At 39.7% G+C, this 127,598-nt stretch overlaps 3 protein-coding genes and 1 long non-coding RNA gene across 5 annotated transcripts in view; 1 reads left to right on the forward strand and 3 right to left on the reverse strand.

The window, feature by feature from the left end:
- Nucleotides 1–12,726: 12,726 nt before the first annotated feature.
- LOC111869549 (LIRP-like) lies at nt 12,727–18,515 on the reverse strand. Its single transcript, XM_023861171.2, has 3 exons — nt 18,447–18,515; nt 15,936–16,164; nt 12,727–13,027 (listed from the first exon to the last, which is right to left on the reverse strand). Exons 2-3 carry the CDS (start codon nt 16,162–16,164, stop codon nt 12,837–12,839), a joined length of 420 nt encoding a protein of 139 aa, XP_023716939.1. The 5' UTR covers nt 18,447–18,515; the 3' UTR covers nt 12,727–12,836.
- Nucleotides 18,516–21,449: 2,934 nt separating this feature from the next.
- LOC111869545 (LIRP-like) lies at nt 21,450–38,079 on the reverse strand. Its single transcript, XM_023861163.2, has 3 exons — nt 37,988–38,079; nt 27,716–27,941; nt 21,450–21,936 (listed from the first exon to the last, which is right to left on the reverse strand). The coding sequence occupies exons 2-3, from the start codon at nt 27,939–27,941 to the stop codon at nt 21,743–21,745; spliced, it is 420 nt and encodes a 139-aa protein (XP_023716931.1). The 5' UTR covers nt 37,988–38,079; the 3' UTR covers nt 21,450–21,742.
- An 85-nt stretch (nt 38,080–38,164) lies between these two features.
- On the forward strand, nt 38,165–50,556 carry LOC117282719. Its single transcript, XR_004513569.1, has 3 exons — nt 38,165–38,487; nt 40,018–40,069; nt 50,541–50,556. It is a non-coding gene; the product is annotated as an uncharacterized LOC117282719 (long non-coding RNA).
- A 35,213-nt stretch (nt 50,557–85,769) lies between these two features.
- Nucleotides 85,770–127,598, reverse strand: part of LOC111869544 (protein O-mannosyl-transferase Tmtc3) — a 54,529-nt gene continuing 12,700 nt past the window's right edge. Inside the window, exons 2-15 of one of the 2 annotated variants that reach the window (XM_023861162.2) lie at nt 124,433–124,623; nt 121,042–121,178; nt 117,644–117,725; nt 115,708–115,807; nt 114,958–115,073; nt 114,271–114,446; nt 110,126–110,381; nt 106,196–106,344; nt 103,916–104,134; nt 102,127–102,220; nt 98,660–98,950; nt 93,793–93,975; nt 92,392–92,676; nt 85,770–90,618 (exon numbers count right to left, since the gene is read on the reverse strand). In XM_023861162.2, the coding sequence (XP_023716930.1) occupies nt 89,803–90,618; nt 92,392–92,676; nt 93,793–93,975; nt 98,660–98,950; nt 102,127–102,220; nt 103,916–104,134; nt 106,196–106,344; nt 110,126–110,381; nt 114,271–114,446; nt 114,958–115,073; nt 115,708–115,807; nt 117,644–117,725; nt 121,042–121,178; nt 124,433–124,618 (3,090 nt within the window). In that variant the 5' untranslated portion in view covers nt 124,619–124,623 and the 3' untranslated portion in view covers nt 85,770–89,802. Of the gene's footprint in view, nt 90,619–92,391; nt 92,677–93,792; nt 93,976–98,659; nt 98,951–102,126; nt 102,221–103,915; nt 104,135–106,195; nt 106,345–110,125; nt 110,382–114,270; nt 114,447–114,957; nt 115,074–115,707; nt 115,808–117,643; nt 117,726–121,041; nt 121,179–124,432; nt 124,627–127,598 lie in introns of both variants that reach the window. The other variant, XM_023861161.2, reaches the window with a different exon arrangement.

The following is a 127,598-nucleotide window of genomic DNA, read 5'->3' on the forward strand; positions in this document are numbered from 1 at the left end:
TCTCCCTGCCTTTTCATGTAACGTCCGGCGTGCCGCAAGGCTCTGCTCTAGGGCGTTTTCTTTTCAATGTATTGATAAATGACCTATGCAACTCTGTTAACTACTGTAAACTTCTAATTTTTTCCGATGATCTAAAAATTTTCCGCATCATTAACTCACCACATGATTGCCTCTTACTCCAATCTGACATTAATTCCATCAGTAACTGGTGCGCTGCTAACCCTGTGAAACTTTCTTTATATTGCTAAAACGTGTGTTGTGTCATACACCAGAAAAACAAATTTTCTAAATTACAAGTATCAGCTTTGTCATGCTATCGTTACACGCACCAGCAGTATTAAGGACCTGGGTGTTTTCTTTGATTCAAAGTTACATTTTCACATACATGTTAATTACATATTTTCTGAATGCATAAAGCTTTTAGAAACCGAAGTACTCGGAGAAAACCCGCCCCAGCCCCACTTTGTCCACCACAAATCCCACTTGACCAGACCCGGGATGGAACCCGGGCCGCCGCGGTGGGAAGCCAGCGACTAACCGTTTGAGCTATGGCGCGGCCTTGAATAGGGCTTTGTTCAGCCCAATGATTTCCATCCCCCTCTTGTCACTGATTGTGCAACGTCAGTTTGACATTTAAGAAAAATTAAATACTTTTTTGCAGGAGCTATTCAGCTGGGGGCTATGCAGTGCTTTATAATGCCCTGTCTACTTATGACCGGTCTGCACTGTATAACGAGACATCTTTGATGTTGCCATTGACAGATGAAATGTAGCTGTAACCCGTGCCACAAATCTAGCTGTTCGTTCTAGACACATTAAAAAACATAAATATCCTGCCTGGATTTCTGCAAAACTAAAAGCTCTCATTAAAAATAATAATATTGTTGCGTGAAGAGCCGTTGCTATGCAACGACCGCGAGATGGGCAGATATACCAGGGCCGTTTCTGGGCAACGGCTCGGTGAAAACTGTTCCGCAGCAGCAAATACTAAGTCAATAATAGAACTGTGTTTTCTATGTGGTCCGTGCCGAAATATTATGAGCAAGGGCAAGGCTAGAACCTAGTCATTACTGTACGGGAGTCTGCGAAGAGAGGACCTGAGCCGGAGGCAGAGGAATAACCATTATTAAAGCTGTTACCAGGAAACGTCTAGTAACAGACTGAGAACACTAAATTGTGTTCTCTAGTGAACTGTAAAGTATAGAAATAGCGATAGTGTTATAGTTAAATGTAATTACTACCTGTAAGCTGTCAGTAAATCTATTCACCAATCCAAACCCCGTGTATAAACTCCGTCGCCTGTAGTCCTCAAGCGAACTATACCGGCCGAGCGACCTCCGCTTGTCGGCGAAGTTGGTGCCAAAGTTACCGGATAGAGGGCGTCGCGTGGTCAGCGCAACAGATCCCCACTGCCTTTAATCACGGTTTTCTAGACCGGAGCCGCTATTTCCTTGAAGTAGCTCCTCAATTATCCTCACGAGACTGAGTGGACCCCGTTCCATACCCACTACCTGGTAGCGCCGGGAATCGAACCCGGGGCCTCTGGATATGTAGCCAGGAAATCTGACAACTAGACCACAGAGGCGATGAAACCCCGTCTATAATCATATATATACTACATGACAGTATTTCTATAGACGTTACAGGAAGTATAAGGCTGACTGTATTATGACAGATTTTCTCTTTGCCACAAAGTAGTTAAAACAACAACCAAGAATGGCAGATTTTTTTGCTCAATGCCGTCGATGAAAATCTAAATTCTCACCCCAAAAATTTTGGGAATATGTATCACAATTTAGGAAAACAAATGCAAATGCCGATTTAATACACCTTGAAATCAATGATATTCTAATATATAAACCTCGTGATATTGCCGAGATGTTTTCAATCGGTTTATGGTATCTCTTGCCCTGGAACCCTCCCTTTTATTTATCAATTGACGAAAATGTTTTCCTTAGCTGCTATTTTAAATTCGGATGTTCATAATGATATAAAACGGCTGCGGCTAAGGAAATCAGTCGGCTTGTATTTTATACTTCCTTTTGTTACAAAGGACCGCCTCCGTAGTCTAGTGGTCAGAGTTCCTGGCTACAGATCCAGAGGTCTGGGTTCGATTCCCGGCGCTACCAGATTTTCTGAGATGTAGTGGGTCTGGAACGGGGGGCCACTCAGCCTCTTGAGGATAACTGAGGAATTATTTCAAGGAAATAGCGGCTCCTGTCTAGGAAACCGAAATTAACGGCAATGGAGATCCGTTGCGCCCCCCACGTGACACCGTCTATCCGCTAAAGTTGATACTAACTTCGCCGACAAGCGGCGGTCGCTCGGTCGGTATAGTTCGCTTTCGAATTAAAACCACGATTTTTTTTGTCTTGTTTGCTGTCAAGCTTATTTTTAATTGTAGCCTATTTCAGAACACTTTTCCTAACTTGTGGAAGCAAGCGGCTAATGCCCCTCTTTTTTTTTTTATAAAGAAAGACCTTACTGTGTTGGAAACTGTAGGGCCATAGCTATTTTCAGCAATTTTTCTTACATTACAACGTTTCTCGCTACTGAAATCTATATTGAACCCTTCCCAGTGCGGTTTTGTCAAATTTAAACCTACTGTTACAATATTTCCTTTATAAGGTTTGAGGTTTTCACGGCTGTGACTATGAAGAATGCCGTCTTCTGGGATGTGGCGCCATGTAGATATTGCATAAACCGATATTTTGGAGGAAAGTATCACCTCCATCTTCAGGGTATAAAAATTCCTCCAGCGAGGAAGCAGCGTGTGCAGGTGCATTAAATTGCTGATAGTGTAATACATAAACGCATCTCGACAAATGTTCTGCAGCCAGGAACGTTCATTTATTGAGTCAGTCATTTAGATCACGAATAGATATCAATTAATCCTTCCAGTTTGAGATTCAGTCACATCCTAATGTTCATTATCGCTTCCATAGTTGTCACAGTAAATTATAGTAGACCGGCAGCCCATCTTAATAGTATCTTATCGTGTACAATTTGTCCAGGATTTTGCTATAGTCTCTTCCTTTCAGGATTTCCGACAAAGTTTATACATATTTCTCGTCTCTCTTATGCATGCTACATACCGCACCCATCTTACTCCCATTAAGTCTATTAGCCTAATATTTAATTAGTTAAACCGAGATTAACGGCCGTGGGAATACTTTCGGCTGACCACGTGACACCCTCTATCCGCAAACAGTTGGCACTAACTTCTCCGACAAGCGGAGGTCGCTCGGTCGGTATAGTTCGCTTGCGAACTACAGGCCACGGAGTTTTTTTGTTTGTATATAAATCATAAAGCTTCTGATTGTCCAGTTTTCTCCACCCTTCCATCATTCTCTTCCTCTTAGGTAAAAGAAAAATGAAAGTATTTGCTGATTAATGCGGGATTTTCTAAGACGAACGAAAGCGTAGGAACTGGTTTCATTCAGTTACTAGTTTAAGCCATAGCTTTGCATAGAAATGTGTGCTATTTGTTAAAACTGAATGTACTACACCCAATGAATTTAAATATTTTTTTTTGCGCCTAAAACGTCGAAATGATGGAGTTACTGGCTGGTGGACTGTACGCATTGAATGAGATGCCTCAATCTGAAACCCATTATAGAGAGCAGAATTTACAGACGCGCTTCGTAATATAAATTAATTTTTAATCCATTTTGCATTATTAACTAAAATATTTTAAGTGTATATAATTAATTTCTAACGCGATTTTTAATTAATTTGCTATTTAAAATAATCACTGACAATTTGTTCATCCGCTTATTTACAATAAGGTAAAAATGTAAGATTATTCCAGTGCTTAATTAATTAAGCACCACATCTCGAAGACGTGTTGGGAAGTGGAGCTATAGCTCCACCATTCTTGACCTCGGCACTAGATGGAGGTGAGTGGTCAGCTTCACGCCGCTGCAGCTTTACCCCCGGAACCTATTGCATAGGAGGTTGGGTGGGCTTCGAGTTCGGTCTGGACACTGTGGAATAGAGATAAACTCTTGCATCTGCCAGGAATCGAACACCGGCCGTCCAGCCTGTAGCTCATTGCTATACCGGCTGAGATATCCCGGCTCCATGATTTAATTGTGGATATGATTTGAAAATGTATTATACTGTTTATGTTCTTCCAGTCCATTCAGGGCCCAGGCTTGTTATTCAGTTCCGTAGTCATTTTTCACAGACGGTAGGACTCCCTGGACAGGGGATCAGCCCGACGCAAGGCTGTTACTTAAACACAGGACAACACAAACACAGAATAAACGCATACACACACCAACCATCAATGCCTTCAGTTGGATTCGAACCCACGATCTCAGAGTACAAGCGAGCGAAGACAGTTCATGCCACAGACCACGCGGCTACTGTGACCGGCATATAGATACTGTTTTACCTTCAGATAATTAAAATAAATATTTAGGAATTATAAAATATTTTGGACTAAATTGTAGCCGTTAATGGTAATGTTGATGGAGATGTTTCCTAATTAGTTACCTCAAATAATGAAAGAAATTTTGTTGATTTACATACACGAACCGCTCCTGCTTCTCAGTCGAAACCCAGTTTGGCCCTCTTCAGAGAAGAGAACGAGTGACTGCCCTATCTTTTACCGGTTTCTTTATAATATGCTATTGTTCACATTCTATTTCAGTCGCTAATATTACGGTATGTCTCATAGCAGAGTGTGTTCTTTATGCCACGGAAACAAACACAAACAATGCAGTACACCCACCTTTATGACGACACAGCTGACACCGAGTTTTGCTTATGTTTTTGCAATTCGAGTGTGAGCTCCCCCTACACTCTCTGCCTCTTGGTGACTCGTTGACTCGTCTGGAGTTGCCTTGCTCTACTGACGGACTGACTGAAAAGAATCGTCGGTTTCCTCAACAGCTTGCTTACACGCAAGGCGACCGGCCCAGCCATTTCACCTTCTCTTTCCTCTTCACTCTTTTTACCCTCCCGTGGTGTTTTGTCGCCAGCCACACTTATCCGTTGGCTGCCTGACTGCTTGTATCTCACCCCGTGGTATATACGCTCCCCCCCCCCTCTGGAGAAACCATAGAAAAATGCTTAAGTGGTTTATGTCGATATTTGTTTCATGCCATCCTACATTAAGTTTGAGCTGGAAGCTCTCTTGTTACCAAACCATTTCGATTCGAGAAACAAACCGTCATCCTGTTCCATAATACAGGATTTTTGTTATGGAGCCAGTTTTAATTCAGCCGGTAAGGAACTCCTGCTTTTGCAGGATCCAATGTCTGTCAAGCTGATCGAGAAGTACCTGCTTCTACGGAACCCGCAGGTTCCATAAACAGTCAATGTTTATTCAGTTTGTGAAGAAGACACTGCTTCTACAGAACAGTCAGTATACAATCAGCTGACGAAGAATTTCCAGGCTCTATGAAATCTGCATATTCCTGAAGCAGCCAATGTTTTTCGGTTGGTGAAGAAGTTCCTGCTTCAACGGAACCCGCAGGCTCCGTAAGCACACAATGTATATTCACCTGGAGAAGTCACTGTTTTTACGGAACCCTCGGGTTGTGTAAGCAGACAATGTATATTCAGCTGCCGCTTCTACGGAAATCACAGGCTCCCCAGGCAGTCAGTGTTTATTCAAGTAACGAAGAATTCCTAGTGATTCGGAACTCACACCTTCATCAAAGTGCTCATAAAAGCTGGCCTTTAGGGTCTGTTCTAAATCATTCTAATTTAGTTAATATTTTCACTCGTTTTTCCTGAGTTTCCTCGGTGCTTAATTAAGTACTTTGACATTGGGGAAGGGGAACGCGGTAGTTTAGTGGGTTGAGGCACTATGCTACAAGCCGGAAAGTCGCCGGTTCGATTCATGATGAGGTGGATTTTTCAATTGACCTAATCCTTCCAGCCACGCATTATAGCCCTGGGGTCGAATCAGCCTCTAACAGAAATGAGTACTAGGAATATTCCTTGGTGTAAAGGGCGACCGGTGCGTAAGGCTGACAACCTTACTGTCATCTGTGAGCCAATTGTCTAGAGAAAATGTGGGAGCTTCAGCGTCTCACAATCCTATGGACCTTCACGGCCTGTTTTAGAGATACTTTTACTTTTTAGCTTTTTTACCAGTAGGGAATCTATAAGACAAGTTATCGAGAAGAGATGACTAGATAGCTATTTAGGGTTGTAGTCTGGTTGCATAATATAGATGCATCAAGTAGCTATCATCACTGTACCGTAATACTGTCACGTGTTTATGGCTCCGTGATCAGTGGTTTTGGATCGGATAATTGGATTTATTGACGCCTTCTTTTAAAATATCTCTTAATCACAATCAATTACATGACCTCGGAATCACTCTTCAGCCGAACCCTTCTTCCTTGACTGCCGAGGAGTCGCTCAATCCGCGTTCTCGATCTCCGTTGTACTCCACTGTACTCAAGTCATGGAAAACACCGTCTTATATTATAAAGAATGCGTGTTTATTGGTTCGTTACCTAGCAATAGATGTCCTATTGTTCCTCGCGTTTGCTTCTACGGAAATGTGTTTAGCTACTCGTTGCCTAGCATTGGGCGTGGCGCGGAGTACACAGAAAACACCTCTTGCAATACCTTTTCTATTGTTGCGTGCGCGTATTTCGGATGTTGTCTAGAAATGGGTCTACATGTCACATTATACAATACATGAATTATACTTATACTGTTTACTGAATTATCTGTTGTTTATTTAGTTATGGTTTCAGTTTCTCAGGCTGTAGGCTTAGTGTGTCAGTTGGTTGATAGTGAATAATGAATTGTAAAGTATGTGAAAGGAAGTGGTGGTGGCCTAATACTGTCCCGTATTTGCCTTGAAGAACTAAGGAACACCATAGAAAATCTCATTCAGGGCAGTCAGTGCCCCAGCTAAGATTCGAACCGAACGTCTTCCGAATATAAGGCACAATGTTACAGCTTGAGCTAATTTGCTCAGTCACATGTGCAATTTTTTGTTTCTCAAATAAATGACATTGCATTACAGGCTAGACGACCGGGAATCGGGGTTTGATTCCCAGTAAGGGGAAGAAAATTTTCCCTTCTCCACAGCGTCCAGATCGACCCTGGGGCTCACTCAGCCTCCTATACAATAGGGTTCAAGGGATGGTTCCCTGGGGTAAAGCGGCAGGGGAGTGAAGCTGACAACTCACCTCCCTCTAGTGCCGTGGTTACAGAATGGTACGTCTTCACGGCGTGGTGCTTAATTAATTAAGCCCAAGGATAATCTTACCTTTTTTTTTTCCTTGGCACTACAGCCCCAGTGGGCCTAGGCCTACCTCCATGAACTTCTCCGTTCACTTCGGTTTTTCTAGATCTTACACATTCGGTAGGACTCCCTGGGCGGGTGATCAGCTCGTCGCAAGGCCTCTACCTGTACACAAACACAGAAAAACGCACACAAACATCCATGCCCTGAGTGGGATTCGAACCCACGATCCCGGTTTCCAAGCCAGCGAAGACAGTATATGCCTTAGATCGCTCGGCTACCGTGACCAATCTTACCCTTACTGGCAGTGAATTCGAAATAGTAATTCCATCTTGACGGGACGTGCTTGTGTAAGCTACACCGCAACTGAAGACCCATGAGTTTCCAATGTAAATCTCTGCGCGAATATGTTCAAGATAAGACGGACGTCTGCACATAAACAACTGTACGCTGTAATTTCAAGGTTTAAAGATAATGAGTCATTAGAGAAAAATAAAAGATATGCAGTTTATTTTTTTTACGCATCATATGACATGAGCAGCAGCTGGCAAACGACTCCTTGAGCGTTTTATATTTCTTTCAGATAAATTTTGGCTTCATAACAGTGTCCGCGCGAGCTAAGGCGGTTATTATCTCTGTTCGCTCGAAGACAGGAACTGTGGTTTCGAATCCCACTGGGATATGAATATATTTATGCGTTTGTGTTGTTCTGTGTAAATAGAGGAGTCGCGTTAACCTGATTCACCATCGTAGGATTCCTGCCAACTGCCTATGTCATTCATAACTTTTAAGTTAACTCTGATTTGGTACAGGTCAGAAGGTTTAATCACTTAAGGAAATGGTTCCCGAACTTTTTCGGGCTACCGCCCCCTTGGTTCCATAAACTCATTCACAGTGCCTCCTGCCGAAACTTACAAAGAGCGTTCTGCGGAATATCGGTGTACAGAACCTAATAGGGAATATAATATTGAAATTATATACCGTATTTAGTAACTGCTTCACTGTTAGTACATTCTCAGCGCGATGGTTGGGCTCGATGAAGTGACGCCAGTTTCCCCGTGTCTCATCTGAAGTCACTTCCATCCTGGCCCGCTGCTGTGCAAAAGCTTCAAACAACTCGTTGCTTGGATATTGCTACCTGCTGAGTAGCAATGCATGTGTTCTGAGTCCTTAGGCGTTGTCGCGGGAACGTTGGTCGTTGCCTAGGAAATGAACCCTGATCTCGTAACCCATTCTAGCTTTCTCGAGGCACGCCACAATATATATATTTCACAGTGTACGGATGCAAATATTTGCATTACAATTATCAATTATCTATAAAGCATAAGGGTACGAATACAAATTGGATCCATAAAGTTAAAAAAAAATTCTTAAATTCAATATATTGGAATATTAAATATTAATAGTGGCATAAGTCGAGCGGTCTAAGGCATGCACTGTCTTCGCTCGCTGGGAAGCCGGGATCGTGGGTTCGAATCCCACTCAGGGCATAGATGTTTGTGTGCTTTTTTTTCTGTGTTTGTCTACAGGTAGAGACCTTGCGACGAGCTGATCACCCGCCCAAGGAGTCCTACCGTATGTGTAAGATCTAGAAAAACCTTAGTGAACGGAAGTTCATGGAGGTACGTCTAGGCCCACTGGGGCTGTAGTGCCAAGGGGGGGGGGGATGCCATAAGTAATTTTTTTCGACAAGATTCGTCACCGCTTTGCAAATAGGACGATAGAGTTTATACAAATTCTGGGCAATGTGTCACACAAAGACCAAATGGAAGGCTGCATGTGGCCCGCGTGCCGAGAGTTGTATAAAGTGTCATAGCCTGTGAGAGTGAGAGAGAGAAGGGGTGATGCAAATGGAATCTGAGCTACATAAGTAGACTAATAGAGGAAAGGGAAACTGAACATTTGTTACATAACCACGAGATTTCATCACTGAAATACGAAGGGCCGGCTTCAGAATTGCATCCTGTGTCAATTCAGCGGAGATCACATCAGAAAAAAAAAAACAGTTCTATACGGTCCATTTTCAGTATGTCTAATTCTCAGTTTCCCAAACAGTTTTTAGCCGGTTCGAATATTCGCCGGACTGCCGTCTAGCCTGACTGCGATTTATCGTTGGTTTCTTCAGTCGCTCCAAGTACATGCTGGAGTAGCTGCTTCAAATAGGCCACGACGGCTTCCTTGAAGTTTCTTTCCTCTTCAAAATGCATTACCTTTCCTATCTTTAGACGTTACAGTATGACTTTGAGGTTAAAGTATATTGTCACGTGATAAGTGCGACTATAGATGGGGTTTGGATTGGTAACCGGATTTGTTGGACACTTTAACACACAATTCGTGGTTACATTTTACAAATCATATCGCACAGAGATTAGTGTTCTCAGTCATGCGGTCTAAGGCATGTACTGTCTTCGCTCGCTCTGAAGCCGGGCTCGTGGGTTCGGATCTGTTTCCTGTGAGGTACGAACTGAATTCTTATATATTATTCTTATACACTGCCGGTCACGATAGCCGAGCGGTCTAAGGCATGTACTGTCTTCGCTCGCTCGGACGCTGGGATCGTGAGTTCGAATTCCACTTAAGACATAGATGTCTGGTGTGTGTATGTGTTTATTCTGTGTTTGTGTTGTCGTGTATTTAGGTACAGGCCTTACGACGAGCTGATCACTCGTTCAAGGAGTCCTACCGTCTGTAAAATGATCATGAAACTGAAAATCAGAAGCCAGGGCCCAAGGGGGCTGCAGAGCCAGTGGGGAAAAAAATGCATGTCTTCTCCTCCCACTATGGTTGGCATGATTGAATCAAATGAATGGTTGTTATGTAAATAATACACGTTGTCGTTTTTGTTTTTTTGTGTCTGTTTTGCTCGTGCTTACTTTGTAATTGCCTCTTGGTTGTTGAATATGTACATAAATAAATAAGGAACTGAATTAAAAAAAAGTTGAATTATTAGTATTACCTACCTACCTACAGGTACCTACCACTCGGCGTTACAGCCCTGGGTAAGCCTTGACCTCCTCTACAACCAGTCTCCACAACCAATGCGTATTGCCATAGGAATGGATCCACGCATGATGACCTGAGGCTGGTTGTTAGGTTTCTGAACAAAATTCTTTTTACAGGATGAGGTTGTTAGCCTCATACCCAACTCCCGACCTGGAAGACCAGGGTATCTATCTTAGTCTGGACTGTACCCTTTGACCTTTTTGGCATAGGTGACCCTACCGGTAGCTAAACTACCGCCGGAATAGCTCTCCAGGTCACAGAGTCACGCAAGCCCCACCACCACGAGAAGGTGGAGACATCTTTGGGGAGAATTATTAGTATTGATATTACTATTTTTTGGGAGGCGCAAACATGATACAGTGTGACATCTTATCCTCTGCCTGGGTGGAATGGGGACATTAAAAATCAGAATGTTAACGTGTTCCGCACAGCGACATGACATCCAGGTGCTCGGCGATCTGAACAAGTTTTGGAACGACTGGGCTAGACTGAACTACCGTTCTTTGCGATGCAACGATTGAGGGACGAAATTTATACCACTAAATCATTATTCAGTTTGGAACATATGCCTACTAGTATCCGGCCAATCCTTACAATTTGGTGGTTTTACTCAGCCTGTTCTGGTACTATATTTTATTTATGTTTTATTTAACGACGCTGCCAGTACCTTACAATATAGAGTCGAACGGCAGGATGATTGGTGACTGATGTGAGGATTGGGAAGGAAGCCATGATGATCTGTTGGAGGTACAGTCCCGGAATTTGCTGGTAGAACTGAGAAAATCCACGAAATATATCAGGATAGTTGGGGTTTCGGCCAAGATTCAAATCAGACACCTCCATAATATAAGTCAGAACAGGTATGGCTTGCACCAAATTGCCAAGTGTCCTGGTGTCGAATTCCCATATGGTTCATGACCACATCTTAGCATTATCTATCAATATACGCTTGTTCGATGCTATATCCCTGTTTCTCTTGAACTGGGGCACGTTACCCTTCCCTTCCCTTCCTTTCGGCAATGATTAGGTTACTTGAATAAGAAAGGTCAGGTTTCACAATGTTCCAGCTTCAGATTTTACGATTAGTACATAAGCCTCCTGCCTGTTCAATGTATTTTTTTTTGATACTGTAGTATAGAGGGCGAACTAGAGCAGGCATGTCAAACTCAACTTGTATAGAGGGCCACCTCAGCCCTCTAAATAATAGTCCAGGGCCGCACTTGAAAATAGAAATATACATTAGAGTTTGATACAAGGAAATTTAATTCTATTTATTATTTAGGACGAATTTCAATATAATTACCTAAAGTCACATATCTTACAGTTTTAAAAAGCAATAGAATGCCATTTTTGACAAGTATCAAACAGCTTTTCAATATGTAACAAGAGAGATTACACAAGAAATTATGTTAGAAATAGCAAAACATTGAATTTCCTGCAGCCTGCTAATTTATGTCACCGTGAGACTTCTTGTCTTCTGGTCTGTTGGAAAATTGTCTTTACAAAAGATATTTCTACTAAAATTTTAATATCCATTAGCTGTAAAGTCGAGGGGCCGCACTTTGTGACTATGGGGACCGCATGCTTAACACGGCTGAACTAGAGAGTCGCTCCCCTGTAATCACTACTGATATATAATCTTTCTCTTTTAGTTCATTTTTCATAATAATTTATGGAAGAGAAATGGGGTTGATGATTGCTGGTAGGGGGAGAAACGATGAATTATTCCAGGTTCTCCAGAAGACTGTAGTGCAATCTCCCGGCTAAGAACGCACGCCTACTGCAACTTCCGCTGTTTATCGTCCGGGTTTCCTTCTGCAGGTTTTAAAATGCTGTTCTCTACAGTTACGGCAAGAATTCTGGCTTCTCTGAAGCCATCCTATCTATCTATCCATCCATCCATCTTGGTCTTCCCAGTGGTCTCTCTCCTTCTGGCTTTCCCATCAGTATCCTATACACATTAATCTTCTCCCCCATTCATGCTACATGCCCTGTCCACCTCATTCTCCTTCCGACAGTGGACTGGAAAACCGAATTTAAATTCCCGGCCGAAATGGTAACGGAAGAAAATTAGTTAGCTGAGTATCCCATTCGACTGTACACGAGTATAACCTGGGTTGATGAAAACATATTTGAATAAATGAAGTTGTTACAGCAAACTCATTTAACGCGGGATTTTTCCCAAGCGGATTCGATTTGTTTTTTGCCGTAAGTGGAAAAGTCAATTATAAGTGGTCTGTTGGACATGCCGTAATAGTATTACGAAAGGTACCAAATAAAATACAGTTAATCTTTTCTATGTATATGTATATGTATATATATTTGTATTACCAAGGTGGTTTGTTTTATTCAGCATACGTAAGAGCGTAAATATTTAGCTGAACTCTCAGTACCACGAAGTTCTTCCAACGCGTCTTCACTGAAAGTGCACACCTTTCAAGTGACATATTCTCGTCGTTGGATGAGGTTTGCTATACTCAATTGGTTATAAAGGATAGATGTTTTAGTGTAATAAATTTTTATTCTTAAATATCCATGCCCAAAAGCCCGTGACACAACTGTATATTTGCAAGCAGACACATGAATTAGAATTATTCTTTATTTTTCATAGTTAACGTCCACAGTAGCTCTTCAGTTCGTCTACGGTGCAACCTTTGTTGATACAACACTCATAGGCGACACCTACAGAATGTCGTTTGAACATTCTGTGCGAGAAAATTGAAGCACTGGATCGTGGACGGAAAGGAAACTTTATTTCTTCTTCCGCAGGTTGAAGTTGAAGCCAGAGGTCATCATCCGCTTCTGAAAATACAATCATTATTTGTATAGAAAGAGGAAATATTAGCGATCAACTTCCTTCTCTGTCACTTGAATAAATCTATGTATGGAATTGAACGCCCCGTTGAGTATTCCTTGATTTATGGGTTTTCCGTATTTAACATCGACTTTGAATGTGGTTAAGTCAGTTAAATTTCCCACTTAAAATTTCTTCTCACTTCAGTGTTCAGGAGTTTAAATGGGACTTTCGCCATATCCGTTTCCTGCTTCCCCTCTGACAGATTAGGCCCATTGGCCTGTTCCTATTTTGAATTAATTCTGAAAAAGTGAAACCTTGAAACAACCTACGAAACCCTTTGTATGGGATATCATTCCAGTCTAAGTACTTTATCTACATACGGGAACAGAACGCAGGAAAACATGCAAATAGGCCACTAGCTGCTAGAACTAATAAGTTTCCTCTTGAGAGTCACTTGCTACATGTAGGCAATAATTTGTTTATTCGGATATGCGAAGTAATAAAAAAAAGTAAACCTATCCCTGTAACAGGCCGTGAAGGCCCATAGGGTTGTGAGACGTTGAGGGTCCCACATTGTCTAAACAATCGGCTCAAGGATGGCGGTAAGGTTGTCAGCCTTACGCGCCGGCCGCGCTTTACTCCCCAGGACAATTATTTAATTAATTCCTGGTACTCATTTCTGTTAGAGGCTGAGTCGACCCCAGGGCCATAGTGCGGCTGGAAGGATTAGGTCAACTGAAAAAAATCCAATGACCTCATCGGGACTTGAACCCGCGACCTTCCGGCTTGTAGCATAGTGCCTCAACCAACAAAATTAGGCAAGTCGAAAGTAGCGGATTTTCGAGGATGAATGTAATTACTGTCTTGGTAAGGGCAGTGTTTGTTACCATGTTTTCTTAAGATACAAAATAGCAAACTCCGTGGTTTGAGTCCGCAAGCGAACTACACCGACCGAGCGACCGCCGCTTGTCGGCGAAGTTGGTGCCAACTTTAGCGAATAGAGGGTGTCGCTTGGTCAGCGCAACGAATCCCCACTGCCGTTAATTTCGTTTTTCTAGTTCTTTACGATCATAACATAAAAATCATAGAACACTCAAGGCAGAAATTTCTTGGAATAATCAATGAGATGTACTTTCCTTTAACTAAGCTTCATCTCAAAGAGTAAGCCGCTGTCTCTAATGGCAGCGCCATAGCTCAAGCGGTTGGTCACTGGCTTTCCACCGCGGCGATCCTGGTTCGAGCCCGGGTCGGGTCATGTGGGATTTGTGGTGGACGAAGTGGCTCTGGGGCAGGTTTTCTCCGAGTACTTCGGTTTCCCCTGCCAATCTTCATTCCACAAATCGCTCCACAATCACTCTCACCTATCATCTGGGGCTGGTACAATAGGCCAGAAGTGGTCGCAATACCGAGTAAACTTAGTCCCACCCCACTAAAGAAAAAAAAACCTCAGTCTCATAAGGCGTCGTGAAGCTTTTCTCTGGGGGTCGCCGAAAAATTGACTATATCAGAAACGTTGGATTATTTTTAATACTTAATTAGCAATAAACCGATACAAGTTCAATTTAATTGAAGAAATATTTTATAAATATTTTTAACATAAATAGTAATAGATTTTTAAAAAATCAAACTGATATTTTATGTTATTTTCTTCTATGTTGGTGACCCCAGAGTTCTTATTCACGTTTAGAGAGTCTCAAATAATCTGGAAACAATTGGTGTCCGGAGATAGGGTCTACTTACATCGATTGGGCCCAACTGAATAGACTTTTTGCCTGAAGAGAGGAGCAAAATCCAGACTTCGAATGTTTGTTTTAAATACAAGACAGAACGATGGATAATGTCCAAGAAATCAATATTAATATACCATCATCACGAACTCCTATATCTTACTATAAACAATTGAATTAAATAATTTCACATATCTAGACAGATCGGAGGATTCTACAGATTAGTGGTAACGGAACTTTGTCCTCTTGGTCGGTTTCCGCTGTTGTACTTGTTAACGACATTTTAGAAACAAATCAGCTAATACACCGATCCCGCTTCTTAATGGATTTGTAGCTTGGTGCTGAACCTGCATGCACTAACCAGAACTTGGATTTCAACTCCGCTAGCCACAAAAAGCAGTTCAAGTTCTGCTGAACCATCACCACGTCTATTAGTGATCCAAGAGGATGACGCATGCGCGAACACTGATACCAGTATAAAGGAATCTTGGAACTTTAAGGTACTGAACGAATGGCGAGTTAATTCCCTCTATATATTACATATCTTTCTCCAAAACGATTATTTTACAACTTTCTGAGACACTCTGTGTTATGGATTGTATCTAAACGTAACGGTCTATTCTTTCTGAGACACTCTGCATTATGGATTGTATCTAAACGTAAAAGTCTATTTCTGAGACACTCTGCATTATGGATTGTATCTAAACGTAACAGTCTATTCTTTCTGAGACACTATGTATTATGGATTGTATCTAAACGTAACGGTCTATTCTTTCTGAGACACTCTGCATTATGGATTGTATCTAAACGTAAAGGTCTATTCTTTCTGAGACGCTCTGTATTATGGATTGTATCTAAACGTAACAGTCTATTCTTTCTGAGACACTCTGTATTATGGATTGTATCTAAACGTAACGGTCTATTCTTTCTGAGACACTCTGCATTATGGATTGTATCTAAACGTAAAGGTCTATTCTTTCTGAGACGCTCTGTATTATGGATTGTATCTAAACGTAACAGTCTATTCTTTCTGAGACACTCTGTATTATGGATTGTATCTAAACGTAACGGTCTATTCTTTCAGAACTCTCAAGCTAACATCGAATTCTTCCAAATTTTCTTCACTTAATTCCATACAGAAATAAACGAACCATGCATAAAAAGTGTAATATGACACTTAAATTACCTGGTATTGACTTCTTCCTACCAACTCGGGTGCCATAGTTGTTTGGGCTTATGTTCGCATTGTAATATCCATCACACAGAAACTGCAGTATTTTCACAAGGTTACTGCCACAGTACCTCTTGCTGTCTGGTCTTTTGCTCGGGAACTGGTACAAGTCAGATTGGCTGTCGGCCAGTGAACAGAGGCACATGGCCACAACAACCATCACTGTGAAGCAAGCCCTCCACATCTGCGACAGTAATTGAAGAAAAAATATATGTCATTAGGCCCTCGTAGCAAGAATGGACCGTCAGTCCAACAAAAAATTGTCTAAATGTGTCCTATTCTTAGTTCAGGAGAACACAGTACGGCCGCAGATAATGCGAATTTGAAATAGTGCAATATATAGAAAATTAATAAAAATATCACTTTATGCGCAAATTTTTAAATAATGCGAATCACAAAGAAATAAGCAAGAATTATATACGTGTTTCGAAACTTGTCTTGAATTATGCGAGGCCTTCTGAAAGGCACCCCGCCCATAAAATGCGACCGCGCTGTATTTGAATCTAAGAGGTAGGAGGTAACATGAGCGTGGAGAAAACTGCGTAATGAGGAACTTCGCAATGTATACTTCTTGCATTATATTATTATAATAATAAAATGAAAAAGGGTGAGATTGGCACGGATGTACCCCGAATGAGAGAAAAGATAAATGCGTGCAAATACCTTTTAGGAAATCCAAAAGGGACTAGATCGGTTGTAAGATCTAAGCATATGTGTGAGGATGATATTCAAATTGATCTTAAATAAATGACATCGAGGGTGTGGATTAGAATTTAGCTGGCTCAGGACAGGGACCTCTTATGAATACTGCAATGAAACTTTGGGTTCTATAATGCTGGAAAATTAAGGTCTAAAAGTTTGTGACGATGGTACATTTGTACAAATATTATGTTTCCGACATTATCCGTCGTTATGTCTCTAGTAAAAACGCTCTCCTGTTTATTTTTCAAAACACAACTTTTCGGAGACTGGATTCTGTCTCCATCTTCAGGTAAAACTTATTCAGTTGGACCTAATCGATAGAACAGAGACAGAAGCCAGTCCCCGAAACGTTGTGTTTTGAAAAATAAACAGGGCAGTGTTTTTAGATAAAGACAATACAATTGATAATGACCAAAAACATAATATTTGTACCATGCTGGCAATTTCTTGACAAGGTCAGCAGGTGTTAGTTTCTGAAGAACGACTCTGCTCCCTTTAGTTAGTGGATTGCTTAGATATACGGTGCTGTCGTGTACATTTCATACCCATTTTTGGCAGAAATAATGTTAGCATTTTGTCGCGGTGGCTGTCACACTGCACAGCCTCGGAATACTATTCTTTGTAAAAGGTAAAATTTCCACTGTGCTTAATTACGCACCAAGCCATGAAGCCGTGTGGGGAGCCAGTTATTCTTCCATGCATTCTTATCCTGTGTACTAGGTACAGGTGACTAATCCGCTTTACACCCCCTGCACCCCACTTCGGAGATAACCTACTGAGTACTGTTTGGGAGAACCAAAAACTGTCTGGTGGAAAAATTCCGTGCTTGTGCCGGGAATCGAATCCCAATTCCGTTGTCATCCAGCCCGTAGCCTAATCACTATACTGACTGAGCTATCCTGGTTCCGCAGTCTTTTCCGTATCGTTTAAACAAGCCCTTGGCCCACCCGGCTTTCTACCTGATGGGTGCCAGTGGCTCTTTCCCAGACAGTAAAGCAACCGGGACGTGAAGCTGACCACTCACATTTATCTAGTGTCGAAGTTAAGAATCTATTGAGCTATACGGCTACGCCCCCCCCCCTCAATACCGTCTCATGGTGTGCTGCTTAGTTAAATAGGGCGACACATTTTACCTTCAGCTTTGCCATATTTTTTTACTCTAATCCGATTTCAGTAGTCTGGTAAGTTGAATTTGGGCCGTGGAGAACATGGAGGCCCATAGGGTTGTGAGACGTCGAAGCTCCCACATTTTCTCTAGACAATCGGCTCACAGATGGCGGTAAGTTTGTTAGCCTTACGCGCCGGCCGCTCTTTACCCCCAAGAAAAATCCTGATAATCACTTCTGGTAGAATCTGAGTCAACCCCAGGGCCATAGTGCGGCTGGAAGGATTAGATCATCGGAAAAAATCCTTCACACTTATAGCATAGTGACCCACCGCCCTCTCCAGTCTAACAACATTCCTAAATACTGCGATCATCCAAACGAGTATTTAGATTTTTCTTCCCAACAAAGTTCTGCACGTATTCATTTTTCTCTTATCAGTGCTATATGTCCAGTCGTCATAGCTTCCGTGATTTTATTAGGTAAAAGTGCATGAAACATTTTTCTCTTTACGTAATTTCCTAACTTTATCATTTCGTTGCCCTGAATTTTAAATATTTACTCGAAGATTTGTTAAATTTGTAATAAAATAAGGCAGATATTTTAATACATTATGCATATATAAATAATACTCTCTCTGGCTCTTCTTGCTAGCTCTTACCTTTCCTCCAAACAAGCTCTTTGAAACTACACCCTGCAAGCACTGTTGAGGGCCTCCGGGATGCCTTTTCCTTATATAGAGTTCGGCCTGTTTATTCCGGGGGGAAAGAAACCTGAGGGTTTCACACCTGGATGCTTATCATGAAACTATGATAATCATTCAAGAATAAACGTTTAAACGTCTCGACGTGTGGCGTCTCTGGTGCTCCCTCTTCTCCCACGCGTCCGTCCCCAGCTATATTCCCACAACGTAATGGGGAAAACATGGGGGAACAGTCCCTCCCTAAATTCTTCCATGGTTGTCAGCGAAGGAAGGGAACAAGAGATGGCCGTGGGAAGAGACCGCAAGTATATGTTTACGAAAATATGTCAAAATTTCAAAATCTTTCCTGGGTAGAAAATTTCAGGTCTTCTATAAATTTCGAATTATATGTGACCGTAATACATTTTCCTGTCAAGGTCACGTATCCCTTCTGCACATTTTTCATCATACGCTGAAAAATTTTGTATACAAACAGAGACCATTCAACAATAATTAACTAGCGCTGTACAGCAAAATCCTCTTTTCTTCAACAGCTAAGGGTCGCCAAGTTGTCAAGGAATTACTCGCCTTTTGTGGACTCCTAAGGCTCATTGCCGCGTTCACAAAAGCGCGACGCGGGAACTTATCCTGAGCCACCCGCATCCGGCTCACACGTACACTCCCACATCACAGCCGTACATGTACAAAACTTCCTTGTGATTCTTTCAAATACCATTTTCGCATTTGTACTCAAATCTTCCAAGTGAGATCTTACATTCAGTCCTTTGAAATAAATTGCGTATCCGTTCCTCTTCTTTCCATGCATGCTACATTGTCCGCCCATCTCATCCTCCGTTATTTGATTGTCTATTTGTTGAAGAATCCCCACCGATGGTGTCTCCACCTTATCGTGGTGGTGGGGTTAGGGTGCTTCCGAGATCCTGAAAGCTATGCCGGCGGTAGCGTAGCGACTGGTAGGGTCACCCACGCCGGACAAGTTAAGGGGTTGAAGCCAGACGAAGAGGGATACCCTGGTCCTCCAGGTTGGGGGTTGGACGTGAGGCTAACAACCTCACACCGTAAAAACCAAATTGTTCCGAAACCAGACAATCAGCCTCGGATGAATGGATGAAAAACAGAGAAGAAGGGAGACAGATTGTTCAGGAGGACAAAGCTCACCCTGAGCTGTAGTGCTGAGAGAAGGAAAAGAAGGAAGGATTTGTTAAAGAATAGCAATTATGAATATCCTCGTTAAACAATTTTCTCCAGCCTCTTATTTCTATTCTCCCTTACACTGTGCCCGAATCATCTTTCAGAATCATTATGTCATTGTATCACCTGCAGTCTAGTGGTCAGAGTTCCTGGCTACAGATCCAGAAGTTCCGGGTTCGATTCCCGGCGCTACCAGATTTTCCAAGAAGTAAGGGGGTCTGGAACGGGGTTCACTCAGCATCATGAGGATAATTGAGGAGCTATTTCAAGGCAATAGCGGATCCGGTCTAGAAAACCGAAATTAACGGCCGTGGGAATCCGTTGCACTGACTACGCGATACCATCTAATCACTAATGCTGGCACTAACTTCGCAGACAAGCGTCGGTCACTCGGTCGCTATAGTTCGCTTGAGGACTAAAGCTACGTTTTTTTTTGTGACAATATTAGATTGTTACGATATTCTAGCTTCAACATGGGATGGGAGGCTCAGTCGCTATACCAGATATCTCGTTTAAAACAGGGATTTTCTTTTCTACGGTTGCTCATAGAAGATGTGACGTAATTTCAGTGATGTTTCAGACAGACAGTGGATCGAAATAACGCTCTCAGCAAGCTGCTCTTAAAACTTTTCAATTTATAATCTTCCTTTAGGATGAGAGACGGAGTAACGTCCGAAAGCTTTGACTAAGCAACACGTCTTGAGGTATAGCTCCAATTATTTAAACTCTGCATTAGAGAGGGGTGAGTAGTCTGCTTCACGTTACGGACGCCTTGAGGCAGGAAACTACATAAAATAGGCGCGTGGTTAGCCTCAGAGCTAGTCTGCACGCTGCGAAGGAGAGAAAAACGTATTACTCCAGATGAGAACCGGAAACTTATTCTTCGGTCATCCAGTTCTTGGTCTAGTCACTATACCAACTCGTACTTTGGCATATTTCGTAACGTAGTGGTAGCAAACATTCTCCGAATTTTTTATGCTCATAAACTCATCGTGAATTCAATTTTAAACAATTACTGTCATGGGGACAGGCGGAAGCGTAGTTGGTTGAGACACTATGCTACAAGTCTGAAGGTCGCGGATTCGATTCCCGATGCCACTGATTTTTTTTTCCAATTTATGTAATAATTCCAGCCGCCCTATGGCCATGGGGGTCGACTCAGCCGCCAACAGAAATTAATTATCATGAGCTTTCCTGGGGGGTAAATGGTGGCCGGTGTAAGGCCGACAACCTCACCGCTGTGTGCCGATTGTCTAGAAAATGCGAGTCTCGACGCTCCAGAACACTGTGGGCCTTCACGACCCGTTACAGGGATAGCTTTACCTTTTACATATCAGTTAGATATTTAATATAAATTACATTTTCTAAATACAGATTGGCCGGTCACGGTAGCCGAGCGGTCTAAGGCATGCAGTGTCTTCGCTCGCTCGGAAGCCGGGATCGTGGGTTCGAATCCCACTCAGGGCATGGATGTTTGTGTGCGTTTTTCTGTGTTTGTCTACAGGTAGGGGCCTTGCGACGAGCTGATCACTCGCCCAAGGAGTCCTACCGAATGTGTAAGATCTAGAAAAACCGAAGTGAACGGAGAAGTTCATGGAGGTAGGCCTAGGCCCACTGGGGCTGTAGTGCCATGGGGAAAAAAATACAGACTGACTTCTAGATTTTAACTTTTTGTTAACTTTGAATTAAACCAATCACAAATTAACTTGGAAAGGTTTCATAATAAAAGGCAATATTGAAGTGTTTTAATACATTTATTGTAATTAAATGATATTTACAACCACACCTTGAATGCTCTTCAAGCAGAATATATGAAATAAGTAACATTATTTTATTATTGTTATCTTAAAAGGAATGTCCGAAGGACCATAAAATGCTCTGTCCATCTTCCATTAAAGAATCTGTCCAATGTCATAATTTTAACACTTGCTTAATACTCGATTCCAAATAGCTTAACTTAAAAACTCTCAATATTAATCGTAAGTGATTCATACAGATGCGGAATTGGACAACCATACTTTTATTAATGTAATGTTATTGACAGTTATTGTTGCCCAAGTTAACTACCGCCGTGATGAACAATAGTCTGTCAGTTCATTGACAGTACAGCCTTTATATATACAGCATTCGTCAACAATACCGCCATCGTTTCGTTTCTGTCTTCGGAACGTATTGGCTGCCGCGCGAGACCGGAAGGGGAACCGTATTTCCGGTTCTTCCACGGGTTTCGGCCGAGACCACTGAACGTATTCAAGATCTGAAAACAACATAAATATACTTCATTTCAAGCTCTGTAAATGATAACATTATATTTGTAACAAAACTCAAATATCTATCTTCCTATTACATAAATTTCTGGTCTTACAGATATGTTATATTATTTTATGAAAGACTTATTAACCCCAGAATGTGTCAGCGTTAAACTTATTTTAAGGTTTCACATAGGTCTGGCATGTTTTGAAATTACTAACTTACAAACAATAATTTATAAACTTTGAGGATATTTTGACTGGTGTGCCGGTACAGTATTCTCGCCATGCGTTCTCGGCTGTGGGTTGCCGATTTTCCTACAGCGCCAGGTGTAGGGACTACTGGAGCCACAAGGTTACTGGTCCGCCTGCACTACTTCACTAACATATCATTAGAATTAGTTCTATCTACTTAGATCACAATGCAGACCACAGTGGCCGCGCGGTCTAAGGCATGAACTGTCTTCGTTCGCTCGAACGCTAGGACCGTGGTTTCGAATCCAACTCAAGGCATCGATATCTGTATGTGCTTTTATTCTGCGTTTGTGTTGTCGTGTGTTTCGGTAGCGGCCTTGCGACGGACTGATCCCCCGTCAAAGGATTCATACCGGGTGTGTAAGAAGGATTATGGAACTGACGAAGAGACCAGGGCCCAAAAAAGGGTTGTAGAGCCATTGATGAATAAATTAATGAATGAACTTAGATCGCACTATCCTAATTGCACTCAGAACACATGGAGCTACGTGAACAATATGTGGATTTTGTAAGTTCCAGCATCTGTTGCGCGCATTTTCATGTCGATTTACATAAATACAGCTAAGATTTTCCTAAAAGAGTCAACTTTACGACGGCGAATTTTTTGATATCAGTCTCAGAAATTACCGAGTTACACGGCTGAAAATGTAAGGTTACATTTTCAGTTATTTTGTGGCAGTTCTCTCGATGGAAACTCTCCATTTATTGTGCAAAGCGTTTCAAGGGGCGTTTAAGGCAAAATTTCAAGCCTAATTCAGTTTTTACCCATCTTTCTTTCTGTTAATACTAGACAATGACGTCTTGTTTCTTGTCTATTAACTCGCAAGTTGTTCCCCCTTTATTTACAAGATCCTGATTAGTGTTTCTGTGTGGTATTCAAACTCCCGAGAAACTTCATACTGAATTTCTTCTGATCCTTCCGAACGGTGATATATTTTATTATTGTTTCGCGTCTGTTTTTCACTTGGTGTTTATTTACAGTCTTACTAATATACTCGTAACTGCTGTTTACTTACAACATAAGAAATACGTGACGGTGGCCTTGTAAAGCCTAAACACATTTATTTACAATATAAGATTATAACTGACGATGGCCTTGGGGCACGCATTGGAGTAGTTTGTTGAGGCACTATGCTACAATCCGGAAGGTCGCGGTTCCGCTTCCCGATGAGGTCACTGCATTTTTAAAGTGACCTAATCCTTCAAGCCGCATTATGGCCTTGAGGTCGACTCAGCCTCCAACAGAAATGAGTACCGGGGATCTTCCTGGGGGTAAAGGGCGGCCGGCGCGTAAAGCTGACAACCTGACCGCCATCTGAGAGCTGAATGTCTAGAAAATGTGGGAGCCTTGACGTCTCACAACCCTATGGGCCTTCACGGCCTGTTACATGGATAGCTTTACTTTTTTTTAAACCGATGATGGCCTTATAATAAGACCGGAACATGTATAGATAGTGAGACCAGCGAGCGAAACGTTGACAGTATGACAATAGTAACACAGTCACTGAAACTACGAAGGCTGTTAATAAACACCAAGTATTCATACGGAGTTTTATTTCACTTACGATTCATACAAGACCCCCGATGATTTAGTATAATTGTATCCATGTCTTATACATTCGACATGAGTCGCACGTGGATACCAAGAGATTAGCCACTTTTATCAGCGTTGCAGGCTCATCAGACTAGGCGGAGAATGATGCAGTGATAGCTCATAGCAAAATTTCCTTTCTTCAGCCCAGCCTCCAAACCATCGCGCCGTATTATGATAATGTGTAGTAATGATTATGACACATCGATACCATATTTCACTTGCTTGGAGCCAATGGGGTCCATTGTCTGTCGCAATCGAACCAAAAGGCCAAGGCGCATTTCGCAGGATCATGTTATAAATTAAGGGGGGGGGGCAAAGAAAAATTCAGCAAAACTTTAAGACTTTACGAGAAATCTTTTACCATTATTTCAGGCATTAAATTGGACGTCATCAGTGTTTTCGACCTTATATTGTTGTCACTAATTATTATTCTTGGGCATCTAAATGTACGACCCTGGGATGGATAACCTTCATAGAGAGGTTCGTGAATTGTGTCATCTAGCTTTGAAGTTTGAAGGGCACGATGCACCCACAAACGCAGCATGGTGAACTCGTAATCCTGCATTCCTCCCTCAAGAAAGCAAAGTAAAAGGTAAAGTTGTCTTTGTCCCTAATTAAGCATTACGCAATGGAAACTTATGCATAGCTCCATTGCTAATGCTGTCTGCAGGGATGTTGACGTATTCGGAGATAGGAATGTTCTACCCAAACAAATTTTAAATATAGTATAACTGTTAGTATTTTTATTATTTGCATGTCCATTAAAGCAAAATTAATTACATATATTATTATTATCCTCTGAAAATCTATACTATTCATTTCTTAATTAAATATTTATGTTTCATTCCTCAATTCGTAATAACACTTAGTTTAATGATAATGAAAATATTATTACCGTTATAATTATCAGTTATTTGTTTGTTTACTTTTATTCATTATTATTTCTTCCAAGTACTTACATGTAATTTGTATTTGACTTTTAATAAGTTTGTCTATAATGTAATTCATTCATCTGCACTGTGCTGTGTCTGTAATTGGCCTTGCGGCTGTTGACTCGGCACATTAATAATAAAGAATTGAATTGAATTTTTCTTGACCTCGGCAATAGATTCAAGTGAGTGGCCAGCTTCATACCCTGGCCGCTTTACTCCAAGGGAGTCTAGGGTGGCCCATAGAGTCTGCTCAGCCTGCAGACCATCGCTCTACCGACTGTTATCACGGATCCCCAAGAGAGGAAAGAAGGCCGAACATGTTTTTAAGTGTGATGGGGTTGTGAATTTGTCGATACGTTTGGCAAGCCCTTAATGCATGGTCGAGTGTTAGGCAATTGTCTGGAGATCCTTGACTGAGCTCAGGCAAGCAAAGGGACTCATAAGAGAACCCTCTGCTAAAAGAACGAAGGAACTGTTGAAGTTAAACAGAAACCAGCTACGATGGGTGGTGGGACTACTTACAGGACACTGTCACCTTAAAGGACACCTCTTCAAACTGGGACTAAGTGGTAGTCCCACTTGTGACAGGTGTCAAGAAGGAAATGAAACAGCCACACATATCCTGTGTGAATATGAGGCCCTAGCTTATTTAAGATTACGTCACTTGGGTCAATACTTTATGGAACCAAGTGACTACTTCGACGCGCCCACCTACAAAATCCTACGCTTCATTTGAAGGGCAGGATTGCTGAGGGGATAATCAAAAGGGGAAGCGCAATAGATCACTGTAGGTCGCTGTGCAAGGGCCGAGGAGGCGTACACCTCATACATTTATTCATTCATTAGGCAATCGTGCTTCGTATTTTGGATCTTACGAATTGCGACAGCCTATGGGGTTAGCGATTTTAATACCGTGGCGTGATAGAGCTATTGTAGACGGGGTTTGGATTCATGATCGGATTTATTGGACACTTTACACACGCAGCTAGTGACTAAGCTTTGCAAATCACTGTCACACACAGAACAGTGTTCGCAAACTTTCAGGCTCAACCAACCGTTGCTTGGAAGCGGCATCCAACGGCAGATATTCTCCTTCGTCTGGGTTCCCGAACTGTCCCCGGCTTCAGCTACCATCTTCTTACAGAAACATTTCAAACAAAAACTGAACCCCAGGATTATCTAACTCATTAGCTCACCAATCAACGCTTCATTAACTAATTAACACCACTAAGTGACCTCTCACTAACCGTCCTCGTAATATCTCGGCACGGACTACACAGAAATCGCCGTTCCTCCGTTTCTGTTTACAGGTCGTTTTACAGTAACGGCCGTTGTCTATTTATTTCTCAGTCGTTGCCTAGCAACGGGTCTACATGCCACAATAATTGTGTTCATCATTCCAGGTAGTGTACTAAAGACGGACTACAACAGATGCCATTTACAACTTCCTTTATCAATCATTCACAACTATCGTTCCGTTTAGTGATAATTACCTATTCATTTGAGAGAGCGCCTATTAGGAAAGACTATTAGGAAATAAGGTGTATTACATCACAGTACAGCCTACAGTTTGCGCAAGAAAATGAAATGATAAATCAAGTACGAATCTGTTCCGCGCATTCACCAACTGTTATACATTATTGCCAAAGAGACTGTTCTTCTTCCTAGGTCATTTAACGACGTTTCGGCATCAAAAATATATAGCTTCTGTTAACAATTAGATATCCGTTTTAGTTTTAAGGAAACTGGTTAGTAGTAGGTTATGAACCTGTAGTGACGCATTGTTCGTTCCTAATATTACGAAATAGATTAATATTACGTCATACTGGCGTCTGTAACGAACCAGTGGGGGGAATACAAATAAAGTAGTTTATTTGCTTAATTAAGCAATGACAGTAATCTACACGCGATATGCGCTGGTTTCGTCTTTAAAACAAGCCGACACACTGTCATTGAATTGCGAAATTCCTTTCCATAGAACGAAATACTAATTTAAGAATACAAATTATGTAACATTACAGCTAATAATTGGCTTAATATTAAAGTAATATTTGGCATCACAAAACTGGGTTCCATAATTGGTTAAGATCTTGCGAATGCTGTTGGTTATTTTAACAATTTCTTGGGGTTTCAACATTTCTTTCTATTCTTCTGCTCTCTGTATGGTTCGTGGACTAGAATTGCTCTAAACCATTTTGCATACAATGTGATTAACAAGAAATTTCAACTAGTGAAAAAAACAATGGTTTGTTGCGTGTGAAGGACGGACAGATGTAGTGTACACGCGGACTATAACCTAAAGGAAGTTATATTCCGTGGGGAATATAAATACAGTGTTAAGACAATACCAGGAGTCGAACTGATACCCCTTGTGTTATCCTTCCAGTGTTCTGACAGACGAAATGTAATATTCCGGTGCAACGTGGCTCTCAGCGGATTCCCTTAGTACACACAGGCGAAGGCCAGGATAATATTTTAAAGTAAGCAATTAAAGTTAACCATTGAATGTATCGTTTCGTTCTGACGATTTAAGCAAAAAAGAAGTAAAAACTATGCTATTCAAAAAATAATACTTTCAAAATTTAACATCTTAAATATAATCCTACATTAGTTTACAAATGTCACAGGAATTATTCTGGATTCCTGAGTTCTTTTTTGTCCGTCTTACGGTATTCTAATATTCCGGGCCACTGATTTGGATTAGCTCTTTCTAACGGAACCAATAGATTATGTGTCTCCCGCCCCTTCACCTGAGGACGGAAACAGACCCAATGTGCCAAACATTGTTTTCTTCATAATTTTGGAATACCGAGCATAACGTCCAATAGCTCAGTAGTCCTGTCAGAACCCTTTACAATCACTGGAATTAACAATTCGATTTTTTATCATCTACTTTATAATTATTCTTAAGGACTCGAAAATAAGGCGACATTTTTTCCTAAGAAGCAGTATTTGAGAGGAAAAAGGAAACTAGCTTAAGATTCGAGCTAGTACAATGTACTGTACCTCGTGCTACCTTCCTCTGGCTGGTTTCTTCGCTCCTCTTTCGCTCCTCCTCTATGCCATTGTATTGGCTTCTGCAGAGAAACCTGAGAATATTGACAAGGTTTTTACCGCAGTATCTCTGTGACGTGTCCCTCTTCCTTACGGACTTTATGAAGCTTGGATTTTCAGGCAGTGCACAAGCGCAAATGACTCCAATTAGCATCACACGTAAAAACAATCTCCACATCTGAAACAGTAATGATTTCATTACAGCTCATACCAATCAAGTGAAGAGATCCTGAGTAGGAAGCGGTCAATTTATGTTCCTGCAAGGTTGTGAAAAAAGAGTCTTAATCAGTCTAAGAAACATTTATTATATGGACTTAATAATAAAGGAGGAAGAAATTCTATAAAGAACTAATAGCCCACTTTCCTTCGATACGAGACGGACCGCGTAGGAAACGAAGCAATTTGGAGGAACACACAGGTACACAGACAGCAAGGTGATCGCATAATCCTAACTTCATAGAGCTGAGCCCTTCTCGAGAAGCCGCCAATTGTGCATCTACTCAAGAACTTCCCAACATTTATGGAACCCTAAGGTTCTTTACTGTATTCACACGAGCCCTGCACTGGTCTATATCCTGAGCCAGATCAATCCAGTCCATACCAACTCATCCTATCCCTCTAAGATTCATCTTAATATTGTCTACCGACCTACGTCTAAGTCTTGCTTCTGTCTTTCCCACCAGAGCCCTGTATCCATTTCTCATCCTTCCCATACCCTGCCCATTTCATTTCCTTGACTTGATATTCTAATTGAGCTTGGCGAAGAGTACAATTTATTAATATCCTCACAATGCAGTTTTCTCCGACCCGTCATGTCATCTCTCTTCGCTCCAAATGTTCTCCTTAGCACCCTGTTCTCAAACACCCTCAGTCTGTGTTCCCTTGTAATGTCAGAGACCAAGTTTCATACCCATACAGAACCACAGGCAAAATTATAGTTCTGTATATTCTAATTTTTACGTTTTTTGGCAGCAGACGAGAAGGCCCCTTTGGACATTTCATAACAAGCTTATTTTTTACGGTGAGGAGTCGTTAACCCCACGCCCAATCCTCAAGCTGCAGGACCACCCCTTGATTACCGACCGCGACTGCTTAATATATTGGGTGCTACCCTCCATACTTGGAGGCAGTCTCCTCCTAAGCCTAATAACCAAAATTATGGAAATATACAGACAGCAATGTGATCTCATAAGCCTTCATTTATTTTTTCAAAGAAGAAAAATAGGCCAGAAAGGAAACTTATAAATTGCGACCATATGAATTGTTGCACAAAAAGTCTCATAATTACGTTGGGCAAATGGCAACGCACACAAAAGTTGGAAATCAGCCAGTACTTGAATAAACTTATTGCTAAAATAATTTCATCAAAGGAAATTAATTTTTATAAGTTAACATCATTGTGCAGAAAGAACACGAACCGGAACGACATAAATACACGCTGCGGACGAAGTGGTTGAGTTGAAGGGGAATCCCAGTTCTTTGCCCGAGGACGGAGGTGGAGTCCATTGTCCGGGACCTGGTTTTAAATAACAACAGGACGGTTGATATTTTCCGAAGAGGCAATAATTGCAAGATCACAGCATTTTGCAATATATTTCAGCAATGCTGAGATACGAAGCTGGCAACATGCACTACTTCCACAATATGGTAAGTAGGCTATATTTCATTTCAGCATTGAAGATAAAGTTTGTCCCAACAGAGGTAAGTGATAAATCCAGGATGTTACAAAAATGAACTTTTGTTTCTACTTCTCGCATAGAGTTGTTTTTATTTTTGAACTTACTGACACATGTAGGGTGGTACGCGCGACAAAAATTATGGTCGGAGAACGTTATATATTTTATATCTTCAAAGAATGCATCCTGTTGTGTTTACATTAATTTTGTTTGTTTATCCCTCACAACATAACTCTCAAAATCTCGTTCACATTAACTAATTGACCTAATCTTTCCAGCCGCACTATGACCCTGGGGTCTCTATCAGCCTCTTAATAGAAATAAGTAACAGGAATTAATTAAATAATTTTCCTGGGGAGTAAAACGTGACTGACAACCTTACCGCCATCTTTGGGCCGATTGTCTAGACAATGTGGGACCCTCAGCGTCTCACAACCCTACGGGCCTTCACGGCCTGGTACAGGGATAGCTTTACGTTTTACTTAACGAGTTTGTTGATTTCAGTTGAATCTTGCTACATTTTTCGACTTATGAAAAGCCATCATCAGAGAGATGTACACTAATACACTACACACATACCCTAGCGTATATCTACTTGAGGATGGCTTCTCATAAGCCGAAACACGAACAAGCCACCACCGATATCAAACCTGTTATGTATACAGTTAACGTGAACGAGATTTTTAGAGTTGTGTTGTGACGGATAAACAAACAGAATTAGATATTTATATAAATAGAAGCTTCATAATGTACATCTAATATCGTTAGGGTCCCTATATCGAGGAGGCGCGGTGGATTATAATCGGATGGAAGAAACATCAAGTTCACATTGAATTTTAATTAATAAAACCTTTCGAAAACGGCAACTTTAACGAAGAGGACTATACCAAAGTGAACACAATGTTTCAATATCATGTCTAGAACAACGTTTATTTTTTTTGTTCTGCATATTGTTATAGAAAAGTAAACATTGCGTTACTGAGGTTACAATTTTTATGACCCACTGTCTTTAACAATCCCCCACCCTTATTTTTGCTGACAGAAGGCGTATAGGGTCGAAGGAGGTTGGCAAAGGATAAAGGTAAGTAAGGAGAAGAAAGTAAAAATTTCCCTGTGCTTAACTAATTAAAAACTATACCATGAAGACATGTAGGGGAGTGGAGATATAGCTCCACCTTTTTTTACCTCGGTACTAGATGGCGGCGAGTGGTCAGCTTCAAACCCCTGCGCGTTTTAACCCTGGGGGAAGAGCCCCTCCCGTACCCATTAAACCGAAATTCGACTCGAAAGACTGCGGAAAATAATAAGCTGAGTCGGGAATTCTTCTGAAGTTCAAACCCGTCATCTTCTGAATGCAAGGAGCGGAGTCATCATCCTGCTGTCCGCCATGCTTACGGTTTCTGTCATGATCATCATGATTATCTGTGGGCGCAGAAAGGAGAACCCATGAGGCGAAATGTGCATCCCTTTATTGCCGGTAGGAAGACAGTGAGGAGGCAATTGATAGCGGCCAGATGGATCTGCAAGCACAGTGACTGTTATTTGTGCCACATGGTATACTATTAAGAAATCGGCCTCAAGCCATTGCACATATACAATTACCCTTGCTTACGAAAACGACTGTGCCTCGCTCGACTATTCTTGGTTCCTGAATACCAAACAACGAAATCCATGTGCCATCAAGTCGGTTTCGACAAAATCTGCATTTGGCCTATGTGCATCTAGCGCGCATTCCGTTATTTCAGTGAACATACCACCTACGCAGTGTTATTTAGAGAGATGGCCTCCATAAATATTTAAAATTTATTAATCTCCGGAGTCACTTTCGAGAAAATTGCCACTTCGCATATTTGTGCTTGTCTGAAGAGCCTCTGTATTTAAAGCTGGAATATTCATAGCCACCAAGGACCGCCTTAATGTCAATAAACTCTTGAATAACGAAAATTAATAAAATCCATTAAATCGTTCCAGCGCTAACGAGGCTCACGTCCATACAATCGCGCATAGAGACAAGACGGCATCCCACAAACAATATTTTTGCTTACAAAACTCGGAACGTAAAGGTAAATTTAAAAGGTAAAATTGTCCCTGTATTAACTAATTAAACACTACGCCATCGCATGGGGGAGTGGATGTATAAATCCACATTTTCTTGACCTCGGCACTAGCTGGAGGTGAGTCGTTAGCTTCACGCTCCGGCCGTTTTACCCACGGGGAAATAGCCCCCGGTACCCATTGGATAGGAAGTTGGATGAACACCAGAGCCGGTCTGGACGACATGGAGAAGAAAAATTTCTTGACCCTACCGGGACTCGAATTCTGATCCCTCAGTCATTCAGCCCGTAGCCAATCGTTATACGAGCCCACCAACTCAAATGTGCAAGTCCTTCAAAATCGATATTTTTACCATCATAAAAAGCTCCCATATTTACTACGTACAATGAAATACATGAGAAGCTGCATTTCGCCCACAGGGTGTGTTTCTGTGTTCTCTATGACTCTCAGAGTTAACAGAGACCAGTTTTCTCATTTAAATTTTTCAGTTTGTCTGTGTATATTGGGGACGCAAACTACTTAGAAGAAATTCGTGCGTTAAAGGGTTGTCGTGAGATTGTTAACTGCCAGCAGATAGGGGCCTGGTATATCTCGCTGTGTTAGAGAAGATAGAATGATCGTGAACAATTAGCACTGGATTCGGCAGGTCCGAAACACGAAGCCCTGCTCTTGAATATAACACCTAAACTACTAGCCCCCCCTTCAATTACACTTTATTCACTTAACAATGCATTATTCACTGTCAGCTTCTAACACGAGACAAGGCAGATGATAAATCTCACTTCTTGTGCACGTGATATCCTTATGTCATGCATAACTAAGGGAATTTTTATGGCCAATAGGCCGAGATCCAGCTCATGGCACTGACTGGTCGCTTACAAAAATGAAGCAGAATAATATTCGTAAACAGCTTATCAGAATGAGAAGAAGTTATGAGAGATTTGCTCGATGTTGCTGTGGTTTTCTCGACGACTGTTCATTCCTTACTGACATGGAATCCAAAGATTCATGACCGTCTTCACAAAAGCTAGATATTTTACCCTATCCTGAAGTACTGGAATCTAAATTCCCCACCTTCATATTATTTCCCTAATGTATATTTTAATTTACTCTCCCTTCTATGACTTCATTACTTACTCATGGAGCTGAGCCTTTCTGGAGGAGCCGCCAATTCTGCTGCTACTCAAGAATTTCCCAGCATTTTATGGAACCCGAAGGTTCATTACCGTGTTCACAAGAGCCCTCCACTGGTCCCTATCCTGAGCCAGATCTATCCAATCCATACCATCCCAACCTCCCCCCCCCTCTCTCTCTCTCTAAGTTCCATTCTAATATTGTCAACCCACCTACGCCTTGGTCTTCCCTGTGGTCGTTTTCCTTCTGCCTTTCCCACCAATATCCTATACGTATTCCTCGTCTCCCCCTTTCGCGCTACATGACCTGCCCACCTCATCCTCCTTGACTTGATCATTCTAATTATATTTGGAGAAGAGTACAAGTTATGAAGCTCCTCATTGTGCAGTTTTCTCCAACCTCCGGTCACTTCATCCCTCTTGCGCCCAAATATTCTCCTCAACACCCTGTTCTCAAACACCCTCAGTCTATGTTCCTCCCTTAATGTCAGAGACCAAGTTTCCAACCCATACAGAACCACAGGAAAAATTATAGTTTTGTGTATTCTAATTTTTATGTTTTTATACAAGAGACGAGAAGACAAAACGTTCCGAACTAGCCTTCTATGACTAAGTCTTTTAAATTGTCTATTACGATGAAGTAACAAAAGCAAGTTTTTTCTTGCATTTCTTACTTCTTTCGTGCCACTCGCCACGTTCATCTCAACTTCCATGGCTTAGTCGCCAAACGGGCCGCGCCATAGCTCAAGCGGTTAGTCGCTGGCTTTCCACCGCGGCAGCCCGGGTTCAAGTGGGATTTGTGGTGGACAAAGTGGCCCTGGTGCAGGTTTTCTCCGAGTACTTCGGTTTACCCTGCCAATCTTCATTCCACCAATTGCTCCACAATCACCCTCACCTATCATCTGGTGCTGGTACAATAGGCCAGAAGTGACCACAGTACAAGGGACTTAGTCCCACCCCATTGGCAATAAATACATGAGCATACAATAACATGAAAAAATAACAACACACAGAGAAAAAACAAGAATCAGAACTGTGTTCGTAAATGCAGAGTGTGTCTGCTACCATTCATTCTGGAGTTTTATGTCTTGTCTGTTTAGAAAGGTAGACTTTAAAATACACGGAATTTTAATGTTGCCTGTAGTTCTGTATGGGTCTGAAACATGGTCTCTCAAATCAAATGAAGAGCAGGAATTGAGAAGAGGGTGTCTGAGGAGAATATTTCGACTTAACGAAGAACGAAGCTACAGGAGCCTGGAGAAAATTTGTTTATTCTGCTCGCCAAATACTATTGGAATAATTTAATGGAGGAGAATGGGAGGACAGGGCATATAGCACGCATGGGAAGAAGTGCATACAATACAGGTATTTTCGGTCGGAAAACCAAGAAACAGCTTGGAAAGAGGCACAGATGAGAGGAAAAACAAGAAAAGAAAGTATCTTGAAGAGCAGGATGTTAAGTGCGGGCTGAATATGTCTCACTCAGGACAGGGAAAATCAGGAAGCTCTTGTGAAAGCTGTAATGAACCTTCGGTTTCGAAAAGGAACTGGGAATTTCTACAGTAACTGAGCAAATGTTAGCTTCTCAAGAAGACCACGAAACCATGGGGTTAGTCAACAGTGATACATTACATAAAACTGACAAAAATAGATTTCACAACTTTTTATTTCAAAAATGTCATTTTGTTTCATTTGTTGCAAAGTCATTGTTGTCTATCGGCCCAGAGAAATAGTAATTATGTGTGAGGATGCTATCCTACATAGTTTCAGTTTTATCTACTGTACTCTTCTCCAAGTGCAATTAGAATGATCTAGTCAACGAGAATAAGATGGGCAGGGAATGGGGGAGACGTGGAATGCATATAGGGGACTGGTGGGAAAGCCAGAAGGAAAAAGACCACTGGGAAGACCAAGACGTTGGTGTGTGGACAATATTAAAATCGATCTTAGAGAGACAGGATGGGATGGTATGGATTTGATTAATCTGGCTCAGGGTAGGAACAAGTGGAGGGCTTTTGTGAACTCGGTAATGAACCTTCGGGTTCCATAAAATGCTGAGAAGTTCTTGAGTGTCTGCAGAATTGGCAGTTTCTGAATAACGGCTCAGCTCCATGAGTGAGCGAATGATTTTGGTTTATTTATTTAATCACGCTGGCAGTAGCTGACATTACATAACGTCGAATTTTAGGTTTATTAGTGAGAAAGGAATTGAAAATAATGAAGAAGGAAATGACCATGGTCCAATTTGATTCACTGCCCAAGCATTTGCTGCATAGACTGTCGAACTGACACCCCGACCGAGATTCGAAGTGGGAACCTTCTGAATGTAAATCCCAATCATTTTCTCACGACCAAACTTGCTCGACTGGTTGTGAATGCTGCATTGGAAGATCCTAAAATCCCATGGGAATGCATGTCTATTACTTTTATGAACTTTGAAACACATTTCCTTGACTTCAGATTAGAGAGCGCATGCCCAGAATTCCAGCTGACGTGTGCTCTAGATCGGCAATGTGTTGAAATTAACTCTGTTGTAACATTTATGTAATATAGTTAAAAGTCTATTTATGGCTATATCCAGACTCGGTGGTTATTATGGTTCTCTATGTTTCAAAATCAGAATTTATCGAGAGTGTGAAATCTCTGATATAGAATTTTAACAAAATTTGTGAAACGGTTTATGAGATATACAGAAGAGGCTATTCATAACCTTGTGGAAACCAGGCTTTATTACGGATCAACATGGATGAAACTCGGAATTATGCCGCGCCATAGCTCAAGCGGTTAGTCACTGGCTTCCCACCGCGGCGGACCGGGTTCGATACCGGGTCGGTCAAGTGGGATTTGTGGTGGACAAAGTGGCGCTGGGGCAAGTTTTCTCCGAGTTCTTCGGTTTCCCCTGCCAATCTTCATTCCACCAATTGCTCCACAATCACACTTGACTATCATCTGGGGCTGGTACAATAGGCCAGAAGTGGCCGCAGTACAAGGGACTTAGTCCCACCCCACTAGCAATAAAAAACTCGGAATTATACAACTTTTAGTGAAAGTCCCCGTGTCCAGAGGTTTAGGTGATATTAGGTCATACACAGTAGGTCAGGGCTTCCAAGTACGGAAGTATTTTGTTTATGTCGGATCTGCGTTCTCACAGTGGTGACCACGCCGGTTAAGCAGTTGGTTGCAGACATAACTAGGGAACTATGAGTATCGGAAAATAATATTAAAAAAAACATGTTTATTCGAAAATCGTATCGTAATATGTTGAATCCACTGTGATCCCACAGGAACCAATAAAGTAGAGACGGCTTATAACGAACTCCCATGGACCCAAATTACTTTTGTACGAGTGAAAAATACTCGTAATTTGACAACACGTAAATTCAAAATGCCTGTCATTCAGTTTGTCTCGTTTGACTGATGTTCGTTCACTGTTGTTACAAGCTTTTTATTTAACATCTGACGCATACTGAATGAACTACTTACAGAAAATTATTGTACTGTTGACAAAGCTAACGGAAGTTACGTAGCAGAAATGGGCACTTGTCTTGTGCTCTGGCTCATATCTCCAACTTACTTAATCTTTATGGTCTACACATCCTTATCGAAATGAAACTGTAAATTCAATCCACGTCTCACGTTTGTATATTGTGGGAATGTTATGTAATTAACTATGATTTTTACAAGCCTAAACCCAACATAAATTAGTGCCCAAAAATCGTATACTTATTATTTTAGGCTTACGAATAATTCAGTTGTGTGCTTAATATTAAGTATAAGCAAATCTACCAAGTTCGAATGTTTTGTTACAGATTCATTTACTTTTCTGCGAAAATTGTTTGAAAAGTCCTGTTGGCCGGCTTTTTTCACCCCAGGCATAGAAGCATGTATGACTTTCCTTTTCATTTATTCGAGGATTTTATCACAAAAAGTTGTAGATTTTAATGGCGTATTTTATGTTATGTACATATTGTGTGTACAATGAGCTGCTTCGGTAAGAACTGGCTGCTCTTCGGAGGAGGTTTATATAAATTAGAAATTTTGTGAGGCCCATATAAACCAAAATTTAATTCGTCGATAGTATCGTTTGTGAACACCAAATTTGACGGAACTGAGTTGGGAATTTATTGGTGTCTTTTTTTTCTGACTGTGCCAGTAACTAGGATAAATAGCTTCGAACTGTACGACGCCTGATGAACTTGAATTGGATAGAAGCGGGCGTGACTTAATTTAAGGAACTATCAAGGAAAGCAGAATAGATCTGAGTCAGGATAATAAGTGTTACACTTGAGATTCACACTAGCCACTTTCCAAACACAAGTCTGGTGCATACCGCTCGGGCGAGGAACTCTGAAAATGAGACATACAGAACGATCGTACTTTCAAGAGAACTATTTTCAGGATGTAAATCTGTGTAGTCCCGTAGAAGTTGGACCGAAGATTTTTTACTGATTGCTTGATGAGTTAATCTATTACCTTGAAGACTTAGTTTTCTCAGTGTTTACTTCTAGACCAACTTCTTTACTTGCGTCAATTAAAGTTTGTGTGTTTTTCTTTATGGTATCTACATTATCACCCAGTAGATTCACATCATCGGCAGAGGCCAACAGCTGATGTGTCCCGTTTAATTTTAGTCCCACCTGGTTTCCCTGGACCTTCCTAATGGCATATTCTAAACCAAAGTTGAAGAGGAGTGGCGATAAAGCATCTCCTTGTTTTAGACCATTCTGGATAGGAAATTCATCAGACAAATGTTTACCTATACGGACTTTACTGTACGTTTCGTTTAAACACATTTTAATCAACCTAACTTGTTTCATAGGTATCCCAAACTCTATCAGAATATTGTACAATACTTCCCTCCTAACTGAATCAGGCTTTCTTGAAGTCTACGAATAGCTGATGTACTCCCATTTTTTTTTCTCCAATAACTGACGAATGCAAAATAGCTGATCCGTAGTTGATCTGTTACATCGAAACCCACACTGACGATCCTCAATAATTTCATCTATATATGGACTTAACCTTGAAAGAAGAATATTGAATAAAATTTTGTTTGAAGTTGATAGCAGTGATATCCCCCGATAACCCGTTCAGTTACATTAATTAAATATAAATTATAAATATAATATTTGTAGTTTAGGCTGTGAAAACTTGACTTCAACATGATATTCCTTTCATGGATCTATTTGATTTAACCTTCTATATAATTTTCGTTGAAAATATATAGCATCTGTTCAAATATAGAATCATGACTTTACTATAAAATTGAACTGAAAAAATACTAATAATTATCCTGCTACAAATAATAACAATAATAATGGAAGATTTGAATTATGTCGCATGTGTGCCTTGCAACTTACTTTGTTTAGTGGTTGTTCCCCTTCGACGGTCTTAACTAATACTGTTGTCTGTACTGAACTGTGGTCCCTTTATATATCCCCAGGTACAGATGCATTCTCTGTAAACTTTCAACTGTTCTTCTTCACCCCCTGCTGTCCCCATTGCTAGGGAGTCACGGAATAGAAGACATTCAGTGGTTCCGACGGCTGGCGTCTGGCGAGGATATTTTTTATCGTCTCTACCTCTTTTAATCCGTCGAAAAATGTTAACCGTTATTGAAATTTACCGAATGGAAGTTGCCTGCTGGTTTACAATGTATTGCACTTGACGGAGTTATTTGTTGACGGTCGTAAAATTGACGTTATTGCCCACTCTTAGAGACATTTCGTGTCTGTTGCTTCTGCGATGTGTTTATATGGCATCGTGTGACCTGAACTAGTGGTTCTCAAAATTTCGTAATTCACGTGCCAAATTTCTGAAGACGGATCAATATATTTACATTTCTTATTATATGTAAAAGGTAAGGCTTTAGTATATTTACGTATGTTTATTTTAAATGTATAAAGATGGGAGAGGACACTCTCAAAAATTTAGTACAAAAATGATTACTAGTGTTCTTCGGTTTTTATTAAGCTTAAATTGAAAGGAATAAATAATGAATTCCAAATTAGCAAAATTAGCACTTTAAAATATTGCTTCCTAATTTTCGAAATAGAAACATAAGTTATTTTCTCATGGTCGTCTCTCCAAGATGGACATTTTTCTTGTTTACAATTATCTATCTGTGGTGTTGTATTTGAGAGAAATAGGTTGGGACAGGCGGACGAACGAACGGATGTTCGGCCATTACATATGTGGTGTACTGGTGGAGAACAGCCTCTACAGTATTTTAGAAAATTCTGTTGTTGTATTAAGGTAAAGTAAGGTAAATGTAACTTTAACAACGGGCTCAATCAATTAAGGGCCTTGCCTCAAGATGCATGGGGGAGTGGAGGAACAGCTCTACCATTCATAACCTTGGTAATAAACGGAGGTGAGTGGTGAGCTTCACGCCCCTGCCGCTTTAGCCCCTGAGAAACGACTTTCGCTATCCAGTTTATAGGAGGTTGGGTGGGCCCCCATATCCGGTCTGGAAGTTACCTATACCAGGAATCGAATCCCACCTCCTCGGTCGTCTACCTCGTTGTCTAATCACTATACGTGCAGAGCTATCCTATAATTTGTGCCATACGTATTTTGCTTGTACGAATCATATTAGAATTTAGTATAATTTTTCTTTATTGCTAGTGGGGTGGGACTAAGTCCCTTGTACTGCGGCCACTTCTGGCCTATTGTACCAGCCCCAGATGATAGGTGAGGGTGATTGTGGAGCAATTGGTGGAATGAAGATTGGCAGGGGAAACCGAAGTACTCGGAGAAATCCTGCCCCAGCTCCATTTTGTCCACCACAAATCCCACTTGACCCGGGCCGCCGCGGTGGAAAGCCAGCGACGCCAGCGACTAACCGCTTGAGCTATGGCGCGGCCTGGATTTAGTAAAAACAGATCATCTTGTAAGAATCTTGAGTGATTATATTAAAAGTACTAGCCAAAAATAAGACTCCCGATGATGACTTTTGAACAGCCGAAACAAGTCGGGTTATTGTCACTCGTGACATTTCTACGACTTTCAGAACACAATTCTTGAGCGGCAGGCCTTATAAAGAGCATGGTACTCGCCGTCTTAAATGACCTATCTGTCTTTGGAACTTGACATATATACAGTATTACTTTTCTATTTATGGTTATTCGAACACACAACAAAGTTATCTTAAAACAAGTACAAACAAAAATACGTCATTCAAAAATTAAATATGTATATATAAATTTGTTACTATGGTTGCTATTAAATGTACGGAGGTTATACATTTGACGTCCTTGCGGCCCCAGTGTCTTTTCTATGGACAAAAAGAAATGGGGAAAGGAACTGACTTGAACTCTACACAATACAATCAACAGAAAAATTAACAATTTCGTGGAGTTGTCTTTCTAAGAAGAAGTTCTGTTTACAGTTTGTTCCTGCGGCGCCGCGTTTGGCAGGACCAGGGCGTGCCACACAGGCAGGTAAACATACGTATGTTTGGCTACTAAGAGCATATATAGATATTGGAGACCGTAGTATTTTTCATATATTCAACATTAGTGGCAGTTCCATTTACAGACCCGTGCCATCTGAATGATATTACTATAATTTAACAGAGAAAGGAGGGAACGAGATAAATGTAAGAAAGGTGTGAAAGATTGAATAGAGTGGGATGAAGGATGAAGATGAAATAAATTATTTCCTGTTGAATTTCAGCGGGATTTAACGCTGGTGTATCTTAATAGTCATGTGGCCCTTTCAGACATTATGATTAGTTGACCTGTTAAAGGCATCAAAAAGCAGATATATTTCCATTTTGTCATGGTCTTCCTGAAATGTTTCTTCTCTACTATACCAGCATACAGTTCTATTTTTTGGGGGCGAGGTTTTCAGATTGCTACATGTATGTTCTCTAGGGAAGGAGCGTTCTGTCAGGCCTTCTTTGTCCCACTAATATTTATTACTACTGAAAGTTTCAGTTCCGTGTCTCTTTCATTTATTTATGGGCTGCAATGGTGTAAACAACTTATCGTATATTTTTTAAGTATAGAATGAATTGTTCCACTTAGCTCGTTTTTCAGTCAAGCCAGCAACAACAAGAAGAAACAAAGCGATTGTTGTTGTCTTTAACAATTTTTGTGCCAAGCTTTCTTTTTTATAAAAACATTTCTTATTTCTTTTCTGTTCATTTAATTTGCCAAAGATGAGAAATGTGTGGATTCGACTGTAAATATATTGCATAAGATTTTGTTTTCATTGATAGTATCAGTCACAAAAGATATTGTCACTTGTATCCGTGACTAATAACGCGTGTTCTGGATTCAAAGAAGGGGTTTATTTACTCCTGATACGCACCACCGGTAATTACACGTACGTAATTATAGTGCTATCGCTATATACATAATTTCCAGTCCGCATTTGCACACGCACTACGATTCTTAGTTTCCACTAGTCGTCTCCTAGCAACGGATCTCAACACAGAAATTAGTACTTCAAATCAGTATGAAGTTTTCTATTTTGTCTTCAATCACTCCGGAACCTCGGAACTAAAAATTCTTCTGTACACACTTCTCCAGCTTACGACTGACTCGTAACTCGTAACTGCCTCATTCCTCCTGCTTATGCCTGACTCGTAACTGCCTTGAATGAATTCTATCACTTTTACTTATATAGCCGCGGAACAGACATGGACCTATAGAAAATAATATCACGTGATCGCTATCCAGCCAATCTATTAATGCGTCGGTCGGATCTACAGAAAACACAGCTTCCTCTGTTGTTGCGTGCTGGCCCGTGTTTACAGGGTTGTTGCCTGACAAGGCGTTGATCAAATCCGTTATAATATTATTAATAAAGTATTAAATATTTAAGAGAAGAAATCTAGTTAGTTGTGTGTAAAGAATTAATTAAAATATATATGTTCGAAAAATAACGAGCTCTCGAATATAATCCATATTCGAATTTTAAATAATTAAATTAAAAAATCCTATAACTCTTAATTTCTTGGCCAGTTTACAAATATATCAATCTGTCACCAACTGCTGGTTTGCCAGTCGCTTATTTCACGTTATTCCATTTGTAGCCAATGTTCTATGAGGGCATTTGATTTCACACATACGCGATTCGCATTTGTGTACACGCATGAAAAATCGGTGATTTGTCCCAAGAGATAAATATTTTCTGGAAGCAGGGTTGTAATTATGTTCTAACCATTTTTATATTTTGCAGATGATAATTTTACATTTCTTCATGTTATAATAGTAATTTATTTGTAAACCTATGTTTACTTACTGTTTTTTGTGTTTAGTGAAGGAACAGACAATTTAGATTTTCTTAAATTTATGCTAACGGCGACCGCTGTTCCTCTAACCCTCAGTATCCCATAAGGTTTTGGTCTTGCAGTACGCGATCTTTTCTGGGAATTTTATCCCAGCGTTCATCGATGGATTACTATAGAGAACTAGAGATTTCTTAAATAATTTTGGAATACGAAATCAATAATAAAGCATTTTCGAAGGTAACGCTCACTAAAATAACTGGCTGAATAGAACCAGCGTGACGATTACAGTAGACTGCATTCGGTTTTCTGGAGATATTTTGGTAGCAAATAAGTAGGTGTCATACAAAGTGATTCTAAATTATTGTCGGGGTTTTCGTGGCCTTAATTCTTAAACCAGAAGAAACAAAATAAAACTGCTTAGGGAATATGAAAATGTACAGTGTAACCTCGCTTAACGAGCGCCTCTCATAACGAGTAATTCGCATAACGAACAAAACAAATTGTAAAGAAATTACTCGCTTAACGAGCGACGTTTCGCATAACGAGTGACGAGAGGGGAAGCCCCGGGTTGTGCGCTTGCTACATCAGTCTGTGTTTAGCACTGTAACTCAGTTTTATTTGGCCTCATGTTTTCCGCGAATTTCTCGATATACATTTTCCTGGGGGATGGGTTGTGCGTGATGATGACAGTTCGATAAACTGTAGCTCGGAATTGTTGGTACGATCGAAACAGTTACACCGGAAGTGCTGGGATACTTGGAGGGAAAGTAAATACCGATTGGACATCTTACATGACAAAAAATATGAGCATGTTGAAGTTGTTTAGCATTCTCTAAGTTTAGTTCTATGCGCAACAAAACTTTTTGAGTTACACTTTCATGTTTCATAAGCGGTTTTATTTTATTTTTTTTTCATTTTGAAAATTATTGGCCATGAAAATACCGACAATAATTTAGAATCACTCTCTATTTGGCCAAAGTAGGGATTGTGCCATAAACTGGGTACCAGTCCACGATACGACGTTTTGGAACTGAGTATTCAGCACCCTGCACTCAGGTCGAGTCGACACAGTGACGCGTGATGTAGAAGCAGTTCCTGAACGTGAAGAAGACGCTCTAACAGACAGTAATGCAATGAGACGTTGGTAATACGGGTGGAGTGTAGGCGTCATTGAGCCGATAGCTGTGCATGAAGGCACACTAATTACTGACGACGCCCCGTGTGTAGGGTGACAGCTTATTCTTCGATAATTGTCACCAGTGACGTCACGCTACTACGCTTTCTACTGATACTGGGTATAGGTTCGAGAGATACGATTTTGGCAACTTGAAAATAATTACTGATATTTTTTGTTTATTTAACGATGTTGCAAATAACTCAGTCTACACAGCATAGAATGACAGGACGAGACTAAATAATGATATAGAAGCGCTGTGGAAGGGAGCGGTGATAGGCTAATTTCAGGCATTTTCCGACGTTCACGTGCTCGAGTCAGGAAAACAGGGCCCCTGCAGAGTAACATTTGTAAACAATCGTATGAGAGGCCGTGCCATAGCTCAAGCGGTTAGTCGCTGGCTTCCCATCGTGGCGGCCCGGGTTCGATCCCGGGTCTAGTCAAGTGGGGTTTGTAGTGGACAAAGTGGCGCTGGGACAGGTTTTCTCCGAGTACTTCGGTTTCCCCTGTCAATCTTCATTCCACCAAATGCTCCACAATCACCCTCACCTATCATCTGAGGCTCGTACAATAGGCCAGAAATGGCCGCAGTACAAGGGACTTAGTCCCACCCCACTAGCAATAAAATAAAAGCAATCGTGTGTAATCGCTTGTGTAGGCCTTCGTCTGTTATGAAAATATAAGAAAGGTGATCTGTAGCACCGATATCTTCATCTCCCACCTCATTTCACCTTTGCGGTAAAACGATCAATATGGGCTGTTGTAAAAACAGAAATTAATTTTTGAATTCTAAAAATATTTGGATTTTTTTTTACCATTTGAGGACTATGAGCGTCTCAAGTACATGGGATTAGTTTCTAGTTACTTCTCGAATTAAAAACAAACGTACCGTAAAAGAGGCTTACTTTTGTCGATAAACTTTGGATGTAAAGAGTTCTATATTATGAAATAAAACATCATGTAGTCCTTCGAAAGCAAACGGGGTTTTCGAACGAACATGTCGCCTTCATCTTCAAGGCTAAAGAAAGTAAGTCATGTAACATACCAGTGTGGAAGAGACAGCAAGCAAAGGGTGATTTTTAGCGGACTACATGGTCTTATATCCCAGACGATATAATGCTTCTTAACCACCACTTTGATAATCTAAAATCCTATAACTTTTAGATATCATTTACAGGAATAATCTTCAATGAAAATACAAGAAGGTTAGATCATTTTCTACTAGAAAACTTGGCACCTTCTTATTATAGTAAAACGTCATCAAAATCGGATATCTTCTCTTTCTGGGAATTATATTACCACGTCTCTCAAGCTGAGGAATAATATAATTTTTCAGTATGTCTATATGGGGCCTGTACATAACGCCTACTGTTTGTTGATCTCCCAGTTAAACCTGATATGAGTCCATGCACTTTAAACTACGAGGTTAAGTAACAGAGTAAGCAATTATAACTTCTAGCTGTACGATGTACTAGTTAATTTTCCATCGGGTTCAATTGAGTACTTCTTTTTAATGCTAGTGGGGTGGGGCTAAGTCCCTTGTATTGCGGCCACTTGCGGAGCAATTGGTGGAATGAAGATTGGCAGGGGGAACCGAAGTACTCTGATAAAACCTGCCCCAACGCCACTTTGTCCACCACAAATCCCACTTGACCAGACCCGGGATCGAACCCGGGCCGCCGCAGTGGGAAGCCAGTGAATAACCGCTTGAGCTATGGCGCGGCCCCCGTAAACATGTTACTGCCATGTAAACTTTACTGATATACAGAAGAACGATAGGTTCTGCTGCATTCTGTTAGGGCTGACACAAGTAGTTGCAGACGCGGCTTAAAATGCGCAGTCAAATTAATTCGAAGATGAATTTAGAGGCAAAAGAAGACTTTCTTCAAGTGTTCTTATACCTTTATGGATGCTTATTCCCGTTCAGAATTAATGCTGAAATTAGGAATCTCATAGATATGTGGTAGGTCTCCTTGGACGGGGGATCAGTCCGTCGCAAAGCCGCTACTTACACAGAAAAAGGAAGACAGATATCGGTATCCTGAGTTCGACTCGAAACCCGATCCAATTGTTTGCGCGGACGAACACTTTTCGTGCTTACACGGAGCGGTCTCACCTTTAAGAATTATTTCAAACTATTTTTAAATGGTCTGTTTTTTTTTGAGAGTTGAGAAAACAGACAAGTGCGCGCGTCTGAGGGATAAAACAGGAAGGAAGCTACACATACATTCCGTTTCTTCATTAGCGGTATCAAGGTAAAATTCTGCCTGTGTCTAATTAATTAAGCACTACGCCATGAAAATGTCTGAGGGAGTGGAAATATAACTCCAGTATTCTTGACCTGGGCACTAGATGGAAGTGAGTGGTCAGCTTCACGCCCCGGCCGCTTTACATCGGACGAAAGAACCCTAATTTCCAACGGATAAAGACTGGTTGTGCCCCACAGCCGGCATGGAAGCTGTGGAGTAGACAAAGATATTTTGTCCCTGCCGGGAATATAACCCCGGCCGTCCAGTCCGTAAGCCGTCGCAATATTGACTGAGATAATTTCTGTTTACTTATTTATGGTTTATTGGGCGCCATTTTTCAGTAGCTCTGACTATATAGTGTCGAATGAATAATGAATTGGAAAGGATGTGGAAAGAAGCTGTCATAGTGTAGTTTGAGGTCCTGTACAGAAATTTATCTGGAGGGACTGAGGAAGGCAACAAATATATTAGTCAAAATTGCCGGCATGTAGGCAGAAATTTGAATCCGCGACCTTCGGAATAGGAAGCTGGATTACTAACCACTCGACAAAATGGTCTTCCCGTAAAAATACTGAAATAGTTCATATGAATACACACAGTGGCGGTTTCAGTTAATCTAGTTTGTGAATGAATAAATTCACATGGGACTCTGCGGTAGAAATTCGTGGGTTAATTCAGCATCATTCTTATACCTCTTCGTTAAGTTCATCAACGAGGTAACCTATTACACCGACCGTTACAGCCCTGCACTCCTGCTCTCTTGCTATCATAGTACTCTCCTGCACTCCTGCTCTCATGCTCTCCTGCATTCCTGCTCTCATGTCCTCATGCTCTCCTGCTCTCCTGCTCTCCAGTTTCGTGTTTTGGAGGTTTCATATTTTAATGGTCGTGTATCGTGAATAAAGTTTTGATGATTTTCTTCAAACCCATCCAGGCAAGTGTTAGGATAATAGAACATACCTCAATTAGACAACGACCGTTTTCTGTACAATCCATGCAATACATTATTCACTACTCATCCTACCATTCGACGCTGTATAGAGTCCGAGCTACTGGCGGCATCGCTAAACAAATAAGTCATAAAAATGAATAAGTGAAATTTATTGTTTTATGCAGTATGGCATTTGCATTGTTATGTAATTTGCAACAAAATGTCTGCATTTACAGCAGATCATCTTTTCGATCAAAGAAGAAAGAAACTTGTAGAAGAATGAATTTGAGAGATGCAATTACTTTAATTTGCACTTCGAACACTTCTTTGACGCGATGGTTATTGTCTTCATCCATCTTGTAGAATTATTCGAGTGCAGAGATGCCGCTTGGTGCCGTTTCTAAATTGACTCAACTTAAAATAAATTATAAATTATGGCACTTCATCAGTGCACCCAAATGTCGGCATTTGCACTAAGGTGTCTAAGGTTGAATTAATTGCAATCGGCGTATCAGAACTGATTTAGCAGGTTGGTTTTCTTTCGTGTTACCATAAACTTGTTCCTCGGTGTAACTATTAAGGTAAAATTTTAACTTTTTTAAGAGGCTTATCGAATCATGAATTGTTTTCACAGTCACCTCGTACAAAAATATAAGCAGTCCAGTGTGAAATACCAGAAATGGAAATATGATTTCATACTTGCGAGGTAATTAAAAATAAAAACCTGCAATATAATTTACTATGTTCTGAACACTTAATGCACCATTCTATCAACTGATTTTAAGAGCAACATTGAAATCGCTAATTAATTTCACCGTAATTCAGTCACACGGTTTGATTCTGTAAAAATACTTCCAAATTCTTATGAAATATTATTTTAATTATATATATTATATAATATACCGAATATATACGAGAATGCTCCTATTAATTACATCTTAGAGGAATATTTTAAAAATAAATTAATTTGTTTTTATATTTATATTTTAATTCTTGAATATATGTAGATTCGAATATTACTATAGTTAATTACTCGTCTCTTAGAGTTACCATGATGAAGGAAGTAATGTATATAGCTCCGCTGGTATGGCGGCTAGTCTGCGGGTTAGAAGAGCGAGAGATCAGGGTTCGATTCCCTACAGGATGAAGAGATTCTTCTCTCTTCCACAACATCCAGAACGGCCCTTGCACCGAGCCGGCCTTCAGTCTAATGTGTGTTCTGAGTTCTTTCTCAGCGAGCGGGCGGGAATCTAAACACTGACCACCATCTGATGCTGATATTAAAAGTGCATGGAGCTATAATTCCGCTCCCCCATACGCTTTCGTATGGGGTTACTCAATTGAGCACAGAAAGAACTGACTTGTATCTTAAAATAAATTAATTTCCTGGAATATATTTTATTACGTTGATATTTCCTTCCATATTTTCGCCATGTGTATAAAAAGTGAACATTCACAATCCATACTGTTATACATTATACCCCACATAAATTTATTATTCTATAGCCAACCGTTTATGCCGATCACAGTGGGCGCACGGTCTAAGGCACGAACTGGCTTCGCCCGCTCAAACGCTGGAATCTTGGGTTCGAATTCAATTTGAGGCATGGATGTATCTGTACATTTATTCTGTATGTGATGTCCTATGTGCAGGTAGCGGCCTTGCGACGAGCCGATCCCCCGTCCAAGGAATCCTACTGACCGTGTAAAAGATCAAGAAAGTGAAAAAGCGACCATGGCCCAATAAAGGGCTATAGAGCCATAGATAGATAGATAGATAAACATTTTTCTTACCTTGATGGACTGAATTTGTCTCTGGGTGTGACGTGCATGTTTGGATTCTTTGACTAGTAACATAACACAAGAAGAGACAGAGTTCAATTATACACTTCTGGAATTAATAAAAACTTAAAAGTCCTTCTATAACTTCTTTTCTATACTATTATTACAGCACTATCTTTTACCCCATGCTCTTTATTTGATGTTAAGTACGGCACTTTCCGTCCTGAAACGAAGTCCCGTCGCCTAAATATAAAGTGTATAGTAACAATAATTTAATATATGCGCGCCCTATATATCTAAGTCGAACGTGTGAACGTAACAGCAGTCCAGAAACACGTTTGTATGAGTCAGTGACACTGAATTTAAAATAGAACTGGATTCACGTATCTGCTACAGTTATAATGACATTACTTTTACTGAAGTCCGTGAACTTTAGACCAGCGGAGGGCTAGGAACAGTCTGGAGCGACGGAACACGCTGTTGACTTATGTCCACGGAGACATTCAACCGATATCCATATGCAAACACTGCACATCTAAACACTGGAAACTACGTTGGAAGAGACTACTGCATTAACACTGAGAAAATGGAGTTACAGAAAACAACATGTAAAAGTAAAAAATTGTCTTTGACTAAACCAATTCCGCTGATAAGAAAAATGGAGTCATAAAGTTGCAACGCTCACAGTTTTTTTACTACATATTTATATGAACGGGCACTTATCATGCAATTTAAAATAATTACGTTATTTAAATGAGAATACAATTTCATTGACTAGTGAAACATCGTCTTCTTATGTGAATTTGAGGTTATTATAGCGGTTGCTATGAAGCTCTCTATCGTATATGATATAACACTGTGTCAGCCGACTACACGACGTTGTATCCCACAAGATAGAAACCATTCTGTTACACTGTGATTGACAGGAATGTAAGAACATTGGGAAGAGAAACGGAGAAATGAAAAGTGAGGACGAGCCAATTTGGCTCAAATTTCAATATACAAATTTGTAACGTGATAATTTTTTTGTTCAGATTTCAAATTGACACTTTAGCATGAATGTACAATATTAGTCTTCTAGTTTGTTACTGATAGCAACGGGCTTTGGGCCGGATGGCTCGGGTTCGATTCCTGGCAGGGCCAACAAAGTTTTATCTACTCCACAGCGTTCAGGCCCGCTCTGGAGCCCACTCAACTTTCTAGTCAATGTGTACCGAGGACACTTGGCCGAGGTGCGAAGCTGATTACTGGCAGAAGTCTAGTGCCGAGGTCAAGAATAGTGGAGCTATATTCCCTCCCCCCATACGTCTTCATGGCATGGTGCTTAAATAATTAAACACAGGGGCAACTTCACTTAACTTATTCGTTGATTGGCGTCACAGGCCTGTAAATGTGTACACACTTGTTACTGGATCTCTCTTAAGCAAAAAAGTTTCAGTATTTAAAGACATTAAAATTTCAGTTTCATTGTCGCCAACAGAGAAGCTAGCCATTGGGACCCCATTTTGTGCCAGCTGAATCCAGACCATACTTGTCTCTTGTCTCCACGGTGCAGTCTCAAAACTGTCTTTTCCCTTGATATTTTTGATCAAATTTCTATAAAAACTTACCACTATTCCACGGGTGTTATGTGTCTCTCCTAACTCATTAGTCTTAAATTAGTCACCTTAACAGTAGTAGTTCTAGAAGTACGATGCCCCGCTATGTGTAACGTACAAGAATCCTATATTGTGTGAATTAGCTATGCACATACAAAAATGTTAATAAAATGTAATCAAATTGTGTTGGAGTTGGGGTTCCCACAGTAGTGACTGTAACTTATGGGATGTGATACCGTATCGTCCGGTAGAAATTAAATAACGTTTAGTGGGTTAAATGAGGTGTCGGCGAGGAAGGCTTCTCAAGTGCTTAATGCTAGATACTTGCTTTGCTTACTCTTTGATTCCGAAGATGGAAGCAGTACCTTCCTCCAAAATGTTGGCGAACTTCTACAGGACTATAATGCGGCCAATACACGTACGAGTCTGGCTCGTCGAGGAGCCGGGCTCGGATTAATTTCACCACACACGTATGAGCGTGGGGACCCACACACGGACGAGTTTGGCTCATTGGAACCCGAGCCGAGTCGGACTCTCGAGCCCGACTCAGACGTGTATGGCCCCCCTAAGGCGTCACGTCCCAGGAGAAGGGTTTCTTAAACTCACTTCTGTACCTGAATATATTAGTGTGTTCCATTCCACGAAACATATTCTTAACGTTAATATTTCGATTAGTATGGTTACTCGGAACGTCCCATTTTTGTTATATTCAGTACTACTACGAAATTATAATATTATGAAAATGCTTATCGTGTATTTGATATTTACTAAAATATTTTACTTATAGGCTGTGAATTGTTTTGTCCTCCATGTATATATTGCTCTTTTATTTGAGTTCACTTCTTATGCGACTGGCTCCTGTAGCTATTGATTTATCACGTTAAAACAGAGAAATTATCATTATGATTATATTTATTTATTTATTTATTTATTCACAGATATATTCATCTGGTGAATACCGACGATGGAGATGTGGTAAGTTACAAAGAGTATCTTAACCTAACATTCGTTTTAAACAACTTCGTGGCGTAGAACTGTCATCTATAACAGTTGAGTTTTGCCATAACCAGCCAATTTCAATAGATCCTCAGCCAGAATTACCCGACCAGATACAGGGGTTCTCGACGATGATAGTACAGGACAATGGATCACATTGAAATATGTTAATATTATTGCTTAGTTCTCTTAAAATGATTTCTGCAGCAAATAGTATAATAGTTAAAACTTGAACTTGAGCATATCACAATGTGGGATACATTTTTTAATTTTCTTATTTCTTCTTTTATAAAGTTCTCATCCAGCCGCATTGGAACTCCAATTAGATAGGTTTATCCCCCGAAGTAACAATAGCTCAACTTGCTCAAAACTTCATCACGCTTAATCAAACGAAATTCCCAAACAATTTTCCATAATCCACTGAAATTCTTATAAAAAGAAACAGTAATAAACTGTAAGAAACGAAATCTCTAAAGTTTGTGACCATGACATATTATTAAAATTATTGTCGTTTGGGCATTATCCATTTTCCTCCTTTGTTTAAGAAAAACGTTTCGCAGAATGGGCTCTGTCTTCGCCCTCAGGTAAAAGACTATGCAGTTGGGCCCAATCGATAGAGTTAGTTCCAGCTCCTCTCTCCGGGAAAAAAAGCAGGATGGTGGATAATGTCTAAAACGTGAACTGTGGTAACAAACGAAATTAAAAATATTGTGTCACCCGGTCATAGAAGTAGCGACGTCGTTTTGGGTTTGAGATAATATATAGACAAACATGTGAATGCGTGTAGTCATTTGTATGTATACTTTTGCATAATATTGTCGCGTGTTTGCTAGACAAGGCGACAAGAAATTGTGTGGGTTCTCGGTTTTGAACTAATATTTATTGGACAGCCACTTTTACACTCACAAGTACAATTATTATCAACTTATAACATCATTTAGACGTTTCCTCTCCAATGTTACAACGCTTCTTACATCGCTAATCTCGGCTCATTGCAATCTCTTTGTATCACTTTGTATCTCGGCTCGTTGTAATCTCTTTGTATCTCGTTGTAATCTGGTCCCAATTCCGATCTGGTCTTCCCTTTTACCCTACCGTCGGACGGACTAGAAGACATCTTGTTCAGGGGTTCCATTTCACATGTTTAATCAGCTTAATAATATTTCATGAATTATGTTAATTACGAAGCTCCTTACTGTGTAATTTTCTCAACCCTCCTATTACTCTCGCTCGTTAACATTAACCTCGGGACCCTTCCTGTTGTACCAGGCCGTGGAGGCCCATAAGGTTGTGAGACGTCGAGACCCCCACATTTTCTCTAGAAAATCGGCTCACAGATGGCGGTAAAATTGTCAGCCTTACGCGCCGGCCGCTCTTTATCACCAGGAAGATTCCTGGTACTCATTACTGTTAGAGGCTGAGTCGATCCCAGGGCCATAGTGCTGCTGGAAGGATTAGGTAAATTGAAAAATTCTCATCGGGACTCGAAACTGCTACCTTCCATCTTGTAACATAGTGCCTGAACCAACTACGCTACCGCGTGCCCCCACTCTTCCTGTTGCTCAACCTAATAATTGAAACATGTAAATTATGAAGCTCCTTACTATGTAATTTTCTCAATCCTATTATTACTCTGTCTCGTTAACATTAACCTCGGAATCCTTCCTGTTGATCAACCTAATAATGTTTATTGAAGCATGTAAATTATGCTCCCCACTGTGTAATTTTCTCCATCCTGCTAATACTTCCTCTCTATTAGGTTTAAGTTTTTTCTAAGATGCCCTCATTCCAAGGTATTCCCCAAGGATGGCAGATCAGGTGTTTCAGACCCGTATGAGATGAAATATGTCATTTTTTTATTGCTAGTGGGGTGCGACTAAGTCCCTTGTACTGCGGCCACTTCTGGCCTATTGTACCAGCCCCAGATGATAGGTGAGGGTGATTGTGGAGCAATTGGTGGAATGAAGATTGGCAGGGGAAACCGAAGTACTCGGAGAAAACCTGCACCAGCGCCACTTTGTCCACCAGAAATCCCACTTGACCAGACCCGGGATCGAACCCGGGCCGCCGCGGTGGGAAGCCAGAGACTAACCGCTTGAGCTATGGCGCGGCCAAATATGTCATAACGGAACAGCGTTATTCGAATTACAGTCTGGCTAGCTATTTTAAGACCCGAATGTAAGACGTTTGAGCTAATCATGTTGTTTGGTGATATGAAGGCAGGCCTCTTGTTATGGTCGCCCGCGGTTTATTTCCGTAAGCTGGAGTGGGAAAACAGTCTGAAGTCACATCTCACGTAATGCAGCTGTCACTTAGCATCATTTAGACTTGGCTGTTCTTATCTTGTTAGTCCCAATTATGCAAGAGTGAATCAAGACAATTATTGTAAGACGGTCAACTCAACTGAAATATAATTCTTGAGGCAGAGAGAGGTTGGGATAAAGTGAGCATTTATCTCAAAATAAAGTTAGCATCACCAGTGCTGACCTTACCTTTATGTGATGTATTGTGACTTTAAAAACGAAGATCACACGACCGAGTCATTCCTATACAACGATTGAATATACTATGGAAGAGAACACACTACTAGAAATTGCGTTAGTTCGTAATTAGTTTATGCATAAATTTTAAGTTTTCAAACAAATATCATTTGCTAAAAAAAATACTTCAACACATCATACCAAATTAACAGTTAATTATGGTAGTGGAATTTTAATTTTAATCGAAAAGAACGCCAGAAATTATAGATAACACAAAGGCGTTTTTAAGATCGCTACGGGGGTTTACTAATTGTGACCAAAATCCACGAAACATGTCGCATAAGCAAGAGTATGTGCACAGTTATCGAAATCGTAGCAGTTGTGTTTGACAAAACCCCGTTCACTAATATGCTATCTGTCTATGGCTCTACAGCCCGTTGTTAGGCATTGGTTTTTTTTTTTCATTTTCTTGATATTTTACACAGTCGGTAGGACTCCTTGGACGGGGGTTCAGCCCGTCACAAGAGCACTAATATGCCAGTATTCCCTAAATTAAGTCACGAAAGAAATGCAGACATCAGAGAAAGACTGAATTACTGCTATAAATTGAAGAAACACAGAGATAACACGAAAATTATAAAGTACGTTTGCAAATAATGGAAAGAAATCACCAGCGAGAACAGGAATGCCGTTGTTGGAGTCGAGGTACTCACGTCGGTAGTTATGAACGGTACTATCTTCTGGGATATACCGCCGTGCAGTCCATTCAGTGGGCTACTCTTCAGGAATTCTGTTACTGATGAAGCAATCGACGACCAAAAAGTCGATAAAGAGACCAAGGCTTCTCGGGTTCGTAGAAATACACTTTAACGACAAAACCCTACAAATTTCATGATTAAGATGAATAGGATTTCTTGCTGGCGTGTTGACACTCAGTGTATCCAGCGCCGTTCAGGCGGCATCAAAGTCCTTCATCAGTTGACCTGTCATTCCACAGTCCCACAAAGCATGCGACCTATCGCCTGCTTTCCAGACACTAAAGTTTAAGTGGATTCCAAAGGGTTCTGACGATGGTGGATGACATACAGAATTACTGGGTTTTTGGACTTCTTCCATCGTCCGGAAATCTAGGTAATAGAGGACACAACGTTTCGGAAACAGATTCAGTTTCCGAAACGTCGTGTCCTCGTAGATTTCCGGACTATGGAAAAAGTATAAAAACCTAGTAGCTAAAGTGTAACTTATTTCTAAAGGATTCTGTTGATGGTGTATCACACTTTGGCAATCTTCAAGCATCTGAAAGAACATAGCATTTCGGGAATTGTGTCTATTTGCACCCTCAGATGAATGTATGGGGCAAGACACCTTCTCTTGGGTCCGTTAGGAAGTTATAATCTCAGTCACTCCTTTGGCAAAACCCGATTCTAGATATAAGTGACTGACGTAAGTTGTCCGGTGGTTGAGATGACGCTTTCTAACGGACGTGCGTCCAAAAAATTTCACCTGAGGACGGCAACAGATCCATTTTCCGGCAGATTGTGTTGTTTCGGAATGCTAGACTATGGACAGAGTCCAGAAACTCAACAATCTTAACTAAATATTAAGTGTATATAACAATTTGGTAATTGCTGTATTCCATAGTCTTTTGCCTTGATGGAGAAATAGGCGTTAGAGTCATTTGAAAACAAAGTCTTAAGGGGAATAGCCATATATAGACTTCGTCATTTATACAGCTCATAAGGAATGTGGTAGTTAATTGCAGAGTTTTCTGTTGTTTCGAATATGCAGTGTTGACGAGGGAAATAAGAAATGTGTGTAGAAATTTTGTGGAGCTTTCTAAAAAGAAATATCACTTCATTTATGACAATTGAAGAATTACGTAAAAAATTATCTTATGAAGAAAGAATGTAGTGATATGACTGGCTAGAACTGGCTCAGTATCGGATATGGAAGCTGGTTTTTTTATTAGTAATATTGAAAACTGAGGTTATGTTGCTCGTACCGGAGAATGGTTAAAGCATGATTATTTATTTGGAAATCCGTGACGGGTAAATTATATTTCTTGGTAACAAAGAAAGTGGGTGGAAAAATATCTGACTCAGTGGTGTACACATATTTTTCGAACATATTAATTGTTTTCACTTATGTAAATGAAATTGGTACTTTCCAAGAAGATTGAACAGATGAAACATTATATGAAGATGATGATCATAATGTAAATGGAATTGATCTTCTTCTACTGTTGTAGACAGACAGAAATTATTTTCCTTGGCTTTTGCTTAATATTCACGGGATCGATAAATATTTCAAATAGAAATCTTTCTTAGTACGGAGATCAAGACATAATTGTCTGATGATGAACCCTTTATTACAGATCCATTTAAATTATGTGAGATTTGATGTTTTGACTGCAGCAGCTATGGAGGGACCGTCTTCTGGGACATGACATTGTCTAGTCTGTTGGGTGTTTACCGACGTTCTGAACGAACGTGCTGCCTCCGTCTTCAGACTTCTCTGCTCTGAAGACGGAACCAGTACATTCCTCTGCGACGTCACCAAACATCTTCCAGGATATGCGGTATGTCTTTCAAGATATGTGACTAAGTTCAGTTTGCTTTCCATATAACCTTAGTCACCCAAAATTGAATTGATCCATAAAGTTGTAGTGTTAAGTTCCAGATAAATGAAAAAGTTAAAGCTGTCCCTATGCTTAATTATTTAATCACAATACAATGAAGACGTGTGGGGAAGTGGAGGTATAGCTCCACCATTATTGACCTCTGCATTAGATGGAGGTGAGTGGTCAGCTTCGTGCGCCAACTGTTTGATTCCTAGTACCCAATGAATAGGAGATTGGAAGGGCCTCAGAGTAGGTTTGGACGCTGTGGAGTAGAGAAAAAATTCTTGCTCATGCCGGGAATCGAAACCCGGACTTTCATCCAGAAGCCCATCACTATACCAACTGATCTATCCCGGCTCAACTTGAATTTCAGATACTAAATTTAATCTAAATACGTTCGGTATTTTCGGAGATTACAAGTGTAGATAATAAGACGTTCACGAAGTTTACCCCCACTTAGGGAGGGCATTCCTGAGGTAATTTGGAACAAAAAATTTTAATATACTGACGGTATCCAACTCATAATTAAAGAGCTACAGTAATTTGAAAACTGGCGAAACATTTTTTTTCTTCGAATTTCAGTCAAAACAAATTAGAAATACAATATAAACACTTTTTAAATCGTTGATGTTATAGGAAAGAAGCATTCTAAAACCAAATTGTTTTTTCGATTTTTTAATTTTGTATTGTGCAACATTTTTCATCGATTTTATGTTACAAAATTACATTATTTTCAGCATCCCATTCTGTAAACATACCAATGGTTGCATATCACACCCTTCTATCAATCGGTTTCCTTTAAACTGTAGTATTTAGAAGACGACTGGATTTACATAAGATTTTCAAACGTGTCTCCCTGCACGTCAACCCAACGCGTCGCACGCGTATGAACCGCGCTCGTAGCATTTCGCAGTTCCACACGTTTGTTGCTTATTGCCATCGCCGCATCCAGAATACGTTCAAGCAACGCTTCACGTGTTTGTACCTTTACCTGGTACACAATGTCCTTCATTCAGCCCCAAATGAAATAATCTAACGGCGTTAGATCTGGCGACCTGGGAGGCCAGGCGTTACGGGCTCCGCGACCAATCCACCGCTGTGGGAAATGCCGATCCAAGTGAGCTGCTGCTGCGCCGGAGAAGTGAGGAGGTGCCCCATCATGCTGAAAGTACATCCGGCGTCTTGTTGCCCGAGGAACATCTTCAAGTTACTGTGGTAATTCTTCTTCTAAGAAGTGGAGGTAAGTCTCACCAGTTAAGCGGTCAGGAAAAATGAACGGGCCGATTAGCTGATCATACAGAAAACCACACCAGACATTGACACTGAATCGGTGTTGAAAATTCGATTCTATCGTGGCACGGGGATTATTGTCTGCCCAAACGTGTAAGTTGTGACTCTTGTTGACCCCGTCCGTGTAAATTGTGCCTCATCGCAGAATATTATCAAGCGCTACAACTGCCGATTTCCATTTAACCAGTTGCAGAACTGCAGACGAAGAGCACGGTCTCCTGGCTGTACGTGTAGTACTTGCTGCAAATGATAAGGATGCAGCCCGTTCTCATGAAGAGTCCTCCACGCCATGGACTGAGAAACACCGAACCGCCTAGCTAGACGTCTTGTACTGGCACGCGGACTGCGCCCTGCAGCATCGAGAATGTTTTCTTCTTCGCACAATTCATGTTGAGGATTTCGTTCGTATTGTATACGAACCAGTCTGTCTTAATGTGTTGAATGTACTGCTAATGGATTTAGGATTCGGAATCCTGCGATTGGGATAACGCCGGTGATATTCGGCAGCAGCGGCTCTCGCATTTCCATCACATACACCCAAAACAAACACCATATCGGCGTATTCCTCAGTGGAAAATGTGTACGGCATCTTAACTTCACAGTCACCAACACAACGTCCTATTTACTATTGGATCGCTCTGCCTAGGATCGCGCAACATTCCAGCCGGTCTGCCTTAACTACTGACACAGCTGACTGGAACGCAAGGTCGCCCATGCGGGAAGCATAGCGCTGCATTCACAATGATGCGTTTCGAAAATTTATTGTTACTCCGTAACTATTGAAAATCAACCACAAGTTTGTAAGGAAATTTTGCAGGAAATAACCCCAGGAATATGTACCATAAGCCGGTGTAAAACTTCGTGAATCACCCTGTATATGCAAAAATCTCATAACGAAAGGGATGTGATTGCCCGAATTCCAGTCTAAACTCATATAGCTGTCTTCACTGCAGAATCTCCGCTCCCGTCCATCCAGAGAAGCACTTGCTCTGGCTCATGTCCACGCAGTTAAGCCTCCGCATTGACATCCATAAATCATTTTTCGCTTACGAGAGGGAATGGAACAATTCTGACAATACATCTGCAGTATGCAGTTGGTGCAGAGTACAAAACATAAATGTTTCTAAGGCAAACAGACAGCCAGACCACCACCGTCGTACTATTATTTATTATTCCAGAGGTATTGCTTTCGAATCTCGGCTCGCTACCCCGATCAAAGTTTTACCGTGAATTGTCTTTCACCTTCTTGAGCAAATGCCTAAATAAAAGTTACAATCCTCTTTTTCCAATGGTCTCTTTCTTCTTGTGATAATACTTTAACATATTCTCGTAGGTATGGAGTGTGACTATAGGTGGGTTTTTTGAGGGCCGCGCCATAGCTCAAGCGGTTAGTCGCTGGCTTCCCACCGTGGCGGCCCGGGTTCGATCCCGGGTTTGGTGAAGTGGGATTTGTGGTGGACAAAGTGGCGCTGGGGCAGGTTTTCTCCGAGTACTTCGGTTTACCCTGCCAATCTTCATTCCACCAATTGCTCCACAATTACCCTCACCTATCATCTGGGGCTGGTACAGTAGGCCACAAGTGGCCGCAGTGCAAGGGACTTAGTCCCACCCCACTAGCAATAACAAAAAAAGATGGGTTTTGGATTGACAATTGGATTTGTTGGGCACGCATACTCGTACAACTCGATACTACTATTCACAACTCATATAGAACACACTAAATCTTTTCAGTCTGATACAATCTTCTATGGCCGTTACTTGGTAGTGGCCTTCAACGGCGGACGTTCCCCTTCCTGTGGGTTTCTGAGCTGTCCTTGGCCTTAGCTACCAGTTTCTAACAGCAAGTTTCACAACTGAACCTCGGGAGGTTTCTAACTAACTCGCTCCTAATTTGTCCTGCTTATAACATCTCGGCATAGACAGCGTAGAAAACACTGTTTTCTGCTGAAGTGCAGTTGTTGCCATGGAAACACGCTTGTTTGTGGAGCCGTTATTTAGCAACGGCTGTTGTATAGTTGTTAATTTCCCGGGCTTTGTCTAACAACGGGTCTAGATACCACAATATCATAAACATAAAAAAGAGAATGTTTGTTAAAGCGGTCAAATTTCTTAATTGTAATCGGCAAGTCCCTGGTTTGAATCTTGACCCAGACACCGACAATCCCAACTGAAGGCTTTTTGCGAGTTTCCTTAGTACCCGCAGGCAAATTCCAGGATAGTACAGCGACCGTCTTCTTACATGTTCTCTTGAGTTCCCATATTTCCCTACCGTTCACCATTTATAATCTGACACTCTGAATCATTAAACTCCATGGCCTGTAGTCCACATAGTCCACAAACGAACTATACCGACCGAGCAACCGCCGCTTCTCGGCGAAGTTAATGCCAAACTCTGCGGATAGAAGGTGTCACGTGTTCAGCGCAACGGATCCACACGGCCGTTAATCTCGGTTTTCTAGACCGGAGCCGCTATTTCCTTGAAATAGCTCCTCAATTATCCTCACGAGACTGAGTGAACCCCGTTCCAGGCCCACTGCTTCTCAGAAAATCTGGTAACGCCAGGAATCGAACCCGGGACCTCTGGATCTGCAGCCAGGAACTCTGACCACTAGACCACAGAGGCGGTTATTAAATGAACTATATCCAGCTAAGTCCAGGGAAATGGCTGAATTGTACTGTTGAATTGTCTACGACTGCATCCTTCCAAATATATGATTCATTACTGTGAGAATATTGTGACGTATAGACCAATTGATAGGCAACGACTCGATAAACACATTTCCTGGGAAGCGTACTTGCCCAAAAATAGGACGTCAATTGCTAGACAACGGGTTAATAAACAGGCCTTCTCAACAATAGAGATGCTGTGTTTTCTGCGTGATCCGTGCTGAGTGATTACAAAGAGATAAAGAATGTCGTTTGAGTGGGGAGTGACACTCCCGTATGGAGGCGGGGTCGAATACCTCCACTGTGACCCTGCGAGTCGTAGGTGGCGACGAAAAGGGAAGACTCAAATCTGAGACAGTAAAATGTGGTCACGAGTTCCACGGGACTCGGACCCGAGAGAGACTGTGCTGGCAAGAGCCAGCAGCATATGCAAAAGATAGACCCGTCCTCTCGTCTGACTGGCCGTCAGTCGCAATGTTACTTTGGCTTTGACTTCGTTTGAGTGGGTTGACGTCAAGAATTAGGACGAGTTCTGAAGATATTAGTCGATGGTGATTGAGAAGAAATGGCAAAAAAACGGATTAGACTATGTAAATAAGTCTTCATGTGTGATTTGAAGTGATAAATCCTTTGCCAGGATAAGATTAGTGAAGGCTGAGAATCCTAGTGTTTGAGCAACGGTGAAGTGTAAAGTGTGTAAATCACCGACAGCGCCGTATTTCCTGTAGTCCCTAGTTGTGAATGTATATGGTGCAATAAATTCACCAATCGAAAACCACTTCTACAAGTCACCCTTACACGTGACAATATTTTAAATAACATTCACAAACAGAAGGCCGGGTACTGTGCATACTTACATGGCGAACTCATATGAAAAATTCCGTATAGATGGCTGTCCACAGTTTGTTAACCAGTGGCTCAAATCAAGAGATAGTTCACTCATGATTTAAGCCTAGCTATTATTGTAATTACATGCGGTCTGCTTCAATTGGTTTCGTGATTATTGAACGTGGAAAGCTGTGGGGAAGGGGGCGCCTTATAATCTTAAAATACCCACCCTGTCACTGCAATTTATTCACACCCTACAGCCCTTCTTCGCGTGTTCTGCCTTCCCTATGAGGCAGCGCCTAACGAACTAAGCAACTACGTATGTAAGTAACTAACTCCATCTAGCTGAGTCATTCTTAAGAAGCTGATAGTTTCTCAGCTACTTAGGAAATTACCAGAACTTTATGGAATCGAAGGTTCAGAACCGTGCTCACGAGAGCCGGCGATTTTTTCGTGTCCACACCCATCTGATTTCTCTAATATCAATTTTAATAATATTATTATTTTTTTCCCTTTGGCGCTACAGCCACAAATTGAGCCTTAGCCTACCTCCATGAAACTCTCTGTTTCACTTCGGTTTACTAGATCTTAGACATTCGTTAGGACTCGTTGGGTGGGTGATCAGCTTGTCGCAAGGCCTCTACCTGTACACAAACAGAGAAAAACGCGCGCGCCCGCGTACACACACACACACACACACACACACAAACACTAAACATCTATTCCCTGAGTGGGATTCACACCCACGATCCCGGCTTCCGAGCGAGCGAAGACAGTGCATGCCTTAGGTAGAGCGCACACCGGCATGCGTCAAGACATGTAACATTCAAGACACGATGTCTGCGACATGACGCAAAAAAGGAGACAAGCTGAAACGAATGAGATTACGAAAACCGCCGCACATCGGTCTGAGTCATGATGCCGACGTCAGCTTCATGCTGACAAATCACGAATGAAGGAAGACTGCGTCTTTTGTCTCATGTCTTGATGCTTGTCTTGACGCAGTTGGTGTGCGACAGCCCTTACACCGCTCGGCTACCGTGACCGGCAACTAGTTTCATAGGTGCGCCAAACTCAAGGATAATATTGCATAAAACTTCCCTCGTAATAAATAACACGCTTTTCTTAAATCCGTGAACAGTTCATATACTATGTAAGATTTGAGGCTTTCACGGCGGTGACTATGAAGAAAGCAGTTTTATGGGATTTGGCACCTTGTATATGTGGTGTTAACCGACGTTTCGGAGGAAAGTATCGCCTCCATCTTCAGGGTAGAAGAAAAAATATAAGAAATCTGCAAGCGAAGAGAGCGTGAGAACCGGTAAAAGCAATACGTTCCTCCGAAACCTCGGTTAACACCACATATACACGGTGCCAAATCCCAGAAAACTGCTTTCTTTCAGTTCATATACTCTTCCATTTTACTCTAATTCTTTTTTCTCGGATGCAAAAGAAACCTTCTCAGTAATTGATCTATTACTTAAAAATCCACACTGGTTGTTCCCTACAGTTGCCTATACAGATGAGGTTAACGTTGAGAAATTGATGTTGGATACATGTTTTTAATGAACAGATAAGAGCAATATGCTTCGACAACTGTTGGACATTTTTATCACCCTTCTTATAATTAGGTACAACAATTTTTTTTCCCTGTGGCGCTACAGCCCCAATTTGGGCCTAGGCCTATCTCCATGAAACTCTCCGTTTCACTTCGGTTTACTAGATCTTACACATACGGTAGGACTCCTTGGGCGAGTGATCAGCTCGTCGCAAGGCCTCTACCTGCACACAAACACAGAAACACGCACACAAACATCCATGCCCTGAGTGGGATTCGAACCCACGATCCCGGCTTCCGAGCGAGCAAAGACAGTGAATGCCTTAGACCGCTCGGCTACCGTAACCGGCAGGTACAACAATAGATTCCTTCAACCGGTGAGGCTCTTCATTTCTGCTCCATATAGAGTTTGTGATTTTATAAACCACTGTATCGAAAGTTTCACTTCTGCTTGAATCAGTTCTGCTGTATTTGCCGATAACTCTTCAATAACACTTTCAAACAGAAAGCCTAGGCTGAGGTAATAACCTCTCAGTTGTATGTACTTCTCTTATGTATTTGCACCGTGTGGATGTGGGAATTGATCCTGACGTTTTGGAGTAGATGCAAGACTTCATGGTCAAACTTAAGATGTAGATAAAATCTGCTCCAGAAATCCTCCAAAATTGGCCATATCTACACTGTGCAACATGTACCTTCGAAACCTCGGAAACAAAGCCTAAAACCACGCAGTGCATATACCCAAGAACTGAATAAATATTGTATAGGATTTGAGGCTCTTACACGGGTGATAATGCAGAGTATTGTAGTCTGGGACATAAGGTCGCGCAGTAGCCACCCGCTTTCACACTGGTTTCTTATGCGGCTTATTCTTAAACAATAAAGACCGGGGCGATTTAGTGACTTTCAACGGACTACACGGCGTTATGTCGCAGAAAGGCCGCGCCATAGCTCAAGCGGTTGGTCGCTGGCTTCCCACCAGGGCGGCCAGGGTTCTAGTCCGGGTCTTGTCAAGTGGAATTTGTGGTGGACAAAGTGGCGCGGTGGGCATTTTCTCCGAGTACTTCTGTTTCCCCTGCCAATCTTCATTCCACCAAATTCTACATCATCATAATCACCCGGGGCAAGTACAATAGGTCAATGAGTGGCCGCCGTACCGAGTGGAACCAGTTGGACTCCACCACCCACTAACCGAATAAAAAAAAAATATATGTCGCGGAAGATAGCACTCTTCGAAATCAACACGGAAGTCTAATATCAGTCCGTTAGTTCTAGGTTAGGTGATTGCCTTTATACAAGTCTCTCATATCCTTAGTGTTATTGCTCACTTCAAGCACGTGAATTTTGTTCGTCGGATATGCCCTCATTTTACTTTTTTCATGAAATGTTCACCAGCTTCATATCTTACATTGTTATAATTATCACCGTTCATTAGCTCGGATATTGTACTCTTTGCAATTTAATTTATTTTCTTTGATCTCTTATTTCTGAATGTTCTCCGTGAAACTCTGGCTAATGATAAAACTCTCTTCTTTGTTATTCAAGTACAGCTGGAAGGTCGCGGGTTCAAGTCCCGATGAGGTAATTGGATTTTTTTTTCAATTGAACTAATGCTTCCAGCCGCACTATAGCCCTGGGGTTCACTCAGCCTCTAACGGAAATGAGTACCAGGAATTAACTAAATAATTTTCCTGGGGAGTAAAGCGCGGCCGGCGCGTAAGGCTGACAATTTTACCGCCATCTTTGAGCCGATTGTCTAGATAATGTGAGACCCTCAACGTCTCACAACCCTATGGACCTTCACGGCCTGGTACAGGCATAGATTTACTTTTTTACTTTTACTTACACCTTCAATAATGCAACAATGATATAAAAGACATCTAATTTTTTTTTTCACTAAAAGTATAACTTTAGTACTTTAAAAGGTTATTAAATATTATAAAATGTTATTAAGACATTGTAAGTATATCTTATACATTAAAAGTGACTCTCTTTGGTTGGAATTTTTATATTTTTTCTAAAACTTTGGGGACAGCTATTGATGTCCACAGTATGATCTAAATTTTGCAAAGCTGTAAACCTGTTTCAGATTTTAACTGTATACTGCCTTACTTTTCACATATTTTAGCTTTTTTACATTGAATATTTCCGTGTTTAACCTTTACATTGCTCGTTTTCTTAGTGATCGTCTCTCCCCGCGTTGCGCATCTAACAGATAGTGATCAGCATAGCAGTCGTCTCATCTTGAAAAACTAGATATAAAGAATCTTATATGAGAATGCTTGAAATCCGGTTCCTATCCGTCTAGATATGATCAATTTGACTGTATCTTTCCATCAAAAGTCTATTTATTTACGAATGTTGCTGCATTGAAACAATGTATTCTTGACACTTGATTTTATACGAGTAATATGGAAAAATCTAGTTGAAATCAATTTATTTACTCACTTACTTACTCATGGTGCTGAGCCCTTCTGGAGGTTCCGCCAATTCTGCAGCTACTCAAGAATTTCACAGAATTTTATGGAACCCGAAGGTTTATTACCGTGTTCACAAGAGCCCTCCACTGGTCCCTATCCTGAGCCAGATCTATCCAATCCATACCATCCCATCCTATATCTCTAAGATCCATTCTAATAATGTCCACCCACCTAAGCCTTGGTCTTCCCTGTGGTCTCTTTCCTTCTGGCTTTCCCACCAATATCATATACGCACTCCTCGTCTCCCCATTCGTGCTACATGCCCTGACCACCTCATCCTCCTTGACTTGATAATTCTAATTATACTTGGAGAAGAATAGTCGAAATCCATTTTTTTTCCTTGGCACTACAGCCCCAGTGGGCCTAGGCCTACCTCCATGAACTCCGTTCACTTTGGTTTTTCTAGATCTTACACATACGGTAGGACTCCTTGGGCAGGTGATCAGCTCGTCGCAAGGCCTATACCTGTAGACAAACACAGAAAAACGCACACAAACATCCATGCCCTGAGTGGGATTCGAACCCACGATCCCGGCTTCCGAGCGAGCGAAGACAGTACATGCCTTAGACCGCTCAGCTACCGTGACCGGCAGTCGAAATCCATTACCGTTATTAGCTTTATTAGTCTTTGGTTTCCAATTGTCGATTCGAAATTACCTTGTCTGCTTACTGTGACAGTGAGATCTATATAAAGATAATGTAGTACCACAAGACAGCGGCTAAAATAATTAATAAAGTATTGCTCTTGTCCAAGAAAGAATATCCTACTGCCTTTAGTTCATGGCGGGAGGCTGTAGGAGTAAATACACAAATGGCAAGTGCACCCAACTTCCTCAACGAGCATCTTGTATGTAGACGCTTATACTTAGGTGGTCTCTCGGCCGTACCATAGTTGAGGTGTTTCGTTGCTGGCTTCTCACCTCAGCGGCCAGGTTTCAATCCCGGCTCAGGTCATGTGGTGTTTGCCGTGGAAAAACTGGCACTACGGCAGGTTTTCTCCCAATGTTTCGATTTCCCTCGCCAATTCTCATTGCAGCGACTGTTCCACATTCATCACCATCTATCGGGGGCTGGTACAGTAGGCCAATTTGTGGGCGACGTACCAAATGTTCTGTCTCACCCCATCACAAGAAATAATAAATGTCTGTTAGGGAGAGTTTCCTCCTGCGCGTGACAGAAGTAAAGACGGAACGGTGAGACAAAGGAAATTGGCCCAAGCCATAATGGTTCTGATTTATTTGCGAGACGTTCCCATTTCGAATCTCAGATTTTACATTGACTATTCCAAGTGAGGTTTACGTGCTTTACCACAGTCCCTCCGTGCAAATACCAGGATAGTATCTCAAATTAGGCTATAACCACGTCCTATGGCACAAATTCCAGTTCATCATTCACTACTCATCCTCCCATTCAGTACTGTGAAACCTGACTTATTTGCAGCGACGTTTAATAAACCACAAATAAATAAATAAATAAATAAGAACTGTGGAGGAAATGAGGAAGGAGAGGTAGTGACACTCTTTGAAGCAAGAAATATGAAATGATTTCTGTGAGATTAATTGGCCTTTATTTTTACACTTTTTTAACTTGTAACTAAATGCATATTATGTTTTGCCGAGCACAGCTTTTTCATATATTTTACTGACGACACGAAGAATGTAGCAGCTGCCATTTCTATGTTGGGACTAAGTTGACGAAGCTGGGTTCGGCCAAATATACTTTCGACCTATAAATTTTCATACAGAATGAGAGTATCCCCCCTCCCCCACAGAGGAAGTTAAAGGAGTAGAGGGTGTGAATTTTGTCCATAGGGACAAAGTTTGAATTTCGGCCGGGGCACCAACTAATTTAGTGTCCCCACATTTGCAGCAGAGCTGCATGCGTAGTAAGAATTGTATTGGACCTACAGTATTTAATGACCCCTAATATAAATCGCCGCCGGTCACGGTAGCTGAGCGGTCTAAGGCATGTACTGTCTTCGCTCCCTCGGAAGCCGGGATCGTGGGTTCGAATCCCACACAAGGCATGAATGTTTGGGGTGTGTATGCATTTTTCTGTGTTTGTGTGCAGGTATAGGCCTTGCGACGGCCTGATCACCCGCCCAAGGAGTCCTACCGCATGTGTAAGATCTAGAAAAACCGAAGTGAACGGAGAAGTTCATGGAGGTAGGCCTAGGCCCACTGGGGCTGTAGTGCCAAAGAAAAAATATATATAAATCGCCGCCGATCACGGTAGCCGAGCGGTCTAATGCATGTACTGTCTACGCTCCTTCGGAAGCCGGGATCGTGGATTCGAATCCCACACAAGGCATGTGTGTATGCGTTTATTCTGTGTTTAGGTAGAGGCCTTGCGACAGGCTAATCACCCGTCCAAGGAGTCCTACCGCCTGTGAGATTGATCAAGGAAACTGAGAAGTCAGCCCTGTGCTCAAAAGTGGGAGCGAAGAGAAAGAAAAATAAAAAAATTGACAGTATTAAACACTATTATAGTTACTGAATATTTACGGAGATAACACTTGTGGACACGCACGGCTTTGCGATTATTTATCATTTTGTGCATATCCTACATAAAACGCTCAAGAAACTAGAGTCTGCAAAAGAAAAGCTCTGAGGTTGTCATTTACAACATCAAGGCCACTTAAATTAAACTAACATAACAAGATGTTCTTGAAGTGCGAAAGGAATTACATCACATTTTCAACAGTTACTCCAGATCGTCTCTTTGTACCCTCTGTTGCAGGGACATGTGTACAATGTTCTCATTAATACATTTAATTACAGACAGTTATGGTTTAACGAGCTGTAGCATGTAAATGGTTAGGCTTTGTCCAAGCAGGCACGTATGGACCCAATGAACTCAACGCTGCATTTCCTGCAGAGGACATGTTTAGTACAGTCAGTTCAAAATATGAAGGTGGTGTCAACTGTTGCCACAATGATATCTGTTTAAAATGGAATTCCTAGAGAAATAAATATTTTATCCTTGAAAGCAGGTCTCAGTTTAACTAAACCCCAATTGTTACCATACCCTTTAACATCAAGAAAATTATGTATTTTGCCCAAACTCTTGTTTGTGTTTTTCAATTATATCTGTTTAAAATGGAATTCCTAGAGAAATAAATATTTTATCCTTGAAAGCAGGTCTCAGTTTAACTAAACCCCAATTGTTACCATACCCTTTAACATCAAGAAAATTATGTATTTTGCCCAAACTCTTGTTTGTGTTTTTCATATTATTATCAGAATAAACAGATGGTGCTCAAGTAAACAGCATTAGCTAGCCGGTCATTGCAGTGGAGACGAAACCGTTTGTGATGCATGTAAATGCTATTTACTTGAACTTCATCCCTCCAATAGTCAACAATGGCACTTGCTTTTGTTCATGGTGCACAGACTGCAGCCAACTTTTGTATGACCAGAATCACAGGGATTCTCTCAACATTTATGACCTTTACTTTGAAGGAGCTGGTTTCGAATCTTGGCTGGGGCACCGGTTATCCCGACTGATGACCTCCGTCTTTTTCTTCAGCCCTTCCAGGCAAATGCCGGATAGTACCTCCATCTCGCCAAGATAGCCCCTTCCAAGTTCTTCCAATTTTCTTCATTCAATTCGAGACTTCAGTTCTGAGATGCTGACAGCCTCTCTCTCTCTCTCTCTCTCTCTCTCTAGGCAGGGACACGTGTGGGGTGGTACACGTGACTAAAATAACGGGTTTACTTCGGATGATTGGATATTTTAGCACTTCGGTTACAATTTATCTTAATTGCAGTTGATTTACACACTTTCCAGCCCACCGTTGCACACTCAATAGGATTCTTATTTTCCACTAATCGTCACCTAGCAACGGAATTGAACACAGAAATTAGAACTTCAAATCAATATGATGTTTGTTATTTCGTCTTCAGTCACTCTGGAACCTCGGAATTAAAATTCTTCTGGACTAACTCCTCCACCTTACGACTAACTCATAACAGCCCTGAACGAATTCTGTGACTCCCTTATCTTATAAGCACTCCGCACAGACCCCACGGAAAGCACCGTCTCTATTATTGATGATGTCACCGCTTTCATAGCACGGTCCAATAAGCTGAAATGTGTTTACAGAGCAGTTGCTTAGAAACGTGTTGCATAACCCCGTTGTTCTACCGCTGCTCGGAGCGGACGACATAGAAAACACAGCCCCATCTATTGTTGCATGTTGGACCGTGTTTACAGAGCCGCTGCCTGGCAACGAGTTGATCAAATCTGTTGCAGTACATATATATTAATTTTCCGGTAGCTCGTTTCTTATTTTGTGACATGGTCGTTCCATCTCAAATAAGTTACAGGAAGCACAATAGGGACAAACATATAGGAACAGACGACAATAAACCTTCAAGTCCAGTATTGATAATCGTTTTCGCATTAAGAGAATTTTCACGTATTTTAGCTAGTTTTACGCCAGTTTTCACCCAGTAATGCCAGGATCAGCAACGTTTATCTAAGAAAACACTCGTTCCATTTAATTAAGGTTGTACTTTGTTTATAAACATCCAGTTTCTAAACTGTCGGTTAAATTTTATTTTTATTTTGGCGTCGAAGTTGACTACAAATGAAGATTAAGTGAGCGTATCTCTTCTGGAATCGAAAATAAAAATACGGAGGACCCTCAGGCTGCTCTCCCTCTTCGCTCTTTTCTTCGTATATATTCCCTTCTTCATTATGATCATTGTCTTCTTCTTGTCCTCTTTCTCGACATATTTCGGCTTCAGAATTTTTTTCCCAGTTTTCTGGTACAAGTCATTGATCTGAATTTGACAGTTTGTGCACATATCACATAAATGTAACTGCAACGTAACATAAAGCCATATACATTGTCCACAGCCACTGCAGCATATTTCTCTAATATCTCTTTCAGATGCTTATAGTCATTCAGGTGTTTAAGGAATGCTCCCGCCCTTTAATGGATCTGAAAATTCAACCAGTTATCACCGTTAAACCCCAAAACATTAGGATCCATGCCAATGTTATATTCCCATTGCATCTATGTCTCTGGAACAGCCTCTTCCATTCAGGTTTTCTAACTCTAATTTTGTTTGTATTGTTCATCTCCCTGTGCGTGTTACATGTCCTACCCATGTAATTTGCTTTGTTTATACTGTTTATACTCATATTAATTGTAAGATCTGAGGTTTTCACGGTGGTGACTATGAAGAATCCTGCCTGCTCACACTGCTTCGTGGCTCGCGGATTTTTCTACCCTGAAGATGGAAGCGATACGTTCCTCTGAAATGTCAGTTCAAACAAGATCTACACGCGCCATATCCCAGAAGATGGAATTCATCAATATATTAATTGTTCGTAACATTATTAAATACGGACATTTTTAATATTGTGGCATCTAGAGCCATTGCTAGGGAATGAGTCGGTAAACAAGCCAGCAGTACACGAACGCAACAATAAAACAGGAGTTGCAAGAGTTGTTTTTCTGTGTGGGTTCGCATATATCCATTGCTGGGCAACGGATGTGTTTTCTGTGCTGTGGTCCGACCCAAGGCTGTATAACGAGAAGTCAACAATAACTGACAGTTCAAGTTGGAAATAGAATATTTCCGGTGGAATATTCAGTCGGAAGAAGATGACACCGATTTTTGAACTGTTGCAACCAGTTGTATAAAGGCTCAATAAATTCGATCATCGGATCCAAAACCCGTCTTATTAGTCACGCAAACCCCGGACACGTGGCAATATCTATGTTTTTTTATTAAAATCGGTAATTGTTCATTAGACTAAAATAATGCAAGAAAATAACTTCCCGCTCTATGCAATATAATAAAGCTATCCCTGTAACAGGCCGTGGAGCCCCATTGGGTTGTCAGATGTGGAGGCTCCCACATTTCCTAGACAATCGGCTTGCAGATGGCTGTGAGGTTTTCAGCCTTACGCGCCGCTGCCGCCCTTTACCCCCAGGTACTCTTTTCACGGTTGTATCTTAATGCAGCAGTCCTTTCTAGCGACTGATTGCACGTTAAAGATCTCATATTGTTTATTATTATTATTATTAATTCTGAATTGAAAGAGACCTGCCTTGAGACCTGAGGTTATAGCCTTGCTCCATAGGAGGAGGAGGACAAATATAACCAGCGTTTTTATGCAGAAATAATCACTGTTGTAAAGGGACCAGACATTTGGTATATTCTACTGAAGCCGTGATCGGCCGGCAACTTCTTCGTCACTGCCGTTGTGCGTATTCACTAATATGCAGGCGTTTGTCCTGACCAACAAATACACCACACACGTCGATAGACAAAGGTGGGCCAAGAAAAATTTATTTGTTCGTTGAAGCCGATGAGTGAAAGATGTTTATGGCCTCTCGCCAAATTCATAACCTGGATGATTAATTCATTTTAATGAGTTTTCCTCCCTTTGTTAAGCTGCCCTCATTAAGACATAGTGTTTCTTTCCTCATAACATGCAAACAGAGGAATCAGCAGTTGAGGCTATCACAGAAATTGATCCACAAAGAAGTTACTTTAATGATTAATCTCGAATACAGTAAGGATCATGGATAGCAGAGTAGGCGAACATGTTCAATTCCCGGAAAGTTAATCGCCAAATAGGCTCAGGAGACCACATAACTTCTTGTCCAGAGCATACCAAGAGGTCAAACTGACCTTCTCTTTCATCCAGTGTCGATGACTAGAATGAATGGAGTCTTACTTCCACTCCTTTATGTACCCCAACGGCGTTGTGCTTAAGCGCAGGGACTATACATTTATACCTTTTTAAGAACAATAAATTTGATGTATAATTGGGTTACAATAAGAACTTGTGGTTGGATGGTGCATGTTGACTTAATTTCTGCCATGGTTCTGGGCTCGCACTGTCGTGAGTGTGAACCATGCCCGGAGTGTCTGAACTTTATGTAATATTTTTCTCAATATCGTTACGTCACCGTTCCAATTTCGGTATTATGTAACAGGTCACTTCCAAGAACGAGATGAAAGCTGGTTGAGTCCAGTATACGAAAACCGTTGAAATTCTAAGAGCTGTCTGGAAACATTTGTTATACATATTTATATGGGGCCCATTAGCCTCACGCTGTTACAATATGCGAAAGATTAGATTAAGTTCTAATTCTACGTACAGAATATCCCACAATTCTGGAATAATATCTTCAAGACTGAATTGTGGCTACAAGCGATGAAATTACATCAAAGAAATTCAAGCGGTTTACACTCAGCATATTAACTATGAAATCTGAATTCTAAGTGCAGGATTTCCCATAAGTAATAGCACCGTCATGACCGAAATCTGGCTGTAAGCAGTGAAATAACATCACAAGAATAAAAAAAATTTTCTTGGACTGTAAAAAGTCGTTCCATATTTACGTCAGCACGAATATTGGTCATAATGAGCATACTTTTCAACTTCTGTCTCAAAACCTCTCCATTGAATGATTCCAGATTTATAGAAACCCCGTAATAAGCTTGTCAGACTCTTAAACCAATTCAACTGATTTCGCTGAAATACATTCACGTAGACATTGGAAAGAAAGAACTGGCTACGTTTCTGTTTCTAGACTTCACGTTCAGTTCCGGGCACGATCCCAGGTGTAACTAATCATTGTGAAATAAATTTTATGACAACGAATCACATGTAGATGCGAGTAAATCCAACTTCCGAAACGTCGCGAAGTCTTAATGTTAACCACATCTCTGACACTCACTGAATCATGGAGCTGAGACTTTCTTGAGAAGTCGTCAATTTTGCAGCTACTCAAGAATTTCCCAGCATTTTATGGAACCCGAAGGTCCATTATCGTGTCCAGAAGAGCCCTCCACTAGTCCTTATCCTGAGCCAGATCGATCCAGTTCATACCATCCCATCCTATCTCTCTAATATCAATTTTAATATTGTCCACCCACCTACGCCTTGGTCTTCCTAGTGCTCTCTTTCCTTCTGGCTTTCCCCACCAATATCCTATATGCATTACGAACCGTCCCCATTCGTGCTACATGCCCCGCCCATCTAATCCTCCTTGATTTCATCATTATAATTATACTTGGAGAAGAGTACAAGTTATGAAACTCCTCATTATGCAGTTTTCTCCAACCTCCTGTCACGTCATCTCCATTTATTACTCTATAGAAGTCTCTAATATTCTTGTTCGTACTGCTCATTGCAAGCTCATCAGTTTTGTCTTTCGGATATTCGCCCTTTTTATCCTGCAATGTTTGCTGGTTTCACACCTTATTTGTTCAAATTATCCCCATATACACCTCTGACAATAGCTAACATAAATAAAAGTTTATGTAAGATCTCAGGTTCTCAGAGCAGCGGTTATGAGGAATTCTGTTTTCTGGGATATAACGCGGTGTAGTCCAGTGAAAGTCAATGGACGTTTTGGAGGGACATATCGCCTCCATCTTCAGGATTGAAGAGTAGGCCAAGTAAGAAACCAGCACTTGCTTCTTGCTAGTTTCTTGCTTGGTAAACTCTTAAACCCTGAAAATGGAAGTGATATGTTTCTCAAAAATTTCAGATGGCTTTCACTAGACTACATGGTGTTATACTCCAGAAGACATATCTCTAAATAAAAGTTTGGTCTGTTTTCCAGTGCTTTGATATATTATATTTATTTGATACAAATTTCACAAAATGAAGGTCATACCACAGTTTCATCTCGTAATAATAATTAAATCACTTTTCATAATTTTGGAGTTTTTGCAAGAAATATAATATACATGTCATAAATAGCTGTTTCACAGTTCAGTTACTGAAACACTAAAATTATGGAATTAAAAAAAGCTACACCTTCTTTCATTTCTTTTTGGTTTTTGTTATTTTTTTTGGGATTGTCACAGCTGACATAATTACATGATGCTATTGATCTTCTGTGTTGTAAATATAATTATTTGGTAAATACTTATATTAATTTATTCTATTTGACACATCATACATTTAACAAGTCAAGACATGTTTACTGATTGCACTAGATCACGAAGATTAATCTGATTTCTCCATGTTTTAAAATAATTTTAAATTAAGCTTTGCAGATAATATTTTATAATCATTTACAATACATATTTCTCTGAACTTTCGGCTTTAATACTATTAGAATCTTAAACTACCTTCAAAGGAAGATAATTCAACTTTATTTTGTACCTGGACATCACTGATTTATTCATACCAGACATGAGGCTCATTGGATACAAATTATGGAAGTGTTTCATCAAAGAGGTACAAACCCACTGATAAATAATAACCAAAAATATTCTGTTACAGCAGGGTATAAAATTAATTATTTTAATCATTTTGTGCTTAAATTATTCCTTTTAAAGTAGATCTGAATGTAGTTTCAAACTGGGAAACTTATTCTCCAAGGTGTATATTTGGAAACACACATGCTATAGATCTAACATATATGAAAACCAAGGGCCACGCCATAGCTCAAGTGGTTTTTCGCTGGCTTCCCACCGCGGCGGCCCGGGTTCGATCCCGGGTCTGGTCAAGTGGGATTTGTGGTGGAGAAAGTGGCGCTAGGGCAGGTTTTCTCAGAGTACTTCGGTTTCCCCTGCCAATCTTCATTCCACCAATTACCCCACAATCACCCTCGCCTATAATTTGGTGCTGGTACAATAGGCCAGAAGTGGCTCCAGTACAAGGGACTTAGTCTAACCCCACTAGCAATAAAAAAAATATGAAAACCTGTGCTCATCACAGAGTTTAATGGGGCCAATTTCCCATAGTATAAGCTAATATAATAAACTTAGTCTTCCTGTCAATCAAAGTTTCCTTCTCATTTTATTTAATCTGAGTGATACCTAGGTAATTACCTATGTACAGTTAACTACTGTACAACTTGAAAGGTGAACATGGCTGACACTTAACCCCCACCCACTTCTCATTAACTAAATCTTCAAAGTGAAAATTTTCAAGCAAATCTGTTTCCCCACTAAAATTATATAAGCAACTGTATTCCTTATCTGGTCTACATGTCCAGACCATTTCACTCTCCTTGATTTCATTATCCTAGTAATACAAGGTGACATATACAGGTCACAAAGTTTCTCATTTTGTAATACTTTCAGTTGTCAAATTACTTCATATGTAACCCACAGAATACTGGGAAATTCCCCATAGACCCTTTAAGAATTTTTTATATTACAGTATCATATCACAGGTGATATGCTTGATCTTGTACATCAGTGGTTTATAGACAGAAAACGTTTTAGAATACACTGAATTGAAAAGTTTTACCTGTCATTCACAAGCAATGTTAAAAAGCTAGATGGAAAATAATCATTTCAAAAATATGTCTCTTATGCAGCATACCTTGTTGTACTAGTGAATACACACACACAAAAAAAAATACAAATGATAATATAACAACATAAGAAGTAACCACGGACATTATGAATTTCACAACTCTGTCGCAGAGCCCATCTTGAAAACTTCTTTTACTAAAAAAAGTCAGTATTTTCATATAACATACAATTTATTCCAGTTTGTGTAAAAAATTATGACCCTACTGTAACTAGAATAAGCTTCCACATACTGAAATTTAGGCTGAAAATGGATAAATACACTAAAGCTGTGATTCCCATGTGCACAAACTCAATTTCCGAAATAGCATGTTTCTTTTACTAACATAATATTTAAGAGAACTGTTTAGAAGATGTACTTCGTGATGCAGACTTCTCAGGTGATCACCTGTTCAAGAACGGAGTTGGCATTTATTTTGGAGGCTGTTTTTGCCTCCATCATCAATCCCTGATGACTGAAACACTAGCACAGTTGACTGCCCAAGAAAATTCCATCCCAAGAAAGTCCGATATTACACATACAAAGAATCTATGGTCATTGCTTATAGCAGAACGAGGAAAAAAGAAGTGTTGACCCTTGAAATAATGTACTTTAAACATTATTTTATAAATAGCCTCAGAGAGCAAAAGATTACAGGTAGAGGGGAAACATGGACAATTAAGAATTAAAAAAGTAATTTTACATTTATTGACACTAGGGCAGAGGTATGGAAACTGTAGCCTGCATGCCATATTCTTTAAATTTCTCAAATGCTGTGGCAACATATTTTCCACACGAATGTAAGAAGTTTATTTTTGGTGATTTTGCAGCAGTAAACATTCATTATACTTATTAAAAACAATTAAAAATACCATGATGAACTGTTTCCAGCCCAACAAATCATTTGCAGCCCCTTATTTGGCTCTCCAGTTACAAATTTTACACACACCTGGGCTGGGCAGATGATTCAAGATGACCATCTGAAGTCTAGAAGATATTTGTGAGATTTATGGAAAGAGGATATGAAGTCAAGAAATCCACTTGTTTATTAACCTCATAAACCATAATTTTGGAGGGATATTAACCAAGTTTTATTATACATTTTCACTCGAATGTTGCAGTCGAGGGGGTAGAAATCCTGCTTTCTGTGTAGGAGGTCCCTGCTTGAAATCTGGAGACCAACTATCCTGACTGGGGTTCTACCAAGAAAATTCTAAAATAGTACAAGTTAGGCCACAGCTTCCTTCCACATGCTTTCCAATTCATTATTCTATCATCTTACTGTCCAATGCTATGTATTGCCAGTTTCATTAAATAAACAACAAATAAATCAAGAGAAACATAAATAGGTATTACGTAGCTCCCTGTGGGGCACTCCATAGCATAGTAGGTTGAGGCACTATGCTACAAGCCGGAAGGTCATGGTTTCAAGTCCTGATGAAGTCATTGGATTTTTCAATTGACCTAATCCTTCCAGCCGCACTATGGCCTTGGGGTCGACTCAGGTTCTAACAGAAATGAGTACCAGGAATATTCTTGAAATGTTCTTGGGGGTAAAGGGCAGCTGGCACTTAAGGCTAACAACCTTGCTGCCATCTGAGCCAATTGTCTAGAAAATGTGGGAACCTCAATATCTCATAACCCTATAGGCCTCCACGACCTGTTACAGGGATACCTTTACTTCACTTTACATAGCTCTTTGTCAATTCTTTTCTGTATAACAATATTTACTATTTTACTTTTCATATTACTTGGGGAACAGATCTGTTAAGTTATTTAGCACTGTTTAAACATAAACTCTTCCCACACCTGCCCTAAAATTATACTCTGAAACTGCTCAACACCACAAAAATTGAATTTAAAACAGAAAAATTACTGATAACACAGCGAATTTAATAACTGACTCTCTGTCTCAAAATGTTTTCACTCAAAATCTGAAGTCAGAAATGGAGAATATCCATTAGAATGAACACTGATCAAGTTCCAACAAAATTTCAGCACAGTACTGTGTGTTAACATTTGTGCAATTTACCCTAGTATTTTCAGAATTAATTTGCAACTTCCAAGGCAGATATCTATTCCGTGTAAAGTATTTTCTGAGAACCTAATGGAGAAAATACATCCTGTAGTGATTATACACATGCTCTGCATTATTTATGTGAAGGAATGAAACTTAATGTCAGTTTATTAACACTTCTGACGATCTAGTTTCTTAGCTTGTTTTAAAAAACTGCCATAAATATAATTTTGATTCGTCTAGTGACAGCATTTAACTAGATTTTAATCTTGCTAGAAGGGAATGTATCTGAAGCAAACTTATCATTTTGACAGATTATATAATGTAAACATTTTCTACCAAATTTAGTACCTCACATTCAAACCCAATGTGTAGGTGTCAAGAAACCAACCACCGTTCTACACATCAGTATGCAATCTGTTGTAGCTGCTGAAGTGAATAAATGTTTATAAAATTCATGATAGTCCACAGTATATGAATGGTGATTTCTGTTTCATTTGGCTTGCAAAAGTGTGAGACACCCTGATTAAAAAGCAAAAGCACAATGGAACTGATATTATCATCACAAGAAACACATATGATTAACCAGTCTTTTAATCACATCTTGCATTTTCTTGACAATCAAGATCTGTGAATTTGTGAGAACTGTCCTAAAATGCAAAACTTATCATGCTACTTATGTCTGATGTCACTGATGACTAATGAAGTATGATGCTATGAACACTGAAACTAAATTTTTAATCCCAAGTTATCTTAGCACCTAAGTTCCTGTGAATCAGTCTCACTGTGTAGGTTATTTACACAGCAGACAAAATTCAATTATTATTCTTGTGGTGAAAAAGCGACTGATTCCTTTGGTACTTAGACCAACCCCAGGCCGCGCCATAGATCAAGCGATTAGTCGCTGGCTTCCCACCCCAGCGGCCTGGGTTCGATCCCGGGTCTGGTCAAGTGGGATTTGTGGTGGACAAAGTGGCGCTGGGGCAGGTTTTCTCCGAGTACTTCGGTTTCCCCTGCCAATCTTGATTCCATCAATTGCTCCACAATCACCCTCACCTATCATCTGGGGCTGGTACAATAGGCCAGAAGTGGCCACAGTACAAGGGACTTAGTCCCACCCCACTAGCAATAAAAAAATAATAGGCCAACCCCAGATGACAGATGAGAATAGGGCTCTGATTGAATGATAAATGGCTGGGGAAAATTAAATTATTGGAGAAAAACCTGACTCGGTGACACTTTGTCCACCATATGCCCAGCATGGACTACTTTGGGCCTCTGTGATGAGAGGTCAGTGAATAACCACCTGACATACAGCAAAGCTTAAAAATTCAGTTACTGTATTCTGTAACATATGTTTGTAAGAAATGATTAGCATACTAATCAATGAGGTTAAAGGTAAATGGATAATAAATTACAAGGTATTAATGAACTGGCAGCCATACAATTTAGACATCACACACTTAGTAGAAACAGCAGTGAGGATTTCTTGAATCAAGTCTTATTTTAAAATATTTAGAAATGAAGTCAGGAAGTTCTGCATGTTTCTACAATGGATCATTTTCTTGCACAGAAGATAAACTTTCCTTGCAAGCTTTAAAACTTGTAAAAAAGGGCAATACAGTACATCCTCATTATATTGCAGCTTCAGATATTCTGTGGCTTTGATCACATCCCCCAGTAGTCATGTCACTATATATTTTACACAGCACAAAGTTCGATGAAATGTTTTAGTACAGTTTATGACTGTAGTGCAAAATTCCTTCCTGCAGTTTAGAAGCACAGAGAATAAAGTCCATAGTTCACTCCAAACATGCCGTACATTTCTGATTTCTCTGATCTTGCAATTATTTTTTAATCAGAAAAATATGAGCACCCCTTTTACCTAATAGACCACAGCCTGAAATGTACCTTAAATTTCATGTGCGTATTTTAATCACTGCATAAATACTGTTTACATGGCATCAGGGACTTTGAAATTAGATAATATCAATTTCATGATTTATTTCAACCGTCTTCCAGTGCATACACTCATCTATCTCACTCCTCTCTCGCACTACATGTTTCAGCACAAAAGTGCCATCTTCAGGTGCTTATTCGATTTACGATAAACTAGTTCACTGCATGCCTTGCCGTCTTCATATTAAAATAACTAAAATATATATTTATCATATATATTGATAAATATTAAAAATATTAAAATTGTTCAGGATTTTTCATCCCTATGTCGTATCTCACTATGCGAGTCACACCTATCCTGTTCTGTCGTAGTGAGATACGATGTAGGGATAAAAAATCCTGATTAATTTTAATATTTTTAATATTTATCAATATATATGATAAATATATATTTTAGTTATTTTAATATGAAGACGGTAAGGCATGCAGTGAACTAGTTTATCATAAATCAAATAAGCACCTGAAGATGGCACTTTTGTGCCGAAACATGTAGTGCGAGAGAGAGGAGTGAGATAGATGAGTGTATGCACTGGAAGACGGTTGAAATAAATCATGGACTTAAATCAGTGCAACAGAACGCTAAAATATAACAATATCAATTTTACCTATGATGTAGATACTGAAGCTGTCTCCCAACAGCTGTTTTATATCAAGGGTATACTGTATGTCAATACAGAAAAAAATTCAGTTGACATCCATTGTAAAGGGTTCTGATGATGGTGTACAACTCTTGAGATTACTGAGGTTTCTGACATTGTCCATTTTCTACTATTCTACACAACATAACCTTTTAGAAACTGGTTCTGTTTCCATGGGTGAAAGTATGGAAGGCAGCCAACATCAATCAATGGACCAGTGACTGCGACTCACTCTTTTCTAGCAGACCCAACAGAGTAGATGTCGCTCATTCCTTTCACCTAATGATGAAACCAGATCCAGTTTCTGAAGCATTCTCTCGTTTAAAATACCAGATGATGTATGAGTCCAGAAACTCTGCAATCCCAAAATTTAGTTCAATGTGACACCATGCAACCTTTCCATGCTGTTTCTACACACAACTGTAAAGCTGGCACAACTGAAAGCATGTTTAAATAACCAAATGTTTGGACTATGAAAATATGAGGCAACAATTATTGACTTTTGTAGGAATTTAAGGATTTCTCAAGCTAACTGCTGCCACCTACCCCCAGCATAATATAGGGCCCTCTTAGCCAAAAATCTGTGTGGCACCACCTTGCTGAATAAGATGGCTCACATGGTCATACTTGTGACGTGCATTAAGATGCATGATCTTGGTCAGAGAGCAGAATACTCTCACCGAGGATTTCTGTGGTTTTTCTAAGCTTCTCCGGAAAATTCCAGGAAAGTACTTTGAAAGAGGCCATGAATGTTTCCTTCCACATGCTTTCCAATTCACCATTCATTAATAATGCTACCATTTGATGCTACATACAGCACAGTTAAATAAATCGTAAATAAATAACCACTATTTTACAGCAATATGTAAATTAAAAAACGTGCAGTTTATTAAATAAAGGAGCAAACAAAGTTTGTCGCCTCGGAATGGGCCATGGGAAACACTGCCGAAAAAATACAATAAACAGAAGCAAATATATTAAATCACAGATATTTTTACAGCAGTAGATGAAATGTCTTGTTAAAAACCACAGAATGAAATTTAAGCTAATAAAAACTGTAAATGTTCTTTCAGTAATGATGATCTCTCATGGGTTTGCTTTCTTCTTCCTTCTATCTTTCTTTATCATGAACATACATCGTGACTGAGAACATATACTTTCATGTAAATCTAGTAATATGTACAGTCTGTTGGCATATATAACACTAACATCACATATCTGGCACACAATCATACTCTAAAACAGACACCAACAGACCTTAAATTACACATTATAGTTGTTCATAAAAAAAAAAAAGACTTCACATCGAATAAAGCATCAATTATATATTCATGTAGTTTACTGTGGTACAAAAAATACATAACCCTTTGCCTGAGTATAAGGGGGAGGGGAGAAGAAAATTGCACTCATGCATTTTGCCTTACAATTAATACCATTAAAGCTTCTCACTAAATTCTTTGTTTATCAAACTTTACATTGCCAAGTAGACACACCAGTATACTAAATACCTTAAAGCCTGCCATAGTTAAGATGTGAAATGTAGCTTTACAAAACAAAATTTCGTTTATCTACATTTGCTTGGCTTTGGACCCTGCCTGTTGTCTGCTTAGATTATAATCCCCCATACCAAGAATTAGTTTTATAATTCAAATTAACTTAAAACTCCTCCTATACATAAGTTTAGAAACTTGTATCTTTTGTATGTGACCCAGCCAGGAACAATAATATACAAACAGTATAAGAATACTTATCTTGGACAGAATAACAGCATACATGAAACATGAGAGGTGAACCACTATCAATGGACTGTACTTTAGTCGATACATGCATAAAATATGTTACGTAACGTAATCTACAAATGATTTGCTCCTTCTGACACTCTAAAAAGATAATTTTATATGAAAAGTGAATTACTGGGAAGACTAAAACTGATTCCTGAAGCAGTTGTCAATATGGAAAGAGATATTGCATTTATACCTTTGTCAGGTTTTGGAAGTTGCTAGCAGTGTGGTCTGTTATCCTTCCACATGAATGAGCCATGACAGTCATAGCGATGAACAAGCACAGTAGTGGTTAGTTGAACTTGTAATCACAAATGTCACTGGTTCACCATCTTATGTGCAACTTCTAAAACTTATTTAAAAGTTTCTTACATGCATATAATATGTCTTTTAATCTTATTTAAAAGCTCTAGTATACTGCACTACATGTTTCGACTGATATTGGTTATCATCAGGTATTTAAGAATTTTTGGTGGAAACTGCTGTGCCTCCATTTTTTAATTCTAATATTTGATGTGTAGTCCAGTCTATGCAATCATGTATTTTATGGTGCTGGGTGTGTCTTCCTGTTCTGTTGTGTCTATGACTCGTAGTCTAGACATCCAGTTGTGTTCTGTGTCTATGACTCTTAGTCTAGACACCCAGTACCATAAAACATAGATGGGGCAACACATCGAATATTAGATTACAAAACAGTACCACAGCAGTTTCCCCCAACAATTTTTATATACCTGATGATGATCAATGTCAGTCAAAACATGTAGTGCAATATACTAAAGCTCTCAAGTAAGGTTAAAAGATGCATAATGTGCATATAAGAAACTTTTACGTAAGTTTCTGAAGGACATGTTGCATTAAGATAGTTAACCAGTGATATTTGTGATATGCAACAGGATGCCATAGTACAATATTGTAATCACCTTTCAGCATCCAAAATCTGTCACCCACCAATTCACTATGTCTCCTACGAAGGATCCCACATATAAACTGAAGCGAAAATGTGTTGTTTCTATTTTGAAACAGAAAATGGAAATATCAGAAGACNATACAACCTGGATAATGGGGAGTTTATGCTGTAACATATCAGTTATTTTCAGAATCCTTTAAAATTCATATCCACACCAAACATAAAAAAACTGGCACATGTAAGGCATAGTATGAAGACAAAATTGTGTTTTTCTGGTATCTTCATATCTAAAACTGATGCATAATATCAAGGCATCCATGAATTGATTTCTCCAAATGTTTACCTGTTTTAATAAGATCTTACTTGTATATTTTAATAATGCAAATACTGGAATATAAATAAAACTCTCTTTTAAAGATGTATAAGTAAATAAATATCTGACCTATCAAACTACAAAAAAAGACATATGTAATAATTAATTCCTCATCAGTATCATACAACCATATAATGTTATAAAATTTATGCCATAACATAAAGGGGTAGAGATGAAAAATGCATATCTGACCACTGTTATCCAGTGATAATAAGGAATGTGTTCACTGAAAAAGCTGAAGAATAAAACTGGCATTACAGTAATGCATATTTCAAAGCAGTGATACTCATGTTAATGGAAATGTTTACTGACATAGTAACAGGCACACATGAGGTCCAAAATCCAGCCAATGAAAAGAAAGGTTTTTTAGCTCAACTAATGCATACCTATACATATACATTTTACAACACATTACATTACAATATAAAACACGTCATCACATTAATATACTATACTATTTTATGAGTCCTCTCTAGTTTTGTGTGAACATCTTTCTAACACCATTTAAATACCTGCTTGTTTCATTATCTTTACTTTTAACATACATTTTTTTTGTTATTTCCAGGACATTTGTTTTAACTCTCTGATGAACATATAAAAATATTCATTATTATAATATATCTTACAAAAACTCATCTTTGCCTTAGAAATTTTTAACTTCATTTGTACAAGGCACCAATATACACATTTATATAGAAATATTTGTATAAAAAAATCATTATGACTGTGTGCTATCTTCTGGAGTCATAGTACAAAGCATTCTTCATACTTAAGAAGGACTGCCTCAAGTCAAGGCAAAAGAAAGCCAAATTCTCATAAGCAGCATATGCTGATTTTACTTTAAATTTTATCAGTAGCCATTTTAAAAACAGAATTCATGAAAATTCATACACATCACTTCAATTTCATGATAATACAAAACAACATGACAGTCCGTACAGACCAAAGAACAAAGGTGGTTGGAGAAAATAAGTTGGAATTAAATATAAAAAGAACGTCATGAATCAATTTAATGTAGTCTGTTGGCCTAACTTTCTTTTGCTTTAACATAATGTGTTATCAAGACTTCTTCATATTGTAATAAGCTACCTGAAATAAAATATAAATTCATTCTAGATGGACCTTCTCAATATTTTTCCTTTAATCATAAATCTGTTTGTTAGAGGAATGAGTAGACATCATATAAACCAGAAGCAGGATGCACCAAAAGTTCATGTTGTACACCCAATAATTCCTTATGCTACTTTCATGTTACTTTGTTCCTCCATGTATTAATTTTCGTACACAATGAATCAGCATTTCTGGAAATCTCTCCAAGATGCCCAAAGAGTATAATAATATTACTATGATTTTCCATATCATATGAATGTCACAATTATTGATACCATTAACTCTTCTCTGTTCATGATTCATAGTAATGGTATCCTATATTATAATACTTCATATAATGTCAAGACATTCACAGTCTATCATACATGTACAATCACCCAGTATCCTAGCTGCCAAACATTTCTCTTGCACAAGGAAAATTTATATAACAGTTACTATAAAGTAGGAAGCATCATCAGTATTTCCTTTTACAAACACTGAGACATGGCTATCAAACTTCTAGCAGTTACAGCTTACACATCCTAAATTCTCATGAAAAAGACAACTTTCTAACTATATGCAACTCAAAGTAGAAAGCTCTAAATGTGTGTAGGTATTCATATGGGCTACTGCAATAACATGAAATATCATCAGCAGTGGCCAGATTTATGCAGAAGTTGAAAATGCATGTTGCCATGCCACAGGGATGGCGAGAGTTAAAAAGTATTTTTTGGTGTCTGCATCTACAGTATACTTCTGATTATCCATGCAAAGATTATTTGGTCTGTGGCTTATCAGTGTATCTTGAGGACAGTTCACAACGTTCTGGAGTATCATCTGATTTCACTTGGGCTATCTGCCTGTGTATATGAAACTACCAAAGAATCACTTGTCAGATTTTCATAATACAGTATTCGATCTGAGATAATTTTTATGAAGAACTGATAAATGACTTCAGTTTTCACTTAGAGTGGACAATTTTAATGACCACTTTACATAAAGACCTACACACATTTCTGCATGTATCATGTGGTATATTGCTAAGTATTTATCATAATTGAAATTCTTCATATAAAAAAGCATAGAGAAAAATTAACATGTTGAATGCTATGAATTTAACAATAACCACGGTTTTTCAGTCATCCAGAAACATGGAATATCAGTAGTATACTACAAATTCCCTGCTCATTCATCTGTATGCATGCAATTCAAGAACTGCTGAACAGATTTGCATAAAGTTTGATATTAGGGAATTCAACTACAATTTGTCAACCCATTTGGATTTAAGTAAAAGATCAGACAACAATAACAGATACTTTATATGGAAACCTACATGCATTTCTGTGTGTACCTCAAGCTTAACAAACATGTAAGTCACAAAATATTCATCAGAGCAAAAAATGCTTGGACAGAAAGTTTCTGAGAAAAATAAACATATATTTTAAGAGCAACGCATTATTTGTACAAAACTCATGGTTTCTGAAATAATTAAACATATTGAATGAACGTGCTGGAATTGTTCACAAGCTAATTGATGCTCAGAAAATCCAAAAATTCACCAGATTTTATGGAACCTGAAGGTCTGATTAAATACTGTATCAAAGCACTCAACATAACATACTCATTAATATTTCACAGACAGCCTACATTCTTTGGTCTTAAAATCTTCAGGCTGAAGTCCTAATTACACATGCATTTTCAAATATATTACCTCTATTATCATGTCATATATGAACCTCCTCGTTGGTGTCTCCACCTTATCGTGGTGAGGGGGTTTGAGTATGCCAAGAACCCTGAGAGCTATACCAGTAGTAGCGTAGCTACTGGCAGGGCCTCCCTTGCTGGACAGGTCAAAGGGTAGGCATCAGATGAAGAGAGACACCAAAAACCAAAAACTGATGCCAGAAGCAGTGTCATCAGCAGAGACTTGAAGCACAGAGCAAATGAGGCTTGAGGTGGTTCAAGTTCGTACAGCAACAGGCGTGACCAGAGTGGTTTGAACGACTGTTGTACTGCGATGTGGAAAGCAAATGGAAAAACTACCACATTATCACTTTTCCTGGATAGTCTCTTTCCAAAAACAGAGATACCATGTATGCGACCAGAAGACAAGGAAAAAGACGTAAGAAGATGCTGGATGACCTCGGGGACAGAAGAGGATATTCTCATTTGAAGGAGAAAGCTCTAGATCGCATTAAGTGGAGGAACTGTTTTGGAAGAGACTGTGGACCTGTCATATGACAAATTACTGATGAAATGAAATATGAATGAAAGTGTAAAAGTCATGTTTGAAGTAATTGCCATTATTCTGTTACCATTTTAGGCAGTACTGTAGCATGAAGGTGTTGTTTTCACACCAAAACATGTAGCCTACTAGTGAACTATACACATTGTGTTGACTGCAGAGATTTGATTCATCTAAAAGTAAAGCAGGATGCAACAATTTAAGAATAGTTGCACTTGAGATTCTCATAGTAGTGATTATGAAGAGCACAATCTTCTGGGATGTAATGCTTTGTAGCCCAGCAGAAATTCACCAACGTTCCTCAGAAACATTCGTGAGCTTACACTGGAACACATGGCATAACATTCAAGCAGAAAGTAATCTTAATTTAAGAGAAGGTTCTTTATCATGCTCATGATTTGTTGGCGGACCCCCTCGTGTCTGATGAATCCACTCCACATTTCTTGTTCCTGACATACTGGAAAGTATCATGGCTCCAAGCAGTTTCAGTTTCCATACCAAAAATATTATTTTTTGGTACTCAGTTGGTACACATACACCAATAACCTAACTGTACAAGGTACAGAAAATGAGGTATGTCAGAAACAAAGGATTGCATTATTAGTAGAAGCCACAATGTATAAGAAAATAGTGGAAATATCCAAATTACCGTGACTGGGAGGTGAAAGATGCATGAATTGTATGACTGTGTACAAACTTGATGTTGTTTAAACCATATTCAAGATCATGCAGTATACAGAATTTCAAAAAAGATGGAAGCCAATATGTCATCACATCACATATCAAATAAAATCAGTAAAATATGCTATATACAAACTAGCATAAAAGTATTCACACATTTAATAACAGGCTTGCTTCTGAAGTTCATGGTTTCAATTATGCCCATTCCAATACTGAAGCTACCTTCAAAAATTTAATTTACTCCCACTGAGGATTGATTGTGGATGGATAGATCACAGGTTCACAAAATAAGGATGTATCAACTGTAGCAGGTATTTAAAGCTGAAGGAAATAAGGGGATGACTCTTTGTTGAACTCAAAAAAAAAAAAATGGACTGGGGAGAAAGCAGCCATGACCCATGTCAAGTACTGTCCCAACAACTGCCTGAAGTGACTACCATAGCAAATCTTAATCAGGGTTGATCATGTTCTGGCTGAATCTGGCATCTCATGAATATAAGTAGTTTGCTGATTAAGGCAATTTGCTCTTAAGAACTGACCATCACAGCACTGACAGCTCAGTCTGGACTGGACAGCCAGGTATTTATTTCCAATAGGAAAACAGAAATTTTCTCATAACACCCTGCTCAGGGACCGCCCAGCCTTGAGTGCCATAAGGACCAGGGACTCTCCCTCTTGGAAGTAAAAGCTGCTTCACTATGAAAGCTATTATTCATTTTCATCTAGTGCTCAGGTTAAGAATACTTAAATTCTATATCAGGGTGTACAAGATATGGCACTTTGGCACAGAGAAATTCTGAATGGCTACGATGAGTTTGTACAATAAGAAGAGAGGGAAAATGGTTTTCTGCTTTGGTAATACAAATTTAACTGTATTAAGTATGACACAATACGATTACATGCACAAACACACACGCACACAAATGGACAAATGATTTCACTTCACTTCCAAAATTTTTACTAGACTTATTACACCTCCCTCTAATGCTTACTATAAACGTTCCATACATACTTCAAACTGCATTGTGTGTGATAGCTGGATGTTAAACCACAGACAAAAGTACTGTTAAGAGCCATCTGTTACGAGAAAAACTTTAGAGCAATCAGAAACTGTGATAGATAAAGTTCTTCAATAATAACATTTCTTATGAAAGTGCAGGACATTTGAAGAAAATGAAAATCCTCGATACAGTCTCATATATAATGTGCAATGCAGATGCTGTGATGGCTTTGGCTTCCAAGGAAAGATAAATTTTGTAATGGAACATTAACTGATGAAGATTCTATAGTTTAAAATAATCAATTCAAATTTTTGTTATGCTATTACTCTGAAGAAAAAAGTATATGGGATATAAGTTTACCTTGAATTCTCATCTCTAAAGCTGAGCTAGACTAGTTGTCACTGCTTTGAGTCCCATGTTGTTCAATTGTCTCATGACATGATGAGGTTATTTTGCAACAAACATGATAAAAAAAATCCACTACCAAATAAAAATGTAGTACAATATGAGAAATAGTATGGTATAACAATACTCTCATTCTAAGAAAGAATTTCATGGTTGCAAATTAAAATTTCTCTATAGCTAATAATTTGAAGTGAGTTCCCACCCCCCCATCACTTTTATTATGGTAGAGAGATTCGAACCATATGTTCTGGAAAATGTTATATGGAGGAAATTCAAGGGAGGGAAAAGACCCGTTTGTAACCTAATGTGTATCTGATATTGTACCTTAGATGAATATCAAAGATTCAGCTTAGTGAAACTGCTCTTTCAAGCACTTAAAAACAAGTCTTGACACACAAGATTTCAGATTAAATTTTGAAACATAATGATGAAATTCACTTAAACATCCAAATACCAAACTAATTACAACACAACCAGAAAACCCTGAGTATTTAGGCAAGGAAAACAGCGTTCAAATAAAACTATAATTATATACAAACATAAAACTGCATAGAAAGTATACTTCACTACTATTGAGAGATCATTCAGTAAGATACATACATCACTGGAAGGCTAAGGAGAGTATTTTGCCCTGATCAGGGCAGAACTTAAACCTGGTAAGTCTTTTAAAACAAATACAAAGCAACATAAAAAGCTTGAATTCCCTAATACATGCGATTTCACTAAATCAAGCATAATTATTGTACTGAGATATTAGAAAAACCTCATAAAACTCACATTACGCTCTATAAACAATTGCTGATTATCACAGAATATTACATCTATTTATTTTTGTGGGCTAGGGGAGCAAACCCTGTTGCTATACTTCTGAAAGTATAATTATTTAAAGATATTTTGTAGCTGCCACAAATAAAGAAGGGATGCCACAGACAGGACATATGAACACCCCAACCCCACAAAAATTGACATCACTGCTGGACAACCCCATCCACCTAAACTACAGCTAGAACACTGTTAGAATATCTTGTATTTGTGTGGCTTAAAATCTTAAAACAACAGAAAAAAAAACCAACAACAAAAGAAAGATAAACTGCTGTTACTGGAATATGTGGCAGAAAGAATGTTCATTAAAATGCCACACTCAAGACTTGGCAGAGAAGGTAAACAATTAATAACACAGTAGAATTCATACAATCAGCGGAGAACAACAGAATTCCTTATACAGGAATAAAGTAATGGTGACCTGTACAGTTCCGTATGTGCCCCATTTAAATCATGTCTAGAATATTCAAAATGAGTTTGTACATACATCATACCAGAGAACAGGGAGGTGGTAGTGAGAGGCGAGATTCCAAAAGGAACAGAACCTCTTACTTAGAGATTTTTTTTTTTGCCTTTACCATTCAAAATTACACAGCTGCCAAAAGAGTAACATTTTTGGACCGACAATTCCAGTAGCACAATAATTTATTTTTATGTCAAGAAAATAACTTATTTGTTATCTCGCATACTACATATCTGTTTAATGCTCCTTTAACATCAGTTTAAATATCAATAAACAGCATTTAAAAGAAGATACTTCATAGATGTAATGCTTGAAAAGAAAAAAGAAGAATTATGTAATTTATATAATGGATTCGTGTTTAAAAGCACAAATGCAATGTTTGTGCATTAAGAACACTGTACCTCCCATAAACCAGAACAAAAAGAAGTTTTGCCCAGCACACTTATTGTGGTACTGAAATGGAACATTTTCAGATTCTGTTGGTGTCAGCTGATTGTATAGAAACTCTCCCTCTTGATCTACATATAGTAGAAACACCCATGCTTTAGTTGCATCAACTCACTAAAATATAAATGTAAGTCTTACTGAACTCTGCAGTACAAACTTATGAGTGCTAAGATGTTGAGTGTTTGTTCAGTTCTTGATGATTTTTTAAAGTTTTCCTTTGGCTTTTTGTCTTCAGACTGTCTGCAAAAATAGTCTCTGTAGATTTCTCCTCATGTTTTTTGCCCACTCCATTGGAAGGACTATTTGAAAAGACCGGATCTCTTGAAGTGGGGTGTAATTTGTTTTTGATGTTTGTCTGCTGTGGCTTGGTAGATGAATGTTGAATTTCTTGAGGTTTAGAGAACTGATGTTCAGGGATATCTTCTCTTGTAGGGACTGTGTTACTTTCTTTAGTATAATCACTCTGTACAGATGATGCTTGTAGAGTACCTGTAAATCTTGTCTCAGATGGTTTCTGCTTGTGTAATCTGTCAGTGAATGGCAAAGCTTGTTCATCCACAACATCAGAATCTTCATCTTTTTCTACAAAATATGTTTTCCTGAGAGATGCTTTATGGTTATGGCTATGTACATCTCCTCCAAACTCTTCAGGTCCCTGAAGATCTGCACCAAATTCATCATCAAAGTCCCCTCCCAAATTATTATCATCAAAATTCTCTTCATAGTGCTGAAAGTCATGTGCATCTCCAAAATCTTCAAATTCCTTTCCCTCTTCTGATGAACGAGAAATCTGAAGTTTGCTAATGCGTGACCGCACAACGTTGAGATGTCTCAGGACATATTCTTCATTTGGAGCAAGTCTGTAAGCATGAGTCAGGCATGCTTCGGCTCGCAATAGGTTTCCTCTCTCCACATAAACCACACAGAGGTTATGCAGGCCCTGAATATTTTCAGGGTCAAGTTGTAGAATACGCTTGTAGCACTGTAAATAAAATATGTATTAACTGACATGAGAGCCAATTTAATGGCAAAGAAAGGCAGCAACAGCAACATTAAAAAAGTAATAATAATTTAATTCCAATTCTTCACAAAGGCCTAATTATCATAGAATAAAAGGAAAAGGTATTATCACATTGGTAGATTGTAACATTTGAAGACATTCTAACTCTAACTTTGTGTGTTTTGCTTTATGCTATGTGCAACTTCTTTATTTAGATGTCCTTGCACTGCACGTGTCTGCCTTATGGTTTTGTCTGGGTTGTTGGCTGTGGCTGTCTTGAGTGTTCTTGCTGCAGCAGGAGTTTTTGTGTTGTGGTCCCCACAAACCAAAGAAAACCATAAGATAAACACTTGCATCTCAAGGACACCAAAATAAAAACAGATGTTTAACTCGCATAACCAGATGTAATCTGAGGCAACTACATAAGAGAAACAAAGCAGCATTACAGTGAGCAGCAGATTCCTTAATCACAACTTATACGCCTGAAGATGGCTGGTTAAGCCAAAACATGTAGTGTTAGAGAACAGAAATGATGAATGAATAGTCACTAAAGTTGCCCATAGATGGCATAAGGCAAAACACGAAGTCACACAGCCTATTCCTCTGAAACATTGCAATCTGCCTACAAGGTTACAGGTTTAATAACCCAGAAGATCACAATCTGAACACTGCCATGGAAATCACACAGCTTATAAACCTATAATCCTATGATAAAGTCAGTCCACTCTACGAACTAGGGTATGTCACATCTTGTGTAGTCAACTTTATGGGGAGGGAAAGAATTCAGTGTAAGCAATTTGAATTTCTCCCTGGTGTATGAATGTTGGAAGCAAGTTGAAATAAAGTCGGGTAATTTTTTAATGATAACATAATAGTCTAAGTCACTAAGTGAAGACAATGGACCCCTGTCCCCAAGGTACACAGAGTATGACAGAAAACACATTGGAATAAACCTGGAAGGTTTATCAAATATCAAAATAATGTCAGAAGATCTGTAAAGAGCAGCAGCCTCTTAGACTTACCACAGGACAAATAAAATGTCATGCTGAGTGGTTTGTAGTTCTGCTTTGCATTTGGGAGGTCTTCAGTTTAAATTTCACACATGAGTTTAGCTATACTGAGGTCTTTTGTGACTTTCCTCACACTTTCCAAGTAAATGTAACGGTAGATAGTATGTTAAAACAGGCTTCGACCATTTGCCTCTACATCCTGTTAATCACAGCATTCACAAATCAGCCTAATATTCAATATTATATACCCTTAGCAGCTGAAAATCATCACAGTAGTACTTCCTGAGCATTTAAGCAATGGTATGAAGTATAGTGGGGAGCTGGGATACATCAGTTGGCACAGTGATGGCCTACAGGATGGATGACCAGGGTTCGATTCCTGGTAGGGGCAAGAGATTTTTCTCTTCTCATCTGTATCCAGACAAGCTCTGAGGCCATCCAAGCCTTCCATTTAATGAGTACCAGGGGCTCATTCCTGGAGGTAAAGCAGCCAGGGAGTGAAGCTGACCACTTACCTCCATCTAGTGACAAGGTCAAGAATGGTGGAGCTATGCCTCTATTCCCCCATATGTCTTCATGACATAGTGCTTAATTAAACAACCATAGAGACAACTTTACCTTTACCGTATGAAGGACAGGGAATGGCTGTGACCATCATTGATTACCTAGAAGAATTACAGTGGGGATTGTGACCCTTAGGAAGGAACATAACCACAAAGTTTGATGCATGAAACGTTAGACTTACATTCTCAGCTGCATCCAGATCTTTAATGTTGTTTATGTAGATGTCGCCAAGTAAAATTAGTCCCTTGACATGGTCAGGGTGGAGTTTGACCAATTGATTTAGAAATGGAGCTGCTTCCAGTGGACGATGATCATCTGCCAGTAGCAGTGCTAAGTTGAACAGGGCACTACGGAAGTCTTCTTTCATTTGAATTGCACGTCTAAACCAGTGTTCTGCCCCTGCAATATCCTGGTCATCCATTGCCAACATACCCAAGTTGAAGTGAACTCTCTCATTGGTTGCATCCTAGAACAAACATGAAAGAATATTCAATACATTTTGTTCTGATTTTATTTTTGTCTTGTTACTGGAACTTGAGAGATGCGGACTGGCTCTTGATATACATTTTTGCGGCCTCAAGCATAGTGAATACATGATAGGTTTTTATCCATAAAGATTGGTTGAGTCATTCAAAATGCATCCCGACAATATGAACAGAGAGGGGGGGGGGTTTTGTCTCAGCAAGTCATGGAAGCCTCTCATCTGTTCCCTAAACCTCACCCCAGGACATGACGCCAGATCCCTTCCTTTCCTGCTTTCATATAGCTGAGATTATTTCCGACATTAGTCTGCTTGCACCTGCTCTCACAGTTTCTTCACCTGCAGATTTTCTTATTTTTCCTTCTACCCTGAAGATGGAGGCGATACATTCCTCTGAAACGTCGGTTAACACCACATCTACACGGCGCCACATTCCAGAAGACTGCTTTCTTCATAGTCACCGCCGTGAAAACATCAAATCTTACACAATAAAAATAACTGTTTGTGAGGCAGGAAAAACTCTCCCTTTTTATTTGTAAACATCACTAACAATTTTAAACTACAAGACCACAGCAATCTTTTTATTGTATCTCATAAACTTCCTCATTATGGAATATCCTAAATTCACTTCACTTCTTGGGTAAAAATACTTTCCTGAACACTTTACTTATAAGCATATTTTACAAACATACAAAATGAATGGCAAAATTATTTTTATATACACACCTCTACAGCTTGTAGGCACTAGATATGTCAATAACGGAATGCGAAATTAATTACAATACACATTTTTCTCCTTATTTGATTATGATCATTTTTACTGTACAGAGCTCAACCTTCTGGGTTATAAAGCCATGCAATGTGCTGAACAGACTAAGAACCATCTTCTGGATGTGAAGCTGTGTCACCTGGTAGAAATCCACTGATGTTTCAGAGGTACAAACTTCCTCCATCTTCAGAGATAAAGAATAAGCCTAGCAAGAAGTGTTGGTGGACTTCTGCAAGACTACATGGTGCCATATCTCATCAGACAGTACTTGTTACAGTAACCACTGTGTGAGTCCCCAATCCAACAAGTCTGACTTTATTAGCATCACTGACCTTCCTCAGCAGTTTTAGCAGTCTTTCTCTGGCCACTTTACGAAGTTCTGCACGTCCCAATTCTTGCAGTAGTATGGCAGAATTCAGTAAGGCTTGTTCATGTTCTGGATCAAATTCAAGTGCTTTATCCAAGTAGGCAAGAGCCTGTGAAGCTTTCCCTTGCTCCAAGAAAACCACACCTAACTGAAATCAGCAAATCAATACCTCACACTTTTTCACTGCAATTTCCATGTATCCACGAATCAGTTCAAGTATGGATATAGAAGTACCTAGAAACGGCAGGTACATCATATAATTAAGGGCTAGGAATCATAAAGTACCAACAAAATGTACATGTGCAATATACAAGACAAATACTGAGGTATGAGGCCTCGTCATAAGAGTAGCAAGATTGGATTCAAGAGGGATAAGATGTTAAACCTCTTTAAATTAGGTTCTTTCAGCATGTATTCATTTTGTCTGCTTAAATTTTAATCTTCTGAGCTATTGGGTCTATGTGCATATCTATCTTTGTCTTATCTGTGATTTTAAAGGCCAAGAAACTATGCACTGTCTTTTATTTTCTTGTATTTATAGTTGTCCCTTTTTTAGAACTTGCTTTTATAGTTTTAGTTGGACCCTGATTTTACTGGCTCTGGCCATTACATTATGCAACACTATACATACAAGGCCTCGTGCATGTGATGTCTTAAACTTCTGTCTTAACTTCCAAAGATGGTGTATGTTGTGTTTGGTTTATACATTCTGTCATATTTGTACTGGTGTCCAAACACAGGGACTAACTCTATTGATTTGGCCCAATTGAGAAGTCTTTTTGCATACAGACAATGATAAAAGAGACAGCATCCTGTAAAATAATAACATCCTACAAATGCAGTAGTCAAAATTAAAAAAAGATATTAAATTTCTGATGGGTGTCCAGTTGAATATAAAATCAAATGCGGATGTAAAAGGACTACATATTTAAGTAAAATGCAGAAACAGATAACCTATGACACAAATGGTTGAATCACATTGAAAGAGTATATGAAATGAATACTGAAGTATAACTTAGCATTTATTCCAGTATTAATAATGCAACTTTCATAACATGCCAACGGCTGCAGTTACCAAACTGTCATGCGTCACTCACTTAGTTTGCTATTCATACAAGGGTGAGTTAGTAAATAGGTCACAAATGTGAGTAAAACAGCAATAATGGATGTAATAGGTTTTCTACATGTATCACTAGGTAGCAGCACAGTCCAGCTTCCAGGTAGCAGACACATATGAACATGTTCAGAAGCTTGTTTCAGTAGTCAAAATGGTGGCAGTTTGAGAGGAGTGTATTACTGAAGGCCAGTGTTCTGCTGTGCATTTTTTGTGGGCAACAGGACTCCTTGCAAAGGATATTCATAAAGAAATGTTTTCTGTTTATGGTGGGAAGCGTTTGTTATGTAAAGCAGTTTACAATTGGGTTGAGAATTTATCTCATGGATGTTCAAAAGTCACAGATGATGAAATGAAGATGTGGAAGTGGCTGAGACAACAGTCAAAAGGCTTCTATGCTGCAGGTTTCAAAGCACTGGTAGAGTGATGGGGCAAACATATCAATGTTGGTGGAGGATATGTCAAGAAATAAAAGTTTCTTCATGCTCGAATATCAGATGTTTTGTTTTATATGCATTTGTGACTTATTTACTAACTCTCACTTGTACAACATACTATTTCAGCCTTGCATGGCCATTTGCATCTTATATTGCAAGTTGTTCTACTGTATTCACTTCCTGCTAAAAGAGACACCAATTACAGTTAAATAAAAAGAAGCAGTTTAAAACTGCCATGGAAAGTAATACATGCCCCTGATGTTCTCCACTTACCAACCATGAACATCTCACTGGCAACATCATAACTGTACCAAAATCTATAAATTATGACCGTTCCGTCACTGTCAAAAACACCAACACATAAAAGATACCAAACAAAGACTACAATTATTATTCATGGAAAATTTAAACATATTGTAACGTGTCTGGAACCCAGAAGAGTCACTTCTGTGGAAACGCCAGAATAGACCGTTGCATAATAAACAACAATTGCTCTACTGTAGTTCTAACAGGAATCTCCACGGATACGACGAATATGCAAAGCGTTCCCACAGAGACAATGCGATAACAATGGGTTATTGCGTAGGAAACGCGGAGCCAACAAAGCGACGTTTCCACTGCTATAACAGAGGATTCATTTGCCTAGCAGCGGCCAAGGTTATAAAAGCCCAGCTTCGACGAGAAGTCTTCAGTCTCGGATCAGCCATCGGAGAAGAAAGTCCCGGAATAGCCGTCTAAGGGATCGGTCTTGGGATAACCGCCAGAGGAGATAGTCCAGCATCGCCGAGATATTGTGAGCAGTGACTGTAACACTGCAAGTTGTGATGATTGTAAAGTGTGTGTAAGGTGAGCGAAAGGAATAAACTCGCTATACAAAAAGACGGCGTGAACTTATTTGTAGCGTGACACACAACACACGCTACATTGGTGTCAGAAGTGGGATAAGTAGGATTGAACTACATGCGTGACTGACAAGATCTGAACTCAAAACACGCTACATTGGTGTCAGAAGTGACTTCGAACTTTAACACGCGTCCTACAAAAAAAAAACAAGAAATGGAAATGCAGCAGATGTTGGAGCTTCTGCTGAAGAAAATGACAGCCATGGAAGAAAAGGCCGACGCCCGACATAAAGAAATGAGAGCCGACTCGAAAGCCTGGCGAGAAGAAATGGCCACAGAAAGAGAAGCCTTCCAAGCAGAAACGAGAGCCATCCAAGCAAGGACGGCCGCCATGCGAGCCAAGAGGTTGAAAGCCGATATGAACTCCTGGCAGGAAGAGACGACAGCCTGCCAAGATGTAGTGGAGCCAGTCTCAGTGAACATGAAACCTGAGGCGACGCATCGAGAGGTCCCCGCGGAAGACGCCACGAGAATACCGGTCGGAGAACCGAAGAAACGGCGTAGGGACCAGAAACTGGCAGCGGAGCGCCGCCGCTGGAAAGCAAAGAATTCAACGTGGGCAATTGGCGAACCCCAGAAGGAATTGGCCATCACAAGCAGGAAGACATCCCGTCGCGCGACAGTGGCACGACGTTGGAGAAACGACTCCAAGAGTGAAGCTCCCAAGGGAAAATTTGGATGCCAGTGGAAAGAAGTGGCCCCCACCGGAATAATGACTACACGCTGTGCAGGACACAGGCGTATGGGCCGAAATGCAGACACTGTGGAACAAGTAACCTGGAAGATATCCCATCATGCGACAGTGGCACGACGTTGGAGAAAAGACTTCAAGAAGGAAGTTCCCAAGGGAACCTTCAGATGCCGGAGAAAGGACTTGGCGCCACGACCCCATACCGGCAATTGGCGGGAAGAACACAAGGAACGACGTCAGCAAGTTCAAACCACACTTCAGATGCTGTTACGTCAAGATAAGAAACACCTGAGGAAGTTAAGGACCAAGAATTGGATCTTATGGAGGGGTCGACCCCCTCCAAAATGGAAAAAGGGTAACAGCCCTTATGGGAGGAACCAGTAAAGTACCGGCCTCCCCAACAAGGATGCATGAAGAATGAAAGTGAAGAATGAATGTGAGACAACGAGTTCAACAAATCCTCGGCTACGGGAGTGCTCGGGGGCGAGCACCACTGAAGAGAGGGGCGGATGCGGTTGGACGGACACCACACAAAGATGCCGGCAGACACCAAGGCCGAATGCAGGCGTTGCCAACAGAACACCGCGAATCGAAACCGAGGGAGAACCTTTAGGCTGTTCGGGGACGAACAACCTTTAGAAGGGAGCAATGTAACGTGTCTGGAACCCAGAAGAGTCACTTCTGTGGAAACGCCAGAATAGACCGTTGCATAATAAACAACAAATGCTCTACTGTAGTTCTAACAGGAATCTCCACGGATACGACGAATACACAAAGCGTTCCCACAGAGACAACGCGATAACAATGGGTTATTGCGTAGGAAACGCGGAGCCAACAAAGCGATGTTTCCACTGCTATAACAGAGGATTCATTTGCCTAGCAGCGGCCAAGGTTATAAAAACCCAGCTTCGATGAGAAGTCTTCAGTCTCGGATCAGCCATCGGAAAAGAAAGTCCCGGAATAGCCGTCTAAGGGATCAGTCTTGGGATAACCGCCAGAGGAGATAGTCCAGCATCGCCGAGATATTGTGAGCAGTGACTGTAACACTGCAAGTTGTGATGATTGTAAAGTGTGTGTAAGGCGAGCGAAAGGAATAAACTCGCTATACAAAAAGACGGCGTGAACTTATTTGTAGCGTGACACACAAAACACGCTACAATATTTTTAACTATTTTTTTAACTTTCTTAACCCTCAAGTTTCAGTTAAGTTTAACTGATCCCTCCCTCAATAGGGAGTGAATACAATGTAAGATATATCTGAGGATGGCTTAAACATGTTGCACGAAGAGCGAAGCGAGTGAAATATGACAGTGTGGTAATAACAACACCGACATCAAAACATTACAAAAGTTTCATTAATAAGACTGAAAGTAAACACTAAATAATTAATGAATTAATGCAACAGGATGCTGAAATATAATATTAAGTACAGGGCTAAAAGTAAATTAAATTTATAAAGATCCCAAAATGGTGAACTATCAGCTACCAAATATGGACAGCTCAATGGACCAATCTCATGGTGCTGAAAATGAATCAGAATTATATACCTGAAACTGTAAAGCAAAATACAACACGGGAACCTCAGATGGATGGACTCTGGTGGGCTATATACAAGCTTCCACAGTGACAGACAATTAACATGAATGTCAGGATGTTGTACTATGCAGCAATATGCTAAATGTACTCACATTATAATATATGTCAGGATTGTTACTGTCATAGAAAAGTGCTCTCTCGTAGACCTCCTGAGCCTCCTTGGTACGGTTCAATTTTAGCAGAATGTCTCCTCGGTTAATGTAGGCCTGGGTGTAGTCAGCACGCATGCTGATAGCTTGTCGATACAGCATGTCGGCTTCCTCTAGTCGTGTTTCATTACGGGCAATCAGATTTGCCAGGTTGAGGAACACGTTCAAGTGATTGGGAGCAATGCGGGCTTGGTAAGACTCGCCTGGTTTCGCTTTTGGAAGCAGTGATTTTGCCTGTGTAAACGAGAAACAATTACAATTTGCTATGTTTACTTCTCTTATGTCACCCTCTCTGATTCTGCAAAGGAAATATACAGACTTTTCATTACTGAATTTTGTTGTCCCTCTAACTTTGTCAAGGTGCTCTGTTCAGATTTCATCACTGTCTGCATTACTTTAAGCCTGCTCCTTTGAATGCAGTACAGTGCAACCCCTGCTTTATTTGTGGAGCAACAGTCTGGACACTTGACCTTTAATGTCCGAATGTCACATATATGGGTCGCAAGCAGGAACCAGAGTTGGCCGAATGACCTGTATATAGGTTGCAGGACACATGCCCTCTTTGGGAGTGCTGGCAGTTTGACCTTGGGTTGGAAACCAAAACAAACCTATGTGAGGTCATGTCAGTGGTTCATTCCTTAGCTCTGAACAAAGAAATTGTTTATCACGGTACTGGTTTCGATACTATTTACATTTAGATATGACTGTTTATGACCTGGTCAGCCAAATATGGCCCAGCTTTGATTCGAGAACTAATGAGGAAATATTTATCAGTGCTTGCATATGAGTGCTTGCAGAGCCTTCAAGGAAGTCTGACGCATTCAAGGATTGGCTTTCAGTGGCGAATTAACAGTCAGGAAGTCAGTGTTGGATTGTCATATATGTCTTTATCAGTTAGAAAGTTAGTGTCAGGCTGTCATATATTTCTTTATATATCACTTTTATTTTGAGTCTTGGAAGAGGTATAAACCCACTGAGCCAGTATTACTTTGTGAGTAAAGGCATCTTCGCCACTGCGATTTTCAGTATCAGTGTTGGACTGGCACTCTTTTCGACTAGTATTATAATTACTTTGCATCACTATTTTGCGAATATTACCAACATGTGAGAGTGTCGCTTTGTCAACCAACATAATTTATTCGATTTTGCTAGAAACCCCCCTCCCCCAAGATGATTCTTCAATCACACAAGCCGAATATCATGGTCAGTGGTGTTTCTCGGGAGAAGGCCAAATTTATCAGGGGGCCCAACTGAGTTGACTGGAGTTGAAAAAGTCACAACACTGGCCAACCAAATGGAAACAAAGACGTCGTGTGTTTCGCTAAATAAGAAAAGCAGGAGCACCCTCTTCTATTGTAAAAAGTGTGATTTTGCTCTGTGTGAAGTGGACTGTTTCGACAAGTGCCATGCGTGTCAGTGTGACTATCACAGTGAAGTGACTGTGAACTGAAACTGTGAAGTGACGCAGTTCAAACTCGCCTACAGTAATATTATTGTATATAGAGTGATTATATTTACAATATCACCAAGTCTCAAAGCTGAATATCACGGTCAGTGGCGTTTCTCAGGGGAGGCCAAGGTTACCTGGGGCCCAACTGAGTCGACTGGAAGCAGAGGATATTGTTGTGATTTGTCACCAGGCAACGACTGGTGAAGACACATCAGTCTGAGAAGACTTAGTACATGCTGTAGAGAACTGCAGTGTGTGTAAATTTGTGGTAGCACCACAGTTATTTGTAGTTATATTCTGAAAGTGTACAATAAATCTGATCATCAGTCCAAAACCCATCTATAGTCACTCAGTCACGTGGAAATATATATATATATATATATATATATATATATATATATATTGTCATGTGGAAAAAAATGACCACAAGATTTTGATGGATTTATGTATTTTCAGTCCCCAATAATTATAGAAAAGTGGTCTTTGGAATGCCATCTGCCTCCATGTATGCATCACTGGATGGATGTGTACCTTGGTAGTATCAAAACAGCTGGCAGATTTTGTTTATACTTTGTACTACAGACTCTACCCATCACATGTCCGTGTCTGGTGAAGCTCAACATTCTAGATTAAAAAATAAGGGCCCTTTAAATTAGCCTCAAAATATAAAATGGAAATTCTCTAAAAAAAACAGCTGTAACAATTTGATTAAATTTCACTAACTTCTAATCCTTCCAGCTGCACTGTGGTCCTGGGGTTCACTCAGCCTCTAACAGAAATGAGTACTAGGAATTAAATACATAATTTTCCTGGGGAGTAAAGCACGTCCGGCGCATAAGGCTGACAACCTTGCCACCATCTTTAAGCCGATTGTCTAGATAATGTGGGACCCTCAACGTCTCACAACCCTATGGGCCTTCATGGCCTGTTACAGGTACAGCTTTACTTTTTATGGACACCATACCCCTAAACACAACTGCATACATGGTATGTTCACAAAGATAATGGTTGTGTAATCTAGGGAAAGAAATGTGAATTGTTGACTTTGTGTAAACTGGCATTACCAGTCAAACAGACTTCAGTGCTGTTCAGCATTCAGTTAATCAACAATGACCTAACACAAAAGAAACAATTCTGATTCCAAGGTACCATAGTCAAGGTCAACAGCATTTGAGAAAGTATGTGCAATGTCTTTGCACAAAATTTTACCTACATTACTATGCACTTTATCTTACTAGACATTCCTCTACAGTGATACCAATATCAGAAACAACATGATATTACTACTATGTGGAATCTGTTTCTGCAAGATGGCTGTTTTAATGTTTATTGCCTCCCAAATACATGAAGAGAGCATGGCACAAACAGGATCTACATTATGAGATTTCAGGTTCTCATATCAGTGCCTATGAAGATTACTGACCTCTAGGCTGTCATGTGATGTAATCGGGAGATGTGTACTCACATTCTGGAGGAATGTGCTACCTCCATCTTCAGTGTAGGAGAGTAAGCTGAACTAAATGCAGCCAGTGCCAGTATACTTAGCTTATTTTTCTATCCTGAAGATGGAGGAAGCATATTCCTCTGAAATGCTGGTAAACATCTACCAGACTACGTGGTGTCGCACAAATGGAGAGAGTAACCTTCAGGATCTATATTAACAACTAATGAAAGTGGACGTTTGAAATCTTCTATGTCTCCTATCTTGCTCCAACCCTTACAAAAATGAATGACAACAATTCAAAACTGGCAACATAATATTGCAGCTACAGGAATCAATATAATTAAATTTTTTTTTCTCTTAAATCCTGGTGTCAGAACACAATTTACAGTGCATACATCTATACTCTCAAAAGGGACTCACTCATGTAAGACAACCAACTTATAATACCTATGAAGAGTTCTATATTCTAGGATATAATAACATGCTGTGCATACATATCAAACAAAACTACTGTACCTTAAGATATGCCTCTTCAGCCTCTTTAAACATTTTTAAGTGGTTGAGTGTTCGACCAACGTTGATGTGTGCTCCAATATCATCTTCCTGAACACTACAAGAAACAAAACCATAATCACTGTAACAGATGAATATCTGTGGTAGTTATTTAGTGAAGTTAACATAGATGTATTAATCTTTGATGAAATATACAGAAAATACTGCATATTACAGTAATGTATTCAAGCTCAACAGTGTTCTTTCTACATCGAGAAGAACCACTGATAGACTAACATGAAGTGACAAGACAAAATGAAAGACATGCGTACATAATATGTTTGCTGTCCACGAACAATAATTTTTCTCATGACATGAAAAGGGATAACTTAATCAGTAATATGACTAGCTACTGAAAGGATTATGAGGGTTTGATTGATAGCAGGAATGAAGAATTTTTTCTTTAACATCACGCCCAGACTGACTGTGACTCCTCCCCCCCCCGCTCCACAGCATTCTATCCAATGGGTATCAGAGGCTGTTTCCTAAGGGGTAGAGCAAATTGAGTATAAAGCTAGCTACAGTGACATGGGCACTGGAAGACTAAAGAATTTAACCTGAGTGTATTTCTGTTTAACGTTTCACTTACGAAACACACTAGTTATGTTTTTGGAACACTTATCAGATATGGGAGAGAGAGACTGTTCTTGCTGAGTTACAGTAAGATGCAACAAGATCAATGCTGGCCTTGCATGCAAACTGCTTGGAATGCAGTGGCAGAAAAATCCCCTCCTGTGTTACTGGCCTTAGTGAAGTCACATGGTGCATGTCAATCACTTGCAGCTGTGCATCAGCCAACTGGTAGTACGTGTTTTAGACTGAACCACTTACGACTGGTAACAGGGAAAGAAGTCCATTGCCTCAAATAAGAAACAATGAGAACTGAACTAAAAAATTTAATAACTGAATATATTTTACATCTGTCAACACAACAGCGCCTAAGCAGAAACAATGCACCTGACGATGACCCAATAACGGTCAAAATATGTCATGTTTTTAAGATTTTAAGACTGTAATGTAAATAATCTATCTTTGTATATTTTCATATGAAATTATGTCAATGGATGTAAAGAAATACTCAATGTACATGACACACAACAGGATACAACACATAAAGATTGTAGAAAATGTATTCACTGGGTAAACGTTGGTAATCAGGACTTGAAAAATAAAGTGCAAATTCAGGGAAAGCATGAAGTTGAGGAAACATAAAATCAGTTAAAGCTTAACATTACTGTTATGGGCATTTGGCCAGGACCATGCAAAAAATGTGTAAATAAGGCGAAAGATGTAAAATCCAGGATCATAAAATTGAAGATTCACTGCATTCATTCCATCTAGTGTCAAGGTGTATGCCCCTATAAGCCTTCACGTTTTGATGCTTAAGTACAGAAGTAACTTTACATTATCTCTATACACAACATACAGATGTACAAAATTAAAGAGCACCTGAATGTTCACCAACAGTTCTGAAAAATGGATCTGTTAAAATTCAATTTCTTTACAATGAAAACAGCAAGATGCGTGTCCTGCAAAAAAGACTGACATGTAAAATTTATATTTGCATGGACATAATACTTATCTTCAGCTCTGCAGAAATAAAGAACATCTAATATGCAAAATCTAATCACTTTGTCTTTTACAGAACATTTACTTATTCTCAGTCAAGCCAAGTCAGGGTCACTGTCGCTACAGCGTATTAAATTCAATGTTTTGAAAGCATAACAACGGTAAGAATGTAACTGATTCTAACCTGATAGCTTTCTGGAAGTACTGTAATGCCTCCTGAAAGCGTCCCTGACTTTCAAGGGCATGGCCAACATTATTGAAGAGTTTTGCATTGCGATGATTCACTTTCAGTCCTGCCATGAAGATAGTGTACTCAGACTCCCAGTCAAAGTTGCGTGTGTAAGTCTTACAACCATGGATTAACAGTAGGAAGCCTACTGAAAGCCATGCTAATTTCTTAAACCTGAAACAGTAAGTTGTACTGCAATAAACAGGATCAGAAAAGTACATGCACAGTGAAGTGGCCTCTGTAGTCTAGGGGTAATGTTCCCACCTCATGACTCAAGGTACGCGGGTTCAAAAACCGGGCGGAGGTTGTGGAATTTTTAAGGGCGGAAAAATTCAGGGAACAAGTCCTCCGGGAGGGACTTCAAGCTGTGGGTCCCGTGTCGTAGATTTACGGTACGTAAAAGAACCTCATGTCTCTAAGAGGCCCCTGAGCTAAATTAGGCCAAACATTTCCTGCCCAAAGTAGTTTCCAATGCCTCCGGTAGATGAGGAAAGTATCAGGTACCACTGCCAGAGGAGGGGGGACCTCTCTGACAGAAAGGGACTAAGTATTAGATACCACTGCCAAGTAGAGGGTAGAAACCTTGCTGGCAGAAAGGGGCTAATAGCGAGCACCAGTACCGGTAGGGGATGGAGACTGTAGAAATTAAAAGGGGGACGTACAATAGACTATCAGTTGCGGTGCATGGGGAAACCCACCCCCTCAATACTGAATCACTGAATCACATGAACAGTGATACTACAGCCATTCTTTACTCTAATGTCAAATTCTGCTTGTCTTAAATACACAATATATACTTACCAGATATAAAGGCTTCATTTAAATCAGTTCTTATATTGTTTCATGATATCTTATATCAATTAAGTTTTAACAAGAGTATATTATCAAATAACTTTATTATACAAAGAGCAATTAAACAACTTAATGTACTACTGTTGTCTTTATTTTGTTTTTGTAGTCTAATGCAGTAACAAATTTACCATATTAATTAACATGCAAAAAGGCACATTTCTCACAGATGACACAGTTAAAAAGTATATAATATTAAATATTTAACTAAGTTATATGACTTCAATGTAAAATATTTTCCATGGTGGTGGTGACCACTTAGATAATGAGTTAAAGTGACAACTCTAGCAAGTGGTAACCAAAATGTTTCAACATTATAATTTTATGAAAGATCTCAAATTAAAAAATTTACCCAAATTTATGATATAGTGGTATGGTACACATTAAGCATGTCCAAGTCTCAGATTCTGAGATCCTATTGAGGAAAGATATATCTCAACCTTAATATGAATCCTCGTTTTTCAGTCTTGAATTTTGAGGATTTTCGGATAACAGTAGCACAGAACTACCCAATCTGTCTGAATCATAACGGTTGGCAATGCTACCCTGCACTCCCCCTGGGATGCATGGAAAAGATACAAAAGATGTGGCCTTGGAACTGACTTTTTATAAATAAAATGATATATGAAAATTTTTCATTTGAAAAGGATCTGATATTAACAGCAAAAGTAGCACACTTTTGTACAATGCAAAAATGTGCCTAATGCTGTAGACTGTGATTATACTGGGGGGAAACCCCAATCTACAAGCACTAATTCTCATTCTTTCTTCAATTCTTGAAACTCCTCCAAATTCTTAGCTTCAACTGAAAAATATGATTCTTAGACATGCCCACTACATGTGTGTTACACATGAAGGAGATTATGATTTCTCTGAAAAAACTGAAAAATGAAGAGAGACATCAAGAAGGTGGAAAGACGAAATGAGGAAAGATATATAAAATGTGGGAAACAGCAGCCACATACTGTCTTCCAACAAACAGAAGGAAAGACAATTACCAAAGAACAATGAATTCTACTGAGAGATGAACTGGAAAGGATTTAGAAAGAAGCAATCTTGGTGTAACTGAGATATAATCCTGGGAATTTGCCTGGAGAGACAGAGGAAAACCACAAAAGACCTCAGTCAGGATAGCTGGTGTCTCAGGCTCAGATTTCAACTGAGCACTTCCCAAATTCAAGTCTAGTGTGTTGCTGCTGTACTAACTTGATCAACAGGGATGGGGAAACATGGAGAAGATTCATCATACACAGAGACATGTGTATGGTTTGTACTGATGAACAGATGGATACATACTCACTCTTTTAGTTTGTATAAAATTTCTAAGTTCATATTATACAGAAGTTACAAAGAAAGACTATGCTATGTGAACAAAAGACAGCTTACCTCTTCTGAGCCATAAGGCTCCAACCATAGGCAACTAGCATGCACAAACCCATGGAAGGGATATAAAGAATCCTTTCTGCAACTACAAAGCCCACTGGGAAGAACAAGTTGGAGGCTGGCAAAAATGGTAGTATCAGGAATACGAGACTCTGAAAACAACATTTTGAATATAGATTATAAGCAGTCTATTATAAATTTATAGGTTTAAAATATCTGAAAGAAAAACAGCCTGTAACTATATCCAAAAATAGATTTATAGAATCTTAATTCATTAGTGATGGTCATGAAGGGTCACAACATGAGAGCAATGTGACATATAAATCAATTTGGCGTTTGTTTAAAACAAAATTAAGTGACAACACAGCCTGTAAATTTTGTGAATCCTAGAAAACACAAAGGAACATGCGAAACAATGGAGTTCCTGGTAGAACATACAAAGCCTATGAGTACTATCCTTTACAGATTACTAGCCTTGCAAATTTTGTGTTTTCAATATCTTATTTAGAGACTGTAAATTTATATTCCAGAATACCAATTTAGCTGATGGGAACAGTGTTCTTGTGCAGATGGTTTAACCTTTAATGGGTGAATGTCACATATATATGACACAAGCAGCAACCCGAGTTGGCTGAATGACACATATATGTGATACAGGACACATGCTCTCTTTGGGAGTGCTGACAGTTTGACCTTGGGTTTGAAACCAAAACATACCTATGTGAGGTCATGTCAGTGGTTCATTCCTTAGCTCTGAACAAAGAAATCGTTTATCATGGTACTGGTTTTGATACTATTTATGTTTAGATATGACTGTTTATGACCTGGTCAGCCAAATATAGCCCAGCTTTGTTTCGAGAACTGATGAGGAAATACGAGTATTCTTCTGTGCTTGCATGTGAGTGCTTCTAGAGCCTTCAAGGAAGTGTGACACATGCAAGGACTGGTTTTCAGTGGCGAATTAACAGTCAGGAAGTCAGTGTTGGATTGTCTAATATTTCTTTATGAGTTAAAAAGTCAGTGTCAAACTGTTATATATTTTTTTATATATCACTTTTATTTTGCGTCTTGGAAGAGGTATAAACCCACTGACCTAGTATTACTTTGTGAGTAAAAGGCATCTTTGCCACTTCAACTTTCGGTATCAGTGTTGGACTGGCACTCTTTTCAACTAGTATTATAATTACTTTGCATCACTATTTTGCGAGTATTACCAACATGTGAGAGTGTCGCTTTGTCAATCAACATAATTTATTTGATTTTGCTAGAAACCCCCCTCCCCCATGATGATTCTTCAATCGCACAAACCGAATATCACAGTCAGTGGCGTTTCTTGGGGGAAGGTTATCAGGGGGCCCAACTGAGTTGACTGGAGTTGAAACATTCACAACACTGGTCAACCAAAGGGAAACAAAGACGTTGGCATGTGTTTCGCTAAATAAGAAAAGCAGGAGGATGCTCTTCTATTGTACGAGTAAAAAGGGTGGTGTCACTTTGTGTGAGGTGGACTGCTTCGAGAAGTGCCACACGCGCGTCAGTGTGATGCAGTGTGAAGTGATGCAGTTCAAACTCCTGTACAGTCTGAACAAAATATTATTGTATATAGTGTGACTATATTTACAATATCACCATGATTCAAGGTAGAAGAAAAAACAACGGGTAAGTGCTTTGGAATTTTGTAACATATATATAAAAGATTTTTTGCATTTCATGACAAAATAATCACAGTTAATTTTCGTTTATAAAAATTGCTCTTTTGAGTATATGTAGGAAGTTTTATTGTCTTTCAGACTGTTTTCAGTTCATATTTCTATGTTGCATACAACGGAAAATATGTATTTCTTTCTGAAAGTTTGCAATGTTAATTAATTAGGGCGATTTAAATACCGGCCACAGAGGGGTCCCGGCAATTTAAAAGTCTGTACGTTAAAGGTTAAGACTGGATCCTGAGTTAAACTTTTATTGCTTGAAATTGTAAATATTGTGGCATAGAGACCCGTTGCTAAGCTGTGACTCTTTAAACAGTGACTGTTGTTATGCAACAGCATGGTAAACATGTTCCTGTTGCTAGGCAGCGGATTCTTAATAGTGCAACACTTGAACTACAACAATGAATGAGCTGTTTTCTACATGATCCGTGCCAAGATATTATAAGCAAGATGAGGTTTTGACCTTAGAGAGTCAGTTCTGCAAGGGGGGCTGTGAAGCTGAAGAATTCACTGTTAGAAGCCGCTGCCAGGGAACAGCTGGTGAACATGCAGCGGACTGGAAAGGGCTTGGCGGGTTCTGTGGTGATTTGTGAATTGTGGACATTAGTGGCGGCACTGTAAGTGCTTGTAGTTCCCAAGTCGTGTGTTAAAGTGGTCAATAAATCCAATTGCTAATCCAAACCCTGTTTATAGTCATGCATACACATGACAGTATGTTGGTCGTTGTCATCATCATCATCATCATCATCATGGTTTTGGGAAGCTCTTAATCTTAAGAACAGATTTTATCAACATTAATTTTATTACACATAATTTAAAAATTTCACATCTTCTCCATACTTGTAATTACTGACTTATACACAGAATTTCATAACTAATTTCACTTGCTTATTTGAAATGGTTCATAAGAAATCATCATAAAACTAAAAGCTAAAGGCAAACTTAGTGCAGCCATTTTAATAATATCCATTTACTTCAGAAATCTATATTAGTGTCACTCACCTCACTTGTTTGTGCAGCCAGCAAATTAATACTCACTGTAGGAAATTATGAATTATGCAATTGGGGTGGTCCCCATTGGTTTAATGTTCATACTAAATTCTGTGAAAATCTATCATCTGGGGAAAGCAGGCTCACAAAATAAATATCATTTCCTCAATGAATCTTTATCGATTACTAAACACAGCACTCAAATACAGATTTTTTTAAAGAGAACACGGANTATATATATATATAATCTGGTCGATTTTAAGAAACTTATGAGAAGTGTAGCTTACATATACTGATTGTATAAATAACGTTAAAAACAAATTTAGGAAGATCAGGATAGTCTGAAACAAGTGACATAACAAAGAGTCCTCTTACCACAAGAACCTGATGTCTTCTTGTTTTGCCAAAGTAATAAGAAGGGAGAAAAGATAATAACACTAACAGAGGCTGAAATTAGGGAGGGGGGAGAGGAAGGGCATAAGAGTGAAAAAATATTCTATCCTGAAGATGGGTGATCTTCCAGGCTACACGATGTCACATCCCAGAAGAAAGCAATTTTCAGTCACCAGTGTGAGAACCTCAAATATCATATTCTCCTGACTTTGTCAGTCAGTAAGACTTACGGCTTAGCTTTATGGATTTTCATAATTTGGAAGAGGCTTGCATGCTCATCAAAGATTGGGGTAGGGGATGGGGGCAGTAAAACAGAACCTCAAGCATGATCATTAAAAGAAACCGTTCAGGATTTGAATCTATATATATCTCAACTGTCTAATGATAATTCACCATAATTTAAACAGACGCTGCAAAAGTAACAATGATACCCTAGCTGTTCTGTTATCCTAACAAAGACAACCACAGCAGGCAGTCCAGTGGCATTCTTAACATTTTCATTTGTATCATGTGACTCTATGTACGAGTAGTATTACTGAAACTTGATATTCTTCCCAAAATACTCATGGAGCTGAGCCCTTCTGGAGGAGCCGCCAATTCTGCAGCTACTCAAGAATTTCCCAGCATTTTATGGAACCTGAAGGTTCATTACCATGTTCACAAGAGCCCTCCACTGGTCCCTATCCTGAGCCAGATCAACCCAATCCATAACATCCCATCCTATCTCTCTAAGATCCATTTTAATATTGTCCACCCACCTACACTTCTTACTCTGAAATACCAAAAAGCATTATGGATACACCCAAAAATTACTTACTTGACACATTCATTTTGTGCTTACCATGATAATAACTGTTGCTTGTTGCCTGTTCTCTGTAACAACAGCCATATATGTCAGAAGTAAGAGAATGGCATACGACAGAAATGTTGCTATATTCCGTGTGTCAATAAATGATTCGACCAGCGGCACAGTTCCCATTGTCCAGTCACAGCATAGATCACAAGGAAAAAGGAGGAGCCACAAGTTAACACTAATTAAGTAGTTATATGACAACTGTCGACTAGGTGTTGGTGCTACTGATGCTGGATTGTCAAACCTGTAAAGAAAACAGGGAAATCAAAGTATACAGAATGATATAACAAGTATTTTCAATAGAAAACAACTAACCTCTAAGTTCTCCATTTAAATTCTTTGATAATATATATATGTTTGTTACACTTAACCCTCTGCTTCCAAGCGTAGGGCTACAGGTTATGCAAAAACTGCGCTGTCAGAGTTAAATAATATTTGCAAGAAAAACCCTTTGTCCCTAGGTATGGAAACAAGTCTTGTAAGTCAAATATTCTGTACAACAGTACCATCTCAAGACATACCCAAGTTACACACAACAGAAAATCAGTCCCTAAACATTCTACATGAATATTGTCATTTGTATCGGGGATGTCAGTTGCATGCAACATTATTAAGAGTCAGTACGCAGCAGAAATTTAAGTCCGGCAGAGGGTGATGTGCACTTACGTGCACAGGTTTTCTTCACAGTGAAAAGTTAACTTTGTAAGAAGTTACCATCACACTTCGACAGAGCTGGCAGACAGCACAAAACTACTGCCATATATGACAATCAAAAAAATTACACCCAAGGCACAGGTGCCCATGGGACTAATGATGGGGTGTCACATTAATGGATGGGGGGGGGGCTACAAGGTGTCTGGAACAGGTGACCATGAATGTTGTTCTGAAGGAGGGGAATGCTTGTGATGTATGCATTTAAAGCATGTTTAACACTGGATGTCAGATCTGTGATCCACACAATGAATACTGAATTTGTTGTCATAACAAGAGTGAGGGCTAACCTCATAACTACACATTCTAGTGAAAGCCTTTTAAGGACTATCTGAAATGACTGTACTCTGAATGGCTCTTGTCAGGGCACCGTGAAGCCCATTGTAGAACTGCTCTGCAGGTGGATGGAGCTCTCCAGAAGCGATAGTCAAAGGATTTAAAAAGTGCTATATATATATATATATATATGATGAAATGGATGGGAGGGAGGACAAGGAAAAAGTTGGGAATGCTGGCAGTGAATGTGGGACAGAAGATGGGAATTGTGAAGACACTAAAACTGAGACAGATGATAGGAATGGTGAACAGAATGAGATTAGTAAAGTCAAAGAAAAGGTTCTTTTTTTTTACATGTCTGTAGCAGGAGTATGAAATTAACTCCTAAAAGTACTTTTTCAGTGAAGACGCATTTCCTACTGCAGGGTTATCTTGCATTCGGAATCATCTTTGCTCAGGTAAATGTGGGAGTACACTTTAGCATACTGTGAAAAAGTTCTAGTGTTATAAATTATTACAGTGAAAACAACTGGTCTATTAGAGAAAAAGCTTCTTGCTTTGATTCTCAAATCTTTCCAAATTCTCACCTTGAACTGAAAAAGTCATTAGCACACATGCCTACAAAATGTTTTCATTAATCTACTGATTAATGTTACAATAAATAACAAGATTATTTAACAATGCTCTATCAACTGCAGTAGTTATTTAGAATTTCATGGTATGAATGTATGATGATATTCAGTGAACTTGCAAGGATTAGAGAGTAAGCTGTTGTGGGCCAGATTTGAACTAGGCACCCGCAAGTACAAGTCAGCTGCATTAACATTTCTGATTAATGTCAAACAATTACTACAGTGAAACCTTGCTCTAACGTTTGTGAAGGGGACAAGCATTTTTTGTACCTTAAATGGGGGTTCTGGAAAACAGAGCCTAAAATTACTAATGTGCCTCACACCAACTTTCCTCTTCAAGAACTGAAGCTGTTTGTAGAATTTTGTTACATGATGAGAAAGGCACCAAGAAACACTTCACAATTTCATTTTGCAATATAGTTGCATTCCTTTCTATCTCCTGAATAATTTTTACTTTCTTGTTTATTGTTAACTTCTTTACTTTCAAAGTCATAGCCATGCACTACTTCAAAATCACTTCTCAAAAAACTATGGCACTCAAATGCAACACAAAAAAACAGCAACCATTTCAAATGAGTCAGAGAATGAACAAAGGATTTGCAGTCACACTGCATTGCATGCCATGCAAATGCTGAGCACGAACTACAGACAGGTGGCCACATGAGTCAGAACATGCAAAAACTTCCCTTCAGTGCTAAAACAAGATCTGAAACATGCACAGGAATCAAAGTTTTGTATGAAAAATGCTTGCAGATCCTTAAATTGAGAAATGTCAAATATAGAAAAGTAATATATTAGTCACATGGTGGATTTGATGGGACCATAAGTGCAGAAAAACAGAAATTTGGGACCTTTTAATTGGGGTTTCATTGTGTTAACAGTATTGATCTTATGACAGCCCTAGTAACTGTAACCATATCCTGGGTCTGGTCAAGTGGGATTCTGTGGTGGACGGAGTGGCACTGGGGCAGGTTTTCTCCGAGTACTTTGGTTTCCCCTGCCAATTTTCATTCCACCAACTGCTCCACAGTCACCCTCACCTATCATCTGGAGCTGGTACAATAGGCCGGAAGTGGCCACAGTACAAGGGACCTAGTCCCACCCCACTAGCAATAAAAAAACTGTAACCATCATTATACATGTGTGAAATTCATAGAGGTTTTATTATATACAAACAACAATTGTTAAGTTTAATTTAGTAATATTGTATTACAGTGTCATATTGTGTGTGAATTGTTTATTATATGATATATCAACACAATTCCTGTATATACTGAATAGATTTATACGGTTTTCACTTTATGACAAGTTTCATTCATTTAGGCTGTCATCAGGTAAGTCATTTTATAATAACACTCTACCTTTTCTGCTATTATCCCCCTACACTGAACAATTTTTTACGTTTTTAAGGGGGAAAGTCATATTGTCATTTATAGTATTATTGTCAGCTGTAGTTCATATAGGGGCATAAAATATATTAGGTTAATATTAATTTTAAATTAAGTTGACACAAAACAAAATAAAATAGATTATTATTATTATTATTATTAGTGATAGGAACCTGGAATGTTAAGACTTTCCTGAAACCTGGGAAAACGTAAGGGAAGACCTAAAGGGTTTAGGAATTTATAACTGGATAACTCACGCACAGGACAGAAGTAGTTGGAAGGAAATTGTTGAGCAGGCCAAATTGTTCAAGAAATGAAGCTGTTGAGCCTTATGAAGAAGAAGATAATTATTATTGCTATCAATTAAAATGTCTTGTGTTTTTAAATGTCACTGGCTTCCTGGTCACTCACAAGCAGTATTTCGTACTACAGTATAACTCCGTATGTCCGTACATTTATCTATTATAACAATTCTAGCAGCTGTTACGTCTGTTGGATCAGAGTAGAACAAGGTCTTCACTTGTGTTATTGTGTACTGGTTTCAAAACGTGTGCACATTTTTTTGTGCGTATTCATTTCCTTGCATAGTAAAACTTGTTGTGGATGGTGATGTCTCTTTGATGATTGAGCATCCAAGCCAGCATATAATCACAAGCAAAGACCTCATTCTACTGTGATCCAACAATAACAGCTGCCAAAATTTTAGTAACACATAAATGTGCTGTCATACAAAGTTATACTGTAATGTGAAATATGGACCACTTGTGAGCAACCAGGAAGCAAACAACATTTAAAAGCTAGAATAAGAGAAATTTTAATTTATAACAATAATAATTATCTATTTTATTTTGCTTTAACTTAATTTATTTTATGCCTGTATATGAACTACAGCTGACATTAATACTATAGATGACATATATGACCTGCCCCCTAAAAAACTGTAAAACACTGGTCAATGAAGAGGAACAGCAGCAGAAAAAGTACAGTGTTAATGTAAAATGACTTACCTGATGATGGCCTAAATGACTGAAGCATGCTGTAAAGTGGAAACAGTAAAAATCTATTCAATTTATACAGGAACCGTGTTGATGAAATATATAATAAAAAGTAAGTTTATCTTAATTACCTTGTGAATACAGGTAACTTTGAACCCATGATCTGTAACCTCATCATAAGAAGACAAAGAGTCGTTGCTCCTAGAACACCAAGCCGCTTGGTTGCATCCGATGTCCAAGATGGATGTGAGGACTCCTTCCTACTCACTGTTGACCGTAACATGTAGGGCAAGTCACTCAGACGAAGCTGCAATTAATTCCAGTTCCAGTAAGAAACTCGAAGATGGCTGATCAATGATGCTTCACACCTTCATTATGGGGAAAATAAGAGTACAATGGTGTTTGACACAATACACAACAGAGAAATACTGGAACCAACAAAAATATGAAATACTTATATATATATAAAACATATGATTGTCTGGCCTTAGGAGGTCATATGTACCAGCACAGATCACAAAAATCGAAACAGAAACATGTAGGACATATAAATGTTTTCAGATTATAGTGATTTATGAGATAAAAAAAGAGTTGTTTATATTTTTTCTATTAATTACTACAAGATGTACTTAATGGCATCTCAAATGGAGAAAGTGAAGAACCTGCAGACATTTTAAAACATTTGACAACTGAACTGAAACTGTAGAAATTGAACAGAATAATTCTGCTGAACATGGACCTCTCCTACTTTTCTTGAAAACATAAGAAAACGAAGTATATTACTCAATTCATTATAAAACAAAGAGTAATACATTTACCTTCTGAGCAACTATCAGCTCATAAATAGCACAAATACCCGTGACTGTGATCCCTTGCTCCTTACACAGCATTGCCGTGGCAACTGAGATCATGGACAAGACCAGATGCCGCCAGCCTGCAGACCATATAAATAAAATGTAAGACTGCTTTCTTCATATGAAGAAAAGATGCCAATTACGCTACTAAGTTACAAATGCTGGATATACAACAAATTCCACTTTTATCAACAGCAGCAACAGTGTTTAAGTACTGTGCCCTGATCTAAAACCTAGTGATTACCATCTCTTTCCAGTGTTGAGGGAATACCATGGAGGTCATAGGTTTAAAGGTGACGATGTGGATGAGCAAAATGGACATGCCTATGATTAAAATAAGATATCTATTTCTGTGTTGTCAGTGCTCAGGAAAATATCTGGACCTTAAGAGGGTTGAAATGGAGAAAGAATTATAGTTATAATAACTAGGAATTTCAAGAATTATGTCACTACTTTAAAGTGTAGGGTAATTATCAAACAGGTTAATGATAGGGTGGACTGGAGAAACAAGATATACAAACTAAATTTTACTGGAGAATCCTCTTGAAAAGTGGCCTTTGAAAGGACAAAATGATGGTGGAATACTAATAATGTAGACTACAGAGGATATGAACTGAACTGCCTCAGGACTGTGTCCAGTGGTCGGACTTGATATAAGCGAAGATAAACTTCTAGGTTCTATTACCAGAGTTTGTCTGTCTACTGCGTTTATACCTGTGACATGTTTTCTCTTCGTAGATTTGGTGTACAAGATGAAGGCTGCAAGGAAAAACACGGAGGACAATGTTTCAGCTCTCCCAACCACACCTGTTACCTGCAACAGACAAAGTATCTTGGTATCCAAAGGAAATATTACTTACACACATAGGAGTCTCTGGAGATATTATTTAACAACTTTTAAATGTAGAGAATTTAACAAACAAAATCAGTTTTTAAAATCCACTTTTCATAAGCCTATTTGCTGAAGTGACTGCTCTCAATTTCATCTCAGTTGTCCTCTATTGCTGTAACAGCTGTAAGTTTGGCAATACAGTATATTCCTAATTATCTATGTACAAATTACCTGGTTTGTGGATTGGCCATATGCCCATTTTTGGTTTGTCTGCAACCATGCAGTGTTCCACTCAGTCCATCTATCTGTACACATGAAACAGCTCAGGAGTCACTATATGGATTTCTGTGAAATCTGATACTGGAGAATTTTAAGAAAAATTGTGATTTCATTTGAACTTGAATTTATATGGGACAAGGTTAATGGCCACTTTAAATGAAGAATTATAAGCATTTCTCTGTGTATCTCAAGTGCAACCTGCTCACACTGATTACAGCAAAAAGCATTTCAAACAAAAGTTGTTGAGAAAAATGAACCACAGACTGTATGCTCATGGTACCTTTTCTGTCCTCCAGTTTTTGAAGTAATGAAACAAATGGGACACTGTGTGACAAATTCTGAATTTCTATAAAATATTTTGCATTTTACGTGTTTTTTGATCATTTGTGTCTTTCTCCATTTATTAGCACAGATAATCAGGAATACACTGAAATCCAAAGAAAGCTGGATCACATTCTGTCCACAGTGTATTACCATCTACCATCTGTTTCATCAAAGAGCTGGTTGCATCATGGCACCTATGAAACGTGTTCTTTTTTACATGAATGTATTTCTGAATCCTGGAGGAAAAAGATTTGGATAACAGTTCTGGTGATTGTGATATTAATCTACAAAAATATACATGATCACTTAAGTGTTGAAAGTGAAAAAATTATTAAAAGAAATTCAGCACTGAAGGAATCATCATATCACCAGTTTAAATGTGAGAAGATTAATTCCTCTGTACCATTCTGTTGAGTGGAAAGTGAATGACACTGCAAAAAGGAGCAAGCAGAAAGTTACTTCACAAGGCACATAATCAGAGAACCAAAGGACCTACACTTCTTGTGAGTACTGAGCCCTGATCTGGTAGCTAACAATTATCATAATTTTTCTGCACTGAAGAGGATGACATCATTTGTTTCAAAGTGAAGACAGCATCAAAAGTGAAATGATGGCCAAGTGGGAAGGGCCTGGACATCTATGACAGAGAAAAGAAAGTGACATCCCATGGTAAAATCATCAACTACCTCAAGGTAGGCTTTTATTAGCATGTTCCATCTTGAAAACTATCCTACCATTACCTTCTCGGTCAGCCAACATTTCTTCGTCCCTCTGGTTGGCGAGTCTTAATATTTTGGGCCAGTGTTCAAGGGTCCAGTTTTGATATGATTACACTGGTTTTGTCGCCTTGGATTCTTTGTTCTAAAGCACATATTTGTAATGCACTGTGTATTGTCGTACTGCATACATGGACTATATGTGTACACCACATGATATAACACGTGTCTCAACTTTTGCAGGCACTGTTGAAAAGTAGTGGAATCAGAGCAGAATTGGCCTGCAGTCTGCAAACCAGGAATTGTAACAAGGAATCTCAAACTACATGCCTTGTAAACTTACTTTCATACACAATGAATGAGGAATGCAGAAGGAGTGGAGAGGGAGGAGAGCTGCAGAAGGAGAGAGAGAACAGGACAAAAGCAATGAAGCATAAAAAGCCTGTCATTAGAGAAAAGTTGACTTTTTTTTTTTGCACTATACAACAATTTTACTTACAGCTTCAGTATGGATTGGATGGACGGCAAACAGCATTGATGCTATAAAACTTGAGATTTCTGACAGAAACATGGAGCACATTCTAAAACAAAACAGAATGCATGTTAATTAGCAGAACTGAAATATAATTCATTAACTGACTGACTCCATGGCACAGGGTTCACCTGCTCAAAAAAATCCTTACTTTATGGGGTATGGACGCTGAGCTTTTGTTCTTCACGATTTCATCTATTACAAATACAGAGTATACACAAAATAATTGTGCGGTTTCAAAAGTTAATAAAAAGTTTATTTCTCAACTTACACAGGCACAACATAAGCTGTCAGATGCGGCAACTGTCCAAGTTTCTCATGTGCTAATTAGAAACTTCCAATGTGTGCACCTTTGGTCACACGACACACATCCACACGGTAATCAAACTCATCCCAGACCCAGTGTAGCATGTCCGCTGTAATGGCCTGCAGTGCATGCGTTATCCAATCACGAACTTCATGAATGGACGTGGGCAATAGCGGTACATAAACACTGTCTTTAACGAACCCCCAAAGAAAGACACGCACAGTCTAAGATCTGCCGAACGGGGTGACCAAGGGAGAAGGTTATCATCTCCATTTGCAGCAGAGTTTGATTACCACGTGGATGTGTGTCGTGTGATCCAGGGCACACATATTTTTTTTTTCCTTTGGCGTTACAGCCCTCATTTGGGCCTAGGCCTACCTCCATGAAACTCTCCATTTCACTTTGGTTCACCAGATCTTACACATTTGGTAGGACTCCTTGGGCAGGTGATCAGCTCGTCGCAAGGCCTCTACCTGTACACAAACACAGAAAAACGCACCCCAAACATCCATGCCCTGAGTGAGAAGGGTGCACACATTGGAGGTTTCTAATTAGCGCATGAGAAACTTGGACAGTTGCCGCATCTGACAGCGTATGTTGTGCCCGCGTAAGTTGAGAAATACATTTTTATTAACTTTTGAAACCACACCATTCTTCTGTGTATACCCTGTATAAACATGATAAAAACAAAAATACAGGCACCCATTCTTCAGACAGGACATACAAAATTTTCTTTGAAGAATTACTCACTGACATACATAATCACACAAAGTTTGTCCAGAAAGTAATGCAATTTGTTTTTTCCCGCTCCTCCTGGTCGCAGCGCATTCGGACCGGTTGGGTTAGTTTGGGGGGGGGGGGACTTTTAGCTTCACAACGTTTCCAAGTTAAGTCTGCTCTCAGCTTTGGAAGCGTCAGGATCGCTGTTTCCGTGAACCTCCTGTTAGTACCTGTGTCACAACGCGCAATGGAGAAATTATCGAACAACGTTATGCAATCAAGTTCTGTGCTAAACTGAACAAAAGTCTCGCTGACACCCACCAAATGATTCAGGAAGCCTGTGGGGACTCTGCTCTCTCCTATTCTCAAGTTTCCAGGTGGCTGAAGTTGTTTAAAAATGGCTGGGAAGAGGTGGAGAATGACCCCCACTCTGTACAGCCATCAACCAGCAAAACTGACAAAAATGTGTCTCGTGTTCATGATCTTTTAAATACCGATCATCGAATGAGTGTTCGGATGATAGCAGAGACTCTGAGTATTCCAAAAACCACTGTGCACGACATCGTTACCAACAATTTGCACATGCGGAAAGTGTGTGCCAAGATGGTCCCCAAATTGTTGACTGATGACCACGAAAACAGCCAAGTGACGATCGTGGGGGTGACAATGTCATTAACGGCAACGAAACATGGGCCTTTGAGTACGACCCGGAGAAGAAGCACCAAAGTTCCGAATGGCACCCCTCGGAGTCCCCTCTTCCCATGAAGGCAAGAATGAGCAAATCGAAAGTGAAAACCATGCTCATTGTCTTCTTCGACACCAAGGGTGTGGTCCACAAAGAATTCATACCCCAAGGGCAGACAGTCAACGCTACCTACTACGTGGAAGTGTTCGACAGATTAAGAAACAGGGTCGTCCAAACTCGAAAGGAGATCGCTGCTACCTGGCAGCTGCACCACAATAACGCTCCCAGCCACACTGCTCTGTGCATCCGGGTACTTGGCAACGTTGACCCAGCCCTCCTACAGTCCTGACCTGGCTCCAGCAGACTTCTTTTTGTTCCCGAGGATCAAGACCGCCCTGAAAGGAACCCGTTTTGGAACCACTGAAGCGATCCAAACCGCCGTGACAAAGGCTCTAAACGAGGTCCCCGTTGACACCTTCCAGGATGCGTACCACGTGTGGAAAAGTCCCCGTTGACACCTTCCAGGATGCGTACCATGTATGGAAAAGTCACTGGCAAAAGTGTGTGGATGCCCAAGGGGAGTACTTTGAAGAATTTTAAACATTTGTAACGATATCTTGAATATTACTTTCTGGACAAATCTTGTATATGGCAGTTTGCATTTATCCTCCCTAATACATTGTTTGTAACAGGGCTGCCCAACCTATGGTAAATGGGCCACATGTGTGCCAAGTGGTTTTGTGTGGACTGTTAAAAATTGAAAAATAAAATGTAGATTTTTATTGCAGTGGCACCTGACCTACCACCAACCACCAAAATTATGTATTATACATTCTCATTATCCTGACAATGTTTTATGGGAACGATATGGTCTAGTAGTCAGAGTTTCTGGCTACAGATCCAGAGGTCCTGCTTTCGATTTCCGGTGCTACCAGATTTTCTGAGAAGTAGTGTGTCTGGAACAGGGTCCACACAGACTCTTTTGAAGATAATTGAGGAGCTATTTCAAGGAAATAGCGGCTCCAGTCTATAAAACTGAACTTAACAGCAGTGGGGATTTGTTGTGCTGACAACATGACAACCTCTATCTGCAAAAGTTGGCACTAAACTTTGATGACGAGGGGGTCACTCGATCAGTAAGAAATGCTTTCACAGGATGGAAAAGTGAAACATGATGCTACATCAGTATATATATATATATATGTGCGTGTGTGTGTGTGTGTGTGTGAACTATTTCAAATATTTTATGTATTTTCTGATGCCATTACTAAAATATCAATCCAGTTATAAGAGTGGAAACCCTTGTGGGTTTGCATGGAGCCTAGAACCATATGTTGCTCATTCCTGAATTATATGATACATTATTATTAACCATTTCTATAACAAAATAAATAAAAAAACACCCTTTCTTTCATTTAAATGCTGTATGTTATAAATTTCAGCACTGAAAATCTACATACAGTTCACTAACAAATGTCTCTGATATCAGATACATTACATGAACAGGAGCCATATCTGGCTCATTCAAGGCATGGAAAATATTAATGGAGTAGCTTTTTTCTTCTTTATTGCTTCCATTTTCCTAAATTCTAAAGCAACTGCATTGTTTCAAAGTTAGTTAGTCTCACTGGAAATGCTTTATTTCCTACTTACCTGAAATACATGAGGCATACAATGCCATGTAACATCATATTCACTAAGTGATAACCCATAGGCTCCAACTGATGCAGGGAGTAATTCCAGCGAAATGTCAGAATACATAAAGGCCGATATGACTTGTGGCTCTGCTCCTGTAGAATAAAAACGAAAATTATTTTCACACCCCCTGCTTATAGAAGTCAAGGTAATCATATTCACTAGTGAATCCATGCAGAGCTCCAGAAATATGCTCACTTATTCACCACAGGAGAGTTAATGGAGACTGATGAGTACACTTTTAACATCATTATAAATGCATATTAATTTTTTAAACACATGTAGGACAGAGGAAGCAATTTAAAGAATGTAAAACATTAGTCTGCTGTTCTCAACATACAACAAGGTTTTCCATCTCCCATAAAATAGTAGATCATAATACTATGCTATATATAAGAGGCTAACATTAATTGTATTTATGCAGTCCTGATTCAGTGCAGGATGTTAGAATCATAACATGCAGTAGTACTGCTTGTTTACCTGCATACTTTTAATGGGGCACATGGTAGTGTAGTTGGTTGAGGTACTATGATATAAGCTGGAAGGTTTCAGGTTTGATTCCCAGTGAGGTCACTGGAATTTTCAATTGACCTAATCCTTTGTCTGCACTATGGCTCTGGGGCCAACTCAGCCTCTAACAGAAATCTACCTTGGGGTAAAGGGCAGCCAGTGCATAAGACTGACAACCTCACTGCCACCTGTGAGCTGACTGTCTGGACAGTGTATGAGCCTTGATGTCTCACAACCCTATGGACATCCAGAGCCTGTTACAGGGATAGCTCTATCTTTTTTTACCTACACTTTTAACACAATGTTACATCATGTTATGTTTCTTAAGCCATATATTATTCAATCCAACACTTCCTTATTTCAAGCTCTGGCAAAAATACTGGATGCATTATCAATAATGATCAGCAAATTCCAGAATTCTGAACTTCAGTACTTATTCTGAATTTTGGCTAACATATATAATACCAGTATTTATAACTGCTGTCATCAGTACTGACAACAGTCCTGAATTCTGGTTTCATATGTTCATATTCATTCATTCATTCATCAGTAATCTGTCAAGACGACAGGTCCACAGTCTCTTCCAAAACAGTTCCTCCACTTGATGCGATCTAGAGCTTTCTCCTTCAAATGAAATATCTCGCATACATGGTATCTCTGGTTTTGGAAAGAGACTATCCAGGAAAAGTGATAATGTGGTAGTTTTTCCATTTGCTTTCCACATCGCAGTACAACAGCCGTTCAAACCACTCTGGTCACGCCTGTTGCTATACGAACTTGAACCATCTCGAGCATTATTTACTCTGTGCTTCAAGTCGCTGCTGATGACGCTGCTTCCGGCATCAGTTTTTGGTGTCTCTCTTCGTCTGATGCCTACCCTTTGACCTGTCCAGCAAGGGAGGCCCTGCCAGTAGCTACGCTACCGCTGGTATAGCTCTCAGGGTCATTGGCATACTCAAACCCCCTCACCACGATTAGGTGGAGCCACCAACGAGGGGGATGTTCATATAGGCTACATAATAACTAAAACAGGACTAATTTTTAATCAAATTTTCTTATGGTGAAGAACAGTCAAGCATAAATGCATTATGTTTTTGGAATTCTATTATATTTAGATCCTTTTATTTATACAGTACCTTTGAAATATCATGGTACTCACCACAGGACCTACAAAGGCCATAGAAATTATGGTGAGGGGCGAAGAAAAAGAGATGACTACAAGTTTTTGTATATAATTATTATTTTGACTACTTCAAAAAGACATGAGCTGAGATAGCTCAGTTGGCATAGGCTAGTTTATGGGCTGGATGATCAGGGATTCGGGGTTAGATTTCTGGCAATGGGAACAGATTTTTCTTTCCTCACGCTGTCCATCCAGACCCCACCTCCTATCCAACACTGGATTCAGGAGGCTCCTTGCCTCCCCCCCACAGGGGCGTTGAAACTGGTGCATGGAGTTGGTCACTCCCCTCCACCTAGTGCCAATGTGAAAATAAGCACAGTGATTTCACTTTATAAGACTCAGTTTTCTGAGATTTTTTATTAACCTTCAAGCATAATTTTACCTTGCATTATCCGAATGTGTGATTTTGGACATGTCATTTCTTCATGGCAAGTGAGTGAGCATATTTCCGAAGCTGTGACCCACAGCAATGATAAAAATCAGCATGTAACAATAGCTAGGTACTTACCTCTGTGGCAATAAGTTGATACTTATGCAATCATTCAAGAAAATGTGCATCAGAAAATTTTTAAGCTAGTTACCAAGCAAGTTGGTTCAAGCAGTAAAACTTGTAATGTTACTGCCTGAACCTATATTAGGAAGGTGACTTCACTGAGTCTTGGCTGGGATTGCAAGCTACCTTGACTGAAGTTCATCATGGCTTTCCTATGTCCCTTCAAGCAAATGTCAACACAGCACTTCAAATTAGTCCATAACCACTTCCTTTCAAGCAGACACTATGTCAGGTTATATCTGTACTCCTTAATGCTCACTTCTAAAGGAACAGCTACCACAATCACATGAGATGTTGCAATCACACTGCTTCATCTGCTGGATATCTCTAACTGGTCCAGTTTTCATCCATGTCTCACATGTTGTACATTCAGTTTTCAAAATGGTCCAGACATTGGAACAGTTTTCAATTTGCCTGAATTTCTTTAAATACACTTAACATATGGGATAATGACAGTGCCCTTGTATGCTGTATCTGAAGATGGACAATTGCTTCCCAATGTCTTCATTACAGAGTCAACAAATTCTTTTTGGTATTCACTGATGATCAGATCATGTCTTATGTTCTTAATTTTGTTATCTGCACTTCAAATCTAACCACCCACATCATGTAAAATGGAGAGTCATTCATGCTTTGATTAGTAGAGCCAAGATCATATGTCAGGATCAGAAGGATTTCAACAACAAAATTTTGTGCAGATAAAGACACACAATATATATATATATATGCGGTAGCGTAGTTGGTTGAGGCACTAAGTTACAAGCTGGAAGGTCAGGGGTTCAAGTTCCGATGAGGCCATTGGATTTTTTTTCACTTGACCTAATCCTTCCAGCCGCACTATGGCTCTGGGGCCGACTCAGCCTCTTAACAAAAATGAGTACCAGGAATTAATTAAATAATTTTCCTGGGGAGTAAAGCATGACCGGCGCGTAAGGCTGCCAACCTTACCGCCATCTTTGAGCTGATTGTCTAGATAATGTGGAGCCTTCAACGTCTCACAACCCTATGGGTCTTCATGGTGTGGTACAGGGATAGCTTTACTTCTACATTATTATAACATCAGTAAGCCACTACACAAAAACAAAATATATGGATGATCATACTTTATGAATAGCAGTTCCCCAGAAATCGTTGAAAAAGATGTTCTTCAGTGGCATATGAGGTCTAAGATCTCTGTTGTCTTTGATGGCGCTGATGTCATCAAACACGAAGCCGCACTGCAGGCTGTTGTAGTAGCACACCATGCAGGTGATGAATATTACAGCAGATAGTACCAGTCGTGATGCCATTTTTCCTGCTGGTCACATAAAACACCAAAGTTTTCAGTTTCAGCATGTGTGAACTGATTATATAATGCATATTTAAACCGGAATTAAAAATTATATTACCAGTAAATGGGGTAAATGGAATAAGAGGCACACTATCAAACACAAAAAAGCTTTGTGTTAACCACAAATCCATCATTGTTTTGCAATGCCACAGTTCAGTAAGTCAACATCAACAAATTGGTGTTGTTCTAATATGAACAAACCTGCAAGTCAACTATATCGCTTGCTGGTGATAAAGACCACTCTAGCTACATAATCAAGTATGGCAAAAACCTATTTAAAGCTCTTGCCAGTTGCAGGGTGAATTTTAGGGTTTAACAGGATAAAACATGACATATTTTTACAAAGCCATATCAACTGCTGAGGCTATGCAATTCTGACTGGGACAAGAAAGGATGGTGATGAATCTTAAAACTGGAGGATATGGGAGAGCTGAAATGGCCTGTTTTAATATTGTCATGATTTCAGGGGGGGGGGGGACTTATAGATGGGTTCTGCATTATATGATTGGATTTACTGACAACTTATACACAGTAGTTAGAACTGCTGGCAATAGAGCACCATAAATGATCTACACACTTTACAGTTCATCGCTGCGCACACACTAGATTTCTCAGTCTCCACTAGTCATATCCTGGCAACGGATTCGTAACAGTCTCGCTGTAAATTTAAATCACACATGAAGTGTTCTTTCCACTGCTTACTTCCTTTCTTACCATTATTGTGAAACTGCAATTCCCAAGATTTGACTCAATTCAATTCCTCGTCTTCCAAGCTCCTATCCTAGTAGGCTAGCGTCTCGAAACTCAACTAACTTTTCGCAACTGAACTTTTCTATATAACCATTTCGCACGAACAACACAGAAAACACAGCCTCTCTATTACTGGTAAGGCGTTTACAGCGCCATTGCAGATAAAGAAATTACTAGACTGTTGTTTGTGAATTCGTTGCCGCGTTTACCGAGTCGTTGACCATCAATGAACATCCATTCTGACTTCACTATTCCGACTTTCGGGCGTCATGTCACACTGCTCCCTCCTTAAGGCTATTCGTCACGAATGGCCTATATGGGTACCGTCATTTCTTCTTTACCGAGGGCTGTGCTTGCACTGATCACTCCTTCCTTCCCGTTTCCCGGTTGTTCATGGTGTTTACTCTCCAACCGCTCCCGTTGCTCCCTCCTTAAGGCCGCTGGTCCCGAGCGGCTTCCTAATAAGGCGTCAGTCCGTCCACGTTTATCACCGTCATCCTGATTCTCCAGTCAGATGGGGAAAACTAGCTAGGAGTGGCCGGGTGCTCCTAAATTTCCGGCTCCTACTCTATGTGCAATTTTTTCCCCCGTTTCGGAGGGCGCCGACCCCTCCAGTGTTCTGACGCTCATTTTCCGCATCCTGACGGAAGATCCGGCTATTCGCTTCACGGTGTCCGACAGCCTTCTTGTAGATACGCCGGATATTCTCTTGCTTCCAAGACGTAGGTGCTGTCTTAGATCTCGGTTGCTTTTCCTTTTGTCGCATTCCGGATGCGCCCGACGCCTTCCGAACGTCCTTTTCTTGGTTCTTAATGCAACATTAACCCTGCCGGCAGCCAGTTTCTTTCGGCACCCACCATTGCCCTGGGTCCGTTTCTTCGGCTTTACACTGCGCCCTACGGCTAGATTCCGATCTCTGTGCCGTTTATTCAGTGCCCTGTCAGTTTGCACAGCAGGCATCTTCCTTAGGGCTAAGAACGTCGTACGTTACCATATTCTGCAGGAGTTTCAGAAGATGCCAAAATTCAATTACGCGCCACGCCAAGAGAAGGTACAGGGGAGTGACAATAGCTCCATGGATTCGTGTGGAGGCCTAGGTGTGTGATCAGTTTGACGCCTTGGCCGCATTTCCCGCGATGAAAGAGTCCCTGTTAATCACTGTGTACAGGGCCTGGTACGCCCTAAGCTAATTGGAAGTGGTGGAGGAACAGAAAAATCTCTGCCTCTGCACGGGAATCGGGCCCGCGGATTGAATATATTTCATGGTATATAGGATGAATGGATATGGCACTCAACCAGAAAACAAGCCTCCTAATGACAGATATGTATCTGCAATATGGCGGAACAGACTATCGATAATCATTTGTTTCTGTTAGAATCTAAAACGAATATTGATGGGGACGTGACAATACGTAATTAAAGAATAAGTAGTGGCTACTTTTAATATTCTCCTCAGCTCATATTCATTGAAGATTTCAATATTATGTAGTGTGGTAAAGGATATAGCGATCAAACGGTAACCAACAGAAGTAATGGACTTCACTTGGTTCAGAGGGATACCTCAGGTACGACCCGTGATTTTTACATTGTTATTATATTTATATAACCTTAATTATCAAGCTGTGTATAAGCGAACACACATACTTTAGTGCCTACAATGTGTAGAGAATACGTGTACACGTAATTCAGTTTAGTGTAGACCTATACGGGTTTCGTCAAGTCTCATTTTGGGTCAGTACAAGAAATTTACTTAAGTGTGTGGCTTCTCATTTATATAACACGGCTATTATATGCATTATTTTATAAACGTAAATTATTTATCTAAAATATACATCAGCGCTGATTCTGTTTTATATAATTCTAGGCTCTCATCTTATGCAAGTTGTTCATTCAAAAGCAATGGGCTATAAGCACATTCGATTCCATACCGGAATTTAGCAGTATAAGTGTTCAGTTTGCAATGCTACATGATGGCAATAATTCGCCCATACATTTCAAATTTAAATAAGAGAACTTCAGTCTCAGTGATGTTTTTGGTTTTCTTAATTTCCTCTGCACAAATTATGTGATAGTGTCTTAAAATAAGCCTTACACATATCCTTTCCGGTACATAGTTCATGATTCTCGTGTCACTGAAAGGTGTATATATATATATATATATATATATATATATATATATATATATATGT

The sequence above is a fragment of the Cryptotermes secundus genome, unplaced genomic scaffold (assembly GCF_002891405.2).
Source record: "Cryptotermes secundus unplaced genomic scaffold, Csec_1.0 scaffold196, whole genome shotgun sequence".
NCBI classification, from domain to species: domain Eukaryota; kingdom Metazoa; phylum Arthropoda; class Insecta; order Blattodea; family Kalotermitidae; genus Cryptotermes; species Cryptotermes secundus.

Excerpts from the sequence above, each read along its gene's own strand:
- LOC111869549 (XM_023861171.2), bottom strand. The coding sequence starts at position 16,164 with ATGTGGAGGGCTTGCTTCACAGTGATGGTTGTTGTGGCCATGTGCCTC. Across the intron at positions 13,028-15,935 it reads TAGGAAGAAGTCAATACCAG|AAGCGGATGATGACCTCTGG; the intron begins GTAATTTAAGTG and ends TTGTATTTTCAG.
- LOC111869545 (XM_023861163.2), bottom strand. The coding sequence starts at position 27,941 with ATGTGGAGATTGTTTTTACGTGTGATGCTAATTGGAGTCATTTGCGCT. Across the intron at positions 21,937-27,715 it reads CCAGAGGAAGGTAGCACGAG|ATCTTGAATACGTTCAGTGG; the intron begins GTACAGTACATT and ends TGTTGTTTTCAG.